Below are 144,179 nucleotides of genomic sequence, written 5' to 3' on the forward strand. Positions count from 1 at the left end.
ACTAACCCCCAATCATCCTATGCCCATCCGTTTGAGTGGAGAGATCTGAATTTGGAGGAGTTCAAATTGTTTATGGGCCTCACCCTAAACATGGGGCTTACAAAAAAAAATGAAGGACATGCCTATTGGTCCACCAACCCCATCCACAACATGCCCATTTATTCTGCCGTAATGGCCAGGTCCCGATACGAAATGATAATGCGCTTTCTTAATTTTAGCGACAACACCCAGTGCCCTCCCCGCAATCATCCAAATTACAACAAATTATATAAACCTCGCCCCTGATAAATTTCTTTTCCAAACAATTTGTAGAACTCTATGTCCCTGATCAGAATATGTGTCGATAAGTCCCTGGTACCCTTTTCAGGCCGGCTAGGAATAAAGCAATATATTCCTAGCAAAAGGGCCAGATACGGAGTAAAATTATACAAGCTCTGTGAGAGAGTCACGGGATATTTGTATGCGTTCTGCATATATGAAAGAAAAGATTCCCAGCTCCAGCCCCCTGAGTGCCCGGCCTACATGGGCACAACTGGAAAGATTGTATGGGACTTGGCATACCCACTTCTGAACAAAGGATATCACATATACCTTGACAATTTCTACACTGGCCTGCCCCTTTTCAAACACCTATACATTGCAAAAACCCTGGCCTGCGGAACCTCCAGAAAAAATAGGAAGGGCTTCCCACAATCTCTAGCAGACAAAGAGCTGCGAAGGGGGGAAAGAGCAGCATTGAGATGCAACAAAGTGCTGGCCTTGAGGTGGAAGGATAAAAGGGACGTGCACATGATGTCCACCATCCATGACGACACTACAATTGAGGTTCAAAGAAGAAGAGGTCCCATTGAAAAGCCAGTATGTGTGCAAGATTATAATCTCTACATGGGGGGGGGGGTGGATTTCAATGATCAAATGATTCAGCCCTATTTGTCGATAAGGATGTCCCGATTCTGGTACAAGAAGGTAGCAATTTATCTTATCCATTTGGCCATTTATAATTTCTATGTAGTCTACACTAAATCCACAGAAAGCCCCGCCCCCTTCCTACAATTCATAGAAGAAGTTGTTACATCCCTCATCTATCACCAAAGACCCCCCCCAGAAGACCTTCGCTCTGAGGCTGTTTGCCGACTTCATGAGCGCCACTTCCCCTTCAACATTCCACCACCTGAAGCAGGCCGAAGAAGGCAATAAAAATGTTGCTTGTGCACCAAAAGAGGATTTCGAAAAGATACCAGCTACCATTGTCCCCAGTGTTCCTCCCAACCTGGCCTTTGCATTGGTGAATGCTTCCAACTTTATCATACATCCCTAAAATATTAGCCCATATTTTTAACCATTTCCCCATTTTCATCATCTGTGCTGACCATTTTCCATGCTTCCCCAAATAACCATGCCACTGCCTTCCACGTTAACTGACCCTGGCCTGTTTTTTGACTTTGCCTCTGCCTACCGTTTGGATTGCTTCCACGTGAACTGACCTTGGCCTGTTTTTTGACTATGCCTCTGCCTACCGTTTGGACTGCCTCCACGTGAACTGACCCTGGCCTGTTTTATCAACTACGCTACTGCCTACCGCTTGGACTGCTTGCACGTGAACTGACCCTGGCCTGTTTTATGGACTATGCTTTTGCCTACCGCTTGGACTGATCTGTTGCCCTGCTACTGTAGTACACAGGGGTCTCACATATGTGAGGAGCCCCAGAATTGTTTTTCTGGATGGAGAAAACAATTTTTTTTCTTTTCTCCGAGTTTTGGAATTTCCGGGTTAGGGTCTGGAGTCCGGAGGCTTCATAGAGATTTGGGTGGGTCAAAGCCTCTACTCCTGTGCCCCTGTGCACAGGTCTTACCTAATTGCAGCCCTCAGCCTGCTGCTGACTTACTGCCATCATGCCTCTGCCTGCCGCATGAACGGACTATGCAAATAATTAGCTGTAGCAAGAGGCAGTATGTTTGTGAAGGGCTGGAGAGCGGCACAATGAGTGTCTGCAGGTAACAGTGTACCAGGACCAATATTATGGCTGTGCTGGCTGTCTGCCTGGACAATTTCTATGGACTGTGCTGTGCTGCCTGCTGCCTGGATAATTACTATTGCTGTCGCTAAGCACATCCCTGCCTGCTGCCTGGATCAGTGCTCTCCTCTGTGGATACTACTAAAAGCACAGGTAATGCTTATTTTTACCCTTTCTGCAATAGAATTTATTTTGGATTGTAATTCTTGATATGTACATGCTATGTGTTAGAAATATGAAGGGCCTTCAAAACTGATAGGTTGCCAGGAAATTATATATGTCATTTATGCTCCTAGAATGCCTGATGGTGCTACTTGGATGTTGGGCTTCTGTATGTGGCCAGGCTGTGTAAAAGGCTCACACATGTGGTATCGCTATACTCAGAAGGAGTAGCAGGATGTATTTTGGGGTGTCATCTTTGCTATGTACATGCTATGTGTTGGAAATATCTGATAAATGGTCAACTTTGTGTAAAAAAAATGCGTTTTCATTTTTTTTCCACATTTTCCAAAAACTTCTGGAAAAAAATGAACAGTTCAAAAGACTCATTATGCCTCATAGATTATACATTGGGGTGTTTGCTTTCCAAAATGGGGTAATTTTGGGGGCAATTCCATTGTCCTGGTGCTCCAGGGCCTTCAAAAGTGTAAAAGGGGTTGTTGAGAAATGAGATGTGTCATTTATGCTAGTAGAATGCCTGAAGATGCTACTTCAATGTTGGGCCGTTGTATGTGGCCAGGCTGTTTAAAAGTCTCACACATGTGGTATCGCCATACTCAGGAGGAGTAGCAGAATGTATTTTGGGGTGTCATCTTTGCTATGTACATACTTTGTGTTGGAAATATCTGATAAATGGACAACTTTGTGTAAAAAAAAATGCGTTTTCATTTTCTTTCCACATTTTCCAAAAACTTCTGGAAAAAAATGAACCGTTCAAAAGACTCATCATGCCTCATAGATTATACGTTGGGGTGTTTGCTTTCCAAAATGGGGTCATTTTGAGGCAATTCCATTGTCCTGGTGCTCCAGGGCCTTCAAAAATGTAATAGGTGGTTGAGAAATGAGATGTGTCATTTATGCTAGTAGAATGCCTGAAGATGCTACTTCAATGTTGGGCCGTTGTATGTGGCCAGGCTGTTTAAAAGTCTCACACCTGTGGTATCGCCATACTCAGGAGGAGTAGCAGAATGTGTTTTGGGGTGTCATCTTTGCTATGTACATACTATGTGTTGGAAATATCTGATAAATGGACAACTTTGTGTAAAAAAAAATGCGTTTTCATTTTCTTTCCACATTTTCCAAAAACTTCTGGAAAAAAATGAACCGTTCAAAAGACTCATCATGCCTCATAGATTATACGTTGGGGTGTTTGCTTTCCAAAATGGGGTCATTTTGAGGCAATTCCATTGTCCTGGTGCTCCAGGGCCTTCAAAAATGTAATAGGTGGTTGAGAAATGAGATGTGTCATTTATGCTCGTAGAACGCCTGAAGATGCTACTTCAATGTTGGGCTGTTGTATGTGGCCAGGCTGTGTAAAAGTCTCACACATGTGGAATAGCCATACTCAGGAGGAGTAGCAGAATGTATTTTGGGGTGTCATCTTTGCTATGTACATGCTATGTGTTGGAAATATCTGATAAATGGACAACTTTTTTCCACATTTTCCAAAAACTTCTGGAATAAAAATAAACTATTCAAAAGACTCATTATGCCTCATACATTATACATTAGGGTGTTTGCTTTCCAAAATGGGGTCATTTGGGGGCAATTCCATTGTCCTGGTGCTCCAGGGCAAAAGTGTAATAGGTGATTGAGAAATGAGATGTCTCGCACATGTGGTATCGCCATACTCGGGAAGAGTAGCAGAATGTATTTTGGGGTGTAATTTGTTGTATGCATATGCTCTGTGAGAAATAACCTGTTAATATGACAATTTTGTAAAAAAAAAAAATCTTAATTTTGCAAAGAATTGTGGGAAAAAATTACAACTTAAAAAAACTCACCATTCTACTTACTTAATACCTTGGAATGTCTACTTTCTAAAAAGGGGGCATTTGGGGGATATTTGTACTTTCCTGACTTGTTAGTATCTCAAAAAATGAGAAAGGCCTTCAGTACATCAGGTGTGATCAGATGTGATCAATTTTCAGTGATTGGCACCATAGTTTGTAGACTCTATAACTTTCACAAAGTGTGAGAGCGCTGAAAGCTGAAAATTGGTCTGGGCAGGAAGGGGGTGTAAGTGCACTGTATTGAGGTGGTTAATGGACACAAACATTCTGTCATACATAAAAATAAATTCCATCTTCAAGCCAAAATTATCCCCAAACAATAATGCACATATTTCAATCCCCCCTCCCAGCACAAATCTTTTCCTCCCCCATCCTGCCCCCCAGCTCAAATCCCACCTGAACTCCCCCTCCAAGCACAAATCTCCCTCACCCCAAAAAAATCACCCACCTAGCACACATCCTCTTTCTTCTCAAACTTTCTATCCTAGCACAAATCTTCTCCCCCAAATCCCCCCTGCCAGCACAAATCCCCCCAATCCCTCCTATTAGCGCAAATTCCCCCACCCCCTCTTGGCACTAACCCCCCCCCATTAGCCCAAATTCCCCCACCCCCTTCTGGCACTAAATCCCCCCCATCTCCCCTCCCAGCACAAATCTTCTTTCTTCAATCCCCCTCCTAGGACAAATTCCCACAAATCCCTCCACCTGGCACAACCCCCTCTAAATTACCCTTCCCAGCACAAATTCTTTCTCCCTACCCAAATCCCCCACCCCCTTCCTAGCACAAACATTCCCTCTCCTGTTTCAACACCCCCCCCCGCACCCTCCTCCTAGCACATATGTCTGCCAGGAATGCAAGAATTGTTCTGTACATAAGTCCCCATATGAAAGAACCACACCAATGACCATTACCACCTCAGAGCCCCTTGACCTGGTCACCATAGACTTTTTAACAATCTCCAGCTCGCCCTCAGGATACTGCTATGCCCTAGTTTTTGTCAACCACTTTACCAAGTTTGCAGTTGTAATCCCCACCAAGAACCAGACGGCCCCAACCACAGCTAAACTGTTTTGGGAGAATGTGGTCCAACCATACAGTTGCCCCAAACAAATGTTCTCAGATCAAGGCCCAAACTTCGTGCCAGTGACATAACACCCCCTACCATCCACAGGGTAATGGAGCTTCCCTGCTGGGGATGCTGTTGACTTTTAAACAAGGGCACAGAGACAGATAGCACCAACATGTGGGGGCCGTGGTGTCGGCCTAAAATAATACTGTGGACTACTGGTCACACACCCTTCTTCCTGAAGTTCGGGTGCTATGGTCAGCTACTGGCAGATCTTCTGTTGGGCTCTCCTAAAGATGTGACATGCTGAACACCTAGCACTTGGGTGCAGGAGCTCTGGGATAGGCTACAGAAAGCCAAGCAGGTGGTGATAGATAGACACAAAAACTTGGCTAAGGACTCTGTCCTAGAGGATCTGCCATTGTGACTGGGGGAATTTATTCCCTATTGGGTTAAAAAACAACCCAGTGTATGACGTAATATCTGTCAAAGGGGGGAGGGGGGAGGCAGGTGCAGTCTACTTTCTCCACTGCAGGTGGCACTCAACCACAGCAGTATTGCAGGAGGAGAGGAAGTCAAGCATTTCGCATGTGGGTAGTGTAGAGACAGGTCACCCATCTGACATGGACAGTGATTAGTAACAGGGAGAGATTCCAGACGAGTAGGAAAAGGATAGGGACACACCATCCTTCTGGAAACCTCCCCACTTGGGTTCAGGCTGGCCAGGCCGCGTTCCGCCCCTCAAGACAAATGCTGTCAGCACATCTGAGACCTGCTCAGCTACACATCGCTGTTACATGCCATGAGCACCAGAAGTTGGGTGCTTTCCCCTTGGGTTTGTTGTGAATTACTGCTTTCTGCATTAATACAAGTTCTTTTCTCTGAAACGGACTGTGAGTTTACTGTTGTCACAACACGCTGCATCTTTCTGCATGCGGTGCAGCTGAGACTGCAAAGAAAGGGATTGAAAAATGTTCTCAATCCCTTTCTCTGCCTCAAAAGTGAGATACTGGCCACTTGGTGACTTTATTATAGAACTGCTGAACCATGTTTTGATGTCAAATACTTTTCTTTTCAATGGATCTACCTACCTCCAGGTGCAGGGGGTGGCGATGGGAACATGTTGTGCCCCATCATACGCCAACCTGTACCTGGGGGATGGGAAAGATCCTTGTTCTCAGCTGATGCTGCCTTGATCTACCTTTGCCACATTTTGTTGTGGCGATGGTATATTGACGATGTGCTGGTCATATGGATGGGCACTAGGACTGAACTAATGGAATTTATATAATTTATTTCCAATAACCAGTTCAATTTAAAATTCACTATGCAATTTGATGCCCACAGTATCTCTTTCCTAGATTTGAGACTTTCTAAATTCAGACGGATCATTATACACCACCCTCTATCGAAAAGAGACTGCGGGTAACACCATACTGCACTATACTAGTGCCCACTCTTGCTCTCTGGTACGAAGTATACCATTCAGCCAATACTTGAGGCTGCACAGGAACTGCACCAGAGAGGAGGACTTTGAGATGAAGGCTAAAGCTCTCTATAGTTGACTGAACACACTGAAGACAGAACACAAAGAGGCACGTGTGGAGGGAGGAGAGACTGAGGTTGAAACAGCCTGTTATCCATCTATACATTTGTGCCGTCTCTCTACATAAACAAATAAGATGGGAATACATTCTTGCTTATGAACAGAATTGCCATTGAATTTGTTGCATCTTTGATCCTGTGATTGGATGACATCTGCTACCTCATATATCCTGTGTTTGGATGATATCTGCTACCTCATATATCCTGTGATTGGATGATATCTGCTACCTCATTTATACATTGGGCGTTTGTTAATCCGTAATAGAGTCCTGTTATTTGCTAAGAGTCCAACTTTATGTGGTGGTGGATCACGTGGTGAAATCAGTTTACTTATGAATTTGGATTACACGATTCCTATGAAAGCACGGACAATTCTTTTGGATTTTTTTTCACATATGAACTTTTTTTCTATATGAATTATTGACACTGTGTTTATATATGTTTACTATCACTATTGTGGACTATTCACTTTGATTTTTATTTTGATTTCATCTTTTAGCACTGCATTTATTATTATTATCTCTATAGTCGACTGTTAGCCTTTGAAACGTGCATATCAGAAAGCAAAATCTAATAAAAGAGAACACCTCATTTTTACATCAAAAACCCATAAAAATACTAATACCACTAAAGTTATCACTACATTTAGTGCTCAGCAAGAACAATTCTGAGATATCTAGGCTCGGAATTGGCATTTCTTGGTAGAGGATAACATAATTTTTAAGTATGTACAGAACCGCCCTGAGGTGGTGTTTCGTAGATCTCACTCGGTTAGGGATAACCTGGTCCATAGCCACTAGACATGGGCACTGCTGAAAAATGTGTTCGTTTTCGTTTCATTGTTTTTTTGTTTTTTTTTTCCTGTTTTTCGGGTCATTCGCTATGTTTGAAATTTGTTATTTCAAATAAATTCGTAACTTCAGAAAATTTGATTTTGTTATGTTCCATTCGTTTAGATGCGGTATTCGTAAATCCGAAAATTCAAAATATTAACTAACTAATAATAACTAACTATTAAATTATAGGTATTGGAATTTCCTTTCAAATTTGGCTATTTATGAACATAACGAATATGAATTTATCCGAAGTTACGAATTATCCGAAATAACGAATGCCGCATCTAAATGAATGTAACGTAACAAATTAATAATAATAATAATAATTATATTAAGTTTTTATTATTATTATTTATTATTAATAATTCATTACGTTCCATTGGTTTAGATTGTCATTTGTTATTTCGGATTATTCATCACTTCGGATAAATTCGGATTTTCTAATTTTCGAATTTATGAATTTTCTGAAAAATTTGTTGAACTGGTGTTCATTAATTTGAATATTTTGGAATTAACTAATTTGTCGAACGTCATTGAAAAACAAATTGGGAACAAAACAAATTGCACATGTCTTACAGCCACTATTGATTTCCTGAGGTGTTGGAGGGAGCTGTGGGAGGTTTAGGTACCTACCAATGCAGGGGATGTGATCAATGCACTTGGATTAGGGAAGGAAACACACTCCCACTCCCTAGAGGGGGAACCACAAATTAAAGTACTATGTTGACTGCCAGACGATAGGAATGGTGTATATAGCATTGTGTATATGTGGAGCAATTTATATTGGAAAGACTAACCGAACTTTGGGTAGACGCATACCGGATCATCTGTACTACATAGATGTGGGTCTCTTGTATACGCTTTTTAGGCAAACATGTAGGCTTGAAACATAGTTATGATCCCACAGTGATTTCTTTCTTTGCCTTGGAAAAAAAATCAAAAAATTGAAACAGGAGGCAAAATGGATCTATAATCAAATAGCAATGGTACCTCCTGGGTTAAACACAGCATTTACCTTTAAGCCCTTTCTATAGTAAGAATAGATGTTTAATCTTGGGGTAATAGTTCCTAGATGGGACTATCAAATATGACTTTACTATGTCAACAATACATGAGTCAGCCATACACTATGTATATATGTACTATATTCATGCCTGACAGGAACTGGTGTGACCAGAAATGTGCGGACTGCCACAGTGAATATCACACACAAGTAGAGTGTAGAAGAATATGATTTATTTAAAAATAAGTAAATAACAAAAAAGTAAACACACCTCCAGTACACTAAAACTGTGTAAATCAAACCAGATAACCCAACAATAGTGACACACAATGAACAAATGCCCAAACCAAATATATACAGAAAGCGGGATAAACAAATTTGAATCGTAACAGAGCCAGGGTCATACACGAGAGATCAGCAGAGGGATCAGGAAACACGACAGGACAAGGAGAGGGTAACAGGAGATGGAGTAAGCAGGTAGGAAGGGATCAGGCTGCAGGGTCAGGATCAGGGTCCAGGAACAGGAAATAGGATGCAGGAACACTGGAACGCAGGTCAGGGGCACATGGAGACAATACCAAGGCAGTGAGGAAGAGCATGCACAGGGTTTAAATATACTACCTGCAATCAGCATCAGGCGATGACTGATTGCATGAGACGATGTCAGCTCCTGACTGCTAAGAGACACCCACTGGTGGACTCTGGAACTGCAGCCTATAGATCTGGGAGCCACGGTGCCACCAGCAGGTGAAATCTTCCCCTGACAGTACCTCCCCTCTAAGGAGCAACCGCCAGATGCTCCAACCAGCCATAGCTGAAGGAGTCCATAAGAGATACCTAGTTGTTGCATAAGTCCAGAGGGAAAATGTCTCATAGGCCAAAGGAGTGCCGGGTTTCAAATAAGATGCCCTGCTGCCAGGATCCAACAAGAAGCTAGATGTCCCACTGCCTGGGTCTGGTGACTGGCTAGGTACCCCATCGCTGGGGTTAGGCAACTGACTAAGTATCCTGTTGGCCAGATTCTCAGAGACGTATGATCCCAATGCTGGGGTACCATGGGTCATCCACAAACTTATCCCTGGGGTCATGTGACAACACTGGAACTCTGACACTGGAATGTCTGGTTACAACTGTATAGCTTGCTTGATTTCCAGGAGTTGTTCCACACATCAAGGGCCATCTAGGTTTCCCCAAGGCACTGGTTACCCAATCTGGGTTCCCTAATGCACCTGCAATTGTGGCAATCGCATCTGGGTCGTGACAAGGCACAAAAGGTACTCTGCCACTCCCCTGGAGCTCACCACTACCAAGGTTGTGAAGGCGAACATAGCTACCAGTTGTGAATGGTATCTCTTGACCACCAGGCTTTGGCGCAACATACTGTAAGAGGGACCCAACCGAGGCGACCGCCAATAGAATCTCAGGCCAATCAGGTAACCCATACAAGGAACGCGAGGACACAGAGGTGTCAGGCCCAACGGCAGACGTAATCCTACCCATGGCAGAACAATCCAGCTGAGCAGCAGGCATAGAGTCAATTAAAGCGAGCTGGGCAGGAGGCACAAATTCAGTAGAACCCAGGTGGGCAGTAAGTAGAGGATCATCAAGGGTGGGCTGGACATTAGGGACCAGATCATCAGGCTGGGCAGCAGGCACTGGATGAGCAGACTGGGCAGCAGGCACCAGATCAGAAGGTTGGGAGCAGGCACAGAACCCTCATTCTAGGCAGCAGGCACAGGATCCTTAGGCTGGGCAGCAGGCACAGGACCATCAGGCTGGGCAGCAAGCACAGGACCCTTAGGCTGGGCAGCAGGTACAGGATCCTCAGACTGGGCAGCAGGCACAGGACCATCAGGCTGGACAGCAGGCACAGGACCATCAGGCTGGGCAGTAGGCAGAGGACCATCAGGCTGGGCAGCAGGCGGAGGACCATCAAGGTCAGGCTTCAGCAGATCGGCTGGCATGGAAGCAGACTGGAGCAGATCAGCTGGCGTGGAAGCAGACTAGAGCAGTTCAGCTAGCGTGGAAGCAGACTGCAGCAGATCGGCTGGCATGGAAGCAGACTGGAGCAGATCAGCTGGCGTGGAAGCAGACTAGAGCAGCTCAGCTAGCGTGGAAGCAGACTGCAGCATATCATCTGGCGTGGAAGCAGACTGGAGCAGATCAGCTGGCGTGGAAGCAGACTTGGATAGTGTGAGGATTGTGCGAGTTGGGAAAAACTTCCATTTCTTTTTGGGTTTAGTCACTGAGGTTCTGCATGTGAACTCAGGGCTGTGAGCAGGGTGTGCAGCTGATGGAAGAGAAGAGCTGAGGAATGGTGATAGAGAGGGAGCAGTTGCTAAGGGGGTCTTTTGTGGGATTGCTGCAGGCAGCGGAGAAGAGGTAATCTTCAATGATTAAAGGCAGGGTAGGTGCAGCAAGTGGAAACAGGGTACTGACATATAGTTGGCAGTAGGGTATACTGGGCTGCAACTGTGGTTGCTGTGGGTGATGGAGAGAGAGATACTTGAGAACGCGGGTGTCTAGCAGCAGTTATGGGTGGTTGCAAGCTGACTAAGGCTGAGTGCAATATATTTGACCATGCTTGTAGTAATGGCTGAACAAAATTCAGTTTACACTCTGCTTGTCTGACAAGAGACTGCACTGCATTAATACACTCCACTAGCAACTGTTGGGAACACACTGAATAGTGCTCAAAGAAATAAACTGAGTCATCCTCCAATAACCATACCAGTGATTCTACCTGCGCCATACTGAAGGGGGGAGAAAAGTCATCACTACCTTTATGAATACTGGACAATGCCAACTCGGCACAGACTTGAATCAATGGCTGAACGTCCCCAAACAACATACTGCCATGATTAACTAGGGAATGAGCAAGATTAATACATTCTAACAGCTTAACACTGGCCCACTCCTTCAGTATCTGGTAGCAGTATTCCTTTTCCTCTGTCACTAACAAAGAAAAGTATATAACCTACTCAGGATGCATTTTGCCACAAACAGCAAAGCCAAGATGGCTTCCCTGTGCAGCCAATTCTGGTCAGGATTGGCCTTTGTATTATGTCAGGAACCAGTGTGACCAGAAATGTGTGGACTGCCACAGATAATATCAGCCACAAGTAGAGTGTAGAATACTGCCCAAACCAAATATATACAGAAAGCAGGATAAACTAATCCTAATCGTAACAGCAGAGGGAGCTGGGAACACGACGGAGTAAGTAGGAAGGAAGGGATCAGGTTGCAGAGTCGGGATCAGGGTCCAGGAACAGAGAACAGGAAACAGGCTGCAGGCTGCAGAAACACCAGAACACAGGTTAGGGGCACATGGAGACAATACCAAGGCAGTGAGGAAGAGCATGCACAGGGTTTAAATACACTACCTGCAATCAGCATTAGGTGTTGACTAATTGCATGAGGTAATGTCAGCTCCTGACTGCTGAGAGACACCCGCTGGTGGACACCGGAACTGCAGCCTATAGATCTGGGAGCCACAGTGCCACCAGCAGGTGAACTCTTCCCTAACAATGCCATTTGGAATATGATTTTTCAAAATATACACATAGGGATAGATACGCTATGTACATGTAACTGTGTATTTATGTTTTTTCCAGCATGGGAGGGGATCTGATCTCATTGCCTGGCCCAGTTCATTGGCAGACATTCAGGCACCCCTGATAGACAGGGAGTTCCTTATTGGTCTCCATGTTTGCACCCCATTGTAGTAATCTTCTTTGATGGCCTGAGGGCGCTGTGCGGGTCCCCTCGCTTTTATTGATGCCTTGGTTCTGTGGGGCATTGAGGATTCTACCACGCATGCTAGGGTTGTTTGGAATTCTGTATGCGGGTTTCAGTCTGCCTGAAACCCGGACACATTATTCAGACTCTGCTGTGGCTCCCTAAGTAACTGAGATAGTCACACAAAAATCTGTTGCCTTCTGGGAGTTGCAGGCCGCTGTCTGGGGGAAGGTTCGGCATCAATGGGGTACTGGGGGGGTGGGGGTGTGGAGCGATGATTTTAGCAAGAGCAGTTTGGCCACATCCATTGTTTGCCCCAGGTCTTTTATAATCCTACAGTGTATACTATGAAAAAAATGTGCCCTGTGCCGCTAAAATGCTCAACACTGCCTATGTTTCAGGCCATACACCTGCTCCCACACACCTATCAAATTAGGACTTGCGACTGTGTTTGTACAGCTGTTGCGTCCCCATAGCGTAACATAGGCTGCCTGCATACAGCTTCTACCACATTAGATTTAGCAGGAATTTTGTAAGTTATGCTGTTCCGTAATAATGATTTTAGTGTATTCTGTGCAGAAATATTGTTTTTATATGTTCGGGTGGGGTAGGCTGTACGGGTTTTTTCCATCATTTTTTCTGCACGCATGGTTTGAATGAGGCTTTAATAGCAAACTCTTGCTGGCTATCAACAACAATAGAACACCATAACAGTAATCTGCTGCTGCAAGGAAAAGCAGGACAGTGTGGCATCAGCTCTACCCTAGCTTTCAAACAGCTTGACACATGTGATGTCACATTACTTCCTCTGTAAACACAATGCATGCTTCTGTATTGTGTATACAGTGCTCTGCTACTAAGAGCTCCTATGGCACATTCTTTAGCAGGAATAAAAGCTCAGTAGCTAAATCGAACCACTGGCACTAGTTCCAGATCTAATTTGAGGTGTGTGTGTACAGGTTGGACACCAGGGATATAAGGTCTCCTCAATTTGTTGTCCATGTTAATACTTCACAGCCTGAGTATCAGTAAAATAGGATTTTTTAAAAACAGCTTACCTGTAAAATCCTTTTCTTGAGATTACATCACGGGACACAGAGCTCTATTCATTACATCATGGGTTAGATAGCCACCTTCAGGTGTTGGACACTGGCGACCCTAATTGTAAGGAGAGTTCCTCCCCTATATAACCCCTCCCATATGGAGAGCACCTCAGTTTTGTAGCAAAGCAATAAGTATCCTGAAGCATATATATATATATATATATATATATATATATATATATATATATATATATATATATATATATATATATATATTTACATAAATCCCGAAGAGGGGTGGGGAGCTCTGTGTCCCGTGATGTAATCTCGAGAATAGGATTTTACAGGTAAGCTGTTTTAAAAAATACTATTTTCTTGTTCATACATCACGGAACACAGAGCTCTATTCATTACATCATGGGATGTCCCATAGCATTGCCCAAATTGAGGGGAGGGAGACACAGATCAGAAAAAAATGCCATTGGACATGAGGACCTACACTGTTGTCTGAAGTACACTGCGCCCGAAAGCAGTATCCTCATGCCCTCTTACATCCAGCTGATAAAATCTAGTGAATGTATGGACTTAAGATCAAGTTGCAGCCTTGCATATCTGCGCCATGGAGGCCTGGTGATGCACTGCCCATAAAGCACTTACTGCTCTAGTTGAGTGCGCTTCAACCTGAAAAGGAGGAATTTTCTTCTCCAAACCATAGGCCTGAACAATAACTTGTCGAATCCACCTAGCTATAGTGGACTTCGCTGCCTGACCCTTTCTGGGACCGTCTGGCAACACAAACAGAAAATCAGTCTTCCGTATCTGAGCAGTCGCTTCCAGCAGTCGCTTAGACTGCTCTAACAACATGTTAGAGAGTGTAACAATGTTTCCTCCGCGGACTGCGGATCTGGAAAAAAGGATGGTAGGACCACATCTTGGTCTTGGTCTAGGTGGAACCCTGATAGCACCATAGGTAAGAAAGCTGGGTGAGGACACAACACCACCCTGTCTTTGTGAACAATTAAGTATGGCTCTTTACATAAAAAAGCTGCTAATTCTGATACCCTCCTGGCAGAGGATATGGCAACAAGAAAAAACAACTACTTGGTCAAAAGACACAAAGAAGCATGGTAGAATGGTTCAAAAGGCTGTTTTTGTAGAACAGACAAAACCAAATTCAAATCCCATGGACACACAGGTGGCCTGATTGGCGGATTTAAATGAAGTGCCCCCTGGATAAAGGTCCAGACTAGGGAATGAGAGGCAATCGGTTTCTGAAAAAAAAAAAAAAAAAAGACAAGGCCGAGATCTGACCCTTGATAGTGCTCAAGGTCAGCTTCATTTCTACTCCTAATTGAAGGAAAGCGAGAATTCTGTCAATGGCATACATTCTAGGATGCCATCCCTTGGACTCACACCAGGAGACATATGCCTTCCAGATTCTTTAACAGATGAGCATGGAGGCCGGCGTCCTGGCATTAACCAGAGTGGTTAGGACTGGACCTGAGATCCCATGCTTTTTTAGGACGTGGGTCTAAACAGCCAAACTGTCAAATTCAGATTTTGTAAGGTAGGATGGAATATTGGCCCCTGTGAAAGCAGATCTGGCAGTAGCGGAAGAACCCATGGCCTTCCAACTGCCATTCACACGATCTCTGCATACCAGGACCTTCTGGGCCAAGCCGGGACTACTAGAGTTACCGGCTTCCTTTCCCCCTTTATCCTGTGAAGGAACCGCGCAAGAAGCGGAACTGGGGGGAACGCATAGATCAGAGAAAACTGATCTCAATGAATTATCAAGGCATCTGAGCCTAGTGCTAGCGGATCACTTGTTCTTGACACAAAGTTGTCTAGCTTTTTGTTGAACCTGGAAGCTACCCCATCTCTGGCATATGGCCTGAAATATGGTGGGGTGTAGAGACCATTCTCCTAGGTACAGCTGCTGGCGGCATAGAAAATCCGCCTGCCAATATTTCCACCCCTAAAATAAGACTGCAGTAGGCAAGGAACATGCATCTCTGTCTAACAAACAAATGGTTCACCTCCCTCTGGGCATCCAGACTCCTGGTGCCCCCTTGGTGACTGATATAGGTCACTGCTGTAGCATTTTCAGATTGTATCCAGACAGGACCACCTTGTGACCTGTATGTCCAGGCCCTGAATGCCAAACGTACTGCCCAAACCTCCAGAATATTGGCGGACAGGAACCTTTCGGTCTGGACCACTTCCCTTGGACCGAAAGCTCTTCTAGGACTGCACCCCAGCCTATGATGCTGGTATCCGTAGTTACCCCTTTCCTGGTGACTGGAATAAAGGATTTTCCTGTAGACTTTTGGCTAGCAATCACCAACTGAGGCTTTATCTACTTCTGACGTCAGGCGCATTGGAAAATCCAAGGCTTGGATTCTCTTGATCCAAGCAGACAGCATGCTGTTCTTTATTGGCATTGAGTGAAACTAGGCGAAGGGAACAGCCTTGAATGAGGCTACCATCTTCCCCAACAACCTCATACAAAGGCAAATGGAAGGTCTTTCTCCTGCTTGCCTACTTAGTCCAATTTGTTTTTTTTTATAGTCTTGGCCTTTGACCTGGGTAAAGATACCCTGCTTTTGGCTGTGCCCATGACCATACCCAAATACTCCAGCCTCCAAAGGGGCTGCAAGACGATTTCTCTAAGTTGAGGACCCAGCTTAAGTGCTCTTAAGTCTTTACTGTATTGAGCACATTGAGTCTCCTTGGGCTGAGAATGTACCTTAGATGGGGATCCTAACCCTGGAGTTCCAGATACTTGACCATGCTGGACGCACCTAGGTCCAGCCATGCAACAGACTGATCTCTCGGCAGCAGACTGCCTTGGCATGCCATTACTGCTATACCCTGGCATCTTAGACCCGCTAGAGACGGGCCCTAGCACTCTTTAAAACTCCAGCATGGTGGCTAACCCAATGGCAAGCCTACTAGCTGGAGGAGTTGCTGTTTCCCTGTGAAATGCAGACAACCTCTGTAGTGTCATGCAAATAAACTCATATGCAAATGGCTCTTCATATGTGTATGTGGCAAGAGTAAACGCCCTATGCCTCAATAGAAGCGTGCGTTCATGGAAGCATGAATTTCCTACAATATGTTTAAGGCAAAAAAATAAAAAGGTGTGCGCTGTATACACGCATACCTATAGCATGTGCTGTGGAACGAGCTTCTTGCAAGCAGGCATGCATCTCTGAATGTGTAATTTACACATCATGTATCCAGACAGACATGTATTCTTATGTGAACATAAGCTAAATTAACATGCCTCGTTATGCAACCATGCAAATCTAGGTGATCATGTAACTTAGGTGATCATGCGTTCTTATGCGATTCAGCATTTTTTATGCAATCAAACATTTTATGCATTATAAGCACTACTGTGCGGACAAGTACTCTTGTGTGACCAAGGACTCTTGTGTGATCAAGCACTCCTGTGCGATCCAGCATTTTTTATGCAATCAAGCATTTTTATGCAATTTAGGCATTTCTTGTGAAAACAAGTCTTTTTGCGTGACCAAGCATCCTTGAGCAAACAAGGACTTTTGTGAGATCAAGCACTCTTGTGTCATCCCGTATCTTTATGCAAACAGGCACTTATGCGTTCTTAGGCAATTATGCGATTTTAGGCATTTATGCGCAAACAGGCACCTAAACGATCAAGCATCCTCATGCGACTATGCAAGTCCACTACAAACAGAAAACATGTATCTCTATATGAATAACATGTTCTGCCACATGCATCTTGTACAATCCAACTCCTATATTTATGCAAACATGTGGACTGATAAAAAAAAGGAAGTTATCCTCCGCTGACGTGCGCTCCCACACTCATGCGATCAGTTGCTTGTGTGTTAGCAACGATCTGCACAGAACTGTGCATCTCAGCAGTTGTGCGTTTGGCTGGTTTGCAAGCAAGCACCTGCATGAGGACCTTGTGGAGGTTCTTTACCTCTTAGTAGCAATGGACGGACTGGGAAGGTACAAGAAACCTATGGGAATTTAAGAAAAAAAACAAGGAGGAGACAGAGGCTTTGGCCGAGTAGGCTGAAGGTAAGTTATACGCAGCCTGAACCTCTGTAAAAGATTGCAGCTACAATTTCAGAGCTTGTGAGGCTTCTGATATCTCCACCTCGTCAGATTGCACCTGTTCCCTGTCCCCTGATGGTCATCTTCCACCATCAGACTGTTGATCCTTTTGAATGAGGATTTAGAGCAGGGGAAGGGAAACTACCCCAATTTCTGCTCTCTTGTGAAGATACTGTGATTAAAGCAGCTAACTTCTCCTGTAAACCACACACTGCAATACAAACAAATGTCCTCAAAAGACCTATTCAGGGCTGCAATGTTGGAAAAGGCTGTAAGCCTGACAGGGGCAATGGCTCATCCTGTGCGGCTGCCTCCAGTCTCTCAGGGGGGGATGTTATCCCACAAGCATGTCTAGAGCCCCCAGACCTAGACGGTGACTTCTTGGTACTCTTTTTACCTGCCCCTGAAACCCTTTTATGGGGAGACATAGTCCTAAGCTGACAAAAAGCAGAGGTACTATACAATTGCATACGCTGTTGTGCCTAGCCTTACAATAATAATAATGTTTGCTAGCCTGCACAACCTGATGCTGAGTAGGTGTCTAGGAATACCTGTATCTGATCCACATGAGATGCTTATGTGCCCACAGCTCTGTATCTTGCAGCTTACAGACTCCTGGCGACCTGTGCATTGATTCGCCGTGCATGCCGCTGGCAACCACGCCCCCCCTCCTTCCCCGCTGTTTCTGCCATAAGGACCAACATGGCGGCGGCCGAGGGTGCAGGGGGGGAGAAAGGAGATGACCGTGGGACTACGTGGGACCCCAAGGCTTCGTAGGATCCCACTTACTATTAATGTGGCAGAGCCTGCAGCGGAGCAAGTGAGCGGCTGACAGAGCGGCTTCACTGAGCTTGTATTTCCTGGAGAACATGTAAGTAACACCAGGTATGCCTCTTACTCCCTCTTACTCCCTCTAGTGGCGGAAAACAGGTAAGACATGCAAACTACTCAAAGAAGACAATCCTTATGGTATTCACCTAGGATTGTCTTCACTTACCTTATCCCCACCGCAGGATACTGCTGAGAACAGCCAGACCCAACCTTCACCCATCACGGCGGGTAGTGTTGTGCCAACCTTCAGGGTTCTGGGTTCCTACTTACAGGAGCCTCTTCCCTGGACCTGTAGAAGACTCTGCCAGAAAAACCTTTGCGCATATTTAATATGCCCAAAGTGCTGGATCCCAGAGCCCAGTCCTCAAAGAGAGACATTACAGGCAAAACCTCGTTTCTTCTCCCATGAGGCCCGGGTACCATTCATCTTAGGCGATTTTTATTGGCCCGAGGTATGGATCCGGTTGTGTAGCTCCTAAGCCCCCGCAGGGACCATCAAACAGAGCTTTCTTCTTAGCACATCTTGCATCGTGACCACACCTTAGACACTGGCGAAAAAACTCAGGTGCTCTCCATATGGGAGGGGTTATATAGGGGAAGAACTCTCCTTACAATTAGGGTTGCCAGTGTCCAACACCTGAAGGTGGCTATCTAACCCATGATGAATAGAGCTCTGTGTCCTGTGATGTATGAACAAGAAATAGGATAGCATAAGAGCATCCAGTACCCAGATGTGTGAACCCTGAAAGCTTTTTATCACAACCGCAGTTATAAGTCTTTGGCTCTACAGTATTTATGATTTTCATTCCCCCATCCTGTGCTTGCAAATATTTAAATTCATGTAGTTGCTTTGATAACATAAACATTGTCCTTTTCATAGATTGAAAGGGAAAATAATATGGCCTATGAAGGAGAATCACCTGAAGAAGTATGGGCAGATAACACTGCCTATGAAGGAGAAATACCCGAAGAAGGATGGGCAGATAATATGGCCTATGAAGGAGAAATACCTGAAGAAGGATGGGCAGATAACATGGCCTATGAAGGAGAATCACCTGAAGAAGGATGTGCAGATAACATGGCCTATGAAGGAGGATCAGCTGAAGAAGGATGGGCAGAAAATACTGCCTATGAAGGAGAAATACCTGAAGAAGGATGGGCAGAAACTACTGCCTATGAAGGAGAAACACCTGAAGAAGGATGGGCAGATAACATGGCCTATGAAGGAGGATCAGCTGAAGAAGGATGGGCAGAAAATACTGAAGGAGGATCAGCTGAAGAAGTATGGGCAGAAAATACTGCCTATGAAGGAGAATCACCTGAAGAAGGATGGGCAGAAAATACTGCCTATGAAGGAGAATCACCTGAAGAAGGATGGGCAGAAAATACTGCCTATGAAGGAGAATCATCTGAAGAAGGATGGGCAGATAACATGGCCTATGAAGGAGGATCTGCTGAAGAAGGATGTGCAGATAACATGGCCTATGAGGGAAGATCAGCTGAAGAAGGATGGGCAGAAAATACTGCCTCTGAAGGAGAAACACCTGAAGAAGGATGGGCAGATAACATTGCCTATGAAGGAGAATCACCTGAAGAAGGATGGGCAGAAAATACTGCCTATGAAGGAGAGTCACATGAATATGTAGAGTGTCAGCAATATTCTCAAGTAGAGGATGATCCTGGCTGCTGCTGTTCTATGATATTATGTATTATATGCTGTCCCTTTCTGCCTTTCATTGCTTGCTATCAGTGCATAAAAGGTCAGTGTTCAATAACGTAAGGCTTTATTCAATGTCTGACATGCATTATAATTAAATTGGAGGTTTTTTTAAAAAGTGTGGAAGAGGGTCCTTTATCAGATTTTCAGTGCTGGCTGTATCCTTGCTGGAGAGATTTCCCTGTCCCAAGGAGCGGAACAAACAGTATGCATGCCCAGTACATCCAGATATCGCCTGGTTACTGTGACACCATCATTTATGTCAGACACACTTTAATTTTTTTTTCAATTTATAAAATCTGAACTCTGGGATTTAGCAAATGTTGTCCAAATATGTGTATATGTAGGTATGTGTATTCTTACTTGAATCTGTGTGCTTTGTGTATTTTTTCCAGATGTGTGCAGTAATTCAGTGTGAGACTTTCCCTCTGTGCAGGAGTTTCCTGTAATAAAGACCTGTTACTGCTGCTCTCTCTCCTTGTGCAGGGTGACTGAACTGGTTCCAGTCCCCTCCTGTGGTTTTCTGCATGCAGCCAGTAGTGGGTGTAGCCTGCCGGACCACTCTCACAGCTCTGTTCTCTGCACAGACTATGTATAGCACAGTGATGATATCACTGCTACTATTATACATTAACATCTTACAGTACCTGACCGTGAGATTGTGTTTCCAGGGTGCTGTGCATGTAGCGCTGGCTCACTCATCGGGAAAGGAAAACTTTTTTTTCCTTTCGCGATGAGCAACAGGCAGTGCTGACAGCTGTCTGGTATGAATCCTGAGGGGGAATGCCACGCCAAATTTTAAATGAAAAAAAAGGCGTGGGTTCCCTCCCAGGGGCATACCAGGCCCTTAGGTCTAGTATGGATTGTAAGGGGAACCCCCTACGCTGAAAAAAGCGGCGTGGGGTCCCCCCAAAATCCATACCAGACCCTTATCCGAGCACACAGCCCGGCCGGTCAGGAAAGGGGGTGGGGACGAGCGAGCGCCCCCCCTCCTGAGCCGTACCAGGCCGCATGCCCTCAACATGGGGGGGTGGGTGCCTTGGGGGAGGGGGGCGCCCTGCGGGCCCTCCCACCCCAAGGCACCTTGTCCCCATGTTGATGAGGACAAGGGCCTCTTCCCGACAACCCTGGCCATTGTTTGTCGGGGTCTGCGGGCGGGGGGCTTATCGGAATCCGGGAGCCCCCTTTAATAAGGGGACCCCCAGATCCCGGCCCCCCACCCTATGTGAATAAGTATGGGGTACATCATACCCCTACCCATTCACCTAGTGAAAAAAGTGTCAATAAAACAAAAAAAAAAGTACACGGGTTTTAAGAGTAATTTATTAGGCAGCTCCAGGGTCTTCTTCCGACTTCGGGGGGTCTTCTTCCGACTTCTCCCGGTGTTCGGCCTCTTCTCCTGGTGTTCCGCCTCTTCTCCCGGGCCCCTCCGCTATCTTCTTCCAGCCCTTTTGCCAGAGGGGGACCCGGTCTGCTGCTCTGTCTTGTCCCATCTTCTCTTCTTCTTCTCTTCTTCTCTTCTCTTCTTCCGATGTTGACACGACGCTCTCTCCGGCTGCAATGCTGTGTGCGAGCTGCGGAGCCATTTATAGAGGTGGTGACCCCGCCCCCTTGTGACGTCACGGTCCCAGCATGCGCAGGGACTCTGGGGTCACGCCCCCTTATGACGCCAGTGTCCCTGCGCATGCTGGGACCGTGACGTCACAAGGGGGCGGGGTCACCGCCTATATAAATGGCTCCGCAGCTCGCACACAGCATTCCAGCCGGAGAGAGCGTCGTGTCAACATCGAAAGAAGAGAAGAAGAGAAGAGACGAAGAAGAGAAAACGGGACAAGACAGCGCAGCAGATCGGGTCCCCCCGCTGGCAAAAGAGCTGGAAGAAGATAGCGGAGGGGCGGAGAAAAGGCCGAACACCGGGTGAAGAGGCCGAACACCGGGAGAAGTCGGAAGAAGACCCCCCGAAGTTGGAAGAAGGCCCCCGGAGCTGCCTAATAAATTTCTCTTAAAACCTGTGTACTGTTTTTTTTTTATTGACACTTTTTTCACTAGGTGAATGGGTAGGGGTACGATGTACCCCACACTCATTCACATAGGGTGGGGGGCCGGGATCTGGGGGCCCCCTTATTAAAGGGGGCTCCCAGATTCCGATAAGCCCCCCGCCCGCAGACCCCGACAACCAACGGCCAGGGTTGTCGGGAAGAGGCCCTTGTCCTCATCAACATGGGGACAAGGTGCTTTGGGGTGGGGGGCCCCGCAGGGCGCCCCCCTCCCCCAAGGCACCCAACCCCCCATGTTGAGGGCATGCGACCTGGTACGGCTTAGGAGGGGGGGCGCTCGCACGTCCCCACCCCCTTTTCTGACCGGCCGGGCTGCATGCTTGGATAAGGGCCTGGTATGGATTTTGGGGGGACTCCACGCCGATTTTTTCGGCGTAGGGGATTCCCCTTACAATCCATACCAGACCTAAGGGCCTGCTATGCCCCTGGGGGGGAACCCACGCCGTTTTTGTCATTTAAAATTTGGCGCGACGTTCCCCCTCAGGATTCATAGCAGACAGCTGTCAGCACTGCCTGTCGCTCATCGCTAAAGGAAAAAAAGTTTTCCTTTCCCGATGAGTGAACCATCTCGGCGCTGGCTCCCGCGACGGGGCTCGCAGGTGTCAAATCTCACCGATAACTGCGGCGACACAATATTGCGGTCACCTACTGTAGTTTGCAAAGGCATTTGGCTCACACAAAAAGGATTTACTGTATATCCTATGTCATGTGGCTGCTGACAGAGGTGGCTCTTTAATTAGGCAAATTAGGCGGTCGCCTAAGGTCTCACTCTTACAGGGGCCTCACAGCCACGTAATTTGCCTAACCTGCACACACACTGACCATTACTTTGTGGGGAAGGTCCCTCACCCTAAGTGGAGCTCTTCGGGTTCCTCTCCACCCTGGTAAATTGCCTGGATTGGCCGGGACCTTGCCAGACTGTCAGTGTATCTTGCTGGAACAGAGCCAAGTGACGGGAGAAAGATCTGGCACTTGACTCCAGTGACTTGCCCAGCACAGCTTCGCTAATGTGGGTACACCCGCCCCGCAGCCGTGCAGGATGTTTGATGTCCCACGTGCTGTGATCCCAGCTCTGGGAGAGACCCTGACTAAAGCTGCAGCCGCCTCCTTGGCTCTGATCTCTTCCTGTATACAGACAGAAGGAGGAACACCGATGTGCATGATCTTCCACGCTGATCTGAGGTATGTGATTGTTATACTATAGTGCAGGGATATGCAATTAGTGGACCTCCAGCTGTTGCAGAACTACAAGTCCCATGAGGCATAGCAAGACTGACAGCCAGCGGCATAGCAAGACTGACACCCGGAGGCAGAGGCATGATGGGACTTGTAGTTTTGCAACAGCTGGAGGTCCGCTAATTGCATATCCCTGCTATAGTGTGATGAAGAGAGGACACTTGCGGGGGGTGGTAGGGTTGGGGGGGGTGGTTAATAGGATACTGTATGTGCTTGGTGGCGCTTTGGGTGGAGAAAGAAATTATGCTGCAAGGGGGAGTTGGATATAAAATCTGACCAACCCCCCCCCCCGCCCCCGAAGTCCTCTCTCACCCACTCCCCCCAACATCCAAATCAAGACATGATAGCTGGTACACAGGGGATAATCATGGCATCATGGCACCCTGCTAGAGATGTAGGGCATCCGCCCCAGGTGCCCACACTAGTGCCCCCCTGCAAGCAAGTTAATGGTTAACTTTTTTCTGCACTGGGCTCCAGGACTTAGGGCCAGTTCACACCATGAATCGCACAGGAACACACTGTGCATCTCTGTGCGATTTACATGTGTTCCAGGTGCAGTGCCATTTCAGCCCATTCATTTGAATGAGCTGAAATTGTGCCAGACCACACCAAGAGTTATAAGACGCACAGGAATAGGATCCCATGGTACTACTGTACCATACGATCATGTGCAGATGAATGCATTACATTTGTGACCTGCATTTGTGTCATTAAGCTAACATTGACACCCACTGCAGATCACAACTGCAGTGCGTTTTGAATGCGGTGCGGGAAACGAGTCTCTCTGCTGCACACAGAGAGGGCTTCTGTTAGAGAGTCTGTTAGAAAGAGCCCCCAGACATTGTACAGGAGATGGTCAGAGACTGTAGACATGATACAAGAGACGGTCAGAGACTGCAATCATGGTACAGGAGATGGTCAGAGACTGCAATCATGGTACAGGAGATGGTCAGAGACTGCAGACATAATACAGAACATGGTCAGAGACTGCAGACATGTTACAGAAGATGGTCAGAGACTGCAGACATACTACAGGAGATGGTCATAGACTGCAGACATAATACAAGAGATGGTCAGAGACTGCAGACATGATACAAGAGATGGTCAGAGACTGAAGACATGTTACAAGAGATGGTCAGAGACTGCAGACATGTTACAAGAGATGGTCAGAGACTGCAGACATGTTACAAGAGATGGTCAGAGACAAGAGATGGTCAGAGACTGCAGACATGGTACAGAAGATGGTCAGAGACTGCAGACATACTACAGGAGATGGTCATAGACTGCAGACATAATACAAGAGATGGTCAGAGACTGCAGACATGATACAAGAGATGGTCAGAGACTGAAGACATGTTACAAGAGATGGTCAGAGACTGCAGACATGTTACAAGAGATGGTCAGAGACTGCAGACATGTTACAAGAGATGGTCAGAGACTGCAGACATAGTACAGGAGATGGTCAGAGAATGCAGAAATATTACAGGAGATGGTCAGAGACTGCAGACATACTACAGGAGACGGTCAGAGACTGCAGACATAATACAGGAGATGATCAGAGACGGCAGACATAATTCAAGAGATGGCCAGAGACTGCAGACATAATACAAGAGATGGTTAGAGACGGCAGACATAATACAAGAGATGGCCAGAGATGGCATACATAATACAAGAGATGGTTAGAGACTGCAGACATGATACAAGAGATGGTCAGAGACTGCAGACATAATACAGGAGATGGTCAGAGACTGCAGAAATGTTACAAGAGATGGTCAGGGAACTGCAGACATGTTACAAGAGATGGTCAGAGACTGCAGACATAGTACAGGAGATGGTCAGAGAATGCGGATATATTACAGGAGATGGTCAGAGACTGCAGATATACTACAGGAGAAGGTCAGAGACGGCAGACATAATACAGAAGATGGTCAGAGACTGCAGACATAATTCAAGAGATGGTCAGAGACTGCAGACATGTTACAAGAGATGGTCAGAGACTGCACACATAGTACAGGAGATGGTCAGAGAATGTGGACATATTACAGGAGATGGTCAGAGATTGCACACATACTACAGGAGACGGTCAGAGACTGGAGATATAATACAGGAGATGGTCAGAGACAGCAGACTTAGTACAGGAGATAGTCAGAAACTGCAGACATAGTACAGGAGACGGTCAGAGATTGCAGACGTGATACAAGAGATGGTCAGAAACTGCAGACATGATACAAGAGATGGTCAGAGACTGCAGACATGTTACAAAAGATGGTCAGAGACGGCAGACATAAAACAGGAGATGGTCAGAGACTGCAGACATAATACATGAGATGGTCAGAGACTGCAGACATGTTACAAGAGATGGTCAGAGACTGCAGTTCCTATGGACGTTAGTAGATAATGGCCGATCGGCCCTCTCACCTGACCCAGCGATACAGCAACAACGGTTCCTCTGATCAGGCGTCTGCTCACTCTGAATTGCCCGTGGCGACTCCGCTGGGTAGCACCCAGATCTGTATTCTGGCAATGACTCCATTCCTTTCTCCGCCAGAGATGGCGATACGCTGTGTGGCTTTCCCTCTGGTGGCACAGGGCAGCGGGGTTCTCTCTCTGAAGGGGTTCTCTCAGCACTGTCCACCTGGGTGTACTTCCCTGAAAGCTTTCCCGGGCTCCTGGCTCTCTCTCTCCCATTCAGCTAAGCATGCTGTGTGGGGTGCAGTTTCCGTGTTACAGTGGGGCTGCCAGTCCTCAGGACTACATGTCCCACAATCCTCTTCTTTGCTCCTTTTTTTGAATTCCCAGGCCGATATGAAGGCGGAGGAAGAAACATAGTGCACATAGTGCAGCGCGCGCAAAGAGGAGAGGGAGAGGGGTGTCACCCGGTGTGGTAAAACATGGTATCACCCCCCCTCCACCAACTATAGTCGCCCCTCAGTACAGACCCCCCTCAACTAATTATAGACCCCCTCCGTCAGTGCAGACCCCCCACTAAGTATAAACCCCTCCCTCAGTACAGACCCCCCCAGGACAAAACACCCCCCTCTATCAGTATAGACCCCCCTCAGGACAAACCAACCCCCCCTCAATTAGTACAGATCCCCCTCAGGACAAACCACCCCCCCTCCATTAGTACAACCCCCCCAGAACAAACCGCCCCCCCTCCATTAGTACAGACCCCCCTGAACAAACCACCCCCCTCCATTAGTACAGACCCCCCCTCAGGACAAACCAACCCCCCCTCAATTAGTACAGATCCCCCTCAGGACAAACCACCCCCCCTCCATTAGTACAACCCCCCCAGAACAAACCGCCCCCCCTCCATTAGTACAGACCCCCCTGAACAAACCACCCCCCTCCATTAGTACAGACCCCCCTCAGGACAAACCACCCCCTTTCCATTAGTACAGAACCACCCACCTCCATTAGTACAGACCCCCCTGAACAAACCACCCCCTCCATTAGTACAGACCCCCTCAGGACAAACCACCCCCCTCCATTAGTAAAGAACCACACCCCCTCTATTAGTACAGACCCCCCAAAACAAACCACCCCCTCCATTAGTACAGACCCCCCAAAACAAACCACCCCCCTCCATTAGTACAGACCCCCCAGAACAAACCACCTCCCTCCATTAGTACAGACCCCCCGGACAAACCACCCCCCTCCATTAGTACAGACCCCAGGACAAACCACCCCCTCCATTAGTACAGACCCACCAGGACAAACCACCCCCCTCCATTTGTACAGACCCCCCAGGACAAACCACCCCCCTCCATTAATACAGACCCCTCAGAACCACCCCCCCTTCATTAGTACAGACCCCCAGAACAAACCACCCCCTCCATTAGCACCGGCCCCACCCTGGACAAACCACCCCCCTACATTAGTACAGACCCCCCCAGAACAAACCACCACCCCTCCATTAGTACAGACCGCCCCAGAACAAACCACACCCCTCCGATAGTACAGACCCCCCGGACAAACCAGCCCCCTCCATTAGTACAGACTCCCCCAGGACAAACCAGCCCCCTCCATTAGTACAGACTCCCCCAGGACAACCCCCCCCCTCCATTAGTACAGACCCCCCAGGACAAACCCCCCCTCCATTAGTACAGACCCCCCAGGACAAACCACCCCCCTCCATTAGTACAGACCCCCCCAGCACAAACCACCCCCCTCCATTAGTACAGACCCCCCCAGGACAAACCACCCCCCTCCATTAGTATAGACCCCCCTGGACAAACCACCCCCCTCCATTAGTATAGACCCCCCCTGGACAAACCACCCCCCCTCCATTAGTACAGACCCCCCAGAACAAACCACCCCCCTCCATTAGTACAGACCCCCCAGGAAACCCCCCCTCCATTAGTATAGACCCCCCAGGACAACCCCCCCTCCATTAGTATAGACCCCCCCAGGACAACCCCCCCTCCATTAGTATAAAACCCCCAGGACAAACCCCCCCTCCATTAGTATAGACCCCAAACAAACCACCCCCACCCCTCCATTAAGCTAATTAAAAAACACCCGGGTGGAGAACAGAGCATGTCAGGCTTGGGCAGCAGGCGGGAGTTACACACAGGAGGAGGAATACTGAAACACGTCGGGCACCGACCGCCCCCTCCCCAGTGACGTCACTGTGCGGCTGGTCTCTCTGCACACAGAGACACAGCCACTCCAATCTCCGGCTGTTTCTGCTCTCCTCCTCTGACAGGAGGAGGGAGGAGGGATGGGCTTCTGCAAGAAACACAGGGGTGGCGGCAGCGGCGGTGACCGGCAGAAAGAGCAGCCTAAAGACAAGGAGAGGAGGAGGAGAAGGGAGGGCAGCACTCTGCTACTTCAGCGCCCCCACCTCTGTGGCGCCTGGGTGCACTGCACCCCGTGCACCCCGGCCAGGATCAGCCCTGGCGTATGTTTTGGGTAGTGAGCTAGATGGGGGGAAGGGAGGCCAGGTTAGCAGAATAAAAATTAAAAAAACGAAAGGCACTTATTTATTTATTAAAATGCTTAACCTATGCAGTCTTACCCAAAGGCCTCGATGCGCCAAACAGAAAGACATTGACATTAAAAGACCTTAAGAGAACCAACATACCAGCATGACAACATACAAATTAAAAGCCAAGGAGTCTGTCCATCACACCCCAATTAAAGTTAGGTGACCCTCCTCTCTCACACACGCACATCAGGAGCGTAGGTTGGCTATTGAGAGTGGATGTTAGAGGATTTCCCAGCTACTAATATGGAGCATGTGCTAGCAGACACTAGAAATCAGGTAGCTGGATCTGACACCCACTTGATGGGCGCATTTGACAGGGTACCTGAGCCTCCATCCTTTATAGCGCTGCCTCTACACACTCCTGCTTATCTCTATTGGAACAGCACTGTACTCATTACCAGCACAGCACCCATCCCAACTCCTACTCTATACTACAACTGAAAACTTTGCTTGTCTATAAAATAAACTCACACCCCAGCTGTGATCCTTCTCCTCCCCAGCAGTGGTGGGACTCCTGTCATAGTCCTGCTCCCTCTCCTGCCTATCAAGCCTCCCCAGCAGTAGTGGGACTCCTCTCCTAGCCCAGACTCACCCCCAACAGCATTGTCTCACCCGCCAATGATAACTTTTATCGGATCGCTTGAATTATTTTTCCCATTATGGGCGTGAGTGGGGCCTCATGTCTAAATTTTGCCTAAGGCCTCACAAAGTCTAGAGGCGCCTTTGCTGATGAAGATTATATATAAATTCCATTTTTGTCCTTGGAGTTTAGCTTTAACCAGTTAACAGCTTAAAAATTAATTAAAGCTTGCACTGACTGTTGTCTGCAAACTATAAATAGATACTGCTTTAATTAACCCCTTAAAATCTGCGGTATAGCCGAATGACGGTTACAGCGTGGATCTGCTTTGCATGCCCTTTGCATGCTCTCCCCCCCCCCCCCCGAAGGGCACGCGCTGTGATCACCCGAGTCAGTGAGACTCGGGTGATCACAGATCGGAGTAAGGGGTTGATCCAGACCCCTTACCACATGATCAGCTGTCAGCCAATGACAGCTGATCACGTGATGTAAACAGGAGATCAGGAATTGTTTTTTTTCCTTCTCATGCTGACAGCGTGAGGAGAAAACAAAGCCGATCACCGGCTTCTGTTGAAGGGACATTGGTCCCGAAGAGGAAGAGGCGAAGCCGCCTCATATGTGCCCACCAGTACCACCTGCCAGTGCCACCTGCCAGTGCTCACAGTGCCCACCAATCAGTGCCCACCAGTAAATAAGTGCCAGCAATCAGTGACACCTATCAATGCCCACGAGTGCCACCTATCAATGCCCACCAGTGGTGTCAATCAGTGCCTCATCAGTGCGACTTAGCAGTGCTGCCTATCAGTGTCACCTACCAGTGCCGATTAGTGCCCATCACTGCCACCCATCAGTGCCAGCTATCAGTGCCACCTATTAGTGCCCTTCAATGCCACCCTTCAGTGCCCCCAATCAGTGCCACCCATCAGTGCCACCCATCAGTGCCACCTCCTTAGTGCCCACCAGTGCCACCTCATCTGTGCTCACTAGTGCCATCTATTAGTGCCCATCAGTGCCACCCATCAGTGCCACCTATTAGAGCCCTTCAATGCCACCCTTCAGTGCTGCCAATCAGTGCCACCCATCAGTGCCAGTAGTGCCCACCAGTGCCACCTCATCAGTGCTCACTAGTGCCATCTATTAGTGTCCATCAGTGCCCATCAATGCAGCCTATCGGTGCCCATCAGTGCAGCCTATCAGTGTAGCCTCATCAGCGTACATGAACAAAGGAGAAAAATTACCCGTTTGCAAAATTTATTAACAAAATACAAAACGGTTTTGTATTTTTAAAAAAAAAATTAGGTCTTTTACATTTTTTTAAACAAAAAATAAAAAACCCAGAGGTGATCAAATACCACCAAAAGAAAGCTCTTTTTGTGGGGAAAAAATGATACAAATTTCATTTGGGTACAGTGCTGTATGACCGCACAATTGTCATTCAAATTGTGACAGCGCTAAAAGCTGAAAATTGGTCTGGGCAGGAGGGGGGGTTTAGGTGCCCAGTAAGCAAGTGGTTAAGTAGTATTTTCTTTATTAGGTATGGTTTTAACAGTTAAAGGCTTATCTCAGCAGTGTGTTAACACAGCTGGAGCCCTATTCTCTGCAGTCTTTTAAAAGTCATTTTTAATTTCAAGCTGGTCTGGGTGGCTCAGTGTCCATGTAAAGCCAGATTAGGCATATCTGCATGTAAAAATGTTTATGTACAAAGTCTTCCTGGGCTAATGCGTTTGCCAATTTTACAGGAGATGAAGAAGAAAGTCCTGGCGATGGTAAGTGGATAGACATACATGTTCTTGTTCTCATTATATAAATGAGATGATATTTTGTATTTTTGTTATGGTAAAAGATGAGCTGGCACCACCTTCTGAAAACCTGCAAGTACCAGAGTCTTCAAATCTGTCTTTTTGCTCCTGTGGAGAAACTTGAGTTACAGACCAAGGCTTTGCAGAGTCAGTGTTAAGGGCAGAATGCCCTTATCAGTTTACAGTCCAATACCAGAAGCGGCCACTGGGGCCACTGAGGCTCTGCAATAGGACTGTTGAATGGTGTGGGCAGGGCTTAGCATTTGGTGGAGCATCTTTGACACGCAATTGTGTCCGTGCTGGCACTACATGTGCATCCACTTCTTTGGGCTGCCTGCATGCAGCTCCGAGGTGGATGCACATGCATCTGTCCGTGGCTCTGCATGGAGGATGGCATTGATTGGCCATCTGAATGTGCGCTAAAGCTGAAGTTTAGCTAAAAAGTCTCTATAGCTTTAGTGACCTAATTTACCTCATTGTGCAGGCAGCTAGATCCTGAAGAAATCTTTTGTGTAGGGTGCCCCATCCTCTTTCAGCTGCTGAACTTCCAGCGCTGAAAGTGTCAGGTCCCTATTGGGAGGTGTTTACTGCAGCTTCACAGAAGAATCAAAGCTATTAAAGTGAATGTAAAGGCTTGTGTTATACTTACCTCCTCTGTGTAGTTGGTTTTGCTCAGAGCGGCCTGGATCCTTCTCTTCTGGGGTCCTCTTTGCTGCTCCTAGCCCCTCCATTCTTTGAGTGCCCCTCAGCCAGCAGCTTGCTACAGGGGGCACCAAAGCCGAGTCAGAGCTCCATGTATCCATTCAGACACGGAGCCCCAGCCTGGCCCCACCCCCTCTCTCCCCTGATTGGCTGACTGACTTTGATTGACAGCCGTGGGAGCCCATGGCAACGCTGCTCTGTCTCAGCCAATCAGGAGGAGTGTCCTGGATGGCTGAGGAGATTGTGGACATCGTTGGAGAGAGAAGGGGCTCAGGTAGGTAATTGGGGGCTACTTGGGGGGTTGCTGCACACAGAAGGATTTTATCTTAATATATAGAATGCATTAAGATAAAAAAAAACTTCTCTCTTTATAACGTCTTTAATTTGCTGAGCACCAGATGTTTAGCAACAGAAAGAGGATGGGACACCCTGCACAGAAGATTTCTACAAGATTCAGTTGTCTGCACAAAATGAGATGTACTTCATTACAGGTAAATAAGGTCACTAAACCTATAGAGATTATTTTTTTTTTGTCTAAACTTCAGCTTTAATTTTTTTTAAGTTTGTACCTTTTTAAATTGATGTTATACATTCTTTTGCTACATGTATGCAATTGATGTTTTAGGTTTTACAAACAAACATTTAATGCATGAGAAAGGACTCCCAGAGCAAAGGTGTATATTTCAACCACTTCCGGACCGCCCACCGTCGTTATACGTCGTCACTTTGATGTTAAATACCGGGGTTATGGCAGCAAATAGCTGCCATAACCCCGATATTTTCTTAAAAAGCAGTCCATTTTAAGATAAAAGTGATCTCCACGGCGGATTCTTCGCAAGATCACTTTTATCAATGGCAGAAGAGGTGCCCCCCCCCCCCCCCCCCACTGTGTTCCGGTCGTCTCCACCGCTTACCGAAGCCATCGGCCTTAAAAGGGACATTTTTTTTATTGTTTTTAAGTGTAAATATGAGATCTGAGGTCTTTTTGACCCCAGATCTCACATTAAAGAGGTCCTGTCATGCTTTTTTTCTATTACAAGGGATATTCACATTCCTTGTAATAGGAATAAAAGTGATCCAAAACAGTTTTTTTTTAAAGGGACAGTGTAAAAATAAAAAATGAAAAGTAAAATAAATAACAAAAAATAAATAAGAAATGTTAAGTGCCTCGTCCCGCCGTCCCGCTGTGCTCACGCGCTTAAGCGAACGCATACGTAAGTTGCTCCTGCATATGTAAATGATGTTCAAACCACACATGTGAGGTATCGCCGAGATCGTTAGAGCGAGAGCATTAATTCTAGCAAAATAAATCCTCTGTAACTCAAAACTGGTAACCTGTAGAAATTTTTAAACGTCACCTATGGAGATTTTTTTAATTGTCAAAGTTTGTCGCCATTCCACGAGCGGGCGCAATTTTAAAGCATGACATGTTGGCTATCAATTTACTTGGCGTAACATTATCTTGCACAATATAAAAAAAAAACATTGGGCTAACTTTACTAAAATAAAAAAAATATTATATTAGATAAATATATATTATATATATATATATATATATATATATATATAATGTTTGGGGGTTCTAAGTAATTTTGTAGCAAAAAAAACTTGATTTTAACTTGTAAACAACAAGTTTAGAAAATAGGCCTGGTCCTTAAGTGGTTGAGAAGGCAAATGAGAAGTTGCCTACTTTGCAGCTGACTCTGTTCTCTTCTCTATCTCTATCACAGACAGAAAAGGAGCCTAAGATTTCACCTCCTTGTTGAATAATAAATAAAATAATTATATTATTCAATGTTTCAAATCTATGTAAATAAAAAAAAAAGTAAAACATTTATTTATTGAGCCTGGATTGCGATAAAAGAAAATATGTACTAAACCGTTACACATTCCCTTTAATGTACAGTGTAATGTCCACACCTGCCCTCTTAATGGGTAAATAAGTTACCAAGCCGCTAGTGATAATCGCTAGTAAAATCCATCAGGCTGGTTGTACTCAAGTTTATCAATCAATCAACTTGGTACTTTCAGCCTGCCCATACACGGTCCGAATCTCGGCGGGTTTCTGCTTAACAGGCTGCTTAACAGGCCCATATTCTAACTGTCTATGGCCAGCCTAACGCCCAACTGTGAAGGACAGATGCTGCACAAGCAATCAATTAAAGGGAGATCTCTAGGGAGATCCTGCATGGCTCCAAAACTTTGTCATCTGTGTTATGTCTGAAAACTTTACTATTTGCTGACCTTGGCAGTTGGCATTTATGATTACCCAGGCTGTCATGGACACACCCCCTGGGCGGCATCACCCTTCACCTTAGGTTCACAGCATGATAGTAAAGAGAGCAGAGCTGATTTGTAAGTTGGGTGCAGCTTGGTGTTGCAGAATAACACACTCAGTCCCAGTACAATGGAAGAACTTTTTTTGAAATAATGCAGAAACAATTCACAAATTACCCGGTGGCCGGGCAGCGTAGTTCCAACAGCACGTAGAGACCAGAGTACAGCCAAACTGGCAGCGTCTGTAGAGAGGGGAAGAATGCAGCCTGGTCATCTGGTGCCCAACAGGCAGGTGTCCTGAGAAGTTGTGAGCCCTAAGCTTTCCCTCCTCGTCAGGAACCTTTCCCTGCTGCTAGTATTGTTCCTACCAAGCAAGCTACCTGTCCCTACTCTGCCAACTAATAAATGAAAGACAAACCTGGGAGCCAGGGCCTTAAATAGGCTATGCCTGACCCAAGATGGCTGCCAGAGGTACATGGGGTGGCAACACCCAATTGGATGCTTCTCCAGTGACCCAAGAAACCATAGAGGAGTGCAGTGGAGAAAGTAGACTGCATCTGCCTACAGATGTCATAATGTCAGCATTGGTTTCTGTGGTATTAAAGACCGCACACCACTGCCACTGAAGAAGGGGCAGAGGACCAGTGGTTGTCAAGTGAATGGCCAGAAGATTTAAGGTTAAGTATGTATAACAGGTATTTAAAAAAAAAAAAACATGTATGGGAGGAGTGAGGCAACTTTATTTTTTTTAACCTGGCGATCTGCTTTAAGATCACTGCCATATTTTGAAATACAGTGCACTCCTTTAACACACACAGTGTATCAAGATTGGAAGAGAACCAGACCACAGCCATTGCTGAGAGCCAGCACTGTCACTACCAGGGCATGGCAAAAATAAAATATACATTTAAATCATTGTATACAAATATTGTTTGTGTACTCTCAGTTTAAAATTAGTATTTTTTAAATTTTTTCACTGCCTTTGTTATTTTCAGTGAAAAAAACAGCAAATAACAACAAAACACACACACAAAGAACATTTATGAAATAATTTGTCTTGACCCTATTTATTAATGTTTCTATTTACGTTTATAGGTCAAAATGTTTCATTCTATTATTTTGATATAAAATTAAAATTTCACTGTGTCTTTCTAGAAACCTGTGGAGATTGCTGCTGGGGAGTCCTTAAAGAAATTGGTAACTATACACACAATGTATACACAATGCAATGAGTAAAAGTGGTTGTAACCCTAAAAAAAAAAAGTTCCTTAAAAGCATGATCTATAGCATAGTGCTTCTGCAGTGTCATTTGTCCCATACACTGTAAAATACCTAGTTGATCCTGCCTGTACCTGTGACCCTCTGTATGCGCTGACCACAGTAATTGTGGCTGCTGATCCATCATACCATGGTCAATTTACATGCCTCTGTCATCCCGCTGTGTGTTCTCAGTCTCTCCCCCTCCCTCCCTGCCTGTCATTTACTATTCAGTGTGAGAGGTGAGCCGACCTCCTCGCTACTCCTCCCCTTCTCCCACTAGTCTGCTGCTATATCTAACAAGATGACTTGTTTCCCCTCTGGTTTATAAAGACATAAACTAAAGTGTGTGTTTTTTTTTAAATGATAATGCTAAATATCTTTTCTCACACCGCAGCTGTGCTGTCATGTGATCTCCCTCTGCTGGCTGGCTGATGTCAGAGGGGAATCTCAGCCCCTCCCACTGTTCTCCTTAGATCGGGGAAGGAGAGTGGAGAGGAATCACATGACCGCACAGCGGCAGTGTGAGAAAAGTTATTTAGCATTATTTTCAAAAAACACACAAACTGTAGTTTTTAACTTTAGAAACCAGAGGGGATACCAGCAAGGTCATAATGTGACTTAGTTTACAACCACTTTATTGCCTACCTTAAAGTGTTCTTAGATGTGGTGATTAGCTGGCTGACTTGGGCTGCTCTCACACTGCCACGCTGCAATTTAGCTACAGGACAGGTGCAGAGCAATGTACCCACAGTTTTCATGCAGGTTACTGACAGTTCCCCATAGGCTTCCTGCATGCTGCATCTATAGTGTGCTTTTAGAAAATGCATCAAAAACACGGAACATAAAAGAAGTCTTTGGGAAACCGTGGCTGCAAGATAATTTACTGCTAGTAGAAAAAATACCTGTTGATTGATCGTGATATGATTGCAATGCCATTGTGACTTCTGATCTGATCTCAAGCAATAAAATGGAGAAGAGAAGAGGGGGAAGTGTTCATAGTCTGAAAAACTAGCTTAATTAATGGATAGCCTGTGAGTAAGGTGTTACAATAGGCAAGGCAGGAAATAATAAAACTATAGTTTACTGATATCAACAGCATAGAAAGTATGGGTGTGTAACATACAGTATTTTTAAACAGTTAGTGCCGGTTCACTCTGGTGCGATGCGAGAACCCTGCAAATCCAGTGCAGGTACCTGCATCACACCTGAATCGCACAGTGGTTCACACTGAAATCTGCGAACCACTGTGGGTGTCAATGTAAAGTTAACGATACCCCCAGATTGGTTCACAGATCGCAGTGCGAACTGAAAATGGTGCAGGAATCAGATTGCATAAGTCTGAACACCCATGTGATCTGATTCCAGGGTGGACAAAAAAAAGGGTCCTGCACCATTTTGGTGCGAATGAGATGCGATTTCAGCCATACAGTTTGTATGGCTGAAATCACATCGCACAGACATTGCATGTTATGTGAACAGCAATGCGGTGTGAAGCACATGCGATGTCTGGCATCGCACTAGTGTGAACCGGGCCTTAAAGATGGTGTCTTGCACAACTATTCACAAGCAAATGTACAATATTTGAAAGAGCACAGGAGTGTTAAAAGGATAACTCCACTTTTTCAAATAAAAACAAATGATAGCAAATAAAAAAAGTTATATAGAATATACAATTGCTGCACAAGCCATATTGTAATATGTTATTAAAACTGAACTTTCTCTTTCAATCTACAGCGGCTGTCATTTTCTGTAAAAGTCAATGCAATATGGCAGCCTGGAGGCATTCTGTACACAGTTGATGTACAGAACTTGTCCAAGAATGTAATTTCTTGCTTGTGTGATTGGTTTACTGATTTTCCTTATAAGGCTTCTTACACATGGGGCTGTCCGTTTTGATGGACTCCGCTTGCTCAGCAGGCATTGCTCCGTTGATCCCCGCTGAGCCGGTGGATGACCGGTCCGTCTCCGCTCACTGAGCAAGGACAGACCTGTCAGAGCCCCGCTCTCCTCTATGAGGGGATCGGATGAAAACAGACTGCCTGTCCTTCTTCATCCAATCCGATCTGCCAGACAGATGGAAAATAGGATTTCCATCCATCTGGATTCAGCGAATCGGAGCAGATCAGATGTCAGCGGACATGTCACCGCTGACATCCGTCGCTCCATAGACCTGCATGGAGCATCCGTTCAGGTCCGCCTAAAAAACTGACAGGTGGACCTGAACGGTCCGCATGTGTGAAAGGGGCCTAAGTCTGCACTAAGATATACAACATCACAAATTTTTGAATGAAGACTCTAGCATTGGGGGGAAACTATTTCACCTAAGACACACGGCCACACACAGTGAAGTTGGACAAGAAGCAGTTAGTTTAATCTTATACTGCATAAGGGATTCTTTACTGTTAGAGCGCTAAGGAAGTGGAACTCTCCCACAGTTAGTGGTGTCAGCGGGGAGTGCAGATAAATAAAAAAATAAATAATTTAGGTGTGTTTCTTAGCGAACATACAATGTACAGGGATATGGAAAATAGTAGTGACTTAAACACACACATGCACGTGTACACACACACTCAGGTTGAAATGTTTAGACTGGTGTCTTTATTCAAACCTACTAACTATAAGTAAGACACAAGTAAAAATGTCAGGCGTCCAGTACAATAGGAATTATATTTTTGGTGAGATACACCCTATGGGTTAATTACTTCTAAAGGGATGCAGACACTGCAACTTTCCTAATTAAACTCTGCAAGTGCATCAGCTGATTGAACACAGACACTCCTATTCAGGAATCAGTATTCTAAGGACAACATGCAGTGCAACATACAGCTTTTTCTTACAAAATGAAATGGTAAGAATATGCTACAAAGTATGTTAAAATCCTTGAAATGTACAGTACATAGATCACCCAGAAGATGTTTTTTTTTCTCAACAAAAGTGTAATTACTGATTTCAAGGAGCCATCCCACCATCGTAACCATAGTAACAGATCCTCCTTGATCTTAGTACCCTGAAACATTGGACATTTGGGCCTCAGTTTTGTCACATTGCCTGACTGGTTTAGTTTTGGGCCATCATCTTTGGTATGCTTAGTTAATCTACTTTGTATCTGATACAATTGTTTGCCACTTTTTTTGTATCTCATGTTTTACTTGGTACTATGCATACATACGATATGTTCTATATGTTTATGATCCCTTTGATTTGAGTCAAGCAGGAATTAAAGGGTAACTGCACTTTTGTGGAGACAAAAATAGCAAATAAAGAAAAAATAATATAGTGTAATTGAATGTTATTAAAAATGACCTTTCCTTTTCAATCTGCAGCCACTGTAATTTTCTGAAAATGCAATGCAATATGGCTACCTGGAGGTGTTCTGTACACAGAATGTGTACTGACCACTCCCCAGAAACATAATTTCCTGCTTGTGTGATTGGCTCACTAATTTTCCAAAAAGTCTGCCTAAGATACAAGTCAGATTTCAGGCATCCCCTGCAACAAAAATATCATTTTTGGTGAGATACCCAGAATAGTAACATGTCTAAAGGGATGCAGGCCCATCAGATTATCTCATTTGTGCTCTTCAGCTGCTGCAGCTGATTAATAATTATGAAACCACTCCCATTAGACCCACTTAGCACAGTGGTACAGAGGAACAAACAGAGATTACTTCAGAATAACAAGAGGTAGGAATCTGCAACAAAGGTTGTTATAACCCTTGCAATGTACTAAGATCACCCAGTGGGGAATGTTTTTTTCTCAACAAAAGTGGAGTTACGCTTTAAGACAACCAACTTGTCATTAGGAAGCTATGCTGTCATTAAAGAAATCTCATTAATAGGTGATCAGTGGAGTATAAATTTAGTCAAAGATGTGTAATATATAGGGCACATCAAAATATTAGGTGGAAGGAAGCCAGTGACTAGTGTTAAAGTGCTAGAAATGTTTTTGGAGGATGTGTAAAATTGTGTGTCCGCCTCACAGAGGTGGAGTCAAAAATCAAACTTACAGGTTTCCTGCTTTATATTATAAAATATGATTCTCCACTATTCTTACCCAATGAGTTTCTTGGTCCAAACTCCGTGTTTCTATGAAATGATTTGTACCAAGTCAGGTGATAAAAACTTCTTACAGCAGACAAGAAAGGAGATTACCCAAACACTCTCCATCTTGCTTATCAACTTTACCTCTAGATTGCGAAATTTAGTAGGGAGAACATGGAAACAGGTGAGGGAATATTGTCCATACAATTTTCTCTTCTGTTTTAGTTCCTCCATGATGAGGCACATCCCTTAGTTGGAGGATGGGGAACATCATTTTAGCAAGGGCTAACTGAGAATGTTTTTGTTCTGCCCAAATATGATGGCATTATCTGAAATAATATTCTCCTCTCCTAGAAAAAAACTACAGTGGGGTATGCATATCACCAATATTTATTTTGTAGTCTAAAGTAAAAAAAAATGTTTATGCCTTTTTACATAGAACTGATGATTTTTTTGTTTTTTGTGTATATTTTAGCTCCACGTTGTGATGAGGTGAATGACATAGTGCAAGCAATTCTAGAAATCGGTAAGTATTTACCTGGAAAGTTTAACAAAATAAGTCACTGATCGCCACCATTACTAGTAGGAAAATAAAAAAATATACCATAGTTTGTAGACGCTATAACTTTTGTGCAAACCAATCAATATACGCTTATTGGTATTTTTTTTAACAGAAATATGTAGCAGAATACATATTGGCCTACATTGATGAAGAAATTAGATTTTTCATTTTCCTTTTTTGGATATGTTTTATAGCAGAAAGTAAAAAATATTTTTTTCTTTTTTAAATCAGTCAGTCTTTTTTTGTTGATAGAGCAAAAAATAAAAACTGCAGTGGTGATCAAAGCTCTATTTGTGGAAAAAAAAGGATATACATTTTGTTTGGGTACAGCATAGCATAACTGCGCAATTGTCAGTTAAAGTAATGCAGTGCCTTATCGCAAAAAATTGCCTGGTCACGAAGCGAGGGAAATCTTTCGGTGGGTAAGTGGTTAACTAGAAAGTCCCAGTGAGGTAGTACAGAGTCTGTTTAACACAACCATACCGGTGGGCAGCACTTACAGAGAGCGGTGCATTTATTACTTGGATTGACTGACGATACCAACAACACCTGTCAGAGAGGGTGGCTGGAAGGCAGTCTTGCAACAAGGCACAAGGGGCTCCTGCTGAGACACTGGCAAAGAGTCCTTAGTTTGTCCCTAGTTTGTCCCTCCTCCTATGGAATCTCTCCATACGCTAGGCAAACTGTTTCTAACCAGTGGGTTCCTGTCACTAACCTAGCCAGTATGCAAAATGCCTGCCAACTGAAAAGGGACAGTACTATTTATTAGCACTGCCCACACTAAAGATGGCTGCAGAGGTCATCCAGGGCAGCACCGTCCAATCAGACACCTGCTCGCCTGATGACACCTGTGGAGGCTTCAGAAGAACATGGGTTCCCCCTGCCCTCCAATATTTCAGATTTGTGGCTGCCAAACAATTCCGCCTGTGCAGGGAGCCCAAACTACACTTGCCTAAACTTCCCCCATTTTGACAGATGCTATCCTCAGCATTGGTAACCAACAACAACAAACAAAAAAAGCAGAATATAACAGTTTCATAGAGCAGAAAATGGCATTCATAGACATCTGCAATTAACTCAGGTCCGAATATAAATTCGGAAAAATTTTTGCTTTTTCGGATATTTGGGTTTATCCGAATCTCCAAATGAAATAGTAATTAATTTTTTTTGCTTATAAATTTTCTAACAAATTCCAAATTTTTGCAACGATTCGAATTCAGATCAGTCGAAAAATGATTGACTGCCGTGTCCTTGAAAACCGATGACGCATGACAAATGTAAACAAAATAATGCCAGCAATTAAAAAAAAAAAAAAAATCTATACCAGGCCCTTATCTGAGCATGCAGTCCTGCAGGCCAGGAAAGGTGGAGACAAGTGACCCCCCTCTCCTGAACCATACCAGGCCACATGCCCTCAACATGTTGATGGGGACAAGGGCTTCTTCCCCACAACCCTGGCCGATGGTTCTGGGGATCTGCGGGTGGGGGGGGCTTATCAGAATTTGGAATCCACATTTAACAAGGGGGCCCCCAGATCCCAACCACCCATGTGAATGAATATGGTACCCTACCCATTCACTAAAAGACACATGAGTTTTTGACAAATCCTTTATTACATTAATAGCAGAAATAATGTCCCCTGGTGTAAATCCATCATCAATCAGGACCCCCTCCGCACCTCCGGACTCGAAAAAACCCCAAAACCTTTGGTACGGTTGAAGACTTCTGTCATCTGCCTGTACTGCCGTCTGCCATTTTTAAGTAACTAAGGAGGAGTGGAGTGATGTCATTGACCGGGGCATGCTGGGTCGATGACATCACAAGAAGGTGGGGTCATTTGATTATGTCAACTGAGACTCCGCTCCTTTATTATTTAGGAAATGTCAGACGGCGGAGCCAGCAGACAGCGGGACCCTTCATCAGTACTGGAGGTTTTTTACTTTTTTTAGGGTCCAGTGGTGCAGTAGGCATCAGGATTGAAAATAGATCTACACATGGGGACATTTTTTAAATTTTTTAAAATAAAGGACTTGTCAAAAACTCATGTTGCATCTTTACTTTAGGCACCCCCATGTTGAGGGAATGTGGCCTGGTGTGGTTCAGGAGAGGGGGGCACTCGCTCATTTCCCCCCCTTTCCTGGCCTGCCGGGCTGCATGCTCAAATAAGGGTCCGGTATGGATTTTTGGGGGACCCCACATGTTTTTTTTTTTAATTTTGGTGTGGAGACGATCAATGGCGGTGTGAGACGTGTCTCACCTGAGCTCCCTGCCTCAGACGGACAGACCGGCAAATCTCTGTCTTTCTCCATGGCTTTTCAGCTTAGATCTCTGGATTTTTAGCTTAGATCATGGGGAATAGGAAACAGCTCAAGCCGGATCTCCCGCCAGATCTCTTATCCAAGGAATCAAGCCGACAGTTAAGGTCGGGTCCTCGGTTAAATTCACCTACCAGTGCTGGCGGTGGCTCCAGTGATCTCCCCGGTTCCGATCTCTGTAGTGCTGCATGCTTTGTGCCGCCCTCTACACTCGCTGGACAAGCAGTGTCTCACACGTCCCACATGGTTGATCCAGATGCCGAGACTAACACCAGGGCTATGCCGGTTTCTATGGAACAGCTGAGCGCTCTGCTAAGCACTAGGGGCTCTGCAGGGGACTCAGCTAATGGCCCAGTTCACGGCCATGCCATCACTCAGCCTGTGATCTCGGCTGGAGTTGGAGACCGTGATGCGTGCCTTGGCTCAGGGTTCCCTCATCCTAATTTATAGTTGCAATCTAAGACCCTGCATGAGCCCTTACCTGAGCTGACAATGAAGGAAATAAACCTTCGTTCCTACATTTGCTCTCTACCGACGAGAACAGATTTGGATCACTACCTCTCACGTTTAGAGACAGTGTGTAAAACTGAAATATCTGCCCTTAGAGCTGAAGTTTCCCGTATTGGATCTCGTATTAATGATATGGAAGCCGCTGTTGATGTCTCCTGTGAACGCTTGGATAAACATCAAGAGGTTCTGAACGAACATACTTACCAGTTACAGAAGATTATTTTTCAAATAGATGATCAAAAAAATAGAACACAACGGAATAATGTAAGAATCTGAGGATTGCCGGAGACAGTAGAGCATAAAGATCTACCAGTCACACTTCAACAAATGTTTAACAACCTACTGAATAGAGATCCTGCAACAGAGATAGAGATTGACAGAGTGCACAGAATCTCAGGTGTATGGAGTCTGGAACCAGGTAAAACAAGAGATGTTATCTGCCATATTCATTTTTTTGCAGTCAAATAGGCCATTACGGTAGCTGACAGAAGATCCAAGGGTATACAGTTTAATGGCTCTCCCATAATGTTTTTGTCTGATCTTTCTAAATGTACATTGCAATTGCGGAAAGCAGTAAAACCTCTTTTGGAAATACGGAATACCTATACCTATACCGCTACAGATGGGGGTTTCCGTTTAAATTGACTGTCGCCAAAGATGGCAAAGTCACCCGGGTAACTCACCTTAAATACTGCTGACGTTTTAGCTCCCTCAGGTGGACTTACCAGACTGGCCGTTTAAATCTCCATTATCAAACCTCTCACCTAGAGAAAATTGGGAACAGGCACATTCCACTTGCTCAAAATAAACTACAACTATGACTGTAAAGCCCTGCAAAGTTCTACATATGAACTACTATGAATACCTGAGTGTTGGACTATGAGATGACCTTGCTAGTTATTATAGACATCCCCCCCCCCCTTTTTTTCTTTCTTACATTTTTTTAAATCCATCATAATCTCAGTGGCTAAATAGCTGCCAGGATAATTTAGTGAGTTTTTTTTTGCCTTCTCTTCGTTCCTCTATCTTCCTATTCACAGCTTGCTCATCACAATGATATGGGTATTGTCAATGATAGCATAAGCATTGCAGGAGGTGAGGTGAATCATATTTAGAGGAGGGGAGAGCATTGGGAGGGGAATTATTCTGGATGTTTTTTGTTCTCTTTTGGTCCCTTTTGATTTCTTTTGTTTCTTTGTTTTGGTTGTCTTTTTGTTTTTTTTTTCCCCTCTCTCCTTATTCTCCCATACTGTATGTCTGGGGGGCGGAGGGGGGAGGAGAGGTGAATTGGGGATCAAGGGGAAGAGAGGAGAGTTTTCCTTTTCGTTCTCTCTCTCTCTCTCTCTCTCTCTTCAGTTCTCTTATAGACTCAATACTTGCTGTAATTTAGCTGCATTAACACACATTTCACGTTTTTTTTTTTTTTGTCAAGGCACCCTTTGAGCCCGAGTTCACACATACAACATGGACATCGCATGTGATTCGCACCCGCACTGTGGGGCCGATCACATGCGGTGCCTGTGCATTGCATGTTTAGTCATAATTTGTGTGGCTGGACTTGCAGTGGATTTGCACAGAAAGGGTTAGGGACTTTTTTTTTTTTACATTTTCCACGCTAGATTCGGATTGTGTAGATGTTCTCACCCATGCGGTCCGATTTCTGTCCGAATTCACAGTTCACACTGCGATCTGGGGGCGTCATTAACATTGTGTTGGCACCTGCAGCGGTTTAAAGTGGGAACTGCCTGCGGGAGAGATGCTATGCGGGAACCGTCACTGGAATCATGCTGGTTCCTGCGTCGCTACAGTGTGAACCTAGGCTAAAAGTTCTGGACAATCTCAAGGCATCCTTTAAAATTTTGGACAGTCTCGAGACACCCCTTTCTGGGATGTAGAAATTATTCTAATAGTTCCACATAGTGCATCAACATCTTCCAGTCCAAGAGGGACACCCAGCGATGGAGGTGATCTGTTCTTCCAAAGCAAATGCACTTTTTGCAAGCTGGTACTGACTGGTATCCCAGTGTTTATCTTCTCCCTCAGTTTTTCTTGAAAGGGGAAAGGGGCACAGGAGGGTCAAACAAGGATTTTCTTTAACAACATATGATGTAACTGGTCGTTGGGATATCGGCAGCTGGAAGATTGCAACGGTGCACAGTGGAAACCTGTGACTTGATGTAACCAAAGGCAGCCTTTATCCACATGCCAGCTTGTATATATTTTTTAGGCATTATGCCAAGGTACCCCTGAAGAAATCTTAAGGTGGTTTTATTGTCCATATTTGAAGAAAATGGACTTCATAAAAATCAAAAATTTACGCCCTTAGAAAGCCTGAAGGCGGTGCTTGGTTTTCGGGGTCCCGTGCGCGGCTAGGCTCCCAAAAAGTCTCACACATGTGGTATCCCCGTACTCAGGAGAAGCAACAGAATGTATTTTGGGGTGTGATTTCACATATTCCCATGGCATGTTTGAGCAATATATCATTTAGTGACAACTTTGTGCAAAAAAAAAAAAAATTTGTCTTTTTCCCACAACTTGTGTCACAATATAAAATATTCCATGGACTCGACATGCCTCTAAGCAAATAGCTTGGGGTGTCTACTTTCCAAAATGGGGTCATTGGGGGGGGTTGAACTGTCCTGGCATTTTATGCACAACATTTAGAAGCTTATGTCACACATCACCCACTCTTCTAACCACTTGAAGACAAAGCCCTTTCTGACACTTTTTGTTTACATGAAAAAATTATTTTTTTTTTGCAAGAAAATTACTTTGAACGCCCAAACATTATATATTTTTTTAAAGCAATAAAATGGTGGGTGTTTAATTTTTTTTTTTTCACACAGTATTTGCGCAGCGATTTTTCAAACGCATTTTTTTGGGAAAAAACACACTTTTTTAAATTTTAATGCACTAAAACACACTATTGCCCAAATGTTTGATGAAATAAAAAAGATGATCTTAGGCCAAGTACATGGATACCAAACATGACATGCTTTAAAAATGAGCACAAACGTGCAGTGGCAACAAAATAAATACATTTTTTAAAGCCTTTAAAAGCCTTTACAGGTTACCACTTTAGATTTACAGAGGAGGTCTACTGCTAAAATTACTACCCTCAATCTGACCTTCGCGGTGATACCTCACATGCATGGTGCAATTGCTGTTTACATTTGACGCCAGACCGACGCTTGCGTTCGCCTTAGTGCGAGAGCAGGGGGGGGGCAGGGGTGCTTTTTTTTTTTTTTTTTTTCCTTTATTATTTTTTTGCTTTTTTATCTTATTTTTAAACTGTTCCTTTCATTTTTTTTTTTTTTTTTTAATCATTTTTATTGTTATCTCAGGGAATGTAAATATCCCCTATGATAGCAATAGGTAGTGACAGGTACTCTTTTTTGAAAAAATTGGGGTCTATTAGTCTATTAGTCTATTGCCCTCAAAGCATCTGACCACACCAAGATCGGTGTGATAAAATGCTTTCCCAATTTCCCAATGGCGCTGTTTACATCCGGCGAAATCTAAGTCATGAAATGCTCATAGCTTCCGGTTTCTTAGGCCATAGAGATGTTTGGAGCCACTCTGGTCTCTAATCAGCTCTATGGTCAGCTGGCTGAATCACCGGCTGCATTCTCAGGTTCCCTGTTGAGACAGGAGAGCCAGAGAAAAACAAGGAAGACGGTTGGGGGGCATTCCCTCCCACTGCTTGTAAAAGCAGTCTAGAGGCTAATTAGCCGCTAGGATTGCTTTTACATGAAAGCCAACTGCTGGCTGAAAAGAATGATACCAAGATGATACCTAAACCTGCAGGCATCATTCTGGTATAACCACTCAAAGTCGTGAATTGCGTACCTGAAGACAAAAAAAGGGTTAACAATAAAACACAGTAAACGGTAAAGTATAAAAAATTGCATACCTGAAAAACAAGCATGATAAAACATAATAACAATAAAACATTGCAGAATAGAATACAGAAAAAAAGAGCAGAACAATAGAGAGAGAATATATATATAGAGAGAGAGAGAACAATGAAACGACAACTATTTTTTTTTAATTTTATATATTTTTTGTTTTTTTTTGTCTTTTACACTTTTTTTTGTAATTGTAACTTTTATAACTGTAACTGGTTCCAGGTTTGGGTCTCTCAAAATGCGATGGCATCTTGGGAGACCCTGTGAAAGTGTGTCTAGTCTGTGCAATGCTGTACCCTACGCTAATACTCAACTAGTGTATGGTAGCGTTCAAAACATTCACCAATGCAAAGACCAGGATTGTCAGGACAGGAGGGACAATAATAGCGGGTGTCACGCCTATATCCGCGCTTGCTGCAGACACGACATCTTTTTTGGGGGGGTTTGTTGGGTAGGGGTACTCGGGAGGACATAAAGAAAATGCCTCTCATGCAGCTGACTGCATTTGGTTGGGGATGTGAATGGGGGAAGTACGGGTGCTGCAGAAGTGGTGGGTTCCTAATTAGGATTGGCGAATGCAGCAGGAAGGGCACTATGGGCCTGTGTTTGTCTTCTTCTTGGTGGCAGCGGGACACTACTTGTGCTTGCCACCTCACCAGCTTCAACTGCATTTATGGGACTCGCCACGTCACCAAGTGTTACTGCAGTGCTGGTTTGACTATGACCGGGGTGTACTAGGCCGCTGGTGCTTGCCAGTTCACCAAAACGCTACCAAAAAAAACCTGTTAGCGATTGCAGGGATCAGGCCTGACTCTGCGAACGCTGCAGTTATGCGTTTAGTGTTTTGTAAGTGACAGTGATCGATCGATACTGCACTTGGGTGGGCTGGGCTGGGCCGGGAAGAGGGGCAAAATTCAGGTGCTAGCAGGTATCTGGGCTGATCCCGCTAACACTACGTTTTTGGGAACCCTAAACTGCTGGGGACACTAGTATAGATCTGATCGGATCAGATATTGATCCGATCAGATACTATACCACTAAGGGAGGTGTACAGTGCGTGCGTGGGTGTTAGCGGTACTGGCGCTAACCTGACGCTGCCTGGGGCTGATGCTTGCCAGTTCACCAAAACGCTACCAAAAAAACTGTTAGCGATCGCAGGGATCAGGCCTGACTCTGCGAAAGCTGCAGTTATGTGTTTAGTGTTTTGTAAGTGACAGTGATCGATCGATACTGCACTTGGGTGGGCTGGGCCGGGCGGAGGGGCAAAACGCAGGTGCTAGCAGGTATCTGGGCTGATTCCGCTAACACTGCGTTTTTGGGAACCCTAAACTGCTGGGGACGCTAGTATAGATCTGATCGGATCAGATATTGATCTGTTCAGATACTATACCACTAAGGGAGGTGTATGGTGCGTGCGTGGGTGTTAGCGGTACTGGCACTAACCTGACGCTGCCTGGGGCTGGTGCTTGCCAGTTCACCAAAATGCTACCAAAAAAACTGTTAGCGATCACAGGGATCAGGCCTGACTCTGCGAACGCTGCAGTTATGCGTTTAGTGTTTTGTAAGTGACAGTGATCGATCGATACTGCACTTGGGTGGGCTGGGCTGGGCGGAGGGGGCAAAACGCAGGTGCTAGCAGGTATCTGGGCTGATCCCGCTAACACTGCGTTTTTGGGAACCCTAAACTGCTGGGGACGCTAGTATAGATCTGATCGGATCAGATATTGATCCGTTCAGATACTATACCACTAAGGGAGGCGTATGCTGCATGCGTGGGTTTTAGCGCTACTGGCGCTAATCTGACGCTGCCTGGGGCGACGCATATCACCACCGGGCGATTAGGGGGCTAAACCTTTATTCGGTAATAAACGGCGGGTGCCCTGACACTATAAAAAATAAACGAACTAACCAGCATCACCCGTAACACTTATACGGTGATCAGTGGTGAAAGGGTTAACTAGGGGGCAATCAAAGGGTTAAAACATTTATTAGGTAGTATATGGGGGTCCCTGTCGCTATAAAACGCTGACGGCGAACCTAAATATTTACGTCCCTAACTAGCGTCACCAGCGACACTAATACAGCGATCAGAAAAATGATCGCTTAGCGACACTGGCGACAGGGGGTGATCAAGGGGTTAAAACTTTATTAGGGGGGTACCCTAGACCTAAAGGGGGCTAACCCTAACTGTCCTACCACAGTAACTGTCACAAACTGACACCATGCAGTAATCAGAAAAAAAAAAAACCTGCTTGGTGTCAGTGTGACAGGGAGGGGTGATTGGGGGGTGAGCGGGGGGCGATCGGGGGGGGGGGGAATCGGGGGTGTTTTGTGTGCCTGACATGTTCTACTGTGTGTGTTTGTGTTTTACACTCACAGTGATGTCTTCTCTCCTCGGCGCCGGAACGGAAAATACCGAGCTGAGGAGAGATGACATCATTTCCTTTGCTGCTGTTTAGCATACGGCAGCAAAGGAATGTTCTGATTGGCCGGTGGCGATCGCGAGGGGGGGGCCACGAACGGATGGCCTCCCCCTCACCTGCGATCGCCGGGGGACAAAAGAGGACCGCCTCGGGCACCCACCCGCGGGAGGCAGATCATGTACATTTACGTGATTTTGCCTGCCCGTGCCGCCTTGCCGACGTATATCGGCGTGAGGCGGTCCTTAAGTGGTTAAGGGCCCGAGATACGTCCTTGAGGATTTCTTATGAATATAGTAACAAGAGCGGTGCCTTTTTGGTGCAATCTCTCCATCCCAATACACCATTGTCATCCGTCTTGAAATTATATGCTCCTGGTAAAGGGATGGTTTATACTAATTTGGCTATTTTGGAGACTTTTTGTAACTATTATTCCTCATTATATAATATTTTGCAATCTAATTTTGAAACTGCCTACTTTCCTATGGAGATGGAAAAAGAAACAATCGTATATATGAAAGATACAGCTTTACCATGTCTTGATTTAACTACCAGTTCTTCCTTAGATATTCCCTTTACTTCTGATGAACTTTTAGCCATTATTAAGACTGTTAAGAATGGTAAGGCTCCAGGCCCGCGCGGCTTTTCTAGCCGGTTTTATAAAATTTTTGCGCTAGACCTGTCCCCAATTCTTTTGCACTTATTTAATTCTATCTCAGAGTTTCAATCTTTTCCTCCTGAAGCCTTGAAGGCCTATGCCTCTGTTATTCTGAAAACAGCAAAGATGAAACAAATCCAAGTAGTGCCCTATTGCCCTATTTCACCTTATACAAAACTTATTGCTAATAGGCTTCAAGCAATACTTTCACAAAAAATTCATACTGGTCAGACTGGTTTTGTTAGGTCCAGAGAGACTCAAGACAATACCAGCAAGACTCTCTCATTAAATTCTCTAGCACAGAAACAGCAGATCCCAACGTGTTTGCTTTCAATCGATGTCGAAAAGACATTTGACCGTATGACTCTAAACTGGAGATTCTTGCTCCATTCACTTCATCAGCTTAATCTTGTCAACAATTTGATTAATAAAATGATGACATTATACACAACCCCCTCTCTGCACAGGTTGGAACAAACGGCACTCTCTTGACCAGGGGCGGATCCAGGGGGTGGCAATGGGGCAATTGCCTCCCTTGAGAAATTAGTTGCGGGTGAGTGGGTGTGATAGCGGGCGCCTCTGTGGGCGGGTGGGTGAGAGCAGGCGGCTCCGCGGGCGGGCAGCTGAGAAAGCGGGCGGCTCCACGAGTGGGCAGGTTAGAGAGCGGGAGGCTCCGCGGGCAAGCAACTGAGAGAGCAGGCAACTCCGCCGGCGGGTGAGAGAGCATGCAGGGCCGGGCAGCTGAGCGGCTCGGCGGGCGGGAGAGTGGGCGGCTTCGCGGCTGGGCGGGTGATAGAGCGGGTGGCTGGGCGGATGAGAGTGCAGGTGGGCCAGGCGGCTCGGTAGGTGAGAGGGCGGCTGGCCAATCAGCGAGCCAGGGGGACGGGGAGCAGAGAGATGACATCTCTCACAGCTCGCCCTGCATCCCTGCCGTTCCGCCCTCACTGTGCAGGCAGCCGTGGGCAGCAGACATCATCTCTCTGCTGCCTGACTCTGTGACACAGCAAGAAACAATCTCCACCTTTTTTTTTAAAGGGTACATTTTATTAAATTTAAACAGTCTTTTACATTTCAGTGTCACATTTCAGAGTTTATATAAGCTAATTTAATTATTTAACATTTTGATCTCCACCATATGTAACACACACATGTACAGGTTAATTAGTCAACCAATTCTGTTTTGTACAGTAACCTTAAAACTTGTTGAAATAAAGTAATACTACATAATTTCTCTGTCTCCTCTGTGTCTCTCCTCTGTGTGCCAAGGTATATCTCCTCATAACGTCATTTTCATATTATTACCTTCTCCTTACAACACACCCCACCTCTATTACTCATCTACTTCTCCTGATATTTTCTGGATCCTTTCCCCCCAAACCCTCTCAAACTTTTTGGAGCATCCTCTGGCCTTGTAAGTTAGTTTGTACATTGGTAGGGCGTTGTTAACCACCAGTTTTGTAGGGATGGAGGGGACGGGTTCCTCCACTGAAGGCCAGAGTTTTTTTGGCGTAGCAAAAGACTATCTTCAAAAGAGTTTTCTTTGATGTTGACAACTCTTCTTATTCCAAGTCTCCTAGGAGACATCTAGCTGGAGAATATATGTTAGGGAGCCCTAGGGTATCCTCCAAGTATGCAAGAATTGCCTTCCAGTATTGCATCACTTGAGGACACTGCCATATCATGTGAAAAAAGTCTCCCACTACTGTATTGCAGCGAGGGCAGTCCGGAGACTCTTTTCTACCCATTTTATGTAATCTTTTGGGGGTGTAATATATTTTATGTAGATAGTTGAATTGTAAAAGTTTGTCTCTGGCAGAGATCATTGAGAGCACTAGTGTCTCTAGAGCTTCTGACCAAGCCTCCTCTGTAAGGGAAGGTATGTCCGCTCTCCACTGTGCGGCCACCCTCTCTATCTTAGAGGAGGAAGGTGACAAAAATTTGAAGTAATATTTGGAGATCAACTTCGTGTGATCCTCCTCAGCCACCAATTTTTCCATATTAAAGGGGGAGAGTGCTACTTCTCTTTCACCATATTGGGCTGTTACTGTGGCGCAGCTGAAGGTACCTGAAGAAAAATGTATTTGGAACTCTATACTCAGTTTTCAGGTCTATGAAGGATCTAAACACCCCCTCTCTAAACAGCTGATGGGCATGCTCCATCCGGCACCTTGACTATCTCCTTTAACTGAGGGTTGTGCCACAGTGGGGCGTTTGGTGAGTCTGCCAGGCTAGTGCCACCTGTTCTAGCATTACACATGTGGAATATTTTACATGACAATTTCAGTATATCTGCCCCCTTCTCTGGATATGAACTATTTCTATAGAGAATATTGATCAACGTCTCATATGAATGGACCTGAGCTGCCTGTGTTGCCACCGAGGCGATGTTCATTTGTGGAAAACCCCACCAGTGCACGTGTCAGCTGAGCCGCCCAGTAATAACATTGCAGGTTTGGTAATGCTAATCCTCCCGACCTTACCGGTAGGTGAAGCGTTTCTAGGGACACTCTGGCTGGTTTAGATCCCCATAGGAATGAGCAAAGTATTTTATTAATGTCTATAAACCATTTCTTGGGAACATAAATTGGGTCATGCCAGAACAGATAAAGAAACCTGGGCAGGTAAATCATTTTAAATATATTTATTCGTCCAAGGAGGCCGAGAGGCAACCTAGCCCATGTTTGCACACTCTCACTTAAGCGTTGCCTCAAGGGAGACAGGTTATTGGTTATATATGTACTCAATGGCAGCTGTATCTCGACTCCCAAATATCTAAATTTGGAGACTACCTTTAGTGGGACCTCCGGGGGTAATTTGACAATCCCCACCTTAGCAGGAAAGTGACACAGCAAGTGACAATCAGCAACGAGTGACAGGTGACATGGCAAGGGACGATCCGCAACTTGTGGCAGGTGATGTGGAAAGTGACAGTCCGCAACTAGTGGCAGGTGACGTGGCAAGTGACAGTCCGCAACTTGTGGCAAGTGACAGTTCGCAACTTGTGGCAGGTGACGTGGCAAGTGACAGTCTGCAACTTGTGGCAAGTGACAGTTCGCAACTTGTGGCAGGTGACGTGGCAAGTGACAGTCCGCAACTTGTGGCAAGTGACAGTTCGCAACTTGTGGCAGGTGACATGGCAAGTGACAGTCCGCAACTTGTGGCAGGTGACGTGGCAAGTGACAATTCGCAACTCGTGGCAGGTGACGTGGCAAGTGACAATCTGCAACTTGTGGCAAGTGACGATATGCAACTTGTGGCAGGTGACGTGGCAAGTGACAATCTGCAACGTGTGGCAGGTGACGTGGCAAGTGACAGTCCGCAACTTGTGGCATGTGGCAAGTGACATGTTATATAACAATGTAATAATAGAAATAATGGACTTCAATCATCCTGACACCATAACAACCATGGTGCCAGGATGATTGAAGTGCTAACACCAGCCATTTGCCCGATAAATTGCCTGCAAAAAACGTATTTTCTGGTAGTGCCCCTCCCGAGACTAGACTCTGGATCCGCCTCAGCTCTCGACCCCATTTAAGATTAATAACACGACCCGTCAAGGGGGTCCGTTTTCCCCATTACTATATGTGATCACAAAGGAGCACTTAGCAATGGCTTTACGCAATAACCCTTCTATACATGGGATTACTATTAATAAGTAGGGATGAGCACCCCCCGGTTCGGTTCGCGGCAGAACATGCAAACAGACCAAAAATTTGTGCGAACACGCGAACCCCGTTAAAGTCTATCGAACGTGAAAAATCAAAAGTGCTCATTTTAAAGGCTAATATGCAAGTTATTGTCATAAAAAGTGTTTGGGGACCCGGGTCCTGCCCAAGGGGACATATATCAATGCAAAAAAGTTTTAAAAATGGCCATTTTTTCGGAAGCAGTGATTTTAATAATGCTTAAAGTGAAACAATAAATGTGTAATATTCCTTTAGATAAATATCGTGCCTGGGGGCTGTCTATAGTATGTCTGTAAAGTGGCACATTTTTTCCTGCACAAAATGACATTTCTAAAGGAAAAAAGTCATTTAAAACTGCTTGCAGCTGTAATGTAATGTTGCCCCCCCCCCAGCCCATTACCGGGCCCTTTGGGTCTGGTATGGATATTAAGGGGAACCCCGCACCCAAATTAAAAAAGGTGTGGGGCCCCCAGGCCCTATATACTCTGAACAGCAGTATACAGGCAGTCCCCAGGTTACAAACAAGATAGGGACTGTAGATTTGTTGTTAAGTTTAATCTGTTTGTAATTTGGAACAGGTACATTTTTTAAGTGTAGCTCCAGCCCAAAAATCTATTTTTAAGCTTTTTGGATAACATAGGGAAGGGTTATCACCCCTGTAAAAATTTTTTTTGCTGTCTGTGCCCCTGTTCAGAAGATTTCACCTCACTTTCTGTCCCAATTGCAATTGGATTTTGAAAATTTGGGGTTATTAGGGAAACAAGGATTGGTGATAAAGCATCAGTGGAGACACCTTTTTCCCATATTAACTCTTACAGGAGAGAATTGCCCTTCCTAGGGGTAGATTTCCTCTCACTTCCTGTTGTCTCCCTCCGTTTATAAGTAGGAGTCGTTTGTAAGTCGGATGTTTGAAAATAGGGGACTGCCTGTATATACTATACGGCCTGCCCTATACACTCTGTGGAAAATTGGGCCTTAGGTGTTGGTGGTACCAGAACACTGTAAGCCCTCACAGTTACTCTTGGTGGGCGCTGGAATGGGCCCTGCTGCGAAATATTATATAAAGAATTGTAATTACATGCCCCTGTTAAACAGGGGCAGAAATATTGGGCCTTAGGCGGTGGTAGTGGCGGTGCTGTTGGCACAACACTGTAAAGCTTCACAGATACTCTTGTTGAGCGCAAGGACGGGCCCTGCTGTGAAATATTAGATAAAAAATTGTAATTACAATACAGTGCAGCCGTAGTGCAGTTGCTACTACTTTTCTGGTGGTGTACACAGTATACAGTACAGTGTAGTGCGGTGTTGCAAAACAAAATATACATGTCCAGAAGGCTACCAAGGAGAGGCAGACGCTTACAGGCCACTAAAAGAGGGCAAGCAGGCTCTGTGTCTACAGTCAACAGTGCTGGTCATGGACATGGTGCATCCTCTGCCAGTGGCACACTTTTTTTTTGTCACAGTCCCTACCGTGCTATGCAGATGGCCAGGCCTGGTCACGCCCCAAGTGGCTCAAAGAAGTATTGAACCTATGACTGCCTGTTTAGTGCTCCTGTTACTTTGCCTCTGAGCCACACAGTTAGTACCTGTCACTCCTGGTTCATCTGAGGCAGTTTATCCAATCAGCTGGGTATAAAACACAACAGTGGGTATAAAAGTCAACAGTGCTGGTCATGGACATGGTGCATCCTCTGCCAGTGGCACATTTTCCTTTTTGTCACAGTCACTACCGTGCTATGCAGATGGCCGGGCCTGGTCACGCCCCAAGTGGCTCAAAGAAGTATTGAACCTATGACTGCCTGTTTAGTGCTCCTGTTACTTTGCCTCTGAGCCACACAGTTAGTACCTGTCACTCCTGGTTCAGCTGAGGCAGTTTATCCAATCAGCTGGGTATAAAACACAACAGTGGGTATAAAAGTCAGCAGTGCTGGTCATGGACATGGTGCATCCTCTGCCAGTGGCACACTTTCCTTTTTGTCACAGTCCCTACCGTGCTATGCAGATGGCCGGGCCTGGTCACGCCCCAAGTGGCTCAAAGAAGTATTGAACCTATGACTGCCTGTTTAGTGCTCCTGTTACTTTGCCTCTGAGCCACACAGTTAGTGCCTGTCACTCCTGGTTCAGCTGAGGCAGTTTATCCAATCAGCTGGGTATAAAACACAACAGTGGGTATAAAAGTCAACAGTGCTGGTCATGGACATGGTGCATCCTCTGCCAGTGGCACACTTTCCTTTTTGTCACAGTCCCTACCGTGCTATGCAGATGGCCGGGCTGGTGGCTCAAAGAAGTATTGAACCTATGACTGCCTGTTTAGTGCTCCTGTTACTTTGCCTCTGAGCCACACAGTTAGCTGAGGCAGTTTATCCAATCAGCTGGGTATAAAACACTGCCTCACTTTGAGGGCTTTGTCAGTTCATTGTTTCCTGTTTTGCCTAAGGTTCCTGTGTTCCAGTATTCCTGTCAAGCCCCCGTGCACAGATTCACAGCCCAGGTAGCTTATTACTCTGTTACCATGGGCTGTGTTTATTTGCGAGGGTGAGCATACATCTCTGCATCATGGACTCCAACCTAGGTAAGCCGTTACATAATGAACTGACCAAACATGGAGTCCGCAGAGATGTACAGGGTGCTCACCTCCCTTGCTTTGCAAGTCTCCAGCCTGGGCCAGACTGTTGCTGAGTTGCAGCAAGAAGTCCGCTTATTTAAAAGGCACAGTACGCCCAACCCTGGAACCTGCATGTCTGGAACCGTTTGTTGTGATGCCTGACAAGTTTGATGGGAATCGTGTATCATTCTTGAGCTTTAGGATGGATTGCGAGCTGTTGTTCACTGGGTAACCAGGGACAGGAATACCCTGTACAGGTACGACTCCAAGCCATCCCAGTCTGTGCCAAGTTATGAAGCTCTAACCCCTCAAAGCCCAGACGCTCCTGAGGTTTTACCCACTCCTACCCTGGATGATGTGGAACCCATGGAGATCGGGTCCATCTGGTCCAAGCTGTCTAAGGGAGAGAGAGAGCGCGGAGGAGAGGCTGTGGACTGTGTTTCTATTGTGGAGAAAGAGGGCACCTTATCTCTCTCTGTACCACTCTCTCTTGAGCATAGACTTAAGGGTCTTATTAAAACGTTCTACCAACCCATCTGTTTGGGGATGGTAGACCGATGTGCGCAGCTATTTAATCTGGAACAGCTTGCATACATCAGCCATAACCTTCTACATAAACAGGGTGCCCTGGTCCGTGAGTATTTCCTTGGGAAAACCAGTCTGTGTAAACAACTGGAATAATTCCCGGGCAATAGCCTTAGAGGAGGTATTCCGCAGGGGTAGCGCCTCAGGATATCGGGTGGCATAGTCGAGGATCCCCAGTATGTAAGAGTGACCACGAGCCGACTTTACCAAGGGACCCACTATATCCATGGCTATCCTCTCGAATGGGACCTCAATTATGGGTGGGCAGAGGGACCAAAGGGCTCCGGAAGTGGGTTACCGGAGCGGTCAACTGACAGGTGGGACAAGAGGTACAGTATCTCCTTACCTCTGCTTTCAGACCTGGCCAGTAAAACCGGTTGGTGATCTGTGCCTCCGTCTTTTCAACTCCCAGGTGTCCCCCTAAAACATCATCATGGGCTAGGTCCAGGACCTTGTGTCTATGCTGTTGGGGTACCAATAATTGTTCTACCACAATTCTCTCACTTTGGTAACCCGATAAAGCAATTCATTACATATTGCAAAGTGTGGCCACCGCTCATTCGCACCTGGCTCTTGGGGAACCCCATTTACTACTACAAACTGTTGCCGTGCATGGGCCAAAGTGGGGTCCTGCATCTGGGCAGTACCAAATGCCCCTGGGGAACACCCAAATCCGGCAGGGCAGGGGTAGAGGCCACTTCCTCATCCTCTTCCCCCAGCATTACCTGAAGTGGGGAAGGTTCCCCCCCTCAGTGTTCAGGTAGGTCTGTGAACCACACATTTTGACATCCTTAACAGTATCAGCACTACTTTCATCACCATTAACCAAATCATTAGCTTTTTTATCAACTGGATCCACATTAAGAACATTAGGCATTTCAGGGTTATTCTCCTCAACAGCAGGAACAGAGGGACTAGTTTCTCCCCAGTCTCAGGACCGTTCAGGTAGTTCTCCTTGTCCCCACAGTTTTGCAAATAACGGACAGTCTCGTCCTATGATAACATCATGTACCAAGTTCTTTACCACCCCTACCTCTTGAGTACCAGTGCCACATGCTGTGGAGATGAATACCGAGATGAGAGGGTGCTCTCTACTGTCCCTGTGAATGTACACAACTCGTAAAGTTTTGCTTACCGGACAGATGTTCCCAATTACTCTAGTATGAACCAGGGTTACCATGCTTCTGGAGTCCAGCAAAGCCCGGGCAGGGAGGTGGTTCACTTGGACTTCACACTCAAATTTCCCTTCTCCAAGTTCAAATGTGTTATACATGCTTTATGGGCATAAAAAGACCTCCTCTGAAGAACCCCGCATTCCATGGGCTCCTCTTGCAGTGGGCAGTGGGCCCGGGTATGGCCCCAGGAATGACATCGCCAACATTGTACATCCCCTCCTCTCCGAACAGGAACAGATCACTGAGGAAGTACCGGGAGTGACACTTGACCTTCCGGGGTGTTGGTTCCAGGGCTCCAGGGGACGTTCTTTCGAAGGGCGGCAGTCGATCGAATAAGCCGTGGCAGACTGGGTCCTTGGCGCTTGGTAGGGCCAAGAAGATCCTCCGCCACTATATATCGTTCCACTATCTCAACAAGGAGGTTCACTGTTTTGGGGTCTCCGTGGCTGACCCCATGTTGAAGATCATCTGGCAGTGACCTTAGGTATCGGTCCAGTACGACCCGCTCCACGATTTGGGGGCCGGACAACACTTCGGGCTGCAGCCATTTTTTTACCAGTTGCACCAGGTCATGCATGTGAAACCGGGGTGGCCGATCTGGACAATACTTTCATTGGTGCACTCGTTGGGCCCGAACGGCCATAGTCAACCCCCAAACAAGCCAGTATTTCTGCCTTTAGTTTTTGATAATCTTTAGCGTCATCTGGTGGTAGGTCGAAGTAGGCTTTTTGAGGATCTCCGGTGAGGAAAGGAGCAATTAGGCCGGCCCACTGGTCCTGGGGCCACCCTTCTCTCTCTGCCGTCCTCTCAAATGTAGCAAGAAATGCCTCTACATCAATACTCAGGGACAACTTCTGCAAAAAACGGCTTGCCCTTACGGTCACCTGGTTGCCAGGGGCAACAGCCGCTTGCTCACGGCCCTGAGAAAGCTGCTGCACTACTTCTTTTAAGGCAGTCACCTGAGCCTGCATAACCCCTTGCTGGGTCGCTTGCTGGGCTGCCAACTGGGCCACCAACAGGCGAGTACCTCTAGCTGGGTTGCTAAGCACTGATTAGCTTCCTCATGGCGAGTCTGCGCTTGCATATTAGCCAGGGACAGCTGTTTAATTAGCTCCTCCATTGCTTCAGCTTTCAGGGTTTGTGCAGCTTTAACCCAGGACATAAATCCAATGTAGTGTCTCTTTAAATGTCAGTTTAAGTCCAATGCCAAAACAGCAAGAAAATGCCTGTTACTATGTCCTTGCCCGTATTCTCCACCAGTTGTAAAGTTCAGGGAACCAGCTAGATCGCAGGACACAGGCTTTTCAGTCAAAAGGAGGTTTATTACACTTAAATAGCTTCACAGCAGCAAAAACAAAAGAAAGAGATTTCAGTCTCACCGACTTGCAGAGTCCAGAACTGCTATCGCAGTTAAACAGTCCTTGATTTCTGTTGCAGGTAACTTCCCCTGCCAGGAGGCTTCCAGGCAGGACACTGCCATTCACTTGTATCGCTGTACTCAAAAAAAAACATCCACCATCCACAGTCTCCTCTACACTCCACCACACCCATCTACAACTTCCTGTCTTGTTTTAAACCCACTTCCTCTGACAGGTGAGTTAACCCTTTTTGTTCCCTTAAAGGGACCACAGTCCAAACAGAGGGGAAACATAGCGTCCTTCCAGGACCCAGCCACGGCGTCCTCTACAGTATACAGTAGGTGACCGCGATATTGTGTCAATCTCGCCACTGTTATCAGTGAGATTTGACACCTGCGAGCCCCGTCGCGGGAGCCAGCGCCAAGCTGGCTCGCTCATCGGTAAAGGAAAATTGTTTTTTCCTTTCGCGATGAGCGACAGGCAGTGCTGACAGCTGTCTGGTATGAGGGGGAACGCTGTGCCAAATTTTAGATAAAAAACCAGTGTGGGTTCCCCCCCAGGGCAAAAAAACGGCGTGGGGGTTCCCCCCAAAATCCATACCAGACCCTTATCCGAGCACGCAGCCCGGCCGGTCAGGAAAGGGGGTAGGGACGAGCGAGCGCCCCCCCTCCTGAACCGTACCAGGCCACATGCCCTCAACATGGGGGGTGGGCGCTTTGGGGCAGGGGGGCAAAAAGCACCTTGTCCCCATGTTGATGAGGACAAGGGCCTCTTCCCGACAACCCTGGCCGTTGGTTGTCGGGGTCTGCGGGCGGAGGGCTTATCGGAATCCGGGAGCAGCCCCCAGATCCCGGCCCCCCCACCCTATGTGAATGAGTATGGGGTACATCATACCCCTACCCATTCACCTGGGGGAAAAAGTGTCAATAAAAAAACACACTAGACAGGTTTTTAAAGTAATTTATTAGGCAGCTCCGGGGATCTTCTTCCGACTTCGGGGGTCGTCTTCTGACTTCGGGGGTCTTCTTCCGACTTCTCCGCTCTCTCTGGCCTCTTCTCTTGGTGTCCGGTTCTTCTCCCGCTCTCCGGCCTCTTCTCCTGGTGTCCGGTTCTTTTCCCGCTCTTCTGCCGGCTCCTCCGCTATCTTCTGGTCTTTTGCTGGCTCTTTTGCTAGCTCGGTCTTCTCCGCCGTCTTGTTCCTCCTTCTCTTCTTCCGATGTTGACACGACACTCTCTCCCGCTGTAATGCTGTGTGAGCGGTGCACGATGACTTATATAGACATGGGGCGTGGTCACCGGGTGATGTCACCCGGTGACCACGCCCCTATGATGTCACAGTCCCGGGGCATGATGGGACTGTGAGGTCATAAGGGGCGGGGTCACCCGGTGATATCACCCGGTGACCACGCCCCATGCCTAAATAAGTCAATGCGCACTGCCCACACAGCATTACAGCAGGATAGAGCGTCGTGTCAACATCGGAAGAAGAGAAGAAGGAACAAGACGGCGAAGAAGACCGGGCCACCGCTAGCAAAATAGCCAGCAAAAGAGCAGAAGATAGCTGATAGGTTACGCCACTGCTTAGGGGACAGGAGCCACACTGGGGCAGAGATTCTGTCAGCTCTGCAGGGGCAGGCTTGACGTCACACCAGCTTCAGCCAGGAATGGTTGTATGCGACAATGGCACCAACCTTCTGTCAGAAACCATGGACCAGACCGAGACAGGAGTACAGTAAAATCACACTTGTTTATTAATAAAAATAAAAAGGTAAATAGAGTAAGCGTAGTCAAAGCATAGCCAGAGTCCAGTAACCGGATCGGGTAGTCAGCCAAGCCAGAGTTCAGTAACCAGATCGGGTAATAAGCCAAGCCAGAGTTCAGTAACCAGATCGGGTAATCAGCCAGGCCAGAAGTCAGGGATCCAAGTAGAGGAACAGCAAGCAGGATAAGGAGCCAGAAAGGATGTCAACAAAGCCAGTCTTTAAACAGGAATGCAGGAGATGGTTTCTTGTGATGTGACCAAGGCGAAGGCAGAGATGAAGTGAGCTGGACAGCTTTAAGTAGGAAGGTCAGAAGAGCAGAATCAGGAACAGCTGGGTAACTGTGGAGAGAGATGGGAGCTGGCAATTAGCCGGAAGCTGAGAGGCCAGCTCAGAGAAGGAAGGGCTGAGCCAGCCCTGACAGTGCCCCCTCCTCAACGACCCCTCCCCCTTGGAGGACCACCGGGCTTGAGGGGAAAATGTCTATGGAAATCCCAGAGAAGGGCAGGGGAATGTACGTCCGAGGATGAGACCCAGGAGCTTTCCTCCAGACCGTACCCCTTCCAATGCACCAGGTACTGTATGCACCCACGGAACCTACGGGAGTCAACAATGGATTGTACCTCATACTCCTCATGGTTCTCAACCTGTATAGGGTGAGGACGTGGCACCAAGGTGGTAAATCGGTTTCAATAAGGAGACATGAAACACATTTGAGATGCGCATACTAGGAGGAAGGTCCAACGCGTAAGCCACTGGGTTAACCCTGCGAAGGATACGGAAAGGCCCAATAAACCGAGGTGCGAACTTCAGTGAGGGAAAATGAAGAACGCAAGAATACTCTGCGGAACAAACGAGTCAGGCAACATGGACGATTGGAAACCATAATTCGCCATAAACTGAGACAATCGGGAGGCCGAATTCAAGGCACTGTAGTGGGCAAACTCTGCCCATGGTAATAGGTCTGACCAGTTGTTATGATGGTCAGAAATATAGCGATGTAGGAATTGCTCCAAGGACTGATTGGCTCGCTCTGCGGCCCCATTAGACTGCGGGTGATACGCAGAGGAAAAAGCAAGCTGAATTCCCAACTGTGCACAAATGGCTCACCAGAACCGGGAGACAAACTGACTGCCCCTGTCCAAGACAAACACCTTGGGTAGCCCATGTAAGCGAAAGATCTCCCGAGCAAAAATGGAAGCCAGTTCCTTAGAAGTAGGCAACTTCTTAAGTGGAATACAATGACACATCTTTGAGAACCGGTCAACCACTATAAGGATAACAGTGTTGCCTTGGGAGTTGGGCAACTCCACAATGAAATCCATAGACAGGTGGGTCCAGGCCTCTCTCCATTGGGTATGGGTTGTAGGAGGCCCACTGGAAGGTGTTGTGAAGTCTTACTCTGAGCACACACGGAACAGGCAGCTACAAAGGCAGTTACATCAGCACGTAGACTAGGCCACCAGAATTGTTGGGAAATGGCCCAAACAAGTTGATTCTTCCCAGGGTGGCCAGCTGCCTTGGGAGAATGATAAGTCTGGAGCACGGCAGTATGGAGACACTCTGGGACAAAGCAATGGTCACAAGGTTTCTCAGGAGGAGCATCGACCTGAGCAGAAAGAATTTTGTCACCCAAAGGAGAAGTAAGACTGGTGCGAACTGTAGCCAGAATATGATCAGAAGGAATCACAGGAACCGACTCCAACTTGGAAGTGGAGGAAAATTGTCGTGACAAGGCGTCAGCCCTTACATTCTTAGTACCAGGTAAGAATGAGACAATGTAATTGAAACCTGACAAGAAAAGAGCCCATCGCGCCCTTTTGGGAGAGAGGCGTTTAGCCTCAGACAAGAATGTGAGATTCTTATGGTCAGTAAAAATGAGAACCGGCACAGTGGTACCTTCGAGGAGATTTCTCCATTCGTTCAGGGCTAAAATGATCGCCAACAGCTCTCTGTCACCAATCTCATAATTGCACTCCGCAGGTGCCAATTTCTTGTAAAAGTAGCCACAAGGATGCATAGCACTCTCAGAGGTGGGACGTTGAGACAGAAGGGCACCAACACCAGTCTCAGAAGCATTAACCTCAAGGATAAAAGGTAATGTAGGATCAGGATGTGCCAACACAGGAGCAGAAACAAAGGCAGCCTTGAAACTCTTAAAGACCTTAATGGACTCCGGAGACCAACTCTGTGGGTTACCGTCCTTTCTGGTCATATCAGTCAGGGGCTTGACCAGAGACGAGAAGTTACCAATAAACTTCCGATAATAGTTGGCAAAATCCAGAAAATGCTGCAGAGGTCGTAAACCCACAGGTGGAGGCCACTGTAGGACTGCCGAAAGTTTCTCTGGGTCCATCGAAAAAACCAGCAGTGGAAATGACATAGCCCAGGAATTTAACCTGTTCACGATGGAACTTGCACTTCTCCAGTTTACAATAGAAAGTGTTCTTTCTTAGTTTCTGCAGCACCCTTGAGGCGGTCAAATAACTCAGTAATCAATGAAATCGGGTAGACATTCTTAATCGTGAAATGATTGAGACCCCTATAATCAATACAAGGTCTCAGTTCACCGCTCTTCTTCTTTACAAAGAAGAAACTGGCACCAGCAGGAGACGAGGATTTGCGGATGAAACCTCGAGAAAGTGCGTCTGCAACATACTCCTCCATGGCTTTATCCTCCAAGACCGACAAAGGGTAAACCCGGCCACGAGGGGGTATGGCACCAGGTTGAAGGTCAATTGCGCAATCATATGGCCAGTGTGGAGGCAAACTACCGGCTTGACCTTTGTCAAAGACATCGGTAAAATCGCGGTACTCCACCGGCAGGGAGGAGAGTCAAGAGGTGCACAGGACCTTGGCTACCTTCCGGAAGCATGTTTCACTGCATTGTGGTGACCAGGACAGACCTCAGCACGGAGCCAATCAAAAGAGGGGTGTGCCTCTGAAACCAAGGATAACCAATAACCAGCGGAAACTTAGGTGAGGAAATAACTTGGAATTGGATTATCTCATGGTGAAGCGCCCCTATGGCCATGGACAATGGATCCGTCTCATGAGTCACATGGGCAGGCTGTAGAGGTCTCCTGTCAAGAGCCTGAATGGCAAGTGGAGTGTCACACAGCTGCAGTGGATTTGAGTGCTTTGATACAAAGGCAGCATCAATGAACAGGCCTGCAGCCCCAGAATCGATTGGAGCCTGTATCACGATAGATGACTTAGCCCAAGAAAGGGTGACCGAAACCAGGGGCTTATCTTTCTGGATAACTGGGGACAACACAACTCCACCTAAGGTCTGTCCATGACAGGACCTCAAGGCTCGGGTGTTCCCAGGACGGGTAGGGCAAGACTTCAAAAAGTGACCTGCCTGGCCACAATAAAGGCACAATCTCTCCCTCCTCCTAAAGGCTCTCTCATTTGCAGAGAGACATGTGAAGCCCAAGAGCATGGGTTCATCTTCACTGACCGACTCGGTACCAGGAGGCATGGGAGGTGAAGGAGGTACGGGTGGGAGTGCAAAGCTCGAAGGCAAACGTACAGGAGGCTTCCGCAAGCGCTCCTTAAAAGAGAGTCTTTCTCTGAGTCTGGAGTCAATGAGGATGGCAAACGAGATCAAGCTCTCCAGCTCAGTGGGTATATCTCGGGCTGCTATCTCATTCTTGATGGAATCCGAGAGACCATGAGAAAAAGCAGCCACGAGGGCCTCATTGTTCCAAGCAACCTCTGCTGCCAGAGTACGGAACTCAATGGCGTAGTCGGCAACAGTTCTCGTACTCTGTCTGATGGACATGAGGCACTTGGCAGCAGAAGCGGAGCATGCAGGAACATCAAATACCCTTTTAAAGGAGGCCACAAACTCAGGGTAGCTCAAGACAACAGGTTTTTGCGTCTCCCATAGAGGGTTAGCCCAGGCCAAGGCTCTCTCAAAAAGCAAAGATATCACAAACTCTACTTTGTTTCTGTCTGTGGAAAATGCCTGGGGCAGCATCTCAAAGTATATCTCAACTTGGTTGAGAAACCCTCTGCATTTAACTGGATCACCCCCAAATCGCTGGGGAAGCGGGGCGGAACCAGACATACCTCCTTTAGAGGTAATAATCAAGGCGGGTGTCTGCACAGAGACTGGTGCAGCAGCAGGGACAGCCTGCAACTCAGGTTGTACCGGAGCAGCCACAGGAGCGTTTGTAACGCCATAGCAAACTGATCCATGTGGTGATCTTGCTCATCCAATCTGGAAAAAATATTACCAACAAGTGGATTGACAGTATCTTCTGAATTCATGGCCTTCGCCTACTGTCAGAAACCATGAACCAGACCGAGACAGAAGTACAGTAAAATCACACTTGTTTATTAATAAAAATAAAAAGGTAAATAGAGTAAGCGTAGTCCAAAGCATAGCCAGAGTCCAGTAACCGGATTGGGTAGTCAGCCAAGCCAGAGTTCAGTAACCAGATCGGGTATGCAGCCAAGCCAGAGTTCAGTAACCAGATCAGGTAATCAGCCAGGCCAGAAGTCAGGGATGCAAATAGAGGAACAGCAAGCATGATAAGGAGCCAGAAAGGATGTCAGCAAAGCCAGTCTTTAAACAGGAATGTAGGAGATACTGTATCATTACATGCTGATGCCTCATTGGTTGGCATAGCATGGCTCTGATAGGTGAGCTTCCCTATTCCTGGTTAAGGACTGGCTACATCTCCAATCCCTATACTTTGCATAAGTCAGCCCCCTTTAATGCAAATCCTTTTGACTATTCTGAGCAGGAGCTTAACTTGATTTTTCCCAGGAAGTTAAGTATTGATTATGGGTTGGCCTCCCTTCATTGCATATCCCAGCATGGGATTATTTGAAGTGAGTATGTGTAAAACAATGAGGTTTGGATCCCATTGTTTGTATACACAAGCCTAGGCACCGACTTGTCTGGTCTACCAGAGATTTCTGTGAAGATAGTATGTTCCACCCTACATAGATAAAAGCTAAATTAAATATATTCATTAAATATAAATACATTAAATATAAATTAAATATAAATTAAATGTATTCATAATTACAATATCCATTGACAACAGCACTTGAAAGACCCACATCAAAGAAAAAGGCGGACTTCTCCTTGCTCCTCATCTGGGATCTCCAACCCTACTCCAGTCCTCTCGAAAACCTGCACTGAGAGGAATGAAGGTATAGCAATAGGTGTCCCAAGTACTTGCAGCCAATCTGCTAGAAGTACATCACCATCTGATTTTAGCAGGCAAATTTCCCTACCCCAGTTGCTAAACCGTAAAAAGAAATTCGGTCCCAGCCATCCACATGCTCACAGTCTGAATGCTAGCTTGAATGCCAGCTTGGCCAAATTGCTAGCACTGCAACTACTGCCTTTTCAGCTGGTAGACTCTGACCCCTTTCATGAATTTGTGGAATGTGCTGTACCTCAGTTGTAGGTCCCAAAACGCCATTTCTTTTCATTGAAGGCCATTCCAGTTCTTTACCGGCATGTGGAAGGCAATGTTTTTGTCTTGTTGGACAAGGCGGTCACCTTTCCTTCACAGTGCACTGGGTAACTCTGCTGGCATCTGGGAAGGATGCAGGACAGGGTTCAGTATTGTTGGAGCTTCCAAAATGCTAGCGGTTATTCTGCCACAGCTCTCTCCTCCACACCCTCCTCTTCTTCTTCCTCTATGGCTTCTTCTGCAGATTTGTTCTCTGAACCAGCGGTGCTCAGCAAGCGTTCAAGGGGCTACGCAAGCACTTAGGCAAAAAGATGCCATGCGGTGCATGAGTTACATAGTTATATAGTAGGTGAGGTTGAAAAAACACAAGTCCATCAAGTCCAACCTATGTGTGTGGTTATATGTCAGTATTATATTGTATATATGTTGCGGTCCTTCAGGTGCTTATCTAATGGTTTCTTGAAACTATCTATGCCCCCCCCCCTGCTGAGACCACCGCCTGTGGAAGGGAATTCCACATCCTTGCCGCTCTTACAGTAAAGAACCCTCTACGTAGTTTAAGGTTAAACCACTGCTTAGGGGACAGGAGCCACACTGGGGCAGAGATTCTGTCAGCTCTGCAGGGGCAGGGGCAGAGGTGGTTGACGCCACACCAGCTTCAGCCAGGAATGGTTGTATGCGACAATGGCACCAACCTTCTGTCAGAAACCTTGAACCAGACCAAGACAGAAGTACAGTAAAATCACACTTGTTTATTAATAAAAATAAAAAGGTAAATAGAGTAAGCGTAGTCAAAGCATAGCCAGAGTCCGGTAACCAGATCGGTAGTCAGCCAAGCCAGAGTTTAGTAACCAGATCAGGTAATCAGCCAGGCCAGAAGTCAGGGATCCAAGTAGAGGAACAGCAAGCAGGATAAGGAGCCAGAAAGGATGTCAGCAAAGCCAGTCTTTAAACAGGAATGCATGAGATGGTTTCTTGTGATGTGACCAAGGCAAAGGCAGAGATGAAGTGAGCTGGACAGCTTTAAGTAGGCAGGTCAGATGAGCAGAATCAGGAACAGCTGGGTAACTGTGGAGAGAGATGGGAGCTGGCAATTAGCCGACAGCTGAGCGGCCAGCTCAGAGAAGGAAGGGCTGAGTCAGCCCTGACACCTTCTCTCCGCCCTCCGACAGGGACACTTGACCCATGTTCCATGTTTGGCACACATCCTAAATTTGGTGGTGCAGCTGTTCTTGAGCAGGTACCCAGGCTTACAAGATCTTCCAAGGCAGGCCTGAAAAGTCTGTGGTCATTTCCAATGGTCATACAATGCCAGTGCTTGGCTGGTTGACATTGAAAGCGGATGCCCACCAACCGCCTCATTTGTGACATGTCCACCAGGTGGAAGTCAACGTTGGCAATACTGCATGGGCTGTACACGCAGCAGAGGGCCATCAATGAGTACCTGTTTGAGTATGGCACCAGGACAGGGTCAAGGGAGCTTGGCTTCTTTTCCCCATGCCAGTGGCTACTGATCAAGGATGCATGCACTGTCCTGTCACCATTTGATGAGGCCACGAGGATGGTGAGCAGCAACAATGCATGCATCAGTGATACTTAGGGATGAGCTTCGTGTTCGCCCGTTCGTCGAATTACAAACAATATGGGCCATTCGCGCCAAATTCAAGTGGCGCGTCGCGGCCCATAATTCACTGCGACATCCCAGTGCATTGCTGGCTGATGATTGGCCAAGCATGCACTATGATCGGCATGCTTGGCCAATCACAGTGACGTCTGTACAGAGAGCTGTAATTGGCCAAAGCCAGGGTGGCTTTGGCCAATTGTGGCTCAGGGGGTTTAGTACACCCCCCAGACTATATAAGGCCGCCTGCGTGGCGACCTTGTGTAGTGTGTTGCGGCAGCGGAGAGATAGACAGAGAGACAGTGTCATTTGCTTTAAGTTAGATAGAGTAGGCAGGCGAGTCAGTTAGCTGCACTTACAGTGTATTGTGTATATATATGCATCCTAGGTGTTGTGTGTGTATATATATATATATATATATATATATATATATATATATATATATATATATACTGTATTCAGTTTAGCTAGATCCGTTCCTGTTATTCTCTTCCTACTGACAGGCAGGCAGGTGTTTTTACAGTATTTACAGCTACCTGAAGAAAATTGCTGGTGTTCTTCTGATCCTATTAGTCCTATAACCTACAGTATTTACAGTTAGTGTAGTGCGTCCTCTGCACCTAAAGCTACCTGAAAAAAATTGGTGGTGTTCTTCTGATCCTATTAGTATCGCAGGCAGCTGTAGTATTTACAAGTTAGTGTAGTGCGTCCTCTGCACAGTGTGCACCTAAAGCTACCTGAAGAAAATTAGTGGTGTTCTTCTGATCCTATTAGTACAGTACTGCAGGCAGCTGCAGTATTTACAAGTTAGTGTAGTGAGTCCTCTGCACAGTGTGCACCTAAAGCTACCTGAAGAAAAATGGTGGTGTTCCTCTGATCCTATTAGTATCGCAGGCAGCTGCAGTATTTACAAGTTAGTGTAGTGCGTCCTCTGCACAGTGTGCACCTAAAGCTACCTGAAGAAAATTGGTGGTGTTCTTATGATCCTATTAGTATTGCAGGCAGCTGTAGTATTTACAAGTTAGTGTAGTGCGTCCTCTGCACAGTGTGCACCTAAAGCTACCTGAAGAAAATTGGTGGTGTTCTTCCGATCCTATTAGTACAGTACCGCAGGCAGCTGCAGTATTTACAAGTTAGTGTACTGCATCCTCTGCACAGTGTGCACCCAAAGCTACCTGAAGACAATTGCTGTTGTTCTGCTCCTATTAATACCACAGACAGGCAGCTACAGTATTTACAGTTAGTGTACTGTGTCCTCTGCACAGTGTGCACCTAAAGCTACCTGAAGAAAATCGGTGGTGTTCTTCTGAGCCTATATTAATACCACAGGCAGGCAGCTACAGTATTTACAGTTAGTGTATTGCGTCCTCTGCAGAGTGTGCACCTAAAGCTACCTGAAGACAATTGCTGTTGTTCTGCTCCTATTAATACCACAGACAGGCAGCTACAATATTTACAGTTAGTGTACTGTGTCCTCTGCACAGTGTGCACCTAAAGCTACCTGAATAAAATTGGTGGTGTTCTTCTGATCCTATTAGTACAACAGGCAGACAGCTACAGTATTTACAGTTAGTCTATTGTGTCCTCTGCACAGTGTGCACCTAAAGCTACCTGAAGACAAATGCTGTTGTTCTGCTCCTATTAATACCACAGACAGGCAGCTACAGTATTTACAGTTAGTGTACTGTGTCCTCTGCACAGTGTGCACCTAAAGCTACCTGAATAAAATTTGTGGTGCTCTGATCCTATATTAATACCACAGGCAGGCAGCTACATTATTTATACTTAGTGTACTGTGTCCTCTGCACAGTGTGCACCTAAAGCTACCTGAAGACAATTGCTGTTGTTCTGCTCCTATTAATACCACAGACAGGCAGCTACAGTATTTACAGTTAGTGTACTGTGTCCTTTGCACAGTGTGCACCTAAAGCTACCTGAATAAAATTGGTGGTGTTCTTCTGATCCTATTAATACCACAGGCAGGCAGCTACAGTATTTACAGTTAGTGTACTGTGTCCTATGCACAGTGTGCCTACCTGAATAAAATTGGTGGTGTTCTTCTTTTTTTTTTCCCTGGTACCATATCAAATCTCCTCTCGTCTTATTTTCTCTTGCCTCCCTCTCCCTCCCTCCCTACCCCGGCACATCCCTTTCCCCCTCTCTCCAAGGTCATTTCCTCTTCTACTCTCCTTCTCTAATCTAAGGCTTTCAGTTCTTTGGCATAACTCCAGGTCTTTTAAAATTTTTTCCAACATTCCCAAGCGTCCTAGTTCCCACTGCTTGCTTCGTCTATGATAATCGCCAGGGTCTCCATGTTACATGTTTCCTCTACTGCATCGATCCACTCCCATGTCTCTGGGCACTCCCTTCTCTGCCAGCTCTTCGGTATCAATCTCTTTGCTGCGTTTAAGAGGTGAGGGACCAGTGACCGCTTCAATATATTTGTATCTCCTTCTTCCCCATGGAACAGAACCACCCAGGGGTCTTCTACCACCTCTATTTCAGTGATTGTCTTAGAGCGGGAATCTTCTTCTAGAAAATGTTTATTTTGGGGCAATTCCACCAAAGGTAGCCCATTGTTCCTACTTCTTGGCAGCCTTGCCAGCAGAGTGCTGAACCATTTTTCTGGTATTTGCTTAATATATCTGGTGTTATATAACTTCTACATATACATTTATAGTTCATTTCTGCTGTTCGTGTGTCTATTGCCGAGTTAAAGACCCTTTTCAAAATTCTACCAATTGTGTTTTTATCTTTCTTTGTGCCCAATTCCCTCTCCCATTTCCCAATGAATGGCGGTATCTCCAATTTTTCTGTCATCATCAAGATTTTGTATAATTTGGAAATTGTATTTCTTGGGTCTTCTATATCACATAACCTTTCCATCTCTGTCAATTCTTCCCCGACCTAATGGGCTGTGGTAATTTGCTCACAAAATGTTTCAGTTGTAGGTACCCCCGTGCCACCCTCCCGTGTCTAAGTTGTTGAAGTGTCATTATTTTACCTTCTTTAATTATTTCTCTTAATTGTGTTATCCCCCAAAATACTTCCTTTCCTCCTACAATTTCTGTTCAGTGCAAAAAATGTATTATCTTTCAGTGCAAGTAAGGGTGAATTATATTTCCCATTCACTTTCTTATAAACCCCATCCCAAATTTTAAAGACGTTTCGTGTAATTACGTGAGTGTTATTATCTAAAATTCTAAAGTGTGGAGGATTCCAAATGATACTTCCCAATTGTGCTTTACTAAGAGTTTTCTCTATTTTCACCCACTTTTTTTCATTTTCTCTCTTTGCCCATTCAACCAGTCTTGACAGGACTATGGCTTTATAGTAGTTCTGGAAATCTGGCACGACTAGGCCGCCATTTATTTTCCTTTGTTTTAAAATCTGGAAGGATACTCTCGGTCTTCTATTTTTCCATATAAAATTCATTATTATCTTTTTTAGCTTTCTTAGGTAGTATTGGGGGAGTGGCACTGGAATCATCTGGAATTGATATGTAATTTTAGGGAGCAGGACCATTTTAATGACATTAATGTGGCCTATCCATGAGAGGGGCCTACTGGCGAATCTTTTATAGTCGGATCTAACTTCGTCAAGTAGGGGTAAATTTATATTATATATCTTCTCAATTGAGTTTGCTAGTTTGATTCCCAAGTATCTTAATTCCTTGGTCCACCCAAAGCTAAACTCTTTTTTCACGTTCATTACTTCTGCCTTACTTAGGTTAATGTTTAATATTTCCGACTTTACTAAATTTATTTGGAAGTTAGATACCTCTCCATATTTTCTCAGGGCTTTTACTAGCTTGGGCATGGAAGTCGCTGGGTCCGTTATATAGAACAGCACGTCATCAGCGAATGCTGCGATTTTATGTTCGTCCTCGCCCACTGTAATACCTCTTATGTCTGGGTCTCTACGTATTGTTGCCAGGAGCGGTTCCAGGGTCAGGACAAAGAGCAACGGGGACAGGGGGCGCCCCTGTCTCGTGCCATTTTTCATTTCAAAAGGTTGAGACATTAACCCATTAACTCTTATTGCGGCGGTAGGATGATGGTATAAGGTTTTAATCCGTTGGATCATTTTGGGTCCTAATCCCATTGTCTCCAAGGTCTGTATCATGAACCCCCAGTCTACTCTGTCAAAGGCCTTTTCGGCATCAATTGACAGAAGTAGCCCTGGGGGTCCACTCTCCTTTATCATTTGCAACAGGAATAGCATCTTAACCCCGTTATCTCTCCCCTCTCTTTTAGGAACGAACCCCACCTGGTCTTGATTAACCAAGAAGTTCATTAGTTCCTTTAACCTCTCTGCCAGGACCTTCGCATATAATTTTGTAACGGTGTTAAGCAAAGATATAGGGTGGTAGCTTGAACATAGCGTTTTCTCCTTGCCTTCCTTCAGGATAATGGTAACGGAAGCCTTCAAGGCTTCTCTGCTCATCTCATAGCTATCTCCCAGCCCATTCATGTAGTGGCACAGCCTTGGGACTAATATCTCTTTGAATTTTTTGTAATAAAACAGTGTGAACCCATCTGGGCCAGGACTTTTCACGGGGGCCCCTCCTGCTAGTGCCTTTCTTATTTCCGCTTCAAAACTTGGCGCTTCCAAGAGCTCTCTGGCCGAGTCTGCAATCTTAGGGAGCATCGCTTTCTTCAAATAGTTATTGTTTCTCTCTCTCCTATTTTTTACCTGGGTATCTTGTTTGGTAACTGAATATAACTCCTGGTAATAGTTCTTAAAATATCTGCTACCTTTCTAGATGAGTATTCCATATGACCATCTTTAGTCTGGATTTTTTCTATAAAGTTTCTAGCTTTCTTCTTTTGTACCATTCTTGCTAGGTGTTTACTTGGTTTATTACCCCATCGATATCTTTCCCTTACAATCCTACTGTATGTGACTCTTGATTCCTGCTCCATTGCCGTTTTCAACTCTGCCCTTTTAATTACCACCTGTTGATGTATCTCCCGAGAGAGCTGGCCCAATTGTTTTTTATGTTCTTGTTCCATCCTGGCTAAATCCGCCGTTAGTTTATGGATTTTCTCTCGTCTCTCTCTTTTCTTCCTCGCCCCCATCTCTATTAGGACCCCTCTTATGTAGGCTTTATGAGCCTCCCACAAGGTGGACCCCGATACTTCCTCAGTATCATTTACTGAGAAGTAATTCTCCAATTCCTTTCTGATTCTGACATACCCCACCTCCTCCCGAATCAATTCCTCATTTAAGCGCCACTGTCCTAGGCAGCCCGGTCCTCCGCCTATTGTCATTTCCATAGTCAGGGGTGCATGGTCTGAAATTTCACATTTCCTATCTTAGAGTTTAGAACCTCATCTATCTCCCTATGTTCCACCAATCCATAGTCAATCTGAGAGTAGGACCCGTGTACAGGGGAATAAAACGTGTAATCCCGTTTTCCTGGATGTTGAACGCTCCATATATCTACCAACTGATAGAGGGATAGTTTTTGCTTTACCTCCTTCAGTTGTATGTTATTCATCCCCTGGACACGGGCTGTACTATCTAGTCCTGGGTCCATACAGAAGTTAAGATCTCCCATCAATATCAAATGCCCTTTCCTAAACTCTAAACTTGAGTATCTTTTCTACTCCATTTCCCCAAGGTGTTCACAAAATATTTCATCGAATTTTTATTAGGTGCGTAGATATTAGCCAATGTGTACTCCCCTTCATTCAATCTGCCTCTAAGAAATAGGTATCTACCTTCCGGGTCTACCAATCTGTCCTCCAGCACAAACCTTGTTCTTCTTGGGAACCCAATGGCTACACCCCCAGCTCTATTTGAAATGGTATCTCCTTGGTACCAAATCGGATATTCACTTGAAAACAATCTTAGTTTAGATTCGTGTGAAATATGTGTTTCCTGGAGAAAGACCACTTCTCATCTTGCTATCCTCTCCCTCCCCCGCCCCCCCCTCTCCCCCCTCTCCCCCCTCTCCCACCTCTCCCACCCAGGACCCTCCCTGTCCCCATGGCATTTTACACCAACCCTGTTCCTAGGTCTACCCACTGTTCCTTAGACCAGTCCAACAGCGGGGGGACCTGCAAGTCTAGTTTCCCGCAAAATTCCTCTAATTCACCTGGGAATCTTAACCTGGCTCTTTTACCGTTTTTACTTCCTAGCAGGCAGGCCGGGAACCCCCATGTACATTTTACATTTTGTTTTATCATTTGTTCCAAAAGGGGCTTAAGGTGACGTCTTCTCGCCAATGTGTCTTTGGCTAAATCAGCAAATACTTGGATCCTTGCCCCCTCATATTGAAGCAGGGTTTTCCCTCTTAGTGATGAGCCTCTAGTGGTGAGGATGGACTGGGCTGCAACTGGCTCCAGGTCGCGACCCCCAGGGTCTCCCAGCTCATGCCCACAGTAGGCTACAGGAGGACAGAGATAGTAAGGGAATAAGCCAAAGGTCGGGGCGACTAGTAGACAAGGATAAACACAGAACACGTCAAAGGTCAGGGTCACAAGCAGGCAGGGATAGTCGAGAACAAGCCAAGTTCGGTAACTGGAATCAGACGTAGAAGACACAGCAAGATGCACACGGAAGCTAAACACACAAAGGTTGATCAGCAAGGCAGGCTTGTAGTGCACAGATTAATATAGGGTTCACTGATAGGGGCTGGGGTGGAGCCATGCTTTGAGGAGAGATTATTTAAGTAGCCAGGTGAGAGTGGCTGGCCTCTAAAGGTGAACACATGGAGGAGAGGTAAGCTGACAGACAAAGATTACTGCATAACCATGACAGCTTTGTTCAGTCAGAGGAAGAGCAGTGGAGAAGGTAGCCAGCTGACCAATGCCTTTAGATAATTTTTCAGTCCTCAGTGCCAAGGTCTGATCGGTTCAAGCAACCATCGCCAGCGTCTGTATTACATGGTGCAGGAATATCTAGGGGCAAGAGCAGACTTGGAGACCTTTCCAACAGAACATCTACTGGGTTACTTGGTCTTGAGGATGGACCACTGGCCAGAACTAGCTCAATATGCAATTGACCTACTGGCCTGTCCTGCATCCAGTGTTCTTTCTGAACACACATTCAGTGCTGCTGGAGGATTTGTAACAGATCATAGAGTGCGCCTGTCCACAGACTCCCTTAATAGGCTCACATTCATAAAAATGAATCAGTCTTGGATCAGCAGCAGCTATCAAGCACCTGATGCTGATGTGGCAATAACTCAAGGTGGAGCTGCTGGTTTAAAGCGGGCTGTTAGCCTCACCTTCGCTACCTTTATTTCACCAGAACCGGGTCTAGAGTCCCGTTGAGTTTACCACCATACAATGCAGGCACCGGACACTTGAGTATCTTTTCCAATGCTTTAATAAACTTGAGTTGCAGGAAGTAGCAGGAAAGAGGTAGAAGGAAAGTTGCAGGGAAGCTCAAATACCTTTTCTTAACGTTCTTAATGTAACTTTAGGAACTGAAAGCTTGTAGCTGATTACACTCTCTCTGTAGAATTAAATCTTTGCCCGCCTGGATAGGTTTCTCTCACCAACCTAGCAGCCAGTACACAGAACGAACAAAAGTCTCTGCCACAGACTTGATTGGAACAAAACCCGTACAATCCTCTGCCACAGGATGTAATGGTTTACGGTGAATAGCAAACACAGCAATAGAACCTTTAAGCCAACCCGGCAGTACTATGCGGTAGGATTAGTTTAGGATACGTCCTCCAACTGAGTCACCAGGCCCCTCTCCAGACCAGCACTCTGCATGATCCTTCCATGACGGGACCTCGCCTGGGATTTTCTCAGTTGTCCAGCTTCTTCACACAGGATAGACAGCCCAGGACCATTCCTCTGCCGCTGTGGTAGGCTCCAGACAGGCTTCTGGGCCCACCCACACGCCGCAGCGAAGTGGGCCTCCTGATTGGAGGACCACGAGGTAGTACTCTTAGCGCATACCTTTCGGCCAGGAGGGCCAGCAGGTGGATGAAAAACGACCTCAAAACATGGCATCTGTCCCATAAATACCGTCTCCCAGGATACAACTCGGAGGACCTCCTCCACCGTGTTATCCCCAGGACAGAGGAGCACTCATACACTTCAACGTATTGCCTTTCTAACACTGGCCCATAGTAACAACGACACCCACAGGCACAGTGCGAAATTACATGCAACTCAGCCAAGCTGGAACAGAGGCAAATCTGACTATGTATGAACAGATAACCCACTAAATTTACCTATCGGCAGTAGATTAAATATCTACCAGTGCTACACTGATGTAACTGATTGATTTTTCTATGGATGTGGGATCCCTTGAAGACTGCCTATGCTGAGTGACTATCCTATTCCTCCTCAATCTTGATGATGCTAGCTTCCAACAATATTTTTGGTTTAGGGCACCACCACCACTGTCTAAGGCCAAATTTTTCTGTGCCTGTTTAACAGGGGCATGTAATTACAATTTCGAATCTAATATTTCACAGCAGGGCCCGTTCCTGCACCCAACAAGAGTATCTATGAGGGGTTACAGTGTTGTGGCACCACCAGCACCAAAGGCCCAATTTTTCTGCCCCTGTCCCAGCAGCAGAAAAAAAGGACAAGCGTGCCCCACGGCCACCTGCAGAAGATGCACCATGTCCATGACCAGCACTGTGGACTGTAGACACAGAGCCTGCTTGCCCTCTTTTAGTGGCCTGTGAGCGTCTGCCTCTCCTTGGTGGCCTTCCAGACATGATGGGGATTTTGTTTTGCAACACCACACTACACTGTATTGTGTACTGTGTACACCACCAGAAAAGTAGTAGCAACTGCACTATGGGTGCACGGTATTGTGTACACCACCAGAAGTCTAACAGCAACTCTGGGTGTACTGTATGTATTGTGTACTGTGTACACCACCAGAAAAGTAGTAGCAACTGCACTATGGGTGCACAGTATTGTGTACACCACCAGAAGTATAATAGCAACTATGGGTGCACTGTATGTATTGTGTATTGTGTACACCACCTGAAAAGTAGTAGCAACTGCACTATGGGTGCATGATACTGTGTACACCAACAGAAGTGTAATAACAACTATGGGTGTACTGTATTGTGTACACCACCAGAAAAGTAGTAGCAACTGTACTATGGGTGCACAGTATTGTGTACACCACCAGAAGTCTAATAGCAACTATGGGTGCACTGTATGTATTGTGTACTGTGTACACCGCCTGAAGTATATTAGAAACAGTACACCAGGAACGGCCTGCTGTAAGATATAGCTATATATTTATATATATATATATATATATATATATATATATATATATATATATTAATTACACTGCAACTAACTGAATCACCTGCCTGAAGTATATTAGAAACAGTACACCAGGAATGGCCTGCAGTGAGATATAGCTAAACTGTATGCAGTGGATATAAATATATACGAGAATACGAGACTATCTGTATAGATATATTAAATACACTGCAGCTAACTGAATCACCTGCCTGCAGTATATTAGAAACAGTACACCAGAAATGGCCTGCAGTGAGATATAACTGTATGCAGTGGATATATATATATATATATATATATATATATATATATATATATATATATGAGACTATCTGTGTGTATATATATATCAAATACATTGCAGCTAACTGAATCACCTGCCTGCCTGAAGTATATTAGAAACAGTACACCAGGAACGGACTGCAGCCAGATCTAGCTAAACTGGATACAGTGGATATCTATCTATCTATCTATCTATCTATCTATCTATCTATCTATCTATCTATCTATCTATCTATCTATCTATATATATATATATATATATATATATATATATATATATATTCGAGACTATCTGTGTATATATATATATATATATATATATATATATATATATATATATATATTAAATACACTGCAGCTAACTGATTAATCTGCCTGCCTGCTCGGCCGATGTGCAGGCGACCTTATATAGTTTGTGGGGTGTGGACTTAGTTCCTCTGTGCCATGATTGGCCAATTATGGCTCTCTTGCTGAGGGTTCTGTGATTGGCCAAAGCATTCAGGTCATGGTGCATGCTCTGGCCAATCATCATACAGCAATGCACTGCGCTCCTGCAGTGCATTATGGGCCGTGCCGCTCGAATTTGGAACGAACGGTCCATAATGTTCGTTTTTAGACGAACGGGCAAACAGCGAATGTTCGAGTCGAACTCATGTGTTAAACTACATGTGAGATAAACTACAAAATCTTTCTTTACGCAGATGACGTTCTACTTTATATTACATCACCAAGGCTCAGTATCCCGTCTATTTTAAAAGAATTCAATTCTTTTGGACGCCTAAGTTACTTTAAGGTAAATTTAACCAAATCTGACATATTAAACATTTCATTACCTAGGGAGGAAGTTTCTTTTTTTAGCATCATCATTTCCTTTTCACTGGCAAGAAGTAGCTGTGGAATATTTAGGAGTGAAAATTCCTACAAACCTTACTCTTATCTTCGAGTTCAATTTTCTTCCTCTCCTTTCACGAACTCAATCTGAACTCTCATCTTGGTCGAAGCTCTCTCAATCATGGTTTGGTTGTATTAATTCCATTAAGATGGATATTCTTCCAAAATATCTATATATATTCCAAACCTTGCCTATTAAATTACCTAAACAATTTTTCAAAAATTTAAATCTTTTTTCACAATTTGGAAAACTACTAAACCTCGAATTAATCGGAAAGCACTTTGTTGATCAAAAGCCCGTGGAGGTGCAGCTATACCAGACCCTGAGCATTATTATAAGGCAGTTATATTTTCTTGCATTTTAGACTGGTTTCACCACTCTCACGACAAACAATTGGTCCAACTGGAAACAGATTCTTATCCATTAAATCTTAAAGCTGCCCTCTGGTTCCCTCTTAAAGATATCAGATCGCGCTCTTCTTGGCCCTGGCTCATCTTTACGGTTTTAGAATGCTGGCATCATTACGTAAACAAATTTCCTATTTTTTCCATCCCAGGCCCTCTCACTTCTTTAATAGACAATGCTTCATTCCCTACTGGTTTTCATTCACATGCTATTTTAAGCTGGGACAAATCTTATTGGCTGCAGATCAGACATATGATTTTGGAGGATATATTTATGTCATACTCAGATTTTCAAACTCTACATGATCAGTGGAGAGGCCTTTGGTTTCTCTATCTGCAACTACAGAAGTTTTTACAGCTCTTTAACACCGAAATCTGCTATCCCTCAATCGCTCACAGAATTTGAGCAGTTATGTATGTCTTTGGAGCCACCAACACACACTATATCTAAGATTTATACGTTAATATCTATTCTCAGTTCACCAGGTCTACCACCTAAACGGGCAACCCTGCCTTCCTCTGATGTCACGTGGTGTCAGAGGGGGGCGAGGTCACCCGTTTACATCACCGAGTGGCCCCGCTCTCAGCTATATAACAGCTGTCATCGAGAAAAAGCGTCACTCTGCAGGAGCCTCCCATCGAGGCGGAGGTGTTGCGGCTTTCTTTCTTTTTTCGGATCGGCGATGGCGTGAGATGGACCCACATCGTGGGACATTTTTATTTTTTTTATCTTTTAATAAAGGACTTAATTACTCCCTAAGTGTTTCCTGTCTTTTTTACTATTTTTGACACTTTTTTTGTGAAATGGTAGGGGTACAATGTACCCGGGGGGGATCTGGGGGCACCCTTGTTAAAGGGGGCTTCCAGATTCCGAAAAGCCCCCGCCCACATACATCCAAAACCACCGGGCAAGGGTTGTGGGGATGAGGCCCTTGTCCCCATCATCCTGGGGACAAGGTGCTTTTAAAACTTTTTTTTTGCATTGATACATGTCCTCTGGGGCAAGACCCGGGTCCCCAAACACTTTTTATGACAATAACTTGTATATAAGTATATAAGATTTTTCATGTTCATGTCCCATAGACTTTACTGGTGTTCATGTGTTCTTCCAAATTTTTTGCCTGTTCGCATGTTCTGGCGCGTACTGAACCGGGGGGGGGGGGTATTCGGCTCATCCTTTCTGCCTAGAGTTAAAAAATCTCTTCTCTGTTTCTTTCTCTCAGCAGTTAGACAATTGATACCCAGATATTTGAAATCTTCTATCGGTCCTTCAGTCCTGGAGTGGATTGAGACTCTCAATGGTATAATGTGTATGGAGGAATTGGTAGCCGAAAATAATGATACTACTGAGGAGTTTAAAAGGGTGTGGCTGACCTGGATAAATTTCAGACTCATCAAAGTTATTAGAATTTTTTTCTAAAGACTCCCTAATTTCATATTTTACTCATTATACTTGTGTAAGACTCTCTGCTTCTTTTTTTTTTCCTCTTTTTTCTTTCCACCTGCATTTCTTCTAGAGCTATGAAAGGTTCTTATAGAGGTGTATTATCATACATTTTTAGTTTTTTGTATAACACTTGTATTTAGAATTGTTATGATTGTTTTGTTTTTGGTATGCATTTAGGTGGATTGTATTTGTCTTTGTTTTTTTTTATTTAGTTATGATTGTTTTGTTCTCTTTTTTGCAAATTGTTGAAAATCAATAAATACATGTTGAATCAGAATCCATTCCAGACCCGAAGGGTGCCCCATGCTGTTTTTTTTTTTTTTAAACCGACATTTGTTTTGTTTATTTTCTGCTGTCAGCGAGGAATCCCGCTGACAGCAGATGAGTCATAGTTGTTAAGAACAACAGCGGCCACCTACTCCTTAACAGCCAGTTATTCTGATTTCTGAATATACAAAAGGATTGCCAAAAATACAAAACAAATTTCGAAATTCCGTAAAAGAACTGGTTCAATATTGTGTCTATGGACCAACTAGTTTCGGAATTTAGGAATTCATTTTGTATTTTTAGCATTTTTTATTCAGGAAAGCATTAAAATAAAAAACAGGACAGAGTCCTTGCCCCTCCCCCCCCCCCCCCCCAATCCATATCAGTCCCTTCGGATCTGGTATGGATTTTAAAGGGATCCGCAGGCCAAAACAAAAAAAAAAATATTGCGTGGGGTTACCCCCAAAATACAAACCAGACCCTTATCCAAGCATTCAGCCTGAACCATACCAGGTCACAGGCCCTCAAGATAGGGAGGGGTGCTTTGGGACCAGGGGCACCTGCCCCCCCACCCCAAAGAACCTTGTCTCAATGTTGATGGAGACAAGGACCTCTTCCCCACAACCCTGGCCGGTGGTTGTGGGAGTCTGCAGGTGGGGGGCTTATTGGGATCTGGAAGGTTGTCCCACCGCTCTATGTGAATGAGTATGAGGTGCATAGTACCCCTACCCATTCACCAAAAAAGTGTAAAAAGTGAGTAAAGACACAACACGAGTTTTTGACAAGTCCAATTGATTGTGCCACAAGGCAGAGCTAAACAGGGCAAATGAAGCATCTCGTCTGCAATCACGGTATTGTACAGACGTCACGCTTCCCATGGTGCACTGTGTCCGGCGCCCGAACACAGTGCACTTAAAGGACATTTATTATTTTTTAAAATTTTTTAAAGGGCCCATTTTTAATTTTATTAATTAATTAATTTATTTTTATTATTTTTTGGGGGGGGACTGCCTTGGGGGGGCAGCTCCCCTGCGCCCCCTATGGACAGGCCGCCACTGATCCCCTGGTGTAGATCCATAGTCATTCACAACGTCCACTGCCACCAACAAACCCGAAAAGAGAAAAAAAAAAAAAAACCTCCAGTACAAACGAAGGCTCCCGCTGTCTGCCTGCTCCGTTGCCTGACATTTCTGAAACAACTAAGGGGTGGAGTCCAAGATGATGACATTGGGTGACCCCACCCCTTTGTGACATCATCGGCCTATCATGCCCCAGTCAATAACTTCACAAGATATGTAATAATGTCATGTAACTAAATTAGCACAGTCTCAAAGTTATAATCTCCCAAGCATTACACCATCAATCTTTGAAAGGTGCTGGGGGCATTACTCAGCCCAAAAGGCATGTGGTTGAACTTGTACAGCCCCATTAGGTTTATGAAGGCTGTTTTTTCCCTGACTTGCTCTCTCACTGGGACCTGCCAGTACCCACTATTCAAATCCATGGTGGAAAAGTAACGGCCTTTTGCAACACCATGAGCGATTCCTCTACCTGAGGCAGTGGGTAGCTGTCCTGGTGAGTACAGGCATTGAGTTTGCCTGTCCTTTTTTTGTTCTAGGAAGTCCCACAGAATGCAACTCTCCTTAATTGTCTCGCTCTGCAGCATGTTGTGAATCAAGTCTTTGACCTCTTGGCACAGGGCAGGTGCTGATATCTCTTCCGAATGAGGGGGGTGCTCCTGGTGTGTGTAGGGTGGTCAGTAACCTTCAGGACCTGCAGTAAAAACCACCAAGTGTTTTATTTCCAGTAGTTGATGGAGAAGGCGCTGTTAGGACAGTGTGTATTCCTGGAAGGGGATAGCTAGCTGGTCCAGCAGCTGTTGGTACTGGTCAAGACCCAAGGAGGCCATAGTGGTATGCAGTGAGGCACATATAGCTTCAACTTCTAGTTGGGGCCCCGCAATGCAATGCTTGGGCATCACACAGAGGTCTGCAAGGATCATGGTTAATTAGCTGGACCAGCACTATACCACCCAATGGACCTTAGGTAGGGTGCGGGCTGTTAACCATTCTCCCGAGACCTTGAGGTCCCTGCGGGGTTCTACAGGGACCTGCTTTGTAGCTTCTAGTGAGCCCAAATGGGCAGAGAGCAAACTACTTCTTGAAGGGGACCTAGTAATAGCTCCTGCTTCGTGGCGTGCGAACAATACCCACCTGTTCGGTTTGCCATCTGTTTGCAACAGCCCCTTTTGGGCTTACTCATCTGCAGCTCCTCCAGATATACCATGGGCCTCTTGGCAGCTTCTCTGATTAATGCTCTCCTTGCCCGGCCTGTCAGTTTAGGTGGATGGCCATGTCTTGGTAGATTTGCTGTTGTGCCATACTCTTTACATTTTCAGATGATGGATTGAACAGTGCTCCATGAGATCTTCAAAGCTTGGGATATTTTTTTATAACCTAACCCTGCTTTAAACTTCTCCACAACTTTATCCCTGACCTGTCTGGTGTGTCCCTTAGCCTTCATTATGCTGTATGTTTACTAAGGTTCTCTAACAAACCTCTGAGGGGTTCACAGAACAGTATTTATACTGAGATTAAATTACGCATAAGTGGACTATTTTTACCAATTAGGTGACTTCTGAAGGCAATTGGTTCCACTAGATTTTAGTTAGGGGTATTAGAGTAAAGGGGGCTGAATACAAATGCACGCCACACTTTTCGGATATTTATGAAGCGCCCTACTCCCATAGGAGCGGCTAAAAGTTTGCTCTAGCTTGAAGCGCTTTCCATTACCCTTTATTTTCCCAACCAGGTATGGCACACAGACAGTCATGGAATGGTTAAACTATGTACATCTTTATTGCGGTTTCCATGTGAAATGCTGCACTGCACTGGAAAGTCACTCTGAAAAACTTCCAGTGTTTAAAGTGAGAAGATACACAACACTGAATCCAGATTATAAGAAGCCCCTATTAGTAAACTTCCATCTTGCATGAATTCTCATAAGGTAATGCATCTTTTTGAGTGATGAGAAACACAACTTTGAATCCTGAATAAACGAAACCTCCATTAGAGAAGCTTCTATCTGGCATGGATTCTCATAAGGTAATGCATCTTTCCTTCCTCCTGTTAGTCACCACTTCCTGACTGTACAGTCCTTCTGACTCTAACTTCATGAACGATACTCTGAATAAAGTTCCGGAGATGACTTTCAGATTCCTCCAGGGTATTAGCTCTCTAAGGCCCAGCTCCGTTCTCCTGAACCCGCACACCAATCCCTACTAGACATGTGCAGGATGAAAAAATTTGTTTAGTTTAGTTTAGTTTCGGTACGTTATTTAACTAAATTTGTTTAGTTAAATAAGTTGCATTCATTACATTTGTTTTCGGGATTCGTTTAGCTTCGTATTCGATTTAGAAAAAATTCGACCGAATTCGAAAGAAACTCTACCGCATTCGAAAAAAACGATCAAATTCGAAAAAATTCTACCGCATTCGAAAAAAAACTATCAAATTCGAAAAAATTCTACCGCATTCGAAAAAAAACTATCAAATTCGAAAAAATTCTACCGAATTCGAAAAAAACTATCACATTCGAAAAAATTCTACCGCATTCGAAAAAAAAAACTATCAAATTCGAAAAAATTCTACCGCATTAGAAAAAAACAATCGAATTCGAAAAAATTCTACCACATTCGAAAAAAAACTATCAAATTCAAAAAAATTCTACCGCATTCGAAAAAAACTATCAAATTCTAAAAAATTCTACCGCATTCGAAAAAATTTGACCGAATTTGAAAAAGTAAACTATATATAACCATTTTGTGAAATTCGAATTTCATATAGAATGAAATCGAATACCAATAGAAAAGATTCAAATAGAATAGAAAATAAGAATAGCATCCAAAAACAATAGAATAGAATAGAAAAAAATATAGTGTATTCTATTCTAATCTTTTCTATTCAAATTCGAATTCATTCTGTACCAAATTCCAATTCCGGAAGATGTTTTATATATATTGTTCTATTGTTTTTTCTATTCTAGTCTTTTCTATTAGAATTTGATTTCATTCTATTTCTATATAACCATTTTCTGAAATTCGAATTTCGTATAAAATGAATTTGCATTCAAATAGAAAAGATTAGAAAAAAATTGAAAATAATAGAAAAGAATAGCATAGAAAAACCATAGACCAGCATAGAAAAAAATTATATATATATATATATATATATATATATATATATATATATATATATCCGAAATTCAAATTTCGTTTAAAATGAATTTGAATTTGAATAGAAAAGATTAGAATAGAGTAGAAAAGAATAGACTAGAAAAACAATAGAACCGAATAGAATAAAACATAATATATATATATATATTATATTTTATTCTATTCTGTTCTATTGTTTTTCTAGTCTATTTTCTATTATTTTCTATTCTAATCTTTTCTATTCAAATTCATTCTCGAATTTCGTCTAGAATGAATTCAAATTTGAATAGAAAAGTTTAGAATAGAAAAGAATAGCATAGAAAAACAATGGAACAGAATAGAAAAAAAATTATATATATATATAATATTTTTTTTCTATTCTGCTCCATTGTTTTTCTATGCTATTCTTTTCTATTCTAAACTTTTCTATTCAAATTTGAATTATATCTATATAGATATATATATCATCTTCCGAAATTCGAATTTCATATAGACTGAAATCAAGTTTGAATAGAAAAGATTAGAATAGAATAGAAAATAATAGAAATGAATAGCATAGAAAACAATAGAACAGAGTAGAAAAAAAATAATATATATATATATATATATATATATATATATATATATATATAGATTGAAGTGTAGAGGAGAACCACACACAGCTTTCAATCTAGTGTCAGCAAACAGGTCCTCCCACCGACCTTGTATATATAAAAATAAAGTTCAGATGTGTTCTGACTGATCTAAGGAAGGGTGCGAACAAATCAGTCTGAAACGTAATCTTTGTCTGAACAAATGATTGTAATGATTCTGTTTGGAATGACTCTACTTGCTTTGTAATCTTTTTCTAAAGATTTGATGGAATAAAGCAACAAATTTTTAAGTGCAGCAACCTTTGGAACTTTATATATATATATATATATATATATATATATATACATATATATATATATATATATATATATATACATATATATATATATATATATATATATATATATATATATACATATATACATACATATATATATATATATATATATATATATATACATATATATATATATATATATATATATACATATATACATACATATATATATATATATATATATATATATATATATATATATATATATATATATATATATATATATATATATATATATACTGTATTTATTGGCGTGTAGCACTCATTTTTTCACCATGGAAATCGGGTGCAAATAGCATGTGCGTGTTATACGCCGATACTTCAATTTTATCTGCCTTGGAGGGGACAGGGAGGGGGGTGGGACAAGAGCCGTCAGATTGCATACAGTGAGAATCTCCTGTTTACTTGGCAGCCTCTGTAATAGGAAGTCCTGTCTCCTGGGCCCCCATTGGACCACTGTTCTGTCTATCATAGGAGATTCTCACTGTATGTAATCGGCCGGCGCTCATCCCACCCCCCTCCCTGTCCCCTCTAGGCTGCAGATGGGCATTGATCAGGCTGCACTGATGGCAATGGTGAGGCTGCTGCATTGAATGCAATGGTGAGGCTGCTGCATTGATGGCAATGGTGAGACTGCATTGATGGCACTTGTGAGGCTGCAGATGGGCATTGATCAGGCTGCATTGATGGCAATGGTGAGGCTGCAGATGGGCATGGACTCTTATTTTGCTTCAAAGTTCCTTATTAAAATTCTTTTTTTTTTCCTGAAACTTCCCTCTTAAAATGAATGTGCGTGCTATACACCTGTGCGTGTTATACGCCGATAAATACGATATATATATATATATATATATATATATATATATATATATATATATAATATTAGAATAGAATAGAAAATAATAAAATAGAATAGAATAGAAAAACAATAGAACAGAATAGAATAAAATACAATATATGTTTTTCTAGTTTATTCTTTTCTATTATTTTCTTTTCTATTCTAATCTTTTCTATTCAAATTCAAATTCATTCTATACGAAATTCGATTTTCAGAATCCATGTTCCAAAATTCAAATTTCGTATAGAATGAATTCGAATTTGAATAGAAAAGACTATTAAAGAATAGAAAATAATAGAAAAGAAAAGCATAGAAAAACAATAAAACAGAATAAAAAAAATATTATATATATGTATTCTATTGCTTTATGATTTTATATTCTATTTTATTGTATTTTTTAGAAAGCTGATTTCTATTGTTTTCAAATTCGATTCAAATTTGTTTTCGAATTCGATTATGTTTTCGAATTCGATTCGAATATGTTTTCGACTTCGATTCAAACATGTTTTCGAATTCAATTTGAATTCGTTCACTTTTTTTCGGATTCGTTTAAATTCATCACTTTTGTAATTCGGAAATTCGGATGCATCCGAATTTCCAAATAATGAAAAATTTGTCCGAATTTCGATTCAGAACGAAACTAGATGCACATGTCTAATCCCTACGAAGTCCCTCAGAAGAACTGTTCCCCTGGGTTACACTCACATGTGTTGCCGAGTGGTCATCCATGCTGCGCACAGAAGATCCTCTCCCAGTCCTGGTGTGTCAATAACGGCAACCTTTAGAAGGATTTCCTGCAGTCTCTCTCTCTCATCTGCATATCTTGCTTTCCCTCTCCTCCGCAGGGGAAAAACGCTAAAGCTGTACCGGTATACGCATCCTCCATCTGGATCTCTCCAACTCCCATGAGCATAATAGCCCAGAAAACATGTCCCTCTCCCCCGAAGGGGAGAGCACCCACGGATCCTCCTGAATCCTACATCTTCCCAAAAAGACAGAACTCCAGAACCCCAAGGAACATATGACCAAGCCTTAAATAGAAGTCCCGCCTCCGCCCAAACAAATTAATGATTGGTCCAGAGGGGTCTTCCTGCCTGTCACTCTAAACTTGTATTCCTATTATCTTCCAGGCCAAACCCTAGAAAATAGAGGAAACTGTCCAAGCAGAGTGCAAAGGGGTCACACCCTCCTCTACTCTAGTAAAACTCCCATGCCAATCAAACCCATCACCATACACCGCAGGGTGAAATACTGGCATTTTCGGCCTATTTTTACTCCTAACTTTCTATTATAGCACTCACCTAAACAGGTGGGCGCTACATTTATTTGTAAAAAAAATTGGAAACCATATTTCATTTTCCTTCCATTTCACAATTATGTGCCATTTTGTGTTGGTCTATCACATAAAATCCCAATAAAATACATTTACGTTTTTGGTTGTAACATTTCAAGAGGTATGAATACTTTTTCAAGGCACTGTATGCCAAGTGTAGGCAGGACCGAGCGCGCGGTACCCGCAGGGGATAGAGTGCACATGGAGACTGCAGAGAATTGTATTAACTAGAAAGTCCCAATGAGACGTTACAGAGTCTGTTTATCAAAGTGGCATGCAGCACTTACAGAGAGCAGTGCATTAATCACTCAGAGCGTCTGACGATGCCAACAACACCTGTAAGTGGGGGTGGCATAAAAGTGGTCATATGTGTATGAGTTTGTTAAACAAGAACTCTTTTTAAAAAAAGAGGATCATCATTCTCAAACCAAATTAAAGTTGAACTTCAGGCATATATAAAAGGCAAACATGAATGCAGCCCTGCATTCTCTGATATATCCTAAAATTTACTTTTTTAATGCACGCAGTATAAATATCTGAATTTGACTTACTATTAGCCTCTTACAATTCACTGTACAGCAAATCTTAGAATGGAAGCAACACAGCAGAAGCAGCAAGTTATGTGTACGACAATTCTCTTTTGCTAATAATGTGAATGCTGATAGGAGGAGAGAGTAGAGTGACAGAGAGATGTGCTCATCAGTTTTCTGCTTCTCCTTTCACTCTCCAGTCACAGGGTAAAGGTGGAGATCAGACCTGTAAGTGTTACTGAACTGCAATGACTAAGCACAGGTGTGTGAAACGTGTTGGCTGAAGCCACAGGAGATGTGTGTGCAAACTGTGTCCTCGCTTTTAAAGGATTTCAAATAAATTACAATTTTTATGCTGGTAGTTCCGTCACCTCTTATTTTCTGATTGTTACTGAACTGCAGCAGAAAAAAGCAGGTCTCCTATCCCGTGCAAATCTCAAAACTGGGTGGACTAAAATAAAAATATAACAAAAATAAAACAGTATACAGTGGGGAAAATAATTATTTGATCCCCTGCAGATATTGTAAGTTTGCCCACTTTCAAAGAAATTAAGGGTCTATAATTTTTATCACAAGTGTATTTTAAATGATTAAATGATAGGGACAGAATATCAACCAAAAATCTAGAAAAAAAACACATAACAAATGCTATAAATTAAGTCGTAGTTCAGTGAGTAAAAAAATTATTTGATCCCCAAAACATGACTTAGTACTTGGTGGAGAAACCCTAGTTGGCAAGCACAGAGGTAGGATGTTTCTTGTAGTTAGTGACCAGGTTTGCACACATATCAGGAGGGATTTTGGTCCACTCTTCTTTACAGATCTTCTCTAAATCCTTGAGGTTTCTTGGCTGTCGCTTAGCAACTCGCAGTTTCAGCTCCCTCCATAAATTTTCTAAAGGATTTAGGTCTGGAGACAGGCTAGGCCACTCCACGACCTTAATGTGCTTCTTCTTGAGCCATTCCTTTGTTGCCTCGGCAGTATGTTTTCATTGTCATGTTGGAAGACCCATCCACGACCCATCTTCAGTGTTCTGGCTAAACGAAGAGGCAAGATTTTAGAAAACATGGCCCCGTCTATTGGCCCCTCAATGCGGCAAAATCGGTCTGTACCTTTAGCAGAGAAACAGCCCCAATCAATACAATCAAGCACCTGTGTGCGTGATTGTAGGGATGGTGTTCTTAGGGTCATAGCATTTTTCTTCCTCCAAACATGGCGAGTCCCCCTCCTTAAGAAGGCACATGTACAGTCATGCCAATGAACATCTAAATGATTCAGAGAAAGATTGGGAGAGAGTGCTGTGGTCAGATGAGACCAAAATTGAGCTTTTAACTTGACTCGCCGTGTTTGTAGGAAGAAAAATGTTGACCTAAGAATACCATTCGTACAATCAAGCACGGAGGTGGGAACATGATGCTTTGGGGCTGTTTCTCTGCTAAAGGTACAGGCCAACTTTGGGCCAATTGTAAAATCTTGGATGAGAACCTTCTTTTCTCAGCCAGAACACTGAAGGTGGGTTGTGGATGGGTCTGTCAGCATGACAATGATCCCAAACATACCGCCAAGGCAACAAAGGAGTGGCTCATGAAGAAGCACATTAAGGTCATGGAGTGGCCTAGTCAGTCTCCAGACCTTAATCCTATAGAAAATTTATGGAGTGAGCTTAAACTTTGAGTTGCCAAGTGACAGCCAAAAAACCTTAAAGATTTAGAGAAGATCTGTACAGAAGAGTGGACCAGTGAGGTGTATAAACCTGGTCACCAACTTCAAGAAATGTCTTACCTCTGTGCTTGCCAACAAGGGTTTCTCCATAATGTACTAAGTCATGTTTTGCTTAGGGATCAAATACTTATTTTACTCACTGAACTGCAACTCAATTTATAACATTTGTACTTGATTTGATTGTAGCCGTATTAGTGCAATTGTGACAGAGAAAATTGAGTACTGTCCGTGATACTTTTTTTATTTGCACTAACATACGATTTTTCAGGACAAGCTTTCGGGGTATGTCCCCTTCTTCAAGGTCCAAGCAGTACTGATTCACAAATTTTTAAGCAGCATGTTAAAGAAGAAGAAAAGAAAAAAAAAAAAAAAGAGAGAAAACCAAACACATACAAATCAATGGTAATAAAGATAGCAGCAGAGTTAGTGAGATAAGACAGAGGGAGAGCTATAGAATGCAGGGGGGGATACTAGTCAGAGAGGGGTCGTAAAACTTTAGCATAATGTGTAAGGCAACCAATATCTAAATTCAGGCCATTATTTTTTTTTACACGAAAAATAACGGCCTGAATTTAGACATTGGTTTCCTTACACATTATGCTAACGTTTTATGACCCCTCTGTGACTACTGCATTCTATAGCTCTCCCTTTGTCTTATCTCACTAACTCTGCTGCTATCTTTATTACCATTGATTTGTATGTGTTTGGTTTTCTCTTTTTTTTTTTTTCTTCTTCTTTAACTTGCTGCTTAAAAATTTGTGAATCAGTACTGCTTGGACCTTGAAGAAGGGGACATACCCCGAAAGCTTGTCCTGAAAAATTGTATGTTAGTGCAAATAAAAAAAGTATCACGGACAGTACTCAATTTTCTCTAACATTTGTACCATATGTTTTTTCTGGATTTTTGGTTGATTTTCTGTCTCTATCAAATACACCTATGATAAAAATTATAGACCCTTAATTTTCCCCACTGTATATATATATTTCATCTGCATATTTAGCTGTTTGCCTGGTGTTCAATTTTAAGGTGGGACCAGGAAACAATAGAGGGCAGAAATACAGTAATTGGTATGCAGGAGCAGCTTCTGTCTAATGTTTGTATACATTACCAAGCAAGGTTCTCTTTTTTTTGCCCTGCCCTATGCCAAAACCTACCCCGCCTTATGTACTGAAGGGGGCAATGTCACCTTCTTTCCGACAATATCCTGGGGAAGAGGAAGCATTGGCTTATATGCTGACTTATTTTATATTTATTATTATTAATTAATTATTATTATTTATTTATATTGCTGGTGATCTTGTGAATGTAAGGTGCACCGTAAAATATAGTACTAAAGCTCAGGTCAAACAAAACCTCAGTTTGAATAGGTAATTTTATTAGTTCTGCCAACTTTAGGGGAAGGTTTCTGAAGCATTTGTATCTCCTCTCCCAGATTCTTGAAACAGTCATGTGTCTTCAGTAGAAAGAAAAGCCCTGTACAGAGAGGGTGGGGTTAAGAAACAGCCCCGTTGTGATACTCAAATTCTGAGCTTTGCTTGTGATTATTGGGTTGTATATTACAAATTTTAATATTAGGGAAGATTAACTTATGTAGTGGGTGCCCCACGGGCCCACATCTCCCCCTGGCCGCTGCTGGACTGTGTACACAGGCTCTCAGGGAGAGAAAAGCTGCAAAGTGATCAGACGCCAACTAGGAAGGACAAGAATTAGGGGTTGGCAAGACTAATATCAGCACTGTGATTCATAGCTGCTAAGGAAAACTCCTGGGAAAGAGTGACACAAATAAAGAACAACGATGATTCCTAAAAAGCGCCTAGAACCAGGCTGTAATATCCTGAATGAATAAAATCTCTGGGTATGAGTCACAGTCTTGTAATTACCAGACTTCCAGAGAGTTGATGAAAACATTTTTATTATCCCTATGAAATCATAGGATAACCATAAAAACAGTCTAAAAATAGTGTATAATGGCTGTGCAAACCAATAACTCCAATCAGATGTGAATTCCACCAATGGCTGAAACCACACCTACTTGCCCATAGATGGAGCTGTCCAGGATAGTTCCTCAGTAGGGATGAGCCGAACACCCCCCCAGTTCGGTCTGCAACAGAACCTGCGAACAGACCGAAAGTTCGCGCAAACTTTAGAACCCCGTTAAAGTCTATGGGACGCGTACGTTTGAAATCAAAAGTTCGAATTTTAAAGGCTAATATGCAAGTCATTGTCCTAAAAAGGGTTTGGGGACCCGGGTCCTGCCCCAGGGGACATGTATCAATGCAAAAAAAAGTTTTAAAAATGGCCATTTTTTCGGGAGCAGTGATTTTAATGATGCTTAAAGTGAAAAAAAAATGAAATATTCCTTTAAATATCATACCTGGGGGGTGTCTATAGTATGCCTGTAAAGTGGCACTTGTGTCCCGTGCTTAGAACAGTCCCTGCACAAAATGTCATTTGTAAAGGAATAAAAGTCATTTAAAACTGCTTGCGGCTTTAATGTAATGTCGGGTCCCGGCAATTTGGATGAAAATCAGTGAGACAAATGGCATGCGAACCCCCCCCCCCCCAGTCCATTACCAGGCCCTTCGGGTCTTGTATGGATATTAAGGGGAACCCCGCACCCAAATTAAATATACTCTGAATAGCAGTATACAGGTGGTGCAAACAAGACAGGGACTGTAGGTTTGTTGTTAAGTAATCTGTAATCTGAATCTGTAATTTTGAACTGGTACATTTTTAAAGTGTAGCTCCAGCCAAAAAATCTATTTTTAAGCTTTTTGGAAAACATAGGGAAGGGTTATCACCCCTGTAACATTTGTTTTGCTGTCTGTGCACCTCTTCAGAAGATTTCACCTCACTTTCTGTCCCAATGACAAATATTTTTTGACAATTTGGGGTTTTTAGTGAAACAAGGATTGGTGATAAAGCATCAGTGGAGAGGAGACACGTTTTTCCCATATTAACTCTTACAGGAGAGAATTTCCCTTCCTAGGGGTAGATTTCATCTCACTTCCTGTTGTCTCCTTCTGTTTGCAAGTAGGAGTCATTTGTAAGTTGGATGTTTGAAAGTAGGGGCCTGCCCTATATACTCTGCAGAAATTGGGGCCTTAGGTGTTGGTGTTTCCACAACACTGTAAGCCCTCAAAGTTACTCTTGGTGGGTGCAGGAATGGGCCCTGCTGTGAAATACTAGATCATGAATTGTAATTACATGCCATTGTTGAACAGTGGTAGAAAAATTGGGCCTTTGGTGGTGGTGGTGCTGGTGCCACAACACTGTAAGTCCTTACAGTTACTCTTGGTGGGCGCAGGAATGGGCCCTGCTGTGAAATATTATATCAAGAATTGTAATTACATGCACCTGTTGAACAGGGGCAGAAAAATTGGGCCTGTAGTGGTGGTGGTGTTGCCACAACACTGTAAGCCCTCACAGTTACTCTTGGTGGGCGCAGGAATGGGCCCTGCTGTGAAATATTAGATCAAGAATTGTAATTACATGTTCCTGTTGAACAGGGGCAGAAAAATTGGGCCTTAGGCACTGGTGCCACAACACTGCAACCCCTCACAGATGCTATAGTTGGAGCACAGGAATGAGCCCTGCTGCAAAGTATTGCATCAAAAATTGTAATTATACGCCCCTTTTAAACAGGGGCTGAAAAATTAGGCCTTGGGCACTGGTGCTGGTGCCACAACACTGCAACCCCTCACAGATATTCTAGTTGGAGTGCAGGAATGAGCCCTGCTGCAAAGTATTGCATCAAAAATTGTAATTACATGCCCCTGTTAAACAGGGGCAGAAAAATTGGGCATTAGCCACTGGTGGCGGTGCCCAGAACCAAAAATGTTCTTACAAGCTAAAAGCATGAAAATTGAGGAGGAAGAGAATTGTCACTCAGCATAACAGTATAGTCACTCAGCATCAGCATAGGCAGTCTTGAAGGGATCTCACATTTAAAAAAAAATATTCAGTTACATCAGCATCAGGTGCTTGGTAGCTGGTGATCCAAGACTGATTCATTTTTATGAAGGTCAGCCGATCGACCGATTCGGTGGACAGGCGCACCCTGTGATCGGTTACAAAGCCTCCAGCAGCACTGAATGTGCGTTCCGAAAGAACGCTGGATGCAGGACAGGCCAGTAGCTCAATTGGATACTGTGCAGGTTCTGGCCAGTGATCCATCCTCAAGACTCAGTAACCCAGAGGATTTTCGGTGGGAAAGGTGTCCAAGTCTGATCTTGCCCCTAGGTAATCCTGTACTATGTGAATCAGACGCTGGCGATGGTTGCTAGAACCGATCATACCTTGGGGCTGCGGACTAAAAAATTGTCTGAACACATCGGTCAGACGGCCACCTTCTCCACCGTTCCTTCTGTGACTGACCGAAGCCTCAGCAACACGTTTTCCAGGAGGACCAGGAAATTGTAACCTCCCAGGCTCTGGAAACGCGTTGCACAAACCTTTCTGCAAGGCCTCCCAAAGATGTTTCATCCTCTGCTCCCTTTGCGATGGCAAGATAAGGTCCGCAACCTTAACCTTGTAACATGGATCAAGGAGGGTTGCCAGCCAGTAATGATCCCTCCCCTTGATACCATGAATACGAGGATCCTTCCGCAGGCTTTGCAGGATCAGGGAGGCCATGCAGCGTAGGTTTGCTGAGGCATTCGGTCCAGAGTCCTCTGGGTCACTAAGGATGACATGATCCGCAGCCACCTCCTCCCAGCCACATACAAGTCCATGGCTTTCTTTGGACTGTAAATGATCCCTTGAAGACTGCTGCTGATGCTGAGTGCCAGGCTCCACCTCCATGCTGACACAATGGTGAGCACTGTCACTGCTCACCATCCTCGTGACCTCCTCAAATGGTGACAGGACAGTGCATGCATCCCTGATCATAGCCCACTGGCGTGGGGAAAAAAAAACAAGCTCCCCTGACCCTGTCCTGGTGCCATAGTCGCATAGGTACTCATTAATGGCCCTTTGCTGAGTGTGTAGCCGCTGCAGCATGGCCAACATTGAGTTCCACCTGGTGGGCATGTCACAGATTAGGCGGTTCTTGGGCAGCTTAAATTCCTTTTGGAGGTCAGCCAGCCGAGCACTGGCATTATATGACCTGCGGAAATGCACACAGACTTTCCTGGCCTTCCTCAGGACATCCTGTAAGCCCGGGTACCTGCCCAAGAACCGCTGCACCACCAAGTTAAGGATGTGAGCCAAACAGGGCACATGGGTCAGTTGTCCCTGTCGAAGGTTGGATAGGAGGTTGGTGCCATTGTCGCAAACCACCATTCCTGGCTTAAGCTGGCGTGGCGTCAACTACCTCTGAACCTGCCCCTGCAGAGCTGACAGAATCTCTGCCCTAGTGTGGCTCCTGTCCCCCAAGCACACCAGCTCAAGCACCGCATGGCATCTTTTTGCCTGCGTGCTTGCGTAGCACCTTGAATGCCTACGGAGCACCACTGGTTCCAAGGACAAATCAGCACAGGAAGAGGCCATGGAGGAAGAAGGAGAGGAGGGGGAAGAGGAGAGAGGTGTGGCAAAATCACCACTAGTAGAATTTTGGAGGCGTGGTGGCGGAACAACCTCCAACACTACTGCACCCTGTCCTGCATCCTTCTCAGTTGCCAGAAGAGTCACACAGTGCGCGGTGAAAGAAAGGTAACGTCCCTGTCCATGCCTGCTGGACCATGAGTCAGCGATAATATGCACCTTACTGCTGACCGCCCTGTCCAGCGAGGCCAAGACATTGCCTTCCACATGCCGGTAGAGAGCCGGAATCGCCATCCGTTTGGGAACCTGCCACTGAGGAATCACGGAATCGGAATCGCGTTTGGGAACCTGCCACTGAGGAACCGCACATTCCACAAACTCACGGAAGGGGGCACAGTCTACCAACTGAAAGGCAGCAGTTGAAGTGCTAGTAATTTAGCCAAGCTAGCATTCAACCGCTGGGCATGTGGATGGCTGGGAGTGAACTTCTTTCAGCGGTGCAGCAGCTGGGGCAGGGAAATTTGCCTGGTACAATCTGATGTCGGTGTACCGATAGCCGATTGCCCACAAGTACTTGGCTGTGACACACCTAATTCTACACCTTCATTCCTCTCACTGCAGGTTTCAGAGAGGACTGAAGGTAAAGAGGGGTTGGAGATCCCAGTTGATGAGGAGCAAGGAGAGGTCCTCTTTGTTCTTTGGTGTGGGTCTTTTAGGTACGCTTGCCAACGAACTGCATGGCAGGTCGACATATGTCTGGTCAAGTATGTGACAGCAGCGCCCTGCACATGCGGAGCTCTGCAGTGTCATGCAGTCGGTGTGCTGCTCTTAAGCTGGCCCCTGGAGGGCATCCTGACTCACTGGAGATGTGCCTCCTCCTCCTCCTCTCTCCTATCAGGCACCCATGTGGAGTCAGTGACTTCCTCATCATCCCCTCCCTCCTCATCACTGGAGCAAAGCTGGCAGTTTGCTGCAGCTGGGGGAACATGACTGCCAGATTACTTTCCTTCTTGGGCACCCCCTCTCTCTGGGCTCACGTTACTGCCTTCCTCTAGCTGGGTACCATCATCGGAGCCTTCAAAACGCTGGGCATTATCCTGGAGCATGTACTCAACACTGTGGTCAAACAGTTCGGGGGACTCCTCAGGAGGACATGGTGGGGCTAGGGAAGGAGTGACTAATTGAGCTGAGGGAAGAGGCCACGTTGGCAGCTGCTTTGCCAGACAAAGTACCCTGAGCCTGGGTGAGAGAGGATGAGGACGGCTTGGTCATCCACTCTACCAAGTCTTCCACATGTTGCGGCTCAACACGGCCAGCTGCCGAAAAAAAGGACAAACGTGTCCCACAGCCATGTGCTGATGAGGATGCACCGTGTCCACGACCAGCACTCTTGCCTCTAGACACAGAGCCTGCTTGCCCTCTTTTATTTGCTTGTGACTGTCTACCTCTCCTTGTTGGCCTTCCAGATATACTAATGGCCTGCAGTGAGATGTAGCTTGCACAAAGCTGGGATGTATATATATACTGATTATACTGCAGCTAGCAGAATAAACTGCCTGCCTGTGGTATTAATAGGATCAGAACACCAGCAATTGTCTTCAGGTAGCTTTAGGTGCACACTGTGCAGAGGACACAGTACACTAACTGTAAATACTGCAGCTGCCTGCCTGTGGTATTAATAGGATCAGAAGAACACCAGCAATTTTCATCAAGTAGCTTTAGGTGCACACTGTGCAGAGGACACAGTACACTAACTGTAAATACGGCAGCTGCCTGTGGTATTAATAGGATCAGAACACCAACAATTGTCTTCAGGTAGCTTTAGGTGCACACTGTGCAGAGGACACAGTACACTAACTGTAAATACTGCAGCTGGCTGCCTGTGGTACTAATAGGATCAGAAGAACACCAGCAATTGTCTTCAGGTAGCTTTAGGTGCACACTGTGCAGAGGACATAGTACACCAATTTTAAATACTGCAGCTGCCTGCCTGTGGTATTAATAGGATCAGAACAACAGCAATTGTCTTCAGGTAGCTTTAGGTGCACACTGTGCAGAGGACACAGTACACTAACTGTAAATACTGCAGCTGCCTGCCTGTGGTATTAATAGGATAAGAACACCAGCAATTTTCTTCAGGTAGCTTTAGGTGCACACTTTGCAAAGGACACAATACACTAACTGTAAATACTGTAAAAACACCAGCCTGTCTGTCGGTATATTAGGAAGAGAATAACAGGAACGGATCTAGCTAAACTGAATACAGTATATATATATATATATATATATATATATATATATATATATATATATATTCATATATTCAACACCTAGGATGCATATATATATATACACAATACACTGTAAGTGCAGCTAACTGACTCGCCTGTCTACTCTATCTAACTTAAATCAAATGACACTGTCTCTCTGTCTATCTCTCTCCGCCGCCGCAACACACTACACAAGGCCGCCACGCAGGCGGCCTTATATAGTGTGGGGCATATACTAAACCCCATGAGTCATAATTGGCCAAATCCACCCTGGCTTTGGCCAATTATGTCTCTCTGTACAGACGGCGCTGTGATTGGCCAAGCATGCTGGTCATAGTGCATGCTTGGCCAATCATGAACCAGCAATGCACTGCGATGCCGCAGTGAATTATGGGCCATGACGCGCCACTCGAGTTTGGTGCAAACGGCCCATAACAATCGCAATTTGATGAACAGTCGAACAGGCGATGTTCGAGTTGAACATGGATTCGACTCGAACTCGAAGCTCATCCCTATTCCTCAGCTCTGACAGGCATCTGCAAGATGTTGTGTAGCTGGGATGTATAGGAGAGCTGGTGGGAAAGGTAGGGGTTGTAGATGTCTAGCGCTGTGCGTGGCCCTGGAATCACCAGCGACCGGAAGACACTGCAGCTGTTCCTCCATGGAGATACCGCATCTGCGTATGAGGCGACTGATGTCACTCGCTGCGCCAGAACACCAGAGCGGAAGCCATTGGAAGGGATGGACTCCTGGGATGCAAGCCTGGTATGCGTGGTCGCATCACTATGACAACATGTTTAGCGTGCCTGTGCCTCGTCAAGTCATGTGACGGGACAAACCAAAAAGAAATATTTAAAACAATAAGGCCGGAAATAGGCGGAGGGGGCTGGATTAGAATAATGAGCTTTGTTTTTTTTGTTTTTTTACAATATATATTTTTATTGAAAGATTTTTGAGAATGCAAGTATGCAATTAATGCAAATAGTATCATAAGAAATAAAATAATGTACGGGGGAAACATGAAAAATCGGGTTAGTTAAAGATGAATTAACATATTAGGATAAGATGAGCTGCATGGAAGCAACAATAAACGAAATAAACTTTGGAACAAAAAAAAGAAAAAAAAGGGGGAAGCTATGAAATCATTTTAATGGTATGACTCAGAATTGTAAGAGAGTTCAAAAAGGTCAGACATATTTAAATAAGTAAGCCACATGGAATGGTGAGATGAAGATGAAAATGGCAACTGCTTCAAGTGCCCATAAGACTTTCAGAATCCTCAGAATACCTAAATTTAATCCAGGTGTTCCATGTATTGTGGAAATGTTTTGAAAGGTCATTTGAAATTGCAAGGGTTTCTTCCATAGAGTGAATAAAATTTTTCTGTGAGAGCCAATCTTTGATAGAAGGCGTGTACAAGGTTTTCCACGATCTTGGGGTCAAACGTTTTGCAGCATTAAGGAAATGTTTAATTAGAGAGTTTTTATATCTGTGGACTGGTTGTGAGTCTAACTCCATGTTTGTTTCTGTAATTTTTCGAGTTAAGTCACATACTTCTCTCCAGAAGTCAGACATCAGTGGATATTGCCACCAAATATGTAGCATTGAGCCCACTTCATTGTTACATCTCCAGCACCTATCTGAGGTTTGCAAGTACAAAGGGTGTAATCTGTCAGGAGTGGCATACCACTGTGTAAGAATCTTGTAAGGCATTTCTTGGAGTCTAGTGATGATAGAGAACTTGTGAGAGTATGCAGGCTTTTTCCTATTGGGAATCAGAGATAACCATGTCTAAAGCTGTTTCCCATTTAGATTTGAAGTTAAAGTGGTTGTAAACCATAAAAAAATTTTTTTTTTAAAAAAGCCTGCAAGACAAAGGCATAATGAGCTAGTATGCATGGCATACTAGCTTATTATGAATTACTTACCTGAGATCGAAGCCCCCGCATCGGTCCTCATTCACCGCTCCAGTGGGTGACATCGCTCCCGGGGGTTACTTCTGGGTATTGCGGCTCCGGCATTGCGATTGGCTGGAGCTGCGCGCGGGAGCCGCCGGTAACAGCACAGTCTAACTGAAGCTTCAGTTTGCTTAAGTGCACATGTGCCGATGATGTCGGCACATGCATATACAGGGATATCTCCTAAACTGTGTAGGTTTAGGAGATATCCAGTGTAGCTACAGGTAAGCCTAATTATAGGCTTGGTCAACTGAAAAATCTGTCGTGTGGCACTGATAAAGGGGTGTCGTTTTAGAGACAGGGGATAAAAGGATTTTTGGATCCAGGGCAGGAATCTAAGGGGGGGGGGGGATGCATTTTCAATGGCATCCCATTTTTTTTTTTTTGGGCATGACAATGCCAGTCTATGATCCTAGTAATGTGTGTAGCATAATAATATTTGATATAATATATTAAATCTAGAAGGCCTATACCTCCTGCTTCCTTAGAAAGAGCAATAGTATTGAAATGTAATTGTGTTTTTTTGTGAGCCCAGACAAATTGTCGCTATGCATGTTGCAATCGTCTAAAAAAGTAGATGGAATTTTAATAGAAAGGGCATGCTTGCAGTACAGCAGTCTAGGAAGAATAAACATCTTGACGATTACCGCTTTCCCAAACCATGAAAAACCACCTGAATGCCATTTTTTAAGATCTGCCGAGATTTTTTTTTAGAAATGGGGAAAAATTTTGATCAAATAAATCTCCAGGAAGGATTTAGGAGTTAGCCAGATTCCCAGATATTTCAAGGCCTTATTTTACCAGTTAAAGGAGCAGGTTTGGCGGGCTAATGTTAAAGACTCATCTGGTAATGAAATATTGAGGGCCTATGACATATTTTAGTTTATCTGTACATTTCAAATGTAGCTGTAGGCCTTAAAATTTTCTAATAGGTTAGGAATAGGGATATGGGGCTGAGACAAGAAAAAAAGTAGGTCGTCGCCTATGCCGATGTCTTGAATTCTCTTCCTGACAGTTTGAAACCATGTATAGAAGTATTTTGGTTTACCATGTAGATGAAGGGTTCTAATGTAATGATGAATAGAAGGAGGAAAGGGGGCATCCCTGTCTAGTTCCATTTTCAATCTTTATGGTGTCAGAAAGGGTTCCATTAATTGAATTTTTTGCGGTTGGTGATGAGCAGAGAGTAGATATCCCTGATATTATCTTGTTTTGCAGACCTAGATGTTTACAGCTTGCGAACATATAGTCCCATGCAGCTCGATTGAAGGCCTTCTCCGCATCAGTAGACAGGAGAAGGCCCTCTGTCTTGCCCATGCGCCACTCAAAGAGTAGGTTAATGGCCTTAAAGCGGAGTTCCGCTTAGAAAAAATTAAAAGTCAGCAGCTACAAATACTGCAGCTGCTGAATTTTAATAATCGGACACTTACCTGTCCCAGGGTCCAGCGATGCGGGGGAACGAAGCCCTGTTTGTCTCCCCCTCTGCTCGGCAGCGCCGGCATTAAAACTGTGGGCGCCCGGCTGTGGCTGTGACTCGCCGTGCAATCATCTGGGAGTTATCACGTGTCCCAGATGATTGCCTAGAGGGAGGAGAGGTGATCTTCCTTCCTGAGCCGAGGGAAGTGACGTCAGGAGCCCAGGCGCTGAAGGAGGCAGATTTTGAGGGACCACACAGCAACAGGCATTATAAGGTAAGTAAAAAAAAAAAAATTCCAAATGTTTTGTTTTTTTTCGTGCACATTAATGACATTTTTTTTTTTTTTTTGGGTGGAACTCCACTTTAATGATATTATCTCTGGCTTCTCTCCCTGGCATGAAGCCAAGTTGCTCTGGGCCAATAATTGTTTTCAGAAGAGGTCTAAGATGATTTGCAAACATTTTTTGCAAGAAGCTTTAAATCAGTATTGAGGAGAGAGATTGGCCTATAACTTGAGCATTCTTTAGGGTCCTTATTAGCTCTTGGTATTACATTGATATGTGCCTGCAAAAAAGATTCAGGGATTTTTTGATGGGATTCTAAGGAGTTATGGTTCGCAAAGGAGAGGCCCGGACTTTTGCCTGGTTTCAAATCTTTTATAGCCCGAATAATTTTGGCTTCTTGGATCAGGAGTTCTAGGTTTTGGATTTTTCTGAATTTAGGGATGGTAGACAACTCTGTTTTAGGAATTCAGAGATAATATGTTTCCTTTCTCCTTTAAGACTAGTTGGTTTGTGTTGTGAGGGTAAATCGTAAAGTTTAGAGTAAAAGTCGTGGAATTTAGCTGCAATTTTATCTGTGGAGTGTTCTAAAGTGCCATTAGAGTGTATACAGAAGATATTTTACAGTGTTTTAGTATCTTTTAGTTAGCAGTATAGTCAGTGTTTACCTGGCGCTCCAAATGGAGTAATCCTTATGGCCCGTACACACGATCCGAATATCGTACAAAAACGGTCGTCCGAGGAAGGATCGTACGATATTCAGATCGTGTGTACACTACTTTCAACAGCCGATCATGACCGTTCATCTGATATTATTCGATTGGACATACATGAAAATTTTCCTTGTACAATTCCAGATCATACGATATTCGTTTAGTCAGTATAGTTGTCGTCCGAAAATACAATACAAATACATTACTACACATGACATCACTTACGTTTTTTTGTCTGTCGTACGAGAATTTTCGTGACTTTATTAGCTATTCAATTTCCACTTGCGACTATTAAGGCGAGAATGGTCGTAAGATCAGCCGTACGATATTCGGAACGTGTGTACGAGGCATTCGGGGTGTAGTCTGTGGCTGTAATAGCTGGATTGTGATGTATCCATAGGTTGGGTGATTGGAGAAGAAAGGGGTATTAAGGGTTAAAAAGGAAGGCAGCCATCTTTCAAAGTGTGTCCAGAACTCTGCAAGACATGTAAGGAAAAAACAGGGAGGGGGAGGCGCCGACCTGAGTGTAGTATTAAAATGATGAATTTAATATGATAAGATTAAAAACACTTACAAGATGAAAGAAGATGCATGCGAGTCAAAGTAAAGTGCAGTCCTGGCATTCCACATGGCTCTGTGGGTTCTGTGGGTGTTCCGGATAGCTGGAAAGGATTGAGCAGCTGGCTGGAATGGATCACAGTGTTTCTGCAGGAGCAAGGAACCAGGAAATTCCACACTGACCAGAATGAACCGTGGAACAGGAAGTGATGTCACCGGCATCTGATTGGACCAAGGCAGGGCTGAAATCTTGTCAATTAGGGCTGCAGTGGCGAAAGGCTATGCGCTCAGAGCTGGCTGCTCCTTCTATTGGCCTGCTGTCCTCTAGAGAAGGACAGCTATATATACACAATGTAGAGCATGTGGGTGTGGCCATGGAACTAGAACTTTCAGCAGACCAATCAGTAAACAATTTAGGGAAAAATAAATTATAGCAAGGGGCAGGTGAAGCAAGGGTTAACAGTCTTGGATTGACTAAAACAAATATTAAACTGATACACATGGAAATATTTGAAGCATAATTGTCTTCTATATGTATAGAAGCCTATTGAAGAAGTTAATGATGTATGAAAGGCCAGGCAAGTAAATTAGAAAAAAAGGGGGTTAGTATGCATGTAAACATGAAGAGGTAATGGAGGGGGCACAGGTTTTAGTGTAAAGAATTAATAATAATAATGAACGGTAATGATAAAATTGGTGCTGCGTTCCCCCTAATAGGTATACAAGGAATGTATATGTGTGTGTCCCCTCATGGTGTGATTACCAAGTGTGGTGCACCTAATGATGGATCATGCAATATGTATATATGTCTGTATCTCTCTCTCTCTCTCTCTCTCTCTCTCTATATATATATATATATATATATATATATATATATATATATATATACAATATATATGATTATTTATTAAATTAGTATACCACTCCCGACGGTAAAGCAAAGACAGACCTGTTTGTGGGGGGAGGGACAGGGGTAAGGGGAAGGGAGGAAGGGGGGGGGGAACAAACCAGAAATGGGCGTGTGATCTGTTATAAAAGGTGTATGCGTTTAACTCCTCATTAAGTCCCCTTGGCAAGAGGGAATTTAAGGAATATATCCAACAAGGTCTCCTGCTGGCAGAGTCGTTTGAAATGTTCTGCAGCAGGCAAACCTCTGGAGATTGCCTCTATGACTCACACCTTCAGGCCTTTGGTGGACTTTTGATGTTCAGTTAAAAAATGTCTTGGCACACTGTGCTCATTGCATCCCTATTTGATGAACCTGCCTGTGCTTGCCAAACCATTGGTGGAGGGGACGGATGGTTCTGCCAACATATAGGAGTCCACAAGGACCGGTCAGACAGTATACTACATGATCACTGGAGCAATTGTGAAACTCTTTTATAGGGTAAGTTTTTCCTTTTGTAGAGAAGCTGCAACATGCTGGACAAATTGACACATCATGCATAATTTTTTCTTGCATTGAAACATGCCCACTAGTGGGATCAGGGGGTGTGGGTGGTGGGATCTGGCTTGGGTTTGCGGATCTTACTTGGTGCAATTCAGCTCTTGATATTTTTGCCATTGCGGTAGGAAACTTTGGGTTTGGATGTTAGGGTGGAACCCAGAAAAGGATCTTCCTGCAGGATGGGCCAGTTCTTGATGAAGATTTTTTTCCATTTGTCTGTAGCGGTCATGGAACTGGGTGGTAAACCTTGTTGGCTGGAGCCCTTCTGACGTGTAGGATTTGGGTGTCGGTTTAGCCTGATACTGATGGAAAGCATCATCTACGAGAACTGGGGGGTATCCCTTGTCCAGCAATTTTTGGGTTAAGAGTTGGCCTTGGGTCTGGTAATCCTCATCTCTGGTACAATTGTGTTGGATCCTGTGGAACTGGCTCTTGGGGATATTGTTCTTTCATCTGGGGTGGTGCCAACTCTGGTAGTGTATGAGTTTCCTGCAGTGGGTTTCACATTATTGGTGGCATCTATCTGTGTGCCACTGTGGTTGAGTTCTAGATCCAAGAAGGCCAGTTTGTCGGGGTCCGCTACAAAGGTAAAAGAGAGTCCCGGGATGTACGCCCGTAAAAAATTATGTTGGCAGCAATGTGATTGTTGTGTGTGATGTGGTGGAGTTCCCAATAACTCATTGTTAGATTTGCGTAGCTTGGGGTGAAGTTTGCCCCATGGCAGTGCCTTGGGTTTGTAGATAGAACTGATTTTCAAATTTAAAGTAAATATGCTTGAGGCAAAAGGTTGTTGCCTCAAGTATGAAGTGGGCTTGTCATGGGTTAATAAGTGGATCGGTTCATAGGAAGTGTTCTACTGCCATCCGAACTACATCATGGGGAATGGATGTGTAAAGGGAGGTAACACCCAGGGATGCCCATATGTACGTGGGTTCCCAGGAGTAGAATGATAACATGTCCAGTAGATGTGTACCGTCTCTGATGTATGATGGAAGATTCTGTGCCAGAGGTTGTAAAAAGCAATCTACATACATGGAAAAGCCACTGGTGACACTTTCCATTGAAGCAACGATGGGCCGCCCTGGTGGGTTATTGATATCTTTATGTATTTTTGGCAGGTGGTAAAAGTACAGAATTTTGTAAAAACGTTTAATGAGAAAAGATAACTCTGGTTTAGAAATAATTTCTCCCTGGAGGGCTCTATTGGCTAGTGTGGTAGCTTCCTGAGTGAAACGGGGCAGAGGGTCCTGAGTTAACTTAGAGTAGGTGTTGGTATCTGACAACAGTCTCAGGGATTCCTTTATGTAATCCATTTTGTTTTGAATTACAATACCTCCACCCTTGTCTGCAGCTTTGATGATGATGTCCTCGTTGTTGGCCAGAGTGTCTAGTGCTGTTCGTTCAGCCTTGCATAGGTTGGATGTTTTCTTGGAGTTCGGGTTGGTTTGGCATATCTTGTTGAGGTCTGCATCTGATAGAAGGTATGTATGTAGGGACCTTTTTTTGTGTACTGGGTTGAATATTGATTTTGGTTTGAAGTGGGTATGTTGAACTGGGGGGGAGGTAAGGAAATGCTGAGTGAGCCAATCAAATTCTAAAAAATGTCTCTCATCATAAAGTTCTGCCAGGTCAATCCCAAGTTGTGATTACAATAGGAAACAAACTGCGTGAGCTTCTCCATGGTGCCATTCCAGATGATTATTACATCATCGATGTAAAGCCCGTAAAAAAATTATGTTGGCAGCAATGGGATTGTTGTGTGTGATGTGGTGGAGTTCCCAATAACTCATTGTTAGATTTGCGTAGCTGAGGAGGGAGGCGTCCTGTGGTGACAAGGTGAGGAGAGGTTGAAGATTTTGATATCTCTGCATTTTTTCTTTTGGGATGTCTCCCTCTGCCCCCCTCCTCTCCTGCGTGTTTTCCTTTCAAAATGCTGGATGGGAGGCATAGGTCTAAAAAATCATCTGGATGGAAAGTGGGGGGATGGGTGGCCTCAGGATCTGGTAGTGCGCATAAATTGCTTGATGTCTCAAATCTGATGGTGGTAGTTTCACTGGTGGTGACACCGGTGCTTGGGCAGGGTGAATTGTTGCTGGAGTCTGGGTTGTCTGGGGGGATGTTTGGTAGGGATGAGCTTCGTGTTCGAGTCGAACCCATGTTCGACTCGAACATCGGCTGTTCGATCGTTCGCCGAATTGCGAACGTTATGGGCCGTTCGCGCTAAATTCGTGTGGCGCGTCACGGCCCATAATTCACTGCGGCATCGCAGTGCATTGCTGGCTGATGATTGGCCAAGCATGCACTATGACCCGCATGCTTGGCCAATCACAGCGCCGTCAGTAGAGAGAGCTGTAATTGGCCAAAGCCAGGGTGGCTTTGGCCAATTATGGCTCAGGGGATTTAGTACACACCCCACACTATATAAGGCCGCCTGCACGGCGGCCCTGTGTAGTGTGTGTTCCGGTGTGCTGAGAGATAGAGAGAGAGAGAGACAGTGTCATTTGATTTGAGTTAGATAGATTAGGCAGAACAGTCAGTCAGTTAGCTGCACTTACAGTGTATTGTGTATATATATGCATCCCAGGTGTTGCATATATATATATACACTGTATTCAGTTTAGCTAGATCCGTTCCTGTTATCTTCTATCTAGACTATTTACATTTAATGCAGTGCGTCCTGCTCACAGTGTTCAGCTAGATCCGTTCCTGCTATTTACATTTAGTGCAGTGCGTCCTGCTCACAGTGTTCAGCTAGATCCGTTCCTGTTATCTTCTAGACTATTTACATTTAGTGCAGTGCGTCCTGCTCACAGTGTTCAGCTAGATCCGTTCCTGCAATTTACATTTAGTGCAGTGCGTCCTGCTCACAGTGTTCAGCTAGATCCGTTCCTGCTATTTACATTTAGTGCAGTGCGTCCTGCTCACAGTGTTCAGCTAGATCCGTTCCTGCTATTTACATTTAGTGCAGTGCGTCCTGCTCACAGTGTTCAGCTAGATCCGTTCCTGCTATTTACATTTAGTGCAATGCGTCCTGCTCACAGTGTTCAGCTAGATCCGTTCCTGTTATCTTCTAGACTATTTACATTTAGTGCAGTGCGTCCTGCTCACAGTGTTCAGCTAGATCCGTTCCTGCAATTTACATTTAGTGCAGTGCGTCCTGCTCACAGTGTTCAGCTAGATCCGTTCCTGCTATTTACATTTAGTGCAGTGCGTCCTGCTCACAGTGTTCAGCTAGATCCGTTCCTGCTATTTACATTTAGTGCAGTGCGTCCTGCTCACAGTGTTCAGCTAGATCCGTTCCTGCTATTTACATTTAGTGCAGTGCGTCCTGCTCACAGTGTTCAGCTAGATCCGTTCCTGCTATTTACATTTAGTGCAGTGCGTCCTGCTCACAGTGTTCAGCTAGATCCGTTCCTGTTAAATTCCTACTGACCGGCAGGCTTGTCTGGTTACAGTATATAAAGCTACCTGAAGAAAATTACAGGTGTTCTATTTGATCCTATTAGTACCACGGTCAGGCAGCTAGACTATTTACATTTAGTACAGTGCGTCCTGCTCACAGTGTTCAGCTAGATCCGTTCCTGTTATCTTCCTACTGACAGGCAGGCTTGTCTGGTTACAGTATATAAAGCTACCTGAAGAAAATTACAGGTGTTCTATTTGATCCTATTAGTACCACGGTCAGGCAGCTAGACTATTTACATTTAGTACAGTGCGTCCTGCTCACAGTGTACAGCTAGATCCGTTCCTGTTATCTTCCTACTGACAGGCAGGCTTGTCTGGTTACAGTATATAAAGCTACCTGAAGAAAATTACAGGTGTTCTATTTGATCCTATTAGTACCACGGTCAGGCAGCTAGACTATTTACATTTAGTACAGTGCGTCCTGCTCACAGTGTTCAGCTAGATCCGTTCCTGTTATCTTCCTACTGACAGGCAGGCTTGTCTGGTTACAGTATATAAAGCTACTTGAAGAAAATTACAGGTGTTCTATCCCAGCTTAGTGCAGCTACAGGCCATTAGTATGTCTGGAAGGCCAAGAAGGAGAGGCAGACAGTCACAAGCCAATAAGAGAGGGCAAGCAGGCTCTGTGTCTAGTGCTGGTCGTGGAGACGGTGCATCCTCATCAGCACGTGGCCATGGGACACGCTTGGCCTTTTTTTCGGCAGCTGGCCATGTTGAGCCGCAACATGCGGAAGACTTGGTCGAGTGGATGACCAAGCCGTCCTCATCCTCCTCATCCTCTCTCACCCATGCCCAGGGTGCTTTGTCTGGCAAAGCAGCGGCCTCTTCCCTCAGCTCAATGTCATCAGTGACTCCTTCCCTAGCTCCACCATGTCCTCATGAGGATTCCCTCGAACTGTTTGACCACAGTGTTGGGTACATGCTCCAGGAGGATGCCCAGCATTTGGAAGGCTCTGATGACGATACTGAGCTCGATGAAGGCAGTAACATGAGCGCGGACAGAGGGGGTGCCCAAGAAGGACAGCAATCTGGCAGTCATGCTCCCCCTGCTGCAGCATACTGCCAGGTTTGCTCCAGTGATGAGGAGGGAGGGGATGATGAGGTCACTGACTCAACGTGGGTGCCTGATAGGAGAGAGGAGGAGGAGGAGGAGGAGGAGGAGGAGGAGGAGGAGGAGGCGGCAGCACATCACCAACGAGGCAGGATGCCCTCCAGGGGCCAGCCTAAGGGCAGCACATTGACTGCATCACACCCCAAAGCTCCACATGTGCAGGGCGCTGCAGTCTCTGCGCGTTATTCAAAAAGTTCTTTGGTGTGGGCCTTTTTTGAGACGAGTGCATCAGATCGCACCGCTGCTATTTGCAACATATGTCTCAAGCGTATCTCGCGTGGCCAAAATATCTCCCGCTTGGGTACCACATGCTTGACCAGACATATGTTGACCTGCCATGCAGTTCGTTGGCAAGCGTATCTAAAAGACCCACACCAAAGAACAAAGAGGATCTCTCCTTGCTCCTCATCAGCTGAGATTTCCAACCCCACTAGACCTTCAGTCCTCTCTGAGACCTGCAGTGAGAGGAATGAAGGTGTAGAATTAGGTGTGTCACAGCCAAGTACTTGTGGGCAATCTGCTTTTGGTACACCGACGTCAGATTGTACCAGGCAAATTTCCCTGCCCCAGCTGCTGCACCGCCGAAAGAAGTTTGCTCCCAGCCATCCACATGCCCAGCGGTTGAATGCTAGCTTGGCAAAATTGCTAGCACTTCAACTGCTGCCTTTTCAGTTGGTAGACTCTGCCCCCTTCCGTGAGTTTGTGGAATGTGCGGTTCCTCAGTGGCAGGTACCCAAACGCCACTTTTTCTCACGGAAGGCGATTCCGGCTCTCTACCGGCATGTGGAAGGCAATGTCCATGCCTCGCTGGACAGGGCGGTCAGCGGTAAGGTGCATATTACCGCTGACTCATGGTCCAGCAGGCATGGACAGGGACGTTACCTAAGTTTCACGGCGCATTGGGTGACTCTGCTGGCAGCTGGGAAGGATGCAGGACAAGGTGCAGTAGTGTTGGAGGTTGTTCCGCCACCACGCCTCCAAAATGCTGATTGTGACACACCTCTCTCCTCCACCCCCTCCTCTTCTTCTTCCTCCATGGCCTCTTCCTCGGAACCAGCGGTGCTCCGTAGGCGTTCAAGGGGCTACGCAAGTACGCAGGCCAAAAGATGCCATGCGGTGCTTGAGCTGGTGTGCTTGGGGGACAGGAGCCACACTGGGGCAGAGGTTCTGTCAGCTCTGCAGGGGCAGGTTCAGAGGTGGTTGACGCCACGCCAACTTAAGGCAGGAATGGTGGTTTGCGACAATGGCACCAACCTCCTCTCTGCCCTCCGACAGGGACAAATGACCCATGTGCCCTGTTTGGCTCACGTCCTTAACTTGGTGGTGCAGCGGTTCTTGGGCAGGTACCCGGGCTTACAGGATGTCCTGAGGCAGGCCAGGAAAGTCTGTGTGCATTTCCGCCGGTCATATAATGCCAGTGCTCGGCTGACGGACCTCCAAAAGGAGTTTAACCTGCCCAAGAACCGCCTAATCTGTGACATGCCCACCAGGTGGAACTCAACGTTGGCCATGCTGCAGCGGCTGCACACGCAGCAGAGGGCCATCAATGAGTACCTGTGCGACTATGGCACCAGGACAGGGTCAGGGGAGCTTGGTTTTTTTTCCCCACGCCAGTGGGCCATGATCAGGGATGCATGCACTGTCCTGTCACCATTCGAGGAGGCCACGAGGATGGTGAGCAGTGACAGTGCATGCATCAGTGACACTGTCCCCCTTGTCCACCTGTTGGAGCACACGCTGCGTGGAATAATGGACAGGGCACTTGAGGCAGAACAGAGGCAGGAAGAGGAGGACTTCCTTAGCTCTCAAGGCCCCCTTTATCCAGACAGTGTTCCTGCGTGCCCGCCGATCACACAGGAAGAGGACGAGGAGGAAGAGGAGGAGGAGGAAGATTGTGTCAGTATGGAGGTGGAGCCTGGCACTCAGCATCAGCAGCAGTCTTTAAGGGATCAGTCCCAAGAAACACATGGACTTGTACGTGGCTGGGAGGAGGTGGCTGCGGACCATGTCGTTCTTAGTGACCCAGAGGACTCCGGACCGAATGCCTCAGCAAACCTACGCTGCATGGCCTCCCTGATCCTGCAAAGCCTGCGTAAGGATCCTCTTATTCGTGGTATCAAGGAGAAGGACCAATACTGGCTGGCAACCCTCCTTGATCCACGTTACAAGGGTAAGGTTGCGGACCTTATCTTGCCATCGCAGAGGGAGCAGAGGATGAAACATCTTCGGGAGGCCTTGCAGAAAGGTCTGTGCAACGCGTTCCCAGAGACTGGGAGGTTACAAACTCCTGTTTCTGGACAACGTGTTGCTGAGGCTTCGGTCAGTCAAAGAAGGAGCGGTGGAGAAGGTGGCCGTCTGACCGATGCGTTCAGACAATTTTTTGGTCCGCAGCCCCAAGGTATGATCGGTTCCAGCAACCATCGCCAGCGTCTGTTTTACATGGTGCAGGAATACCTAGGGGCAAGATCAGACTTGGACACCTTTCCCACCGAAAATCCTCTGGGTTACTGGGTCTTGAGGATGGATCACTGGCCAGAGCTTGCACAGTATGCAATTGAGCTACTGGCCTGTCCTGCATCCAGCGTTCTTTCGGAACGCACATTCAGTGCTGCTGGAGGCGTGGTAACCGATCACAGGGTGCGTCTGTCCACCGACTCGGTCGATCGGCTGACCTTCATAAAAATGAATGAGTCTTGGATCACCACCAGCTACCAAGCACCTGATGCTGATGTAACCGAATAATTTTTTTTGAAATCTCAGATCCCTTCAAAGACTGCCTATGCTGATGCTGAGTGACTATCCCTGAGTAATTATCCTCTTCCTCCTCAATCATCACGCTGATAGCTTGTAAGAACATTTTTGGTTCTGGGCGCCACCACCAGTGCCTAAGGCACAATTTTTCAGCCCCTGTTTAACAGGGGCGTGTAATTACAATTTTTGATGTAATACTTTGCAGCAGGGCTCGTTCCTGCATTCCAACTAGAGTGTCTGTGAGGGGTTGCAGTGTTGTGGCACCAGCACCAGTGCCTAGGGCCCAATTTTTCTGCCCCTGTCTAACAGGGGCGTGTAATTACAATTTTTGATGCAATACTTTGCAGCAGGGCTCGTTCCTGCGTTCCAACTAGAGTGTCTGTGAGGGGTTGCAGTGTTGTGGCACCAGCACCAGTGCCTAAGGCCCAATTTTTCTGCCCCTGTCTAACAGGGGCGTGTAATTACAATTTTTGAAGCAATAATTTGCAGCAGGGCTCGTTCCTGCGTTCCAACTAGAGTGTCTGTGAGGGGTTGCAGTGTTGTGGCACCAGCACCAGTGCCTAAGGCCTAATTTTTCAGCTCCTGTTCAACAGGGGCATGTAATTACAATTCTTGATCTAATATTTCACAGCAGGGCCCTGTGAGGGCTTACAGTGTTGTGGCCACAGCAACACCTAAGGCCCAAATTTCTGCTGAGTATATAGGGCAGGACCCTACTTTCAAACATCTAACTTACAAACGACTCCTACTTGCAAACGGAAGGAGACAACAGGAAGTGAGATGAAATCTACCCCTAGGAAGGGAAATTCTCTCCTGTAAGAGTTAATATGGGAAAACAATTTCTCCTTTCCACTGATGCTTTCCAATCCTTGTTCCACAAAAAAACCCAAATTTTCAAAAAACATTTTTCATTGGGACAAAAAAGTGAGGTGAAATCTTCTGAAGAGGAGGAAAGACAGCAAAACAAATGTCACAGGGGTGATAACCCTTCCCTATGTTTTCCAAAAAGCTTAGAAAAGATTTTTTGGCTGGAGCTAAACACGTTAAAAATGTTCAAAATTACAAACAGATTCTACTTAACAACAAACCTACAGTCCCTGTCTTGTTTGCACCGCCTGTATACTGCTGTTCAGAGTATATAGGGCCTGGTGGCCCCACACCTTTCCTTATTTTAATTTGGGTGCGGGGTTCCCCTTAATATCCATACAAGACCCAAAGGGCCTGGTAATGGACTGGGGGGTACCCATGCCGTTTGTCTCACTGATTTTCATCCATATTGCCATGACCCGACATGACATTAAACCCGCAAGCAGTTTTAAATGAGATTTTTTCCTTTAAAAATGACATTTGGTGCAGGGACTGTTCTAAACATGGGAAACACGCGTCACTTTACAGGCATACTATAGACACCCCCCAGGTACGATATTTAAAGGAATATTTCACTTTTTTTTTTTTACTTTAAGCATCATTAAAATCACTGCTCCCGAAAAAACGGCCGTTTTTAAAAGTTTTTTTTGCATTGATACATGTCCCCTGGGGTAGGACCCGGGTCCCCAAACCCTTTTTAGGACAATACCATGCAAATTAGCCTTTAAAATGAGCACTTTTGATTTCGAACGTTCGAGTCCCATAGACGTCAATGGGGTTCTAACGTTCGTGCGAACTTTCGGTCCGTTCGCGGGTTCTGGTGCGAACCGAACCGGGGGGTGTTCGGCTCATCCCTAATGTTTGGATTTTTTCCAACAAAACACTTAGTATCTTTTAGGGATCTGGCCAAAAACTTTCCACTCTTATTGCCGTGTTCATAATAGAGTGTTTTTTTTGGGAAAAGTAAACGTCTCATCTTATCTAAAATAGACTGTAACTCTTTCCTGGCTTCTAGTAATTCCGTAGCAGAAGACACAGAAAGAGAATGTTTGTGTTGGGACTCAAGGCGTGAAATGGTGGCAGAGAGAGTGGAAATTTTCCGGTCTGTTACCTTCTTGAGTTGGGCTCCCCATTTAATAAATTCCCCTCTTATCACACATTTGTAAGCTTCCTATGTTATAAGTGGGGAGGTTTCATTATTGCAGTTCAGTGAAAAATAACTTTTAATGGCTTCTGTGGTCCGATTGAGGATGTCAGGTTTAAGAAGTAATGAGGGGTTTAACCTCCAATAACATGTCTTTTTTTGGTTATTTGGTTGAGAAAGAGTGCTAACAGTTGGCGCGTGGTCAGAAATAGACTGAAAGCCAATTTTGGCATCTGTCAATAGAACAAGATCTCTCTGTGTTATGAAGATATAATCTATCCTTGAATATTTGTTATGTGGAATCGAATAAAATGTGTAGTCTTTCTCAGCTGGAATTAGTAACCTCCAGGTGTCCATTAGCATCAGGGAACGTAACATAAATTTGATGCATTTAGTATCTTATAGGCAATTTAAGATTGACCATTAGGGGTGTCCTGCAGAGGATTAAGTGGAATATTAAAATCTCCATGAGGATCACTATTCCTGCAGAAAACCATTTCAATTCATCCATAATCCTTTGGCAGAAGGAGATATGTGCAGCATTGGGAAAGTACACGTTAGCGAGGGTCGTTTGCTGGCCGTTTAAGGTCCCTTTTGGAAAAAGGTATCTACCCTCCAGGTCAGGCTTTCTCAACCTTTTAACCCTAGAGGAACCCCGAAAATATTTTTTAAGTCTCGAGGAACCCTTCCTAAAACCAATTCATCAGGGGTCAATAAAACAATGCCCCTTATACTGGTGGTCAGTAGGAAGAATGTTCCCCTTAAAATGGTGATCAGGATGCCACCCTTAAAGAGAGCTAAAAAAAATATTTTGTGTCATGCTGCTGGCTTTGCTAAGTGATGCTGAACCTTGAACCCTGTACGCACCATCAAAAAGGTGGTTCATCAGCCACAGCTCAAGGAACCCCTAGCAACCTCTGGAGGAACCCCAGGGTTCCACTGAACCCTGGTTGAGAATGGCTACTCTAGATCAATAAGTTGATCAGTAGCTTGGAATCTGGAGTTTTTTCTAAGCAGAATTTGAAATTCCTTTTGTCTTAGCCAGGGGATTAGTGGCGTGAAAAACCTTGGAGAAGTAATTTGTCAATAGGTTTGGGATTTTATCCACTTTAAAATGGGTTTCCTGTAGGAGAACTATCTCAGGTTTGGATCTAGAGAGTTCACCTAGTAAAGAAGACCTCTTCTCGGGAATGTTAATACCCTTGGTATTTTGAGAGATCAACGTGGGGTATTTCCACAATTCTGAGTAGGCCATATTGAAAAAAAAAAAGGGGGGGGGGGGTTAGGGGGAAGGATAAGAGTGAAGGTGGGACCTTCAGAAAGTTATAGCAAGAGAGCACTAACAATGCCTATGTAAGTATAGACAGTAGTCTAATACTAATGGCAAGTGTCTGTAGAGATTCTTTAACATTTTCTAAGATTAGCTAAAAGCGGAGTTCCACTTAAAAAAAAAAAAAATTAAAGTAAACAGCTACAAATACTGCAGCAGCTGACTTTTAATAATCAGACACTTACCTGTCCCAGGGTCCAGCGATGCGGGGGATCGAAGCCCTGCAAGTCTCCCCCTCCGCTCTGCGGCGCCGGCACTGTAACTGTGGGCGCCCGGCTGTGGCTTCACAGCCGGGCACCCACTGCGCATGCGCGAGCCACGCTGCGCGCCGTGACTGGCCGCACAATCATCTGGGACCTGTGACGTGTCCCAGATGATTGCCGAGAGGGAGGGGGGAGATGTGATCTTCCTTCCGGGGCCGAGGGTGCGCCAGAAGGAAGTGGGAGCTGGATCCCTCTGAAAAGAGGGTATCCGCTTCCCCCCCCCAAAAAAATGACATGCTAAATGTCACCTTCTCTTAAAGCGGAAGTTCCATTTTTGGGTGGGACTTCGCTTTAATCTCAGATGCTAATGCTTGCAGAGCAGCCTTGTGTATCAAGCTAGGGACCGAGCAGGCCAGTGGGGTGAAGCTTGAGAGGTATCTGGAGTGCCAAGCTAGGGACCCAGCAGAGAAGCGGGGGTGACGCTTGAGGAAGATACCACTGTGAAGATTGGAGGAGCTCAAGGGATTCAGTGACAGTGAATCAGTGGGTCTAGTGAGAGACCGGGAGCTCAGTGGGCTGAAGAACTACAAGGAGTGATTGTAGTGGAAGTGAAAAGAACTGTTAGGTTTTGTGTTAGGAACTGTTAAAGACTGTTGCCATAGGAGACAGCATTCCTGCACATGCAGATGTGGCCTCTTGCTGGATGCTTTTTCCTGCATGAATGTCCTCCTACTGAAGTCTCAGAGTCTTGCAACTACATAAGGGTGTCCTGGCCCTAGCTCTCTTTCCCCCAAAAGTTTAAGAGAAATAAAATCTCTTTTAGATTCAGGAAGTGTCTGGTGCCCAATGACTTTAATCACATTGCACCCACCATAACCCACTCTCATAACCCATTATATACAGAAGGATGTCAGCTATCTCTGGCCCTGGAGGTTCTCATTAGACCGAAGGAGGCCTGAGACCTTGCTACATTATAAAGTACACTAATAACCTCTGTCCATTATGGCTGGGTAAATAACTGTATATGCCTCTGTAGAAGCCTCTCTTCTGGAACAGGAGGATTTGCAAGGGGAAGTTGTAAATATTTATTGATGACTAGCAAGGTAAAGCCATACTGAGATGAAATGTTTAGTCTTACTTGTTGGTTTCAGTGGGAGGTACCGGCAAGTGGTCTGGTAGTATGATGTGATCATCTTGTGAAAAGAGAGTAATATTCCCTTAGGTGATCAGGTACAGATCAAAAGTTATGGAATGTGGGGCGATGAAAATCACAACATTGATTTGTGAGAAGGAGAGTGGGGTTGGGGGTAAAGAGGAGAGTAGTAATTGAGTCTTGGGCCAAGTTGAATATCTTCTGGTGAAGAGAGCAAGTTTGTTGTTTAGACATTTTTTGAAGCTTTGCTGGTAGCCATAACAAATAAAGGATCTTTTGGTGAAGGCATATCGCAAGCTGAGTTACTTGCTCTTGGGGGAAGGACAGGACATGATTACCATTATAAGCAATGAGTAAGTTTTATGTCTTATGATGAGGAAAAATAAAAAACATATTAAAGCATTTCAGGACATGAAGCCCTAATGATAAAGATATGATTCCAAATATGGTGAAAGTTCAGGTATCGTTATTGGATCGAAATGATCTTGATCTTGGAGTGTTAGGGAAGAAGCTCTGATTGTTGTGCTTTTGGTATTTACCCCTTTTGCGTGGTGTGTTTGTTGGAGAGGTATGGGATGGCGGTGGAGAGCCGCAAGTGATAACTGGCAATTTAAATTCTTGGTACCAGTCAGGTGGGTTCACTTGTGGCAGACGCAAATTTTCACAGAAATCACATAGTTCATGTGGCATCCTTAGATGTGGCATCCTTAGAAGGTGTTGTTTGCCATTTGAGATGACTTACGTAAAGCAAAGGGAAATTTCCATCTATAAGAATGACTGTTCTCCCTCAGAGCCTCCAGCAGAGGGCGTAGCACTCTCCTGTTATTCAGTGTAATGGGGGAGAGATCCTGAAAGAGCCTAATAGGATCTGAGGGCAATGAGATCATTCTGTCTTGCCTTGTTCAGAATTTCCTCCTTTAGACCCCATACACACTATTAAATTTTCTGCAGATTTTTGTCTTCAGATTTACCATTAGCATATAATATGAGGTCAAACCTTAAGGGCTCTTTCACACATGTGGATCGTCAAGGTCCACCTGTCAGTTTTTCAAGCTGACCTGAACGGACGCTCCATGCAGGTCTATGGAGCAATGGATGTCAGCGGTGACATATCCACTCTGCTCCGATCAGCTAAATGCAGAGGGATGGAAACCCTATTTTCCATCAGTCTGGCTGATCGAATCAGATTAAAACAGACAGGTAGTCTGTTTTTACATCCGATCTCCCCATAGAGGACAGGTCTGTCTCTGCACAGTGAGCAGAGACAAACCTGTCATCCGCTGGCTCAGCGGGAATCAACGGAGCAACGCCTGTGGAGCAAGCGGAGTCCGTCAAAACGGACAGCCCAGTGTATAAGGGGCCTTAAAGGGAAAATCATTAAACCAATCACACAAGCAAGAAATTACATTCTTGGACAAGTTCTGTACATCAACTGTGTACAGAATGCCTCCAGGTTGCCATATTGCATTGACTTTTACAGAAAATGACAGCAGCTGTAGATTGAAAACAGATCCTCATGTGTGAAAGGGGCCTTAAGCCCCATACACACTATTAGATTTTATGCAGATTTTTATCTTCAGATTTACCAAAACCATGTAGTGCAAGGGCCTGCCCGATTGCATACAAATTGAAACTCTTAAGGTTTGACCTCATATTATATGGTTTTGATAAATCTGAAGACAAAAATCTGCAGAAAATCTAATAGTGTGTATGGGGCCTTAAGGTAAAACTGGAAAAACAGCAAATTATATCCCTGGGGGGAGCATCAATTTGAGTGTCTACATCTGTTTCAAGCACATTATTAAAGATCTTTTGCGAAGCTGGTTTTATTTGTTCTTGTAAGATATTCTCAGGGACCACATTATTTCTTCTTCCTCTGTTATCAAGATTTTCTAAATGCCTGTTCATGTTAATGAAGTGATTGGAGTATGTAATCAATAATAAATTCCAATCTGGCAATGGCTTTATCTCTTTTCTTGCCTGCTCTTTCTTGTGAAGCCAGCTGCTCAGACATGACTCTTAAGTCAGTTCTCAGATCTGTAATAGCAGCAGTCACTGATTTCTTAATGCCTATAGCGATCTCTGTCATGTCTGCAAATGTTAGAGGCATGTCAGCATGGGTGGAATCTCTTACCGAGTCTTCAGATGCTGCTATGGATCCTTCAAAGCTGTCCTCTTCGTGGCGGAGTGCCACCATCTTGCCTGTCAGTGTGTTGCCTAGGGTTGCCACCTGTACGGGATTGACCTGGACAGTCTGGGTTTTGATACTTATGCCCGGGTTTGACTTCACTTCAAACCCGGACACACAACATACCTCCAATCCTAAACGTCACTTAAATCTGTTCCGGGGATGGTGCCAGTGCTGATCCAGGGAGGACTTCTGTCAGCTGCACTGTGCCTGTCTGTGCTCTCTGACCTCTCCCCCTGCCCGGCGCCTTTTCCCCCTCCAGCCCCCTCAATAAATGCCTTTGAGGTATATTGTTGCTAGGAGCAACCATGTCCCAACAAGCAATGACACGCTCTAGCTCTGCCCCCTAACTCTGGCTCCCAGCGCACTTCCAGGCTTGCAGCAGCTGCAGCTTCTCTGCCAGCGGCACAGTCAAGCCTCCTTGCTCTCCCTGCATCTATAATGAAGGAGGAGGAGAAGCAGGGGGTGGGGCGGGGTATGCACACTCCAGCGTCCAGCCTCGTGCCCGCAGCATCTACTGAAGCCCATGCCGGTGTCTTGTCGAATACAGTCCCCTATCATATACTGTCCGCCCTGTACTGCGCAGGCGCAGTACGGAGGACAAATGAGACGCCGAAAGTCTCCGAAGTTCAACAGCTAATCATCAGCTGTACACGGCGCCTGCGCTTTTATTCTCACCCTATGTCCAGGTTCATTCCCTACTATCCAAGTGGACATAGAGTTAGAATAAATAGTTGCCGAGCGCAGCGAGGCCGTGCCCGAAGCGTGGCGAGCGAAGCGAGCCCGCCAGGGGCCCTCTTACAAAGCCATCGCCCAAGCGCCGTGTACAGCTGATGGTCAGCTGATCAACTTCGGACATTTTCGGCATCTCCTTCTCCCCCGTACTGCGCAAGCGCTGCGCCTGCGCAGTACGGGGCGGACACTATCCGATAGGAGGACACTTTATGTCAGAACACCGGCAGCCTGATTTGCTGTAAGGTACAGTAAATTCTATTCTCTTTGAGGTAGGGGTGTGGTGTGCGCTGGGCAGGGAGGAGGGGAAAGGTGTGGAAAAGAAAGAGAGAGGTGCTCTGCATTGGGGGAGAGGGGGCAGAAATTTGGGTGGGGGAAGGGTTATAAACTGACAGGTATTTTTGAACACCTGTACTCTGTACATAAGCAAACCTGAACCTTGCACTTTGAATGTAACCTACTCCTGAACCCTGCACTCTGAATGTAACCTACTCCTGAACCCTGCACTCTGAATGTTTTGTACTCCTTAACCCTGCACTCTGAATGTAACACACTCCTTAACTCTGCACTCTGAGTGTAACATACTCCTTAACCCTGCACTCTGAATGTAACACACTCCTGAACCCCACACTCTGAATGTAACCTACTCCTGAACCCTGCACTCTGAATGTGATGTACTCCTTAACCCTGCACTCTAAATGTAACACACTCCTTAACCCTGCGCTCTGAATGTAACACGCTCCTTAACCCTGCACTCTGAATGTAACACACTTCTGAACCCCACACTCTGAATGTAACATACTCCTGAACCCTGCACTCTGAATTTAACATACTCCATAGTCCTGCACTGTGAATTTAACGCAATCCTCAACTCTGCACTTTCAATGTAACGCACTCCTGAACCCTGCACGCTGAATGTAATGCACTCCTGAACCCTGCATGCAACACACTCCGGACCCTGCACTCTGTATGTAGCACAATTCTGAACCCTGCACTGTGTACACTGCACATTCATTAATACAACACTCTGTGCATAGAACACCATTAAATGAGAGATCCCCCTTATATCAGCACTCCCTGTCCTCTTTAACCACTTGACCACTGGGCACTTAAACCCCCTTCCTAACCAGACCAATTTTCAGCTTTCGGTGCTCTCACACTTTGAATGACAATTACTCAGTCATACAATACTGTACCCATATGAAATTTTTGTCCTTTTTTTCACACAAATAGAGCTTTCTTTTGGTGGTATTTAATCACCATTGGGTTTTTTATTTTTTGCGCTATAAAAGAAAAAAGACTGAAAATTTGGTAAAAAAATGAATTTTTCTTTGTTTCTGTTATAAAATTTAGCAAATTAGTAATTTTTCTTTGTAAATTTTGGCCAAAATTTATACTGCTACATATCTTTGGTAAAAATAAGTACAACTTGGTGTATATTATTTGGTCTTTGTGAATGTTAGAGAGTCCAAATGCTATGGTGCCAATATCTGAAAATTTATCACACCTGAAGTGCTGATGGCCTATCTAATTTCTTGAGACCCTAACATGCCAGAAAAGTACAAATACCCCCCAAATGACCCCTTTTTGGAAAGAAGACATTCCAAGGTATTTAGAAAGATGCATGGTGAGTTTTTTTGAAATTGTCATCTTTTCCCACAATTCTTTGCAAAATCAAGATTTTTTTTTTTCTTTTTTTTTTTTCACAAAATTGTCATATTAGCAGGTTATTTCTCACACACCGCATATGCATACCACAAATTACACCCCAAAACACATTCTGCTATTACTCCCGAGTATGGCGATACCACATGTGTGAGACTTTTACACAGCGTGGCCACATACAGAGGCCCAACATGCACGGAGCACCTCCAGGCGTTCTGGAGCACCCAGGCCAATTCTTATATTTCTCTCCTACATGTAAAAATAATAATTTATTTGCTAGAAAATTACATAGAACCCCAAAACATTATATATATTTTTTTTAGCAAAGACCCTAGAGAATACAATGGCGGTTGTTGCAACTTTTTATCTCGCACGGTATTTGCGCAGCAATTTTTCGAACGCTTTTTTTTGGAAAAAAAACAGTTTTGTGCTTTAAAAAAAAATAAAACAGTAAAGTTAGCCCAATGTTTTTGCATAATGTGAAAGATGAAGTTACGCCGAGTAAATAGATACCTAACATGTCACCCTTCAAAATTGCACACTCTTGTGGAATGGTGCCAAACGTCGCTACTTAAAAATCTCCATAGGTGACGCTTTAAAATTTTTTACTGGTTACATGTTTTGAGTTACAGAGGAGGTCTAGGGCCAAAATTATTGCTCTCGCTCCAACGTTCGCAGTGATACCTCACATGTGTGGTTTGATCACCGTTTTGATATGTGGGCGGGACTTACGTATGTGTTCGCTTCTGCATGCGAGCACACGAATGTGGGCGCTTTAAACATTTTTTTTTTTTTTTTTTATTGTTTATTTTACTTTATTTATTTTAGTTTGACACTTTTTCCCCCCCAAAAAAAATTTTGATCACTTTTATTTCTATTACAAGGAATGTAAACATCCTTGTAATAGGAATATGGCATGACAGGTCCTCTTTACAGTGACATATGGGGGTCAATAAGACCCCACATCTCACCTCTAGGCTGGGAAGCCTGAAATAAAAAAAAAAAAAAAACGATCTTGGCTTCGATCGTAGCGGTGAGTCGGTAGAAGCACCGGAGGGTGGCGGGAAGGGGGGGGCGTCCCCTCTCGCCTCCCGTAAGAACGATCAAGCAGTGTAACAGCCACTATGATCATTCTTATGGTGTAGGGAATCGCCGGCTGAAAAAGCTGATATCTGAATGATGCCTGTAGCTGCAACCATCATTCAGATATCCCCGCTCAAAGTCAAGGACGTCATATGACTGTGGGCGGGAACTGGTTAAAAATTGCGGGGTATTGCAGAGTATTGCGGAGTAGTGCAGGGTATATTGCTGGGTATATTGCAGAGTATTGCTGGGCATATTGCAGAGTATTGTGGGGTATATTGCAGAGTATTGCGGGGTATTATGCAGAGTATTGCGGGGTATAATGCAGAGTATTGCGGGGTATTATGCAGAGTATTGCGGGGTATTATGCAGAGTATTGCGGGGTATTTATGCAGAGTATTGCGGGGTATTTATGCAGAGTATTGCGGGGTATTTATGCAGAGTATTGCGGGGTATAATGCAGAGTATTGCGGGGTATAATGCAGAGTATTGCGGGGTATTTATGCAGAGTATTGCGGGGTATTTATGCAGAGTATTGCGGGGTATTACGCAGAGTATTGCGGGGTATTACGCAGAGTATTGCGGGGTATTACGCAGAGTATTGCAGGGATGGCTGAGCATGGAGGGATGGATGGATGTGACTGCAATTGTCACTGAGCACCGCTGTGAGCACTACACATACAGCCCACAGCGGTGCTGCCATCCGATCCCTCCCCCTCTCCCCTCGCACTGTACAGATCGGTACAGAGAGGGGAGGGAGGAACCGGCGTCATGACATGACGCCGGTCTGTTGACATGTGATCGCTCCGTCATTTGACGGAGCGATCACATGGCAAACGGCCGCGATTAGCGGCCGTTTACCGTGATCCGTGATGCGCCGGGTCCAGAAGTTCTCGGGTGCGCGCCCCAGGGGGCGCGCGAGAGCAGTATTCTGGGAGGACGTCCCAGGGACGTCCACCCAGAACTAGCCGACCGCGCTGCAGCCGTCTTTCGACTATGGCCCGGTCGGCAAGTGGTTAAGTTACTAAAGCAAAAAACCTTCGGTAAATAAACTCACTGTTGGGTTGCTGCTAGCACTGATATGTGTTCCCACACCTCAAAAAAATTGAAAAAATGCTGTGCAGCCTTCCCCTATAATTCTATTAATTCATATGTGAAGAAAAAAAATTGTGACTGATGGTGGATTGACTCCATATGATTTGAAATGTAATTTAATCACAAAATATATGCATAGTGCACACTACTAAAAAAAAAAAAAAAAAATTGCTGTGCGCAGTTAAAGTGTTTGGGTTCGGCTTGAAGAAAAAGTGGCAACCCTAGGGTTGCCCCTGAGAGCTGAGCGGGGCTTGAAGATATCAGAGATTTGGTGAGAGGGAGCCGCTTCTGCATGGCGCCGTGCCTTGGATTGTGGAGTTGCTCTGGTGATTCTGCCTATTTCCAAGTGGATTAGACCGTTTATCAGGCCGCGGAACCTTGGAGGACCCGGAGCTCCCCGAATGTGCTTCCATCTCCTCAGCACGTCAAGTCACGCCCCCTGAGCTTTGGACATATCCCTGACACCTCCCACTGGGAAACTTAACCATTATGGTTCTGGCTCAATATACTTTAAGAAACACAATTAAATACATATAGAGAACACGTATACATATATATATATGTACTGTATGTACACACATACATATATATATATATATATATATATATATATATATATATGCACAAAAAACACATAGCCACATTAGAATGCCTGTATAAGAGTATACACACGGGCACAACCACATGTATATAAAAGCACGCGCATACATATACACTATCTCACAAAAGTGAGTACATCCCTCACATTTTTGTAAATATTTTATTATATGTTTTCATGTGACAGCTAGGGATGGGCCGAACACCCCCGGTTCAGTTTGCATCCAGAACATGCGAATGGCCAGAAAATTCGTGCAAACATTCGAACACCGCTAAAGTCTACGGGACTCGAACGTGGGAAATCAAAAGTGCGAATTTTAAAGGCTAATATGCAAGTTATTGTCCTAAAAAGGGTTTGGGGACCCGGGTCCTGCCCCAGGGGACATATATCAATGGAAAAGAAAGTTTTAAAAACAGACGTTTTTTTCGGGAGCAGTGATTTTAATGATGCTTAAAGTGAAAAATAAAAGGGAAATATTCCTTTAAATATCATACCTGGGGGGTGTCTATAGTATGCCTGTAAAGTGGCGCGTGTTTACAGTGCTTACACCAGTCCCTGCACAAAATGACATTTCTAAAGGAATAAAAGTCATTTAAAACTGCTTGAGGCTTTAATGTAATGTCGGATCCCGGCAATATGGATGAAAATCAATGAGACAAATAGCATGGCTACCCCCCCCCCACCCCCCACCCCCAGCCCATTACCAGGCCCTTTGGGTCTTGTATGGACATTAAGGGGAACCCCGCACCCAAATTAAAAAAAGAAAAGTCATTGGGCCCCCGGGCCCTATATACTCTGAACAGCAGTATACAGGCAGTGAAAACAAGACAGGGACTGTAGCTTTGTTCTTATGTAGAATCTGTTTGTAATTTGGAACAGGTACATTTTGTAAGTGTAGCTCCATCCAAAAAAATCTATTTTAAAGCTTTTTGGGAAACCCCTGTGACATTTGTTTTGCTGTCTGTGCCCCTGTTCAGAAGATTTCACCTCACATTCTGTCCCAATGACAATTGGATTTTGAAAATTTGGGGTTTTTAAGGGAAACAAGGATTGGTGATAAATCAGTGGAGGAGACACCTTTTTCCCATATTAACTCTTACAGGAGACAATTTCCCTTCCTAGGGGTAGATTTCCTCTCACTTCCTGTTGTCTGCCTCCGTTTGTAAGTAGGAGTCATTTGTAAGTTGGATGTTTGAAAGTAGGGGCCTGCCCTATATACTCTGCATAAATTTGGGCCTTAGGTGTTGGTGTTGCCACAACACTGTAAGCCCTCACAGTTACTCTTGCTGGACACTGGAACAGACCCTGTTGTGAAATATTATATCAAGAATTGTAATTAAATGCCCCTGTTAAACAGGGGCAGAAAAATTGGGCCTTAGGCGGTGGTGGTGGTGGTGGCACAACATTGTAAAGCCTCACAGATACTTTTGTTGAGCGCAGGAACAGGCGCTGCTGTGAAATATTAGATCAAAAATTGTAATTACACGCCCCTGTTAAACAGGGGCAGAAAAATTGGGCCTTTGGTGGTGGTGTGGTGGTGTTGCCACAACACTGTAAGTCCTCACAGTTACTCTTGGTGGGAGCTGGAACAGGCCCTGCTGTGAAATATTAGATCAAGAATTGTAATTACATGTCCCTGTTGAACAGGGGCAGAAAAATTGGGCCTTAGGCACTGGTGCCACAACACTGCAACCCCTCACAGATACTCTAGTTGGAGCGCAGGAATGAGCCCTCCTGCAAAATATTGTATCAAAAATTGTAATTATATGCCCCTGTTAAACAGGGGCAGAAAAATTGGGCCTTAGGCAGTGGTGGTGGTGCCACAACACTGCAACCCATCACAGATACTCTTGAGCGCAGGAACGAGCCCTGCTGTTGAATATTTGATCAAAAATTTTACTTACACGCCCCTGTTGAACAGGGGCAGAAAAATTGGGCCTTAGGCAGTGGTGGTGGTGCCACAACACTGCAAACCCTCACAGATATTCTTGTTGAGCGCAGGAACGAGCTCTGCTGCAAAATATTATAGCAAAAATTTTAATTACACGCCCCTGTTAAACAGGGGCAGAAAAATTGGGCCTTAGCCACTGGTGCTGGTGCCCAGAACCAAAAATGTTCTTAGAAGCTATCAACATGGACATTGAGGAGGAATAGGATAGTCACTCAGCATAACAGCATAGTCACTCATTAGCATAAGCAGTCTTCAAGGGATCTCACATTCATAAAAAAATATTCAGTTACATCAGCATCAGGTGCTTGGTAGCTGGTGATCCAAGACTGATTCATTTTTATGAAGGGGAGCCGATCAACCAAGTCGGTGGACAGGCGCACTCTATGATCGGTTACAAAGCCTCCAGTGGCACTGAATGTGCGTTCCAAAAGAACGCTGGATGCAGGACAGGCCAGTAGCTCAATTGCATACTGTGCAAGCTCTGGCCAGTGATCCATTCTCAAGACCCAATAACCCAGTGGATTTTCAGTTGGAAGGGTCTCCAAGTCTGATCTTGCCCCTAGGTATTCCTGCACCATGTACAACAGACGCTGGCGATGGTTGCTGAAACCGATCAGACCTTGGGGCTGCGGACTAAAAAATTGTCTGAACGCATCAGTCAGACAGCCACCTTCTCCACCGCTCCTTCTGTGACTGACCGAAGCCTCAGCAACACGTCCAGAAGGACCAGGAAATTGTAACCTCCCAGGCTCTGGAAACGCATTGCACAAACCTTTCTGCAAGGCCTCCCGAAGATGTTTCATCCTTTGCTCCCTCTGCGATGGCTGGATAAGTTCCACCGAATTACCCTTGTAACATGGATCAAGAAGTGTTGCCAGCCAGTACTGATCCCTCTCCTTGATACCACGAATCCAAGGGTCCTTTCCCAGGCTTTGCAGGATCAGGGAGGCCATGCAGCGTAGGTTTGCTAAGGACGACCTGATCCGCAGCCACCTCCTGCCAGCCACATACAAGTCCATGGGTTTCTAGGGCCTGAAAACGATCCCTTGAAGACTGCTGCTGATGCTGAGTGCCAGGCTCCACCTCCATGCTAACACAATCCTCCTCCTCCTCCTGTGTGATAGGCGGGCCTGCAGGAATACTGTCTGGATAAAGGGGGCCTCGAGAGGTAAGGAAGTCCTCCTCTTCCTCCCTCTGTTCTGCCTCAAGTGCCCTGTCCATTATTCCACGCAATGTGTGCTCCAACAGGTAGACAGGAGGGACAGTATCACTGATGCATGCACTGTCACTGCTCACCATCCTCGTGGCCTCCTCAAATGGTGACAGGACAGTGCATGCATCCTTGATCATGAGCCACTGGCGTGGCGAAAAAAAGCCAAGCTCTCCTGACCCTGTCCTGGTGCCATACTCGCACAGGTACTCATTGATGGCCCTCTGCTGCATGTGCAGCCACTGCAGCATTGCCAACATTGAGTTCCACCTGGTGGGCATGTCACAAATGAGGCGGTTCTTGGGCAGGTTGCATTCCTTTTGGAGGTCAGCCAGCCGAGCACTGGCATTATATGACTGGCAGAAATGCCCACAAAGTTTCCTGGCCTGCCTCAGGAGATCCTGTAAGCCGGGTACCTGCACAAGAAACGCTGCACCACCAAATTAAGGACGTGAGCCAAACAGTGAACATGGGTGAAGTGTCCCTGTCGGAGGGCGGAGAGGGGGTTGGTGCCATTGTCGCAAACCACCATTCCTGGCTGAAGCTGGCGTGGCGTCAACCACCTCTGAGCCTGCCCCTGCATAGTTGACAGAATCTCTCCCCCAGTGTGGCTCCTGTCCCCTAAGCAGACCAAATCAAGCACCGCATGGCATTTTTTTGCCTGAGTGCTTGCTTAGCCCCTAGAACACCTACAGAGCACCGCTGGTTCTGAGGACAAATCTGCACAGGAAGAGGCCATAGAGGAGGAAGAAGAGGAGGGGATGGAGGAGAGAGGTGTGGCAGAATCACCACTACCAGCATTTTGGAGCGTGGTGGCAGAACAAGCTCCAACAATACTGCTTCCTGTCCTGCATCCTTCTCAGCTGCCAGCAGGGTTACCCAGTGCACCGTGAAAGAAAGGTAACGTCCCTGTCCATGCCTGCTGGACCATGAGTCAGCGGTAATATGTACCTTACAGCTGACCGCCCTTTCCAACGAGGCCAAGACATTGCCTTCTATATGTCAGTAGAGAGCCGGAATGGCCTTCCGAGAAAAAAATTGGCATTTGGGAACCTGCCACGGAGGTACCACACATTCCACAAATTCTTGAAAGGGGGCAGAGTCTACCAGCTGAAAAGGCAGCAGTTGGAGTGCTAGCAATTTAGCCAAACTAGCATTCAGCCGCTGAGCATGTGGATGGCTGGGACCAAATTTCTTTCGCCGGTTTAACAACTGGGGTAGGGAAATTTGCCTGCTACAATCGGATGTTGGTGTATAGCTAGCAAGTGCTTGGGACACCTAGTTCTACACCTTCATTGCTCTCAGTGCAGGTCTCTGAGAGGACTAAAGTTATAGTGGGGTTGGAGATCCCAGCTGATAAGGAGCAAGGAGAGGTCCACCTTCTTCTTTGGTGTGGGTCTTTTGAGTACTTTTGCCAATGGACTGCATGGGAGCTCGACATATGTCTGGTCAAGCATGTGGTGCCCAAGCGGCTGCTGTTTTGGCCACGCTTGATACGCTCCAGACATGCTGCAAACAGCAATGGTGCGATCTGCTGCACACGTCTCAAAAAAGGCCCACACCAAAGAAAAGTGTGTATATAAGCCTGTATATACAGTATCTCACACAAGTGAGTACACCCCTCACATTTTTGTAAATATTTTATTATGTCTTTTCATGTAACAACTCTGAAGAAATGAGACTTTGCTACAATGTAAAGTAGTGAGTGTACAGCTTGTATAACAGTGTAAATTTTCTGTCCCCTCAAAATAACTCAACAAACAGCCATTAATCTCTAAACCGCTTGCAACAAAAGTGAGTACACCCCTAAGTGAAGATGTCCAATTTGGGCCCAAAATTGACATCACGGAGCTGGTGGATGTTAGAAACCTTGCGCTCCTCCACCTACCATTTGGGGATGCCCCACAGATGCTAAATAGGGTTTAGGTCTGGAGACATGCTTGGCCAGTCCATCACCTTTACCCTCAGCTTCTTTAGCAAGGCAGTGGTCGTATTGGAAGTGTGTTTAGGGTCGTTATCATGTTGGAATATTTCCCTGCGGCCCAGTCTCCGCAAGGAGGGGATCATGCTCTGCTTCAGTATGTCACAGTACATGTTGGCATTCATGATTCCCTCAATGAACTGTAGCTCCCCAGTGCCTGGCAGCACTCATGCAGCCCCGACCATGACACTCCCACCACCATGCTTGATTGTAGGCATGACACATTTGTCTTTGTACTCCCCACCTGGTTGCCGACACAAGCTTGACACCATCTGAACCAAATAAGTTTATCTTGGTCTCATCAGACCACAGGACATGGTTCCAGTAATCTATGTCGTTAGTCTGCTTGTCTTCAGCAAACTGTTTGCAGGCTTTCTTGTGCATCATCTTTAGAAGAGTAGATAGAGAATATCAGTGATTGTTTCACAGAGCCAACATCCTATATATGAACAGAAATATATAAATATAAAATAAATAATAGATAAATCTTATAAACCATACACGAAATTGGGTTATGAACAAGAACCCTTTATAGAAGGAAGGACCAGATAAAGCCAAAGAACAAAGAAAGGGGGGGTTGTTCTTGGGTACATATACATATATATATATATATATATATATATATATATATATATATATATATATATATATATATATATTCATATATATATTCATATATATATATTGAAAATCCAAAAGCCTCCTTTTTTACAGTGCAGAGTGAATTTCTCATTATCTGTCAATGTTCTGTCAGAGATGTATTCGATCACCATAACTTCTAGACATTTGATTTCCATGTTATAGTGTAGAAAGAAATAACGAGGCACTATGCTTTTCGCATCCACCTTTCATGCATCCACCTTTCATGAACCTCTTATGTTCGCCCACACGTTTACGTAGTGTACACATGGTGCGGCCAACTAATAATAAATTACAAGGGCATCGAAGTACATATATCATGAATTCGGACGAGCAGGTATGAATTGTTTAATTGTGAACACTTGCTTAATAGTGGCCATTATTAAGATAAAAGCTAGATTTGCAATGGGAAGTTAACTGACATGTTAGGCAAGCTCTCTTATAACACTGAAATATCCCTGTTCTGTGATCGGAAAAAGAACGGATGTCCATAGTATGCCCTTTCTTGTGGGATTTCAAGTTACTTGGAGCTATAGTGTTCTTGAGGGTTTTACCCCTTCTGAAAGTGACCTGAGGGGCCCTGGGTAGTATCTCTGCTAACCTGCGGTCTAATTGTATGATACTCCAATATTTATGAATGACCTGTGTAATCTTTTTATGTTTGTCATTGTACCCTGTGACAAATCTGACTATGTTTTTCTTCATCTTTCTGGACTTTGTTTCGGGTAAGGGGCGAGGGAGATGCATGTTTCTGGAACGCTTCACTCAATAAAGTTTCGGGAAACCCCGTCTCTAGAAATTTGTTCACAATAAGCGGACCGTGCACAGGGAGAGACCCAGCCTGTCAGCTCCAGTGGGGGGATTTATCCCCCTCCCTCTCCTCCTCGCTCTGTGTGTGCGAGCGGCGCTCGTGGAGGGACCGGCCATCCATTCTGTTCCCTTCCCTGCCATAGAGAAGAGCTGCAAAAGAGAGCAACAGATTATGGGATATGTAGTCCTGAACACAAACGGCCCTATAGCCTTGTATGCTGGATAGTACTACAGATTCCAACATGCTCTGGGGAAGAAGAAGGGAAGGAGACAGAGAGGCTGACTGGGAAGGAGTCAGTCACCAATGAGGTGAGGAAGGAGACCGGACCTAGGGGGGAGGTGTTGCCTCCCTGGTCAGAGTACCATTCTTCAACAGATTCACGGCTGGTTGGGGCCATCCTGCCTGAGAGGGGGATCCCAGGTGCATATCCAGGCATACCTGCACCAACAGCATGGAGCATTCAGTTGTGAGGTAGCCAGTCGGGCTGCCTGAAGAACCTGCCTGTTCCAGGACATTCTTCTTGGGCCTTGACCGCAGGATTGGTGAGCGGGCACTTGCCCATTTGCAGGAAACAAGGACACTGCCTGCAGACAGTGCTGTTATTACTTTGCCCACACTTGCCAGAACCTGGGTCACATGGATGCTTGTTAAGCAGTCACGTTGTCTGTCCTGTTATCCAGACACTCTACCCAATAGAAGTTTAAAGTGCACCAACTTAAGTGGCTAGCCAAAGACTCAAGGCCTTCTTCAAAGGGACTGAAGTTACTGTGGCCATTAGGGATGAGCCCACAAACATCGGGTGTTCATTTGTTCTAGAAACTAACTGAACATTTGGGGCGTTCGCCACAGAATGCCCTATATTGCACTGCGAGTGCATTGCTGTATGATGATTGGCCAAAACATGCACTTGACCTGCATGTTTTGGCCAATCACAGCGCACTCTACTGAGAGAGCCATAATTGGCCAAAGGCAGGGTGCCTTTGGCCAATCATAGTTCAGGGGGACTAAGTCCACACCACACACTATATAAGGCTGCTTACATGGCAGCCGTGTATAGTGTGTGGACGGAGATAGTTTGAGCTAGATCTAGATTAGGCAGGCAGGTTAGTTAGTGGCAGTGTATTTCATATATATATATATAGATATATATATATATATATCTATATATATATATATCTATATATATATAGATATATATATATGTATCTATATATATATATATATATATATATGTATATACAGTGGGGACGGAAAGTATTCAGACCCCCTTAAATTTTTCACTCTTTGTTATATTGCAGCCATTTGCTAAAATCATTTTAAGTTAATTTTTTTCCTCATTCACGTACACACAGCACCCCATATTGACAGAAAAACACAGAATTGTTGAAATTTTTGCAGATTTATTAAAAAAGAAAAACTGAAATATCACATGGTCTTAAGTATTCAGACCCTTTGCTGTGACACTCATATATTTAACTCAGGTGCTCTCCATTTCTTCTGATCATCCTTGAGATGGTTCTACACCTTCATTTGAGTCCAGCTGTGTTTGATTATACTGATTGGACTTGATTAGGAAAGCCACACACCTGTCTATATAAGACCTTACAGCTCACAGTGCATGTCAGAGCAAATGAGAATCATGAGGTCAAAGGAACCGCCTGAAGAGCTCAGAGACGGAATTGTGGCAAGGCACAGATCTGGCCAAGGTTACAAAAAATTTCTGCTGCACTTAAGGTTCCTAGGAGCACAGTAGCCTCCATAATCCTTAAATGGAAGATGTTTGGGACGACCAGAACCCTTCCTAGAGCTGGCCGTCCGGCCAAACCGAGGTATCGGGGGAGAAGAGCCTTGGTGAGAGAGGTAAAGACGAACCCAAAGATCACTGTGGCTGAGCTCCAGAGATGCAGTCGGGAGATGGGAGAAAGTTGTAGAAAGTCAACCATCACTGCAGCCCTCCACCAGTCGGGGCTTTATGGCAGAGTGGCCCGACAGAAGCCTCTCCTCAGTTTAGGACACATGAAAGCTCGCATGGAGTTTGCTAAAAAACACATGAAGGACTCCACAATGGTGAGAAATAAGATTCTTTGGTCTGATGAGACCAAGATAGAACTTTTTGGCCTTAATTCTAAGCAGTATGTGTGGAGAAAACCAGGCACTGCTCATCACCTGTCTAATACAGTCCCAACAGTGAAGCATGGTGGTGGCAGCATCATGCTGTGGGGGTGTTTTTCAGCTGCAGGGACAGGACGACTGGTTGCAATCAAGGGAAAGATAAATGCGGCCAAGTACAGGGATATCCTGGATGAAAACCTTCTCCAGAGTGCTCAGGACCTCAGACTGGGCCAAAGGTTTACCTTCCAACAAGAAAATGACCCTAAGCACACAGCTAAAATAACAAAGGAGTGGCTTCACAGCAACTTTGTGACTGTTCTTGAATGGCCCAGCCAGAGCCCTGACTTAAACCCAATTGAGCATCTCTGGAGAGACCTAAAAATGGCTGTCCATCAACGTTTACCATCCAACCTGACAGAACTGGAGAGGATCTGCAAGGAGGAATGGCAGAGGATCCCCAAATCCAGGTGTGAAAAATTTGTTGCATATTTCCCAAAAAGACTCATGGCTGTAATAGATCAAAAGGGTGCTTCTACTAAATACTGAGCAAAGGGTCTGAATACTTAGGACCATGTGATATTTCAGTTTTTCTTTTTTAATAAAGCTGCAAAAATGTCATCAATTCTGTGTTTTTCTGTCAATATGGGGTGCTGTGTGTACGTGAATGAGGAAAAAAAATTAACTTAAAATGATTTTAGCAAATGACTGCAATATAACAAAGAGTGAAAAATTTAAGGGGGTCTGAATACTTTCCGTCCCCACTGTATATGTGTATATATATATATATATATATATTGACAATACGGATCCCTGTCCTAGTGATTGTCACCCAGGATTCTCAAATAGGCAGGTTGAGAAGCTCCAGGAGGATTATTTAATTTGGGGGAAACTGTTTTATCAGTTTCCTCTGTGGTTGATAAAATCCAGTTGGGGACCTGGAGCCTTTAGATTTCATAGCAATCTGGGTGGGATGGAATCTCCAGTCCTGGGACCGGGTTTTAGGAACAGCCAGGAGTCTGGCTTGTTGATTGTACAGGTGGGTCCTGGGATTATAGTAGAGCCAGGACCAGGGTTCTGGGCTCCACCCTCCTGAGGAGTCCAGGTGTGCAAGGGAGAAGTGTGCCTGTTGGCACAGGACAGTCTGACAGAGCAGACGGAGGGCCCAGGCCGGTGGGCTGAAGCAGCCAGGAAGCTGTGAGAGAGAGTGTCACCAGAGGTACAGTGTGGGTACCAAACAGGGACACAGTTACAGGGTCAAGAGGACCGAGGTTAACGCCTGAATAGCAGCGCTGACCAGAGAGCCAGGTGGCTCGGTATTTTCCATTTATTTCATTATTGCTTTGAAGTTGAAACCCCTGCGTGGGAATCCTGGATGGACTGTTTTTTCTTTTACTTTAATAAACATGGGCCAAAAAAGCCCTTAAACTGCATATCTGGCATAGACTCGGCTCACTGGTAAGCTGGTAATCATTGAAGCTAAATAACCTCCACTATTACTATATATATATATATATATATATATATATACAGTCTAGTGTGTGTGTATATATATATATATATATATATATATATATATATATATATATATATATATATATATAAAGGTCAGTGCTCATCCTTGGAGACAGCTCCACCTGGCAGACAGGAGTTCTGGCCTAGGAGTCAGGAGGGAGCCAGTGCAGCACGAAGCTGCAAGCACAGAGCTGCTGAACGTCAGGTTTGGTGAAGAAAGACCAAGGCCTAAGCAGGAGTGCTGTGTTTTAGCCAGGAAGGCTGAATACTGCTTCTGAAGCTGGACTGTAATGCTGAATACCCCTGTGAAGGAATCTGATGTTTAATTTTGAAATTTGTTTCTTTTGAATAAAAATGGGCTGCCATGCCCTTGAAAATGCAGTCAGGACTGACACGATTTCTTCAACTCGGATGCACCACTAGAGCTTAATCACCCTGGATCGTTACAGTTGGTGGAGAAATTGGCGCCGGTCCAGATCCTCGCATGCCAGAAATTGTGAGTGTCAAGAGACTGTATGTTTTGCTGTTGCTGTGTGAAGCAAAGTGATAGGTGCTGTGTCTCAGCTTTAAGGAGACAGTACGCCAAAACATTTTTTGAAGAAACTCTGCATCTGTTGCTGCAAAGATGCATGTTGTTGCCTTTAGCAACAAAGTAAAGGTCGATCGATAGACCTATGATGGATGATGGAATGATCATGATGAGAGTCCAGGCTGGTGGGCTCAAGAAGAACCGTTAAAGCCAGTTGGAGGAGGCTGGAGAAGTTCTGCATGGGAGAGTGCGGTCTCGCATGGTAACCAGAGACGAAGTGTCATCTGGATGGTGGGGCTGCTATGAGGAGGTAGCTCACTATTCCCACAAAGGGGGCTGGGATGCCTGAAAAAAGTCATCTGGATAGTTGGGCTCCTATGAAGAGGTGGCTCACTATTCTCACAAAGAGGGCTGGGAAGCCCGAGAGTCTTTCATTTCACCTTGTGATTGCATGGGGAAATACAGCAGGAGAAAGCAACAGGCTGACTGGAAGTTCAAGAGGAGTGTGGTTGCCCATAGCAACGGCTGTGATTTCAAGTCTGCAGACTGGGTGCGAAAGTCCGACTATGTGACTGTGGGAGTGGAAGTGGAGTGGAAGTGACCCCAAATGGGAGATCCCCTGTTTCTGCTAAAAAGGACTTGCCTGGCTGCAGTGTTCTGTTCAGTGGGGAGGCAAGTGTTTAAAATCTAAAATGACATGTGTGATAATGCAAAGCTTGATGTCTGCAATGAAATGCCATCTGCTCACGGTAGTGAGGGAGGAGTACTGCAACAATAAGGGCCCTTTCACATTGGGGCGGTTTGCAGGCGCTATTGCGTTAATAATAGCGCCTGCAAACCGACCCGAAAGTGCCGCTGCTTTGTCTCCAGTGTGAAAGCCCCGAGGGCTTTCACACTGGAGCGGTGCGCTGGCAGGACGGGAAAAAAAGTCCTGCCAGCAGCATCTTTGGAGTGGGGAAGGAGCGGTGTATACACCTCTCCTTCCCTGCTCCTGCCCATTTAAATCAATAGGACAGCTCGACTATACTGCCGTTGGTTTTTAACCCTTTCTCGGCCGCTAGCAGGGAGTAAAACCTCCCCGCTAGTGGCTGAATACCGACGTCAAAGCGCCGCTAGCAGTAGCGGCGCTTTACCGCCGACGTCGCCCCCGCCCCAGTGTGAAAGGGGCTCAAAACAAACATTTAAAAATGTGTTGCCACAATGCAGTTTAAACCAATGCGATGTGTTTAATGTGTCCGCTGCTGAACCATTCTGTCCTGTGTCTGCGCCTGAAAAACGTCTCCCCTGCAGTCTCAGTGTGAAAGCCCGAGTGCTTTCACACTGAGGAGATGCACTGGCAGGACGTTAAAAAACTCCTGCAAGCAGCATCTTTGGAGCGGTGTATACACCACTACTAAAGTGCCCCCGCCCATTGAAATGAATGGGCAGCGCAGCTAAACCGGCAGCAAAAAAAAATGGCGTGGGGGTCCCCCCCAAATCCATACGAGGCCCTTCACATGTATATTTCTATATACATGTGGATGCTGGAGCTTGCCTGCAGTAGGTCTTTTCTGGATATGGAGTGATTTCCTTACCCTTAATGGTCTCACGTGAGGTGGAGCAGCTTTAACCGCATGTATATTGCTGGGATCCGGAAATACATTACAGCCACAAGCAATTTTAAATGACATTTTTTCCTTTCGAAATGTCATTTTGCTGCGGTACTGTTATAAAAATGGGAAGGAGGCACAATATTTAAAGGAATATTTCATTTTTATTGTTTCAATTTAAGCATACGTTCGTATCCCATACGCTTTAACAGTGTTCGCATGTTCACACAAATTTTTGGTCTTTTCGCGTGTTCTGGTGCAAACCAAACCGGGCGGGGTGTACGGCTCATCCCTAGTGGCCATACGGACACACACCCATACTCAGGGCTCAGTATATATGATGCATGACCAGGGTAGTTTATCTTGGGAGTTATGCCATTTACCACTGAACTAAGTACAGTGTTTATAGATTGTGGGCCTGTGGTGTCGGGACGGAAGAGAGAGGTCTGACATAAGTGAGGGTCATTTCTCTGCTCGTCAAATCCACGTAAAGAGGTGAATAATCCGTTATAGAGTTTGCCATTTGTGAGCTGTTATTATTAAAGAGGAAGTAAGCTCTGCAGTCCCTATGGTGCTTTTCATCTATTTCCTTTTAGTTTTCTAGTTTGCCATTTGTGAGCTGGTTTTATTAAAGAAGAAGTAAACTCTGCAGTCCCTATGGTGCTTTTCATCTATTTCGTTTTAATCACTTTTTAGCAAGCATTACATAGTCTATTACTTACTTTTTTTTTTCAAATTTTGAAAAATATTGTCTTCCATGGTAAGGCAGCGCCATCCACAGTACTGATTTCTAAATCCATGTACAATATAAATTCCGTCCTCTCATGTTTCCCTTCAGCGTAATCTCGCGCATGCGTGATCTAACATTACTGCAGCAACCGAGCATCGCCACTCATAGCCGACCTGTTACATAGTTTTTGTGCTTTATATTTACCTGTTCTGGGTATATGTTTGCCTTTCAGTCCTGCTGCAGCTAATCGCCGCTGTAGGATGCAGTAGGTTTACTCCCCATGTGACATCATGCGGTCACATGGGGAATTCCAGGATGCTAGGAGAAACTCTGCAGTCTCGCGAGATTTAATAGCTGTGCTGCTGGGAGAAGCACCCTGTCAATGAATGGACTGCACACAGAGCATGCCGTGAATCAAGGGAAGTGAAGCGCATGCGCCGGTGACATCATTAAACAAAACAGGACGGATTTCTGAAAGGAATTTTACACCTTGATGACCACTCTGGTTTATGCAGGCAGACCACTGGGACCCTCGGATCCATGAGAGACCACATGAGACACCTTGAGTGTGTTCATAAGATCTCTCTCTTTATTGAGTACAACAGTAGTTTATATACCAGTAAAAATACATGTCTAAGGGTTATACAATACTTAAACTTAGGACTTATTTATCAAGAGTTAGGCTGCTGGCTCGATAACAAGAAATAGCTGATGATTTGCTGACACAGGATGCTGCTCCAACATTTGGCTTAACCACTTGACAACTGGGCACTTAAACCCCCTTCCTAACCAGACCAATTTTCAGCTTTTGGTGCTCTCACATTTTGAATGACAATTACTCAGTCATGCAACACTGTATCTATATGAAATTTTTGTCCTTTTTTTCACACAAATGGAGCTTTCTTTTGGTGGTATTTAATCACCGCTGGGTTCTTTATTTTTTGCGCCGTAAAAGAAAAAAGACCGAAAAATCTGTAAAAAAATACATTTTTCTTCATTTCTGTTATAATATTTTGCAAATTAGTAAATTTTTCTTCATATATTTTGGCCAAAATTTATACCGCTACATATCTTTGGTAAAATTAACCCAAATCGGTGGATATTATTTGGTCTTTGTGAAAGTTATAGAGTCCAAAAGCTATTGTGCAAATAACTGAAAATTGATCACACCTGAAGTACTGACGGCCTATCTAATTTTTTGAGACCCTAACATTCCAGAAAAGTACAAATACCCCCCAAATGACCCCTTTTTGGAAAGAAGACATTCCAAGGTATTTAGAAAGATGCATGGTGAGTTTTTTGAAGTTGTCATTTTTTCCCACAAATCTTTGCAAAATCAATGTTTTTTTTTTACTTTTTTTTTTTCCCACAAAATTGTCATATTAGCAGGTTATTTCTCACATACCGCATATGCATACCACAAATTACACCCCAAAACACATTCTGCTATTACTCCCGAGTACGGCGATACCACATGTGTGAGACTTTTACACAGCGTGGCCACATACAGAGGCCCAACATGCAGGGGAGCACCTTCAGGTGTTCTGGAGTGCCCAGGCCAATTCTGACATTTCTCTCCTACATGTAAAAATCATCATTTATTAGCTAGAAAATTACATAGAACCCCAAAACATTATATATGTTTTTTTAGCAAAGACCCTAGAGAATACAATGGCGGTCATTGCAACTTTTTATCTTGCACGGTATTTGCGCAGCAATTTTTTTAACGCGTTTTTTTTGGAAAAAAAAACTGTTTTGTGCTTTACAAAAACCAAAACAGTAAAGTTAGCCTAATGTTTTTGCATAATGTGAAACATGAAGTTACGCCGAGTAAATAGATACCAAACATGTCACCTTTCAAAATTGCACGCGCTTGTGGAATGGCGCCAAACTTTGCTACTCAAAAATCCCCATAGGCGACGCTTTAAAATTTTTTACTGGTTACATGTTTTGAGTTACAGAGGAGGTCTAGGGCCAAAATTATTGCTCTCGCTCTACCGATCGCAGCAATACCTCACATGTGTGGTTTGAACACCGTTTTCATATGTGGGCGGGACTTACGTATGCGTTCGCTTCTGCATGCGAGCACACAGGGACAGGGGCGCTTTAAAAATTTTTTTTTTTTTTTTATTGTTCATTTTACTTTATTTATTTTAGTTTGATGCTTTTTTCCAAAAAAAAAAATTTTTGACCACTTTTATTCCGATTACAAGGAATATAAACATCCTTGTAATAGGAATATGGCATGACAGGTCCTCTTTACAGTGAGATATGGGGTCAATAAGACCCCACATCTCACCTCTAGGCTGGGAAGCCTGAAATTAAAAAAAAAAAAAAAAAAAAAAACGATCCTGGCTTCGATCGTAGCGGTGAGTCGGTAGAAGCGCGGGAGGGGGGGCCATCCCCTCTCGCCTCCCGTAAGAACGATCAAGCAGTGGAACAGCTGCTATGATCATTCTCATGGTGTAGGGAATCGCCGGCTGAAAAAGCTGATATCTGAATGATGCCTGTAGCTGCAACCATCATTCAGATATCTCCGCACAAAGTCAAGGACGTTGTATGACGGCCAGCGGGCGGGAAGTGGTTAAAACGCTTTTTTTTTTTTTTAACACAAAGTTGTCCATTTATACAATATTTCTACCACATAACATGTACATACCAAATATGACACCCCAAAATAGATTCTCCTACTCCTCCTGAGTACGGCGATACCACATATGTGAGACTTCCACAGCCTGGCCACATACAGAGGCCGAGTACAGCCGAGCATGGCTCAGCATGGCAGGGTATGGCTGGGTATTGCGGGGTATTGTGGGGTATGGCGGAGTATGGCGGGGTATTGCGGAGTATGGCGTGGGCATGGCAGAGTATGGCGTGGGGCATTGCAGAGTATGGCGGGGGGCATTGCAGAGTATGGCGGGGGCATTGCAGAGTATGGCGGGGGCATTGCAGAGTATTGTGGGGGCATTGCAGAGTATTGTGGGGGCATTGCAGAGTATTGCACAGAATTGCAGAGTATTGCGGGGGTATTGCAGAGTATTGCACAGCATTGCAGAGTATTGCACAGCATTGCAGAGTATTGTGGGGGTATTGCAGAGTATTGCACAGCATTGCAGAGTATTGTGGGGGTATTGCAGAGTATTGTGGGGGCATTGCAGAGTATTGCACAGCATTGCAGAGTATTGTGGGGGTATTGCAGAGTATTGCACAGCATTGCAGAGTATTGCACAGCATTGCAGAGTATTGTGGGGGTATTGCAGAGTATTGCACAGCATTGCAGAGTATTGTGGGGGTATTGCAGAGTATTGCACAGCATTGCAGAGTATTGTGGGGGTATTGCAGAGTATTGCACAGCATTGCATAGTAGTGAGGGATGGCTGAGCATGGATGGATGGATGGCTGGATGTCTCTGTGCAGCGCTGTGGGCACTACACATACAGCCCACAGCGCTGCAGACATCCATCCATCCCCCTCCCCGCTCACTGTGTACCGATCGGTACACAGGAGGGGAGGAGAGGAACCAGCGTCATCAGATGACGCCGGTCTGTTTACATGTGATCAGCGGCCATTTACCGGGATCCGTGATACGGTGCGCGCCCCAGGGGGCGCGCGAGAGGGGAATTCTGGGAGGACGTCATAGTACGTCCTCCCAGAGTTATCCAACCGCCCTGCAGCCGTCATTCGGCTATGGGCCGGTTGGTAAGTGGTTAACCACAGTATCTCATAGGGTGTGATTCTATGCAAACTGCTAGTCAAGCTGACCATGGCAAAACTCACACACACAAAAAGTTCACTTCTACTTTATGTAAAATGGAAGAGAATCTAAAATGGAGTCAGTTGTTTATACATTCTCTTACAATTACAACAAAGCAAAACGGGTAAGGAGACAGTTACAGGAAGCAATCAGTGTTTTTTATGAGGATTACAATACAGTAAAGGTGTGTGGGAGAGTTTAAAACCACTTGTGTTCGCTTCTGCTCTTGGGGCTATTCGCTGTTAAGGAATCCCCTGAAAGCAGCCTGATGGTATTAGTGAGTTATATTGCTCTTGATCCTCTCTAATTACCATACAGTTAATTTACTTGAGATATACTGCTACTGTTTGTTACCTTTTCAAAGAAATTGCACATTAAAGACTTTTTCTGTGTTTTACTAAAATGTGTGTCTTTCATTTGGTAATATTGCACTAACATTATTGCCAGGTGTGCCAGAGCGGCTGAGACTGTTCCTGGGGTTGAGAGGCAGAGTACAAAACCAAATATACTTAAGCGGCTCCTCCAGGGGTAGTGCTACACACTTATCTGCTGGGATGCAAAATAAAATCCACAGGTTCCATTAGCTAAAGGTGTGTGCTGAGGTTTAAGTCATCTTCTACTGCACCCTAAAGGCAAACTAAACTGTCTCAAACAACAGTTTTAATCCTTAAAACTCATTTTAATCCTTATGACGCTAGCCTTAGTAAAAATATAGGACGGTATATTATATTTACTTGTTTTAGACTTTTTACCGTACATTTCATAAGTTGCTTCCTGGTTTCCAGGCCCAGGTAAATGATGTCATACATCCCAGGAGTCTTCAGGAGGGGTTTTCTCAGCAAAGCACATCCTCCTGAATGCATGCTTGAGCTAAGAGAAGATAGATTGTAGGAAGTAAATGATACATGAATCATTTTCCCTAAGACCCCTTTCACATTGGGGCTGCGCCTCGGTGGTAAAGCACTGCTAGTTTTATCGGCGTTTTACCATTGTTATAGCGGTGCTTTTTGGCCACTAGCGGGGAGCTTTTAACCCTCACTAGCAGCCGAACAAAGGTTTAAAAGCGCCCTTGTTGCGGAACTACGCTGCCCATTCATTTCAATTTTTTTTATGAGTGGTGTATACAGGGGCTTTCACACTGGGAAGGCTTGAGAGGCGATTTTCAGACGCTTTACAGGCGCCATTTTTAGCTCTAAAACGCCTGAAAAGCGCTTTCATCGTGAAAGGAGTCTTACTCAAGAGGGTCTTAGCTAGAAGGGCGTTTTACAAAGTGATTTCTCAAAAAAATAAAGCATGTAGACATGGATGGATTTATTAGTTTCCTTTTGAATATTAAAAATGAATTAAATTCAGTTTGCGGTGCTCAGATACAATTTAGTTCTGCTTTAAAAAAAAATTGACATTTCTCAGTAGCCGACCAGCCGCCGTCACTATACTGCTGCAGGTTGGTTCTCCTGGGCAAATCGCCGTAGCTGTAAGTCGGCTGCTTTAAGACCACTAGGGAGTGCACACATGCCCATGGTGCTACAATGGAGCCGATGTGCGTGCCCGGCGGCCGCGATGTCTGTCGGGCACCCTCGATCGCTCCTGAGAGAGACATAACGAAGATCTGTCAATGTAAACAGACAGATCTCTGTTCTGTCAGGGGAGAGGAGACAGATCTGCTGTTAATACTGGTTATGAACAGCGATATGTTTCCTCCTCCAGACAGTCCCATCCCCCCACAGTTAGAAACACTCCCCAGGACACACATTTAACTCCTTGATCGCCCCCTAGTGTTAACCCCTTCCCTACCAGTGACATTTGCACAGTAATCAGTGGCTATTCTTAGCTCTGATCGCATGTGTAAATGTCAATGGTCCCAAAAAAGTGTCAAAAGTGTCAGATCTGTCTGCCGCAATGTCACAGTCCCGCTAAAAATCGCAGATCACCGCCATTACTATTTAAAAAAAATTAATAATAAAAATGCCATAAACATATCCCCTATTTTGTAGACGCTTTTGTGCAAACCAATCAATATACGCTTATTGCGATTTTTTTTTTTTTTTTTTTTACCAAAAATATGTAGAATAAATATTGGCCTAAACTGAGGAAGAATTTTTTTTTTTTTGGATGATATTTATTATAGCAAAATGTAAAAAATATATATTTTTTTCAAAATTGTCGCTCTTTTTTTGTTTATAGCGCAAAAAATAAAAACCACAGAGGTGATTAAATACCACCAAAAGAAAGCTCTATTTGTGGGGAAAAAAAGGACATAAATTTTGTTTGGGTACAGCATTGCGCGCAAGTGTCAGTTAAAGCAACGCAGTGCCGTATCACAAAAAATGGCCTGGTCATTAAGGGTGCAAATTCTACCAGGGCTGAAGTGGTTAAAGTGTTTTACTTTCAAGAGAACCTGTCACTTTGCCCGTAATGAGTCTTTTTCAGGCAAATGTTGTATCTTATTTGTCTACATAGACACTATTGTATAAAAATCAGACCCTGGCCAGTTAGACTGAGTGGGGTCCAAGGGGCCTTAGAGTGGCATCTGAACTTCAAACCAAGGCTTTGGGGAGTTGCATTGTTTCTACAACGGTATTATTGGAAGGTGCTAAGTTGAAACGCATATTTTACATAAATGAATGCCTGTATATGAACGATCCTCAGTTTAACCACAGGCTGACTCTTCCTATCTATTCTTTCCACAGTGTCAGCGGTCTCCTAAAGAGACAATTCATCATTTGCCCAGTGATCGTTGTCCAGAGATGAAAATGTAAACATGTGCTTCAAGACCAACATAAATTTACTTTGACAATAAATTGTGATTTTTTTTTTTTTAATTGACTTTTTATGTATCAAATTATACTACAAACAAGACCATCTATATAATGCAATTTTACTGTCTCTATTCCCCCTACCAACATCCAGTATCTACACTTGCTTCCATCGTCACATACTGTATGTGTGTGTGTGTGTGTGTGTGTAGTGAGTACACTCCCTCCCATTTTTGTAAATATTGTATATTGTATATCATGTGACAACACTGAAGAAATGACACTTTGCTACAATGAAAAGTAGTGAGTGTACAGCTTGTATAACAGTGTAAATTTGCTGTCCCTTCAAAATAACTCAACACACGGCCATTAATGTCTAAACCGCTGGCAACAAAAGTGAGTACACCCATAAGTGAAAATGTCCAAATTGGGCCCAAAGTGTTAATATTTTGTGTGGCCACCATTATTTTCCAGCACTGCTTTAACCCTCTTGGGCATGGAGTTCACTAGAGCGTCACAGGTTGCCACTGGAGTCCTCTTCCACTCAACATCACGGAGCTGGTGGATGTTAGAGACCTTGCACTCTTCCACCTTCCGTTTGAGGATGCCCCACAGATGCTCAATAGTGTTTAGGTCTGGAGACATGCTTGGCCAGTCCATCGCCTTTACCCTCAGCTTCTTTAGCAAGGCAGTGGTCCTCTTGGAGGTGTGTTTGGGGTTGTTATCACGTTGGAATACTGCCATGCGGCCCAGTCTCTGAAAGGAGGGGATCATGCTATTCTTCAGTATGTCACAGTACATGTTGCCATTCATAGTTCCCTCAATGAACTGTAGCTCCCCTGTGTTGGCAGCACTCATGAAGCCCCAGACCATAACACTCCCACCACTATACTTGACTGTAGGCAAGACACACTTGTCTTTGCAATCTTGCAATCCTCACCTGGTTGCCTCCACACACGCTTGACACCATCTGAACCAAATAAGTTTATCTTGGTCTCATCAGGCCACAGGACATGGTTCCAGTAATCCATGTTCTTAGTCTGCTTGTCTTCAGAAAACTGTTTGCAGGCTTTCTTGTGCATCAGCTTTAGAAGAGGTTTACTTCTGGGACAACAGTCATGTAGACCATTTTGATGCAGTGTGCAGCGTATGGCCTGAGCACTGACAGGCTGACCCCCCACCCCTTCAACCTTGGCAGCACTCATATGTCTATTTCCCAAAGACAGTCTCTGGATATGACGCTGAGCACGTGCACTCAACTTCTTTGGTCGACCATGGTGAGGCCTGTTCTGAGTGGAACCTGTCCTGTTAAACCGCTGTATGGTCTTGGCCACCCTGCTGCAGCTCAGTTTCAGGGTCTTGCCAATCTTCTTATAGCCTAGGCCATCTTTATGTAGAGCAATAATTCTTTTTTTCAGATCCTCAGAGAGTTCTTTGCCATGAATTGCCATGTTGAACTTCC

This window comes from Aquarana catesbeiana, linkage group LG03 (genome assembly GCF_042186555.1).
Source record: "Aquarana catesbeiana isolate 2022-GZ linkage group LG03, ASM4218655v1, whole genome shotgun sequence".
Classification (NCBI taxonomy): domain Eukaryota; kingdom Metazoa; phylum Chordata; class Amphibia; order Anura; family Ranidae; genus Aquarana; species Aquarana catesbeiana.